The 135,601-nt window shown below is 35.8% G+C and overlaps 3 protein-coding genes, 1 long non-coding RNA gene and 1 pseudogene across 6 annotated transcripts in view; 4 read left to right on the forward strand and 1 right to left on the reverse strand.

The window, feature by feature from the left end:
* LOC125658263 (myosin-VIIa-like) overlaps nt 1–34,135 on the forward strand; it is a 61,837-nt gene extending 27,702 nt beyond the window's left edge. Inside the window, exons 20-45 of the mRNA XM_048889471.2 lie at nt 1–32; nt 1,425–1,496; nt 2,274–2,486; nt 4,172–4,258; nt 4,809–4,904; nt 5,322–5,563; nt 7,721–7,838; nt 8,100–8,402; nt 8,566–8,793; nt 9,394–9,809; nt 10,574–10,743; nt 11,109–11,296; nt 13,953–14,071; nt 15,891–16,051; nt 16,602–16,693; nt 17,369–17,430; nt 18,230–18,382; nt 21,619–21,724; nt 22,144–22,258; nt 22,796–22,882; nt 26,113–26,219; nt 29,134–29,252; nt 29,823–29,889; nt 30,691–30,891; nt 31,855–31,974; nt 32,875–34,135. The exon at nt 1–32 is cut by the window's left edge and continues 100 nt beyond it. Coding sequence (XP_048745428.2) covers nt 1–32; nt 1,425–1,496; nt 2,274–2,486; nt 4,172–4,258; nt 4,809–4,904; nt 5,322–5,563; nt 7,721–7,838; nt 8,100–8,402; nt 8,566–8,793; nt 9,394–9,809; nt 10,574–10,743; nt 11,109–11,296; nt 13,953–14,071; nt 15,891–16,051; nt 16,602–16,693; nt 17,369–17,430; nt 18,230–18,382; nt 21,619–21,724; nt 22,144–22,258; nt 22,796–22,882; nt 26,113–26,219; nt 29,134–29,252; nt 29,823–29,889; nt 30,691–30,891; nt 31,855–31,974; nt 32,875–32,958 — 3,758 coding nt within the window. The 3' untranslated portion in view covers nt 32,959–34,135. The remainder of the gene's footprint in view (nt 33–1,424; nt 1,497–2,273; nt 2,487–4,171; nt 4,259–4,808; nt 4,905–5,321; nt 5,564–7,720; nt 7,839–8,099; nt 8,403–8,565; nt 8,794–9,393; nt 9,810–10,573; nt 10,744–11,108; nt 11,297–13,952; nt 14,072–15,890; nt 16,052–16,601; nt 16,694–17,368; nt 17,431–18,229; nt 18,383–21,618; nt 21,725–22,143; nt 22,259–22,795; nt 22,883–26,112; nt 26,220–29,133; nt 29,253–29,822; nt 29,890–30,690; nt 30,892–31,854; nt 31,975–32,874) is intronic.
* A 37,777-nt stretch (nt 34,136–71,912) lies between these two features.
* On the forward strand, nt 71,913–72,653 carry LOC125658274 (uncharacterized shell protein 1-like). Its single transcript, XM_056150798.1, has 2 exons — nt 71,913–71,960; nt 72,276–72,653. The coding sequence occupies exons 1-2, from the start codon at nt 71,913–71,915 to the stop codon at nt 72,651–72,653; spliced, it is 426 nt and encodes a 141-aa protein (XP_056006773.1).
* Nucleotides 72,654–78,955: 6,302 nt separating this feature from the next.
* On the forward strand, nt 78,956–120,898 carry LOC125658264 (serine/threonine-protein phosphatase 2A regulatory subunit B'' subunit beta-like). 3 transcript variants are annotated; one of them, XM_048889473.2, is made up of 14 exons: nt 78,956–79,156; nt 82,799–83,102; nt 92,015–92,380; nt 95,249–95,352; nt 103,013–103,115; nt 105,369–105,443; nt 108,931–109,017; nt 109,240–109,396; nt 110,971–111,019; nt 114,576–114,662; nt 117,509–117,653; nt 118,592–118,741; nt 119,141–119,241; nt 119,336–120,898. In XM_048889473.2, exons 2-14 carry the CDS (start codon nt 82,818–82,820, stop codon nt 119,493–119,495), a joined length of 1,869 nt encoding a protein of 622 aa, XP_048745430.1. In that variant the 5' UTR covers nt 78,956–79,156; nt 82,799–82,817; the 3' UTR covers nt 119,496–120,898. The 3 variants fall into 3 exon arrangements, with proteins under 3 accessions (XP_048745430.1, XP_048745431.1, XP_048745429.1); XM_048889474.2 differs by lacking the exon at nt 78,956–79,156 and adding an exon at nt 81,443–81,460; XM_048889472.2 differs by lacking the exons at nt 78,956–79,156; nt 82,799–83,102 and adding an exon at nt 87,234–91,393.
* On the reverse strand, nt 86,334–90,598 carry LOC130050238 (uncharacterized). The gene is made up of 3 exons (XR_008798675.1): nt 90,496–90,598; nt 89,920–89,995; nt 86,334–87,254 (listed from the first exon to the last, which is right to left on the reverse strand). It is a non-coding gene; the product is annotated as an uncharacterized LOC130050238 (long non-coding RNA).
* A 10,109-nt stretch (nt 120,899–131,007) lies between the features above and the next one.
* LOC125660036 (uncharacterized) lies at nt 131,008–135,391 on the forward strand (annotated as a pseudogene).
* Nucleotides 135,392–135,601: the final 210 nt, after the last annotated feature.

Consider the following 135,601-nt stretch of genomic DNA (forward strand, 5'->3'; position numbering starts at 1 on the left):
AGAAGAATGAGACAGTCAGTGACTCTAAGCTGGTGAGGAATGCTGTGCTCTGCAGGCAATCTGCGGTCTTTATTATCGATTCAGTTACCTGAATTTCTGGCTGTGGTCTACGGGTTGCAATCTGCAGTCTATATTATCATTTCAGTTACCTGAATTTCTGGCTGTGCTCTGCAGTCTTTTTTATCGATTCAGTTACCTGAATTTCTGATCACTGATATTTCTTCTAAAGCATTTGTTTATACTCTCAAATCGTTTTCAGGCAAATGAATGTATGATGGGAAATCGGAAAATTTTCATAATTTGTTAATCAGAAATAATTGTAAGATTATGATTAAAATCAATCAGAAAATTTTAAAACTATTTCTTTTATATCAAACTCTAAACAAAATCAAGTTTGGTTTCAAAAGATTTATCAATACTAATGTATAATCACATGTATTTATTTCACCTTGCAAAATTTCAAACTGAAAAGTGAACTAGGAGGGCATACCCAAATATGCTGAGTGGTCGGCACTGACTCTTGTTCATATTTGTACATGTATCACCATTCATTGGCAATCATTTCCATTTCTTTGGTGTTGTCATATTGTTTTCATGGAAGTGAAAAATATCAAGTCATTCGTTGTTATTTCGTGTTTTACGCGATGTGTTTTTAGCTCACTAGGATGACTGTCCGGAGAGCTATTGTTTGACGTCAGCATCGACGTCATACTTTAAGGAAAAAACTTAACCTGAGCTGTATCTTTGTAACCAAGGGGAATAGGATTTTCATATTTTACATATAGATGCCTCATGAAATGACCTTTGTTTTGGTATCAAGACTTTTGACCTAGTGACCTTGGACTTTGACCTACTTTTCAAAATCATTAACCTGGGCTATATCTTTTGAACCAATTCGGATAGGGCTTTGAAAATTTACATATAGATGCCTCATGAAGAGTACAAGACCTAATGACATTTGCCTTGAACTTTGGCCTACTTTTAAAAACTTTAACCTGGGTTATATCTTTTGAACCAAGAGTGATAGGGCTTTGATGTTTCACATGTAGATGCCTCATTAGAAGACATTTCTTTTGTTACCAGAACTATTGACCATGGACTTTGACCTACTTTTCAAAAGCGCTATATCTTTTGAACCAAGGGGATAGGGATTTGATATTTCATAGTTAGATGCCTCATGACCAGGTCTTTGATATGGTATCAAAACTTTTGACCTAGTAACCTTGGACTTTGACCTATTTCTGATAGCTCTTGCTTATCTTTTATTCAAAGCTTATGAAAACTGCAATCTATAAACACAATGGAGGTCAATAAGTGATTGGCATTCCATTGTTGACCCATCACTAAATGAGTCTAATGCACTACCTGATTGGAAAATTTGTTGTTGTTGGTTACATTTTATTTTAGTTGCATGTGTATTTCAGGTGGAAGAAATATTTGATATCTTTGATGAAGATGGGAATGAACAGCAAGGTGATGCACCATATCCATTCATGGTAAGTCAGTGATTGGTGAATTCATTCATGGTAAGTCAATGATTGGTGAATTCATTCATGGTAAGTCAATGATAATGATTGGTGAATTCATTCATGGTAAGACAATGATTGGTACATCCATTCATGGTAAGACAATGATTGGTACATCCATTCGTGGTAAGTCAATGATTGGTACATCCATTCATGGTAAGTCTGGGAATCATTGCAATAGACCATGTCTTGAGAGCGGTATGTTTTTTGTGGGCCTACTTTGCAGATCTGAAAGTCCTATAATCATTTCAATTCTCTGCCAAGCCATCTGTCAACACGTGTGGGCCGGCACAACATCTTCAGTCTGTTTCAACTTGCACACTTTACTTTTACCCAGAATGATTATGTGTTAATAGCTGTGTATTCACCAACAGACACACACACGTAGATTTTAAGGTCCGGTGCTGTGGATTTCTAGGTGACATCAGATGTTGAGTCTAAAATTACTAAACTTAATGATATATCTGCACAGAACCTCAAGGAGGTGACCTCAGATTACTAAACTTAATTATCATTGATATCTATACAGGACCTTGAGGAGGTGACCTCAGATTACTAAACTTAATGATCATTGATATCTATACAGGACCTTGAGGAGGTGACCTCAGATTACTAAACTTAATGATATATCTGCACAGAACCTCAAGGAGGTGACCTCAGATTACTAAACTTAATGATATATCTGCACAGAACCTCGAGGAGGTGACCTCAGATTACTAAACTTAATGATCATTGATATCTATACAGGACCTTGAGGAGAAACGAAGACGCATGATATCGGAGAATGGGTTAGATTTGGATGAAATGGCAATACCACTTCCAGATGATGAAGAAGATCTGTCAGAGTATAAATTTTCAAAGTTTGCTGCCATGTACTTCAAGAACAATGCCTCACATAGTTATATCCGACGTGTTCTGAGGGAGCCACTGCTGCCCCTGACTAGTGATGGAGATAAACTCGTAAATTTCAATTATACTTATTTAAAAACATTTTTGAGGTTCTTTGCTATTAAATTAGTGATGAAGCTCCATAGCTGTTTGACTGTTGTGACAAAGTACACAGTCCATTAATCATATTCATACACTTCAAAAAATAGTCCTTAATCGTTGTCCGATCATGGTTTTAACATGGTAGTACCTTGATTAGAGAAGTTACCAGGACTAGTCATTTCATGTATATAGTACAGTATAATATACAGTATAATTTGTCCAAACCGGCCTCTGAGTACTCCGGCGCTCTGTCAATTCCGGCCACAAAATATATCCCTAACATTTCTTTAACAAATCCTTTATTAATAATTCCCTGTACTCCGGATACTGCGTATTCTGTATACCGGCCGGCTTACACAGTCCCAACTGCTCTCAATTAACTTTAATTATCCTGTGTAAACCGGCCTCTCGATGATACACCACCCTAATTGTATTCGGTGTACACAAGGTCCCAACTGCTCGTGATTAGCTCTAATTATTGCATTTAAACCAGCCACCCCACCCCCCCGATGACCAACCTCGCGGTATTCGATCGATCACGTGCGGTGTACACAAAGGGTGTCTCAAGGGAAGCCACGGGTAAGTAAACGAGTGTAACTGGCGATGAGTCGCGATCAGTTTAAAATAAAACCTGATTTTTAGGGGGTGCACTTTTCAATTATGACAGCACCACGCACGAGGTAATGGCGCCCTCCCCCTAACGACAGAGACGAGAACTGACATTAAAAGACAAAGTTCAATTAATCGATGAATTCGATACATTCTTGCAATGAAACAAAATCGGCAACAATCCCGTTATGTTTTCCAAAAGCAGGGTTTCCCCTCGTGGACTTCTCGGAACTCTCCGGCGAGTCGGACAGTGATGATATGCAGTTAGTTAGCACAACTCGCCATGTCCAGTCGATCACTCGGTATTACATTAGATTCCGTTTCACAAATTGAGACAGTTGAAAGCGATACATTTACAATGAAAGCTGGAAAAGACAAATTTTAGACGAACACAACACAAACTTGACGAACGAACATAATGTAGCACTTGATTAAACGGCGATGATGTAGACGAAATCGACAATTTACCAACAGAAAATTGCGCGAATAATTCCCAGATTTTAAACTGTTTAATAAAAATTGAAACTTTTTCAAATGAACACGACAATAAAACACTGACATTTATATTTTTACATTTTGAATTCTTTTGTGATATAATAAAACGTTAGCAATGAATACAAGGAAAGCAACTCTCATTCTTCTCAACATTCTGCACTCCAGACTCTGTGCAAACCGGCCAATTTCTTTGGAACCACACATAGCCGGTTTAGACAGATTATACTGTAGTACATGTAATTCAAAATGGACAGCTTAATTTAATTTTTAGTTTATTTTATATATTACAATAAATTCACAAAATATCAAATCTGTGACTAACTTAGTTCAGATTTGTATAGGTTTATTTGATCAGGATTGAAATACATGTATAAAAAATCGTTTTTCCAAAATGGATAAAAAGACATCAATTCCATTTTTCTGGATATATTTTAAATAACAATGGATTACAATTCATCTGGAGTACACGGTATGAATTCGTAGAGAAATGGTAAATTTATAATGATATTATGATCGACCTGACTCATTATTTATCGTCGTTTTTTTTCCAGGCAGCGCTGGCTGTTTGGATCACAATATTAAGGTTTATGGGAGATTTACCGGAGCCTAAATACCACACAGCCATGGCTGAATCCAGGGTAGGTCTGCATGAATTCAAAGTTTTTAGATGTAAAATTAGTTAAAACTATGGGTTTTCCTCTTATTGATAACTTGGTTTTCTGGAAAATGGGATCTCAAAGTGAAGGAGGGTCGTAATCATGCAATATTTTAGCATATTGAAGTGCTCTAATGTACAGCACATACAGTACAAGGGTGCTATAATGTACAATGTACACATGAGAGTCCTATAATGTACAATGTACACATGAGAGTGCTATGATGTACAATGTACATATGAGAGTGCTATGATGTACAATGTACACATGAGAGTGCTATAATGTACAATGTACACATGAGAGTGCTATAATGTACAATGTACACATGAGAGTGCTATGATGTGCAATGTACACATGGGAGTGCTATGATGTGCAATGTACACATGATAGTGCTATAATGTACAATGTACACATGAGAGTGCTATAATGTACAATGTACACATGAGAGTGCTATAATGTACAATGTACACATGAGAGTGCTATCATGTACATACATATGAGAGACATTTATCACAATCTCTTGATTTTTCAGGACACAACACCAGTTATGACAAAAATCTATTCAACATTGGGGCGGAAATTTAACAAAAAGGATTTGGAAGAAGCCCAAAGAATGGGATTGGATATTGTAAGTTGTTACAATTAGGAGTATATGTTTTCAGACTATCTATTCCCTGAACTGCAATCAGAATGATCTAGTTTAATGATAACTAACAGCAAAAAAATCTTTTGAATACGCAAGTTTAGAGATACATCCAAATTCTTTCCCCTTAGAAAATCAGAATGAATAATCATGAAACTGTTTTTAAAATAGCCAATCACAGCATGGCTAAATTCAAAAGTTGTGTCATATATATACAAGGTTGCATCAAAGGTTATTTAGAAAGTATTTGCATTGTATTCAGTTCATACAATTTTTCAGATATATCCATTTTGTGTATGTTTACTATTAATCCCATTAAGACAGCTCTTAGCTTCAAGGCAGTAAAGTTATACATGTATGTCTAAAATTGTGAATATATCTGGAAAGAACTAATTGTTGTAGGAAAAAGAACCAATTCCTGGAATTCGAGGACCAGGGAAGAGAAGTGTTAGAAAGAAGCTTGTGTCTCTGACATTGAAGAAGAAGTCGAAGCTTACTGAGGAGGTCACACGTAAGCTGCAGCAGGAACTGGACAGTAGCTTCTCTGCTGGGGGCAGTAATGCTCTGCTGGAGGACAGACCCTCATCTAACTTGGAAAAGCTACATTTTATCATCGGACACGGCATTCTCAGGCCTGATCTACGGTCAGCATGTTTGTCAGACTTTGTAATACACCATACTACTAGTTTAAACCAGAAATACACCATACTAGTTTAAATCAGAAATACACCATACTAGTTTAAACCAGAAATACACCATACTAGTTTAAACAAGACCATACTAGTTTAAACCAGAAATAACCGTTACGGTACTAGTTTAAACCAGAAATACACCATTCAAGTTTAAACCATACCATATTAGTTAACCGGAAATACACCATACTAGTTAACCAGAAATACACCATACTAGTTAACCAGAAATACACCATACTAGTTAACCAGAAATACACCATAATAGTTAACCAGAAATACATTGTATTAGTTAACCAGAAATACACCATACTAGTTAACCAGAAATACACCATATTAATTAACCAGAAATACACCATATTAATTAACCAGAAATACACCATAATAGTTAACCAGAAATACACGATACTAGTTAACCAGAAATACATTGTATTAGTTAACCAGAAATACACCATATTAGTTAACCAGAAATACATTGTATTAGTTTAAACCCTCCCCCAATTTTTCTTTATAATAGTGTACATATGGAAATATAAGCTTCTAATGAACCTATGAATTTAGATTGTGTATATTGTATGTACTGAGGGATTAACACCACCCCTACACCATTTATCACTTGCTTGTGTATATTGTATGTACTGAGGGATTAACACCACCCCTACACCATTTATCACTTGCTTTTGATTGATATGTTTACTGTGTGTGCAAATTGTCAACACTTAATTCACAAACGTGGAAGTTTTTTCTGTCATGACAATTCTGATAAAATCGTACTGAATGTCAGTCTGTCAGATGATCAACCAATGGGGATTCAGCAGAAAGTACATTGGTTAATTTTAAAAGATTTTAATTGATTTAGATGATATACATCTCATAGGTTACATCTGTTTAGAATACTAAAAGTATTTATAACATAATGTTGCCATGAAGTGTCAACAGAAGTTCACAACCAGGAAATTAACGTCCTGATCAAACCATTGATGTCACAATGGAAATTTGAATGAAAACTTCCTTATATCTATAATGGAAGATTAATAAAGAAAAAAAGATGTGTCAAACATAAGCATTTAATTACTGTCTCTTTGTTAAAAAGTTTCATTTCAGACACAGTACATTTTAAATTGCTTTGTAAGAAAAGCATAGTCCAAACACTAAATTTATTTTTCAGTTTTTTCCACAGTGATGACCTTGTCAAAATGACACTGGGAAATATCTTGAGACACCCACAGTGACCTTGACATTATATAATGATTATGTAATGATAGATTTAACATTTCAATATTACTCATCATTGATTTTCTTAACAATTCTGGTAACTTGACTAGTGAGTTGGCAGAAAACTTGTTGTGTTTCCAATTTTTGTACATTTTACCCATTGAAAATTCAGGTGATCCCTAATAAAGAATTAGAAATATTGAATTAATTTTCAATATGATTTCCTGAAGAACAATCGACATAATTAAAGATACTCTTAGACAGATTTAAATTTTGTTATCTAATATTAATTCATAAACCACAGAATAACCTCAGTTTATTATAGAGATGCAGCCGTGTAATGGATGATTCCATTTTCATGGCAAGATATGAGAAAAAGTCTTTTAATAAAAATGTTAAAACAATTTGAGGGTCAAATTCATTCTTGCACTAGATACCGATCTGTTTTGATTTTGTCATGAATGACCACCACTATCACTCCCTCACCCAACCCAGCCCACCCCCTCCCACCTGACTCCTATGATTAGAAAGAGCTGTATTAAATGCAATGATGGAGTATCTATAAATTGTAAGTTTTTGAAAAGTCTTTTCTCTGGAACTATAGTGAAGGTTCACTTGTATAAAACATAAATAAATGTTTTCAAAAAATAGCTTAGCATCAGAGCTTTATTTCTGTATGTTAATTTGATATTTGAACATGGGACATCCATTAGTTTTGAATACATACCTGGCTCTTTTCCTTGAAAAGAAAGAAAGTGGTTATGGGTTGAAATCTTCTAGATGAAACACAAATCTGTGCCTGTCCAAAAGAAATAAGTTTAGTTAGCTTCAACTTGGCATCGTTAGCTAGTGTAATTAGAACTTACGTTTTCATTGATTATCCTTTTTTTTTTTCAGAGATGAAATATACTGCCAGATCTGCAAACAGCTGACACAGAACCCCACGAAGAGCAGCCATGCGCGAGGATGGATTCTTCTGTCTCTCTGTGTAGGCTGTTTCGCCCCAACAGACAAGGTGAGAAAACTTTGAACTGTATGGAAGAGTTCAGTGCAATCATTAGGACATGATTTCTTATCTGGCCAAATATCACCTGTAGTAGTGTTTCGTTCTGAAATTAGAATGTTTACAGTTTATCATGGAGGTTTGATTTTCCTCTGTTGATGAATATCTGAATGATATCAATTACAGAGTTACATGTCAGAATGTATATTAAAACAAAGAAATGAAAGAAAGATTTTCAAATTCTGTTGACATTGTATATTTTTTTTTGTGCAGTTTATAAAATACCTAAGAAACTTTATCCACGAGGGACCACCAGGTTATGCCCCTTACTGTGAGGAAAGACTGAGGCGGACCTTTGCAAATGGAACAAGAAATCAGCCCCCAAGTTGGCTGGAGTTGCAGGCTACAAAATCCAAAAAACCACTTATGCTTCCAATAACTTTTATGGATGGAAACACAAAGACACTTTTAGCTGATTCAGCCACAACAGCAAGAGAACTTTGTCAACAGTTATCTGAAAAAATTGGTCTCCGAGATCAGTTTGGATTTTCTCTGTACATTGCTTTATTTGACAAGGCAAGTAGTCATGAATCTGTAGTTAGAGAAGTTTTATCTGATGCAGTCTTACTGGATGTTAACAGAGGAGGGGGTATATTAAGTAGTCATGAATCTGTAGTTAGAGAAGTTTTATCTGATGCAGTCTTACTGGATGTTAACAGAGGAGGGGGTATATTTTCAGGTGTCCTCACTAGGCAGTGGAGGGGACCATGTTATGGATGCTATCTCTCAGTGTGAACAATACGCCAAAGAACAGGGTGCACAGGAGCGTAACGCTCCATGGAGGCTCTTCTTCAGGAAAGAAATCTTTGCGCCATGGCATGACCCTGGGGAAGATTTGGCGGCCACAAACCTGATTTACCAGCAAGTGGTGAGGGGCATCAAGTTTGGTGAATATAGATGTGATAAGGTGAGTATTAAAACCAACAGTACATGTCATGGATATTATTTCTAATTTTATTTCATTTTGTTGTTCTACACTTTTGAATATCATTTCATATTTCTATGATTAGTAACTAAATATAAAAACAATATCCAATTAATTAAAGTTCTAACACGCCGAGGTAAACGTGTAACTTGAGGGTGGAGGTATTCAATAATTGGCCCGAGTCTTCAATAATTGTTCTGTGTCTTCAATAATTGGCCCGTGTCTTCAATAATTGTTCTGTGTCTTCAATAATTGTTCTGTGTCTTCAATAATTGACCTGTGTCTTCAATAATTGGCCTGTGTCTTCAATAATTGACCCGTGTCTTCAATAATTGTTCTGTGTCTTCAATATATTGGCTTGTGTCTTCAATAATTGTTCTGTGTCTTCAATAATTGGCTTGTGTCTTCAATAATTGGCCCGAGTCTTCAATAATTGTTCTGTGTCTTCAATAATTGGCCTGTGTCTTCAATAATTGGCCTGTGCCTTCAATAATTGACCTGTGTTTTCAATAATTGACCTGTGTCTTCAATAATTGGCCTGTGTTTGAACTTTGATAGAGAATTTGTTGTTTTTTTCCACAGGAGGATGACCTGGGTATGATTGCTGCCCAGCAGTACTATATAGAACATGGAGGCAATCCCATCCCGGAGCGGCTGGAAACTCTACTGCCCTCTTACATCCCTGACCATGCTTTAAATCGACAAAATGCTGTCACCTTTTGGTTGTCAACAATATTAAACAAAATGAAGATTTCTTACTTTGCCAATGAAAAAATCAGAGCACAGAAAGTGAAGGAGGATATTGTCAGTTATGCAAAATACAAATGGCCATTACTGTTTTCTCGCTTTTATGAAGCTTACAAATTTGCGGGACCTAGTTTGCCAAAGAACGATGTGATTATTGCTGTGAACTGGACAGGTGTTTATGTAGTGGATGATCAAGAACAGGTTCTCCTGGAGTTGTCTTTCCCTGAAATCACAGCTGTGTCCAGTAGCAGGTAAGCTGTTATCATGGCTCCATGTTGGACTTAAAGATATACATGTACCATTCATTTCATTTCATCCATTAGATATACAATATGTTAGTATAATTAACACACACCCCCCTCCCGGGGGGGGGGGGGGGGGGGGGGGGGATTAGTCCCTATAGGACAATTCTAGTTGGAATTCTCTGTACATAAATTGGGCATGGTCATTTTGTTATATTGGGAATTGTAAACGCACTTTCTGCTAGTTTCGATGTTGGATTGGAATGAATTTTGACCATGTTTTATATTAGGGGTGGTATGGTATAGACCTCTGCTATTATTATTACAGACAGAATTGATTCAAGTGCGTTTTTTTCCCTCTTTTTAATCAAAATGGGGCAAAATGTTTGAAGTGAATCGCCTTAGAATTAAATTGTAAGTAACAACTCTACAAATAGCATGGACAGCGGTGCTTAATGGAAAGTTTTCTCTTCAAGTGGAAATATTTCCTGTGTGTGTATATATATATATATATCTGTATGCAGACTGGGGTACAAACTTTCTGCCCCACAGACAGTCGCACCTTTTTTGTGAAACGCCTAAATTCTCAACGTCCTGTACACACACACGTTATTTCCACAACTCATTGATACATAGTATTTCATGGCACGTGCAGCATAAGTTCACCAAATAAGAGAAGGATCTTTGAAAAATGAACAAACGACTATCACAGTTGATACATATACCTGTGATGTTACTCATGGTAACCATGTTGTGTGCCCTTGTACTTGTAGAACTGGCAAAATGCACGGCCAAAGCTTTACTCTTGCCACAGTGAAGGGAGATGAGTACACATTTACCTCCCCTAATGCTGAAGATATCAGGGACTTGGTGGTCACATTCCTGGAGGGGCTGAAGAAACGTTCAAAATTTGTGATAGCTCTGCAGGACTATTCCTCTCCAGGTAAGCTGATAATGTAAAATGTTAGGACTATTTCTTGACAGGTAAGCTGATGAAGTAAAATGCTAGAACTATTCCCCACCAGGTAAGCTGATGTAGTAAAATGTTAGGACTATTTCTCGACAGGTAAGTCGATGTAGTAAAATGTCAACAACTTTGTAAGGTCACATACAAAAATCAGAATCTCTTTGGAAGGAAATAGTCAGGATTTCCACATTAAAATAACTGAACTTCATGTCCAGAACTGTAATTTGGTGTCTGCCGAGTAAACATTGTAACACCTATAGCATTCTGTGAAGACTCCTGTATACGACTGTATAATTGTTTCAGTGTAGATCACATTCAGTACGTGTGAGACTATCTTGTAGGAGAAGGTTCGTCTTTCCTGTCCTTCAATAAGGGAGATCTGATTATCCTGGACCAACAGAATGGAGAGACTGTTATGAACTCTGGCTGGTGTATCGGAGAGTGTGTACGCACCAATAAGAAAGGGGACTTCCCGGCAGAATGTGTATATGTTCTGCCCACCATCACCAAACCTCCGCAGGAGATATTGGTGAGTCACATTGTGTATGTTCCACCCACCAAACTTTCATGGGTGTTGTCTCCCATCTGCTTTTCCACCAGACTTTCATGAGTCTGCCATTAGCTTTTCTTTAGCAAATGGTGGAAATTTCAGATGCCAGTTAAAATTCGCATTATAGTATTTCAGTCTTAACTTTCAAAGTCACAATTGCCTTTAAATGTGTGAAGGATCATAAAATTTGTGATTATTGTAACAGCTAGAACCATTACAGATGTTCTTCACACACACCCCGTTTTAAAAAAGTGGTGCCATACATGTTTAACATTATTCAATCAAAATCAACTCCAAAATGCATGCACTCGTAATTTTCACCATTGCAATCCATCAAGCATCTCAGTAAATATATAATTCATTGAAATGAAATGAATAGAAATCTGTAATAGAAGTATAAGTATCTTCCATTTAAAAATTCTGTGTATGTGCATGGCCGTGCTAAGCCTTGAGTAATTTGACCATGCCAATATGTTACAAGTCTTGATTATATATATTATAAATATAAAGTAAATTTCAATTGAAAGATTTTAATGAAAAATGAGGAAATAAGAAGTCTAAAATATGAGGTCCAAAAACAAGGCACGTCGACGTGCATACATGCACATGTTGACTTCAGCACAATGATCAGTATCAATTCTCCTTTCAAAGAAAACATGCAGTTTTGATTAGGCCTAATTGATAGAATGATTTTGCACTGAAAGACTTTCCCCATATGTAGACTAGATGACATAAAGTGTCATCCCAATATTGAGTTAGGCCTATAGTCTCATTTTCATTACGTGTCAGTTTTCTATACATGTCCTGTAGTTAAAACTATTGATATTAAGGTTTGTAACTAATTGTTTAAATATATAATAAATAAAACAGCAAAATTACAAGTACTATTTTGTGTGTGTGTGCAGGCATGTAAATATTAAACTGGTGTTGGGATCTCTAGGTTTTATCTAAAGAGGAATAACTCTAATACTATTCACTCAATCACTACTTGGTTGATTTTATAGCCTGCAACATAGTTGCCAAAATTAAAGTCATAGAATTTGTTTCTGGGATCATTTTTTATGTACATGTATAGCGAAAAATCAATCAATTTGAAAATTCTCAATATAGCATCGCTGGCCACATGGAAAACAAAAATAATTAGAAATATGAGAGAAAAATATTCTCTTATGAGTAGCCATGCAGCTTCTTTGCAACCCCGAGGATGGAATTACCTAATATTTCCTACACATGAAATATTAGTTAATTTTACCCTTGAGGTTGCAAAGAAGCAATAAATTTAAGCTTCGGGTTTCACCGCATTTTACATCCCTTAGTTGGAATTACCTAATATTTCATGTCTACCCATATTAAGAGTCTTATATATGCTCACAATACAAATTGCAAATGATTTTGATAAAAACAAAAAACTTACGGTCCTTCAAAGAATGGCACCTTCAATAGACAGGTGCATATTTACATTTCTGGTTATATGCCAATCTATCAATATTTTGGGAAAGTTAAAATGCAGCTTTAATTGCACTAATTCATTATTATAAAATGCAGCTTTAATTGCGCTAATTCATTATTATGACATTCAATGTATAAACATAAATTTCTGAAATTGTTGAAGATAAATGAATCAAAGTGATTGATTCAGTAAGAATGTATCTGATCAAAAGTCCTGTACATAAGTTTGTGTGAGTGTCCTGTACATAAGTTTGTGTGAATGTCCTGTACATAAGTTTGTGTGAATATCCTGTACATAAGTTTGTGTGAATGTCCTGTACATAAGTTTGTGTGAATGTCCTGTACATAAGTTTGTGTGAGTGTCTCTGATCATGGGTCCTGTACATAAGTTTGTGTGAATGTCCAGTACATAAGTTTGTGTGAATATCCTGTACATAAGTTTGTGTGAGTGTCCTGTACATAAGTTTGTGTGAGTGTCCTGTACATAAGTTTGTGTGAATGTCCTGTACATAAGTTTGTGTGAATATCCTGTACATAAGTTTGTGTGAATATCCTGTACATAAGTTTGTGTGAGTGTCCTGTACATAAGTTTGTGTGAATATCCTGTACATAAGTTTGTGTGAATATCCTGTACATAAGTTTGTGTGAATGTCCTGTACATAAGTTTGTGTGAATATCCTGTACATAAGTTTGTGAATATCCTGTACATAAGTTTGTGTGAGTGTCTCTGATCATGGGTCCTGTACATAAGTTTGTGTGAATGTCCAGTACATAAGTTTGTGTGAATATCCTGTACATAAGTTTGTGTGAGTGTCCTGTACATAAGTTTGTGTGAGTGTCCTGTACATAAGTTTGTGTGAATGTCCTGTACATAAGTTTGTGTGAATATCCTGTACATAAGTTTGTGTGAATATCCTGTACATAAGTTTGTGTGAGTGTCCTGTACATAAGTTTGTGTGAATATCCTGTACATAAGTTTGTGTGAATGTCCTGTACATAAGTTTGTGTGAATGTCCTGTACATAAGTTTGTGTGAATATCCTGTACATAAGTTTGTGAATATCCTGTACATAAGTTTGTGTGAGTGTCTCTGATCATGGGTCCTGTACATAAGTTTATGTGAATGTCCTGTACATAATTTTGTGTGAATATCCTGTACATAAGTTGGTGCCTTTGATGTTTTGTAGAATTTGTTTGTCCAGTCCACTGACCAGACTTTGACATCCACACACCATGAGACAGTAGTGGACATTACTCCAGGAGAGAAAGCTTACACCCTAGAAGAATATTCCATGGATCATTTTAGGTTAAATTAGTTCTTTTAAAGAAAACACGTTAAATTAGTTCTGTTAAAGAAAACACGTAAGATTCTCACTGTTTCTTTATGGAGATCTTTTCTGTCACCTCAACATTCAACCTCGTAAAGATACTCACTGTCTCCTCAATATTCAACCTCATAAAGAACCTCACTGTCACCTCAATATTCATCCTCATAAAGATCCCCACTGTCACCTCAATATTCAACCACATAAAGATACTGTCACCTCAATATTCAACCTCGTAAAGATATTCAGTCTCCTCAATATTCAACCTCGTAAAGATCCTCACTGTCACCTCAATATTCATCCTCATAAAGATCATCACTGTCTCCTCAATATTTAACCTCATAAAGATCCTTACTGTCACCTCAATATTCAACCTCATAAAGATCCTCACTGTCTCCTCAATATTCAACCTTATGAAGATCCTCACTGTCACCTCAATATTCAACCTCATAAAGATCCTCACTGTCTCCTCAATATTTAACCTCATAAAGATCCTCACTGTCTCCTCAATATTCAACCTCACAAAGATCCTCACTGTCACCTCAATATTTAACCTCATAAAGATCCCCAATGTCACCTCAATATTCAACCTCATAAAGATCCTCACTGTCTCCTCATTATTCAACCTTATGAAGATCCTCACTGTCTCCTCAATATTCAACCTCATGAAGATCCTCACTGTCTCCTCAATATTCAACCACATAAAGATCCTCACTGTCACCTCAATATTCAACCTCATAAAGATCCTCACTGTCTCCTCAATATTTAACCTCATAAAGATCCTCACTGTCACCTCAATATTTAACCTCATAAAGATCCTCACTGTCTCCTCAATATTCAACCTCATGAAGATCCTCACTGTCACCTCAATATTCAACCTTATGAAGATCCTCACTGTCTCCTCAATATTCAACCTTATGAAGATCCTCACTGTCTCCTCAATATTCAACCTCATAAAGATCCTCACTGTCTCCTCAATATTCAACCACATAAAGATCCTCACTGTCACCTCAATATTCAACCTCATAAAGATCCTCACTGTCTCCTCAATATTTAACCTCATAAAGATCCTCACTGTCACCTCAATATTCAACCTCATAAAGATCCTCACTGTCTCCTCAATATTGAATCTCTTATTATGTCTCTCCTCTTTCAGTGGGAGACATATTGTTTTTGTACTTTACGTCCCTCCATCTGTCTGTCTCACAAAATCTTGTGAACGCTTCTCCTCCTATATGGGTTATCGGATAGACTTGAAACTTTGTACAATGCTTCATTGCCATTTGCAGATGTTCATATTGTAGGGACAGGAGGATTCAATTATTTTCCTAAAAGTTATAGTGGATCAAAGAGGGGTGGAGGATGTAAAATAGTTTGTGAACACTTCTCCTATATGGCTAATCTGATAGATTTGAAATTTTTTGCAATACTTCAATGCCATTTGCAGATGTGCATATTGTCGGGACAGGAGGATCCAATTGTTGTCCTTAAAGTTATAGTGGATCTAAGAGGGGTGGAGGGTGTAAAGTAGTTTGTGAACACTTCTCCTATGTGGCTTATGGGAGTTCATAATGTCTATGTTCCTGCTCATGCTTTTTCCTCCATACCATGCAGTACATTAAGTTGAGGAGGTTTCATTTGGAGCACTTCCAATTTGGGGAACTGGGGAGACATTTGTTTTTCACAAAAACGATCTCTAGTTGTAAATATTGTGATGTCAAAGTCATCCGAATTGCTTGTGTAAAGGGATGTAACATTTCGCAAAATATTTATGGGAATTATTAATTCATTACACTTCAGACCTCCTCCAAAACGAACCCTGAGCAAGACTTTGTCAACAGCAAGGAGACGAAAACCTGATGAGTTGTGGCGATATTCAAAAGAACCCCTGAGACAGCCATTGCTGAAAAAACTGATGGGTCGCGAGGAACTAAGTCAAGAGGCATGCCTGGCTTTCATGGATATCCTTTATGATAAATGTGTTTTGTTAAAGTTTTATCAGCAAATTACTCTGAAGTTTTCTAACTATTTAAAATATTAAAACAGAAGGCAACATTTTTTTTTTTTTTTTTTTATACATGTAATAGAAATGGATCTGGATCAGATAAACTGTGTATTATGAGAATTTTTACGGCCTTGTCATAACTCTCGGTTAATATACAGATGGCGTAAATTAAAGCAAAGAAAATGGGACAGTACATTTTTTTATCCTGTCAAAACCTTTATAAATTAATTTTTGTAATCTGAGTCGGGTACTATCTGATATTGTTAAAAAAAAATCACCTTTATCGATTGTTTAGATTTTATAAATATAAACAATATTTATAGAAAAATTATACTAAATTTTCTACTGCACAGTTTCTTTTTTCCACTAGTGTATTACAATATGAAATACTGCATATTGGCTCAGTTCATAAACATGTCAGGTTTACAAACCATTGTTTTTCTAAGACACCAATTGAAGCCTTTCGTGGAGGCTGCTGATTTTTTACTTTCCTTAATCCACAATACCCATACTGAAATATATGGGAGATCACCCCTCTCGGAGAGGAAGGACTGCAAATGAACTGACAGACCAAATATTTGAGCCACCTCTAAGAACTGTAAGTTTTCTGTAGCTCATGTAAGCATTTAGCTTTTCTGATCAGAATTCCTCCATTGTCTGTTTGTTGACTGTTTGAACAATGAAACATCAAACTAATTCGATACTGGTGATAACATGATGACTTGGTACCAATGCTTTAGGTCACAGTTCAAGGTCAAACAACATTAAATGTACATTCTCATGAATATTACATCCATCAATTAATAGTTGCATTGGTAGGGGACATGTATTGCTTATACAATACTCTCACAATGCTTATTATTAATTTTTTTTTTTTTCAAACAACAACAAGGATACAATTTGTCAAAATACCTCTGCAAACACTGTCATATATTGATACTTGGAGATGGACTTGGAAGCATTTGACAATGAGTACAGGTCCATTGAGTTTCAAAATTTGGAGAATAGGAAGAACTTGTTACCGCAACAAACCAATTACATTATTTCAGAATATTATTTAAGAGTCATGTGATATGTGGTGTTCTGGTGTTCGGTTAAAATTGGCATCACATTTCAGTCTGAAGGAGCAAGATGATTGTCGAGGTTCATTGTCTTCTCGTTTCATTTTGCTGTGAAGTTTTGTACTTTTCATGATGTTATGTGATAAATGTCTTTTCATTTTGCTGTGAAGTTTTGTACTTTTCATAATGTTATGTGATAAATGTCTTTTCAGGAGATTCTGCGAGATGAGATATATTGCCAGATCATCAAGCAGCTCACTGACAACAGGAATGAGTAAGTTAACAGAAATTAGTGAGACACAGTTTCTTACAAATCTCATTTTTTGTGCTGTCTGTTTTGCTGACCAGCATATTAAATTGGCTCCAAAATTTTGAATTTTGTCGTATACAAGTATTGCAGATGTGGTGGGTTTTTATGCCCCCGAGATCGAAGATAGGAGGGCATATTGTTTTTGTCTGTTTCTGAAATGGACTATTTACAAGCAGTTCAGATTAGAGAATTTATGTAGAAGTATACATGTAATCTACCTCAAGTGAAGTGCCATCTACATCAAATGAGAATTGTGGGTCTTTCATAAAAGCATTTATTTAGAGTCTTCTGTGTTCCCCTCCCTGTGTATCACATAATGCCTCATGTTGATGATTTCTCTGTGTATCACACACAAAACCTCATGTTGATGATTTCTCTGTGTATCACACAGAGCCTCATGTTGATGATTTCTCTGTGTATCACACATAACGCCTCATGTTGATGATTTCTCTGTGTATCACACACAAAACCTCATGTTGATGATTTCTCTGTGTATCACACAGAGCCTCATGTTGATGATTTCTCTGTGTATCACACATAAAGCCTCATGTTGATGATTTCTCTGTGTATCACACACAAAACCTCATGTTGATGATTTCTCTGTGTATAACACAAAGCCTCATGTTGATGATTTCTCTGTGTATCACACAAAGCCTCATGTTGATGATTTCTGTGTATCACACATAAAGCCTCATATTGATGGTATCTCTGTGTGTCACACACAAAGCCTCATGTTGATGATTTATGCATTGTTGTTTTCCAGAACAAGTGAGAGGCGTGGCTGGGAACTGATGTGGCTAGCTACAGGGTGTTTTACGCCCAGCACAAATCTGCTGAAAGAAGTCATGCAGTTTTTAAGATCCAAAAGGAACCAGATATCCACTGACTGCGTAAACAGGCTGCAGAAAACTGTCAGGTTTGTCACAGAAATTAGTTCATTCAACATGGCAATGTTAAATGCTATCATAGAAACTTATCTGTATTCAAAGCCAGAATCAAAGTTCAAAAATTGATTTATCCACTAACAATGAAAATAAAACTGACCAATCAATGTTACCCTGAACAACATGCAATGCAACATTTGTTTTATTATACTGAATGTTATATAATCAACAAAACAAAAAAAACTTACGTCTGTTGACATTTGATCAATTGCTATCATGCAGTGTTTTGTATATCAATGCAGGTAGTTAGGGTTTATTACAAACTACATCATCTAACAATCTACGGCAAACCATACGTGCATAAGTTTGACACGTGATAATTTTTATATTATCACCGGTTCTCAACTAATGATACCCCCTGGAGTGCATGCTTTCTATTCTCAGGGAAATATTATATTTTTTCAACTGTTTTTTTTTGGCCAATCAGATTTAAGTATTTTACATGAAATTATAATAAAAATGATTGTCACATGTACCTCATTTGAAGTTTAAGAATGAGCTCAATTACAGGTCATTTCTGTGAACTCTCTTTTTCTTTGGAGAAATAGTGTTTTTGAAATTGAAATTCACAAGGTCAGTTGGTCGTTGTGATGGTTTTATTTACAAATATAATCTGTCATTGGTCGAATGCTCTGTCTGGCATGTTTCATACCAATTGTTAGGCTGGTCTTTACATACTAATTTTGACTACAGATTACTCCATTTACTTGATCAAGATAGAGGGTGACTGGTCAACAGGGGATGTATACTCCTCCTTAAGGCACCTGATCCCACCTCTTTTAGTTCTGTATTCTTCTTGGGTTTTATGAGATTGATCACTCTTATTTTTACTTTTCATTGATTACATGAACTGCCCCCCCCCCCCCCACCCCCCACCCCTGTTTAGGTTTTGTCTTCTCACTTGTTTATCATAAAATTTGTATCTAATCAAAATTGATCAAGTAGAACAACTTGTTTACATTGAAGACAAATCAGTCAGGAAAACCAAGTGACAATTTTGATCATTGTTATGACTTGCTCTAAGCAACACCTACCACTGAATTTGCAAAAGCTACATCAAAATCAAAATGGTGTATTGAATTTGATACAAACAATATAGTCTAGTATAAACTAGAATAATTATTGTCAAAATACTGTATGTTCTTCTACTTATTTTAGCGTAATGTTTGATAGGGAGCTGGTGCACTGTTTCAAATTGGCGTAATCATGACTTAGCATTATAAGTCCCCTACCGACGAAATCAAAGGGGACTTTAGGTTTGCGCTCTGTCCGTCCGTCAGTCCAGTTGTCCGCACTTTTTTCTCTGTTCTTGAAGATATTTATTTTATATTTGGTATGTTGCTTTGCCATAAGGGCTGTTCCAGAAATGATCAAATGGGGGGGGGTCGGGCGGCAAACGATATTTTTTTGTGTGGGTGGTCGTATTTTTTCATATTTTAATTGGTCCGTGGTTGGACTGTTAAAAAAATATTTATTATGGGTAGTGGGTAGTTTATATTGTTTTATTTTGTGCCACGTGGGTGTTGAGTTTTCAGAATATTTTTATTGTCGCTCTTGTCGTGTTGGTTACAAAACGTCGGAGGGAAAATTGAAAACGTGCTTTCGAAATGCTGCTTTCGAAATCGGAAATCGGAAGTAACATAGAACTATTCGAGTTGTCGCTCTTTGCAGCGCATAACTTCCCATTATGGCACTCTTCAAATTAGAGGCGCGTTTAGTAGGGTCCCTTTGGACGTGATGGCGGCGAACTCTGTTCTGTAGATTATTACAGTTTACAGTGCATCGATTTTGGGAATATTTTGAAACCAATAGGTACTCCGTTTTCTAATAAAAATAGGCAAACCTTAGTTGATTTATATGAGGGTACCGATGCAATATATTTATCAGTCGGTGTGATGGTGATATAGAGGCCTCCGGGCGCGGGCTCCATTACTGGCATTAGAAGACGAACTATTCGTGGAAAAACATATCCATACCCATTTCATGATAATAGCATCGTTTGGACTCCCAATCTTTCCAACATTCCCGCCATAGATGCCTTTGATTGTTGATGTGACATCGTTTCTTCAGAACTACTGTGATACAATGTCGCACAGGCATTACCGCGTCATTGACTAGAATGTTTGTCCCGAAAACCTCGCGAGATTTGTACCGTTTTCATTTTTAAAAATATTTTTGTGGTGGGTCTGGTTAGTTTTTTTTTTTATTAGATGGGTCATTGTAAAATGAGTTTATTAATTTGATGGGTCATGGGGTAATTTTTTATTTTTTTTAATGGGTGCTTGGTATATACAAAAGGTGCCTCCCGACCCCCCCCCCCCCCCCCCCCATGTATTTATTTCTGGAATAGCCCTAACAAGTTACAGATCAAGTTCGAATTTCGTCTTGGTCCATTGATTTTTCACTTAGTTATGACCCTTGGACTTAGAAAAATAGCATGAATAATCAGTTTTCCAGAATTTTTTGGTTGTGCTTGCAGATATTCATTTGATATTTGGTACATTGCGTTGCCATAACAAGTTACAGATCAAGTTTGAATTTGGTCCCGGCCTGTTGATTTTTCACTTAGTTATAGCCCTTGGACTTAGAAAAATAGCATGAATTATCAGTTTTCCAGACTTTTTTGGTTGTGCTTGCAGATATTCATTTGATATTTGGTACATTGCTTTGCCATAACAAGTTACAGATCAAGTTCGAATTTCATCTCCTTCCGTTGATTTTCCATTAAGTTATGGCCCTTGGACTTAGAAAAATAGCATGAATTGTTAGTTTACATCCAAGTTTCTTATCTCTGTAGATAAGAGTACTACACTCATTAAAACTCCTAGCATAGTAATACAACAATGTAGCTGAATTATTCATGATCACCTACATGTCACAGTTTATTGACTTGGTTAAAGATCTAAACCTAATTATAAATTTGTCTTTTTTCCTGGTCTAGTCTCTACTCGAATAGTAGTTGATTTCCAACCATTCCTATCATGGGTCCCCAATTTTCCCTTTTACCATAACCTACATAATGAACTTTGAATATTGTTGTGGTACAGTAATTTTTGCAACCGGTAGTGGACTAATGTATTGCCATGCAATACTCTTGGAATGCTTGTTTTATGCATGATGATGAATAAATTGGACACATCATACATATGCTAAAACTTGAGTCCCGTTGAAATAAGCATGTGATATACTTACAGTACTTTATTTTCAGAAATGGAACCAGAAAATACCCTCCTCATCAGGTGGAGGTGGAAGCCATACAGCACAAGACGACACAAATTCTCCATAAGGTCTACTTTCCTGATGACACAGATGAGGTATTGCTCAGGGTTAATCAATAAGTACACATGTTCAGGGTTAATCAATAAGTACACATGTTCAGGGTTAATCATTAAGTACACATGTTCAGGGTTAATCATTAAGTACACATGTTCAGGGTTAATCAATAAGTACACATGTTCAGGGTTAATCAATAAGTATACATGTTCAGGGTTAATCAATAAGTTACACATGTTCAGGGTTAATCATTAAGTACACATCTTCAGGGTTAATCATTAATTACATATGTTCAGGGTTAATCAATAAGTACACATCTTCAGGGTTAATCATTAAGTAAATATGTTTAGGGTTTATCAATATGTAAACCTACTCAAGACACAATTTCTATTCAACCAGCTAGTATTTGAGACATTAATTTTTTAGAATTTTAACTGACTACATGTGTAATGTTTTGCAGGCATTTGAAGTTGAGTCTAGCACAAGAGCCAAGGACTTTTGCCTTAACATTGCCAATAAACTATTGCTGAAATCTTCTGAGGGCTTTAGTCTCTTTGTAAAGATTGCAGACAAAGGTACACTTTACATGACATTCAGAGTGTGTCTGTACATGTAGATATATTGACATTCACAGAGTGTGCCTGTACATGTAGATATATTATTGACATTCACGGAGTGTGTCTGTACATAAGATATATTATTGACATTCACAGAGTGTGTCTGTACATGTACATGTAGATATATTGACATTCACTCCATTTTTCCTGTAACATTCTTACTAACTTAAACTAAAGGTTTATAAGCTGTTCACTGTATATGACATATCTTCAACATTTGAAAATACAACTCTGATTTAAAATGTTGACATAAGAAATATCTCTCAGTTTTTGAGAGTATGTGAGATGCCTTGAGCCTCTTTCCACAAGTATATATATTTCATTGAGCTCTGATGTGCTCCATTTAAAATGCCTATGTAAAGAGGCCTGATGTATATCATATCATACTTTCTTAAGCTGAAAGACGCTCCTTAAATAGATTCCCATCTAATGGCATTTCTTCTTTGCACCAGAGATTCAGATTTACATCAGATGTATATTATTTTTCCTTTGCAGTGATAAGTGTGCCGGAGGGAGATTTTTTCTTTGACTTTGTCAGGCATTTGACTGACTGGATCAGGAAAGCCAGACCAACACGTGATGGTATGTACAATTTCTTATATAACGTAGCTTATTTTCATAAAAATTTTAAACTTTTTTCTGTAAGTTGATTTGCAGCATCTGTCCATTCACCCAAAGTTTCAAGGTTTTCAATGAAGATAAACTTTATCTTTGAGTACAAACTGTGGGTACAGGATAGTGGGTACTACCATAGGCATATTGTCCACAAACATTTATGAGGGACACCTTCATACTGACAGAAATCTGTGTCTGTCATAGTAGACATCAGTCTCTTTGTGTCAGTCAGACTCATTCTCTTTTTGTGTCAGTCACACTCACTCTCTTTGTGTCAGTCACACTCACTCTCTGTGTGTCAGTCACACTCACTCTCTCTCTGTGTCAGTCACACTCAGTCTCTCTGTGTGTCAGTCACACTCACTCTCTCTGTGTCAGTCACACTCACTCTCTTTGTGTCAGTCACACTCAGTCTCTGTGTGTCAGTCACACTCACTCTCTGTGTGTCAGTCACACTTACTCTCTGTGTGTCAGTCACACTCACTCTCTTTGTGTCAGTCACACTCACTCTTTGTGTCAGTCACACTCACTCTCTCTGTGTCAGTCACAATCACTCTCTGTGTCAGTCACACTCAGTCTCTCTCTGTGTCAGTCACACTCAGTCTCTCTCTGTGTCAGTCACATTCACTCTTTGTGTCAGTCACACTCACTCTCTCTGTGTCAGTCACAATCACTCTCTGTGTCAGTCACACTCACTCTCTCAGTGTCAGTCACAATCACTCTCTGTGTCAGTCACACTCAGTCTCTCTGTGTCAGTCACACTCACTCTTTGTGTTAGTCACACTCACTCTCTCTGTGTCAGTCACAATCACTCTCTGTGTGTCAGTCACACTCACTCTCTCTGTGTCAGTCACAATCACTCTCTGTGTGTGTCAGTCACAATCACTCTCTCTGTGTCAGTCACACTCAGTCTCTCTGTCAGTCACACTCACTCTCTCTGTGTCAGTCACACTCACTCTCTCTGTGTGTCAGTCACACTCACTCTCTCTGTGTCAGTCACACTCACTCTCTCTGTGTCAGTCACACTCACTCTCTCTGTGTGTCAGTCACACTCACTCTCTCTGTGTCAGTCACACTCAGTCTCTCTGTGTCAGTCACACTCACTCTCTCTGTGTGTCAGTCACACTCAGTCTCTCTGTGTCAGTCACACTCACTCTCTCTGTGTCAGTCACACTCACTCTCTCTGTGTCAGTCACACTCACTCTCTGTGTGTCAGTCACACTCACTCTCTCTGTGTCAGTCACACTCACTCTCTCTGTGTGTCAGTCACACTCAGTCTCTCTGTGTCAGTCACACTCACTCTCTCTGTGTGTCAGTCACACTCACTCTCTTTGTGTCAGTCACACTCACTCTCTCTGTGTCAGTCACATTCACTCTCTTTGTGTCAATCACACTCACTCTCTTTGTGTCAGTCACACTCAGTCTATCTGTGTCAGTCACACTTACTCTCTGTGTGTCAGTCACACTCACTCTCTCTGTGTCAGTCACACTCACTCTCTCTGTGTCAGTCACAATCACTCTTTGTGTCAGTCACACTCACTCTCTATGTGTCAGTCACACTCACTCTCTCTGTGTCAGTCACAATCACTCTCTGTGTGTGTCAGTCACACTCAGTCTATCTGTGTCAGGCACACTCAGTCTCTCTGTGTCAGTCACACTCACTCTCTCTGTGTCAGTCACACTCAGTCTCTCTGTGTGTCAGTCACACTCACTCTCTCTGTGTCAGTCATACTCACTCTCTGTGTGTCAGTCACATTCACTCTCTTTGTGTCAATCACACTCACTCTCTTTGTGTCAGTCACACTCACTCTCTTTGTGTCAGTCACACTCAGTCTATCTGTGTCAGTCACACTTACTCTCTCTGTGTCAGTCACACTCACTCTCTCTGTGTCAGTCACACTCACTCTCTCTGTGTCAGTCACACTCACTCTCTCTGTGTCAGTCACACTCACTCTCTGTGTGTCAGTCACACTCAGTCTCTCTGTGTGTCAGTCACACTCACTCTCTCTGTGTCAGTCACACTCACTCTCTCTGTGTGTCAGTCACACTCACTCTCTCTGTGTGTCAGTCACACTCACTCTCTGTGTGTCAGTCACACTCACTCTCTGTGTGTCAGTCACACTCACTCTCTCTGTGTGTCAGTCACACTCACTCTCTCTGTGTGTCAGTCACACTCACTCTCTCTGTGTCAGTCACACTCACTTTCTGTGTGTCAGTCACACTCACTCTCTGTGTGTCAGTCACACTCACTCTCTCTGTGTCAGTCACACTCAGTCTCTCTGTGTGTCAGTCACACTCAGTCTCTTTGTGTCAGTCACACTCAGTCTCTCTCTGTGTCAGTCACACTCACTCTTTGTGTCAATCACACTCACTCTCTTTGTGTCAGTCACACTCACTCTCTTTGTGTCAGTCACACTCAGTCTATCTGTGTCAGTCACACTCAGTCTCTTTGTGTCAGTCACACTCACTCTCTCTGTGTCAGTCACACTCACTCTCTCTGTGTCAGTCACACTCAGTCTCTCTGTGTCAGTCACACTCACTCTCTCTGTGTCAGTCACACTCACTCTCTCTGTGTCAGTCACACTCACTCTCTCTGTGTCAGTCACACTCAGTCTATCTGTGTCAGTCACAATCACTCTCTTTGTATCAGTCACACTCAGTCTCTTTGTGTCAGTCACACTCAGTCTCTCTCTGTGTCAGTCACACTCACTCTTTGTGTCAATCACACTCACTCTCTTTGTGTCAGTCACACTCACTCTCTTTGTGTCAGTCACACTCAGTCTATCTGTGTCAGTCACACTCTCTTTGTGTCAGTCACACTCACTCTCTTTGTGTCAGTCACACTCAGTCTATCTGTGTCAGTCACACTCAGTCTCTCTGTGTCAGTCACACTCACTCTCTCTGTGTCAGTCACATTCACTCTATTTGTGTTAGTCACACTCACTCTCTTTTTCAATCATACAAGTTTTTAAATCTCTTGAACTAGTTCTCATTTTGAATGTCTTCATACATGAAGTCAAATAGTCTTCAGAAGCATGGTTTTAGGCATTAGAGTGGAGTACTGAATTTTTACACCCAATTTCAAATAGAATTTGTAATACAGAATGTGTTCGATGAAAGATCTGTTAAATTGATTTCCATAATTGATTATTCCATTGTAGATTGCTTTGAATTGATATAAATTTCTGTTATCACAGGAAGTGTGCCATCCTTCACTTACCAAGTGTTTTATATGAAGAAACTATGGACAAACACAGTCCCAGGGAAGGACTCGCACGCTGATCAAATATTTCATTATCACCAGGTGTGTATAATCAAATAGAACCGATCAAATATTTCTTTATCACCAGGTGTGTATAATCGAATAGAACTGATGAAATATTTCTTTATCACCAGTGTGTATAATCGAATAGAACCGATCAAATATTTCATTATCACCAGGTGTGTATAATCAAATAGAGCTGGTCAAAGCTGGTGATCAAATGGTAAAAGCAAGTTACATTTGTGTACATACATGTCGATCTATGCTATGCCTGAATCCACCCTGTGATATCAAATTAGCACTCTAGACAGTACGATGTTAATTATTCATTAACATATTGTGAAGGAAGTTGTAGTGGACATTTTAACAATCGAGCCACACTTGAAAGGTGGTGAAATATGAAGTCAAAGTCAGAACTGGAACATGGGGTTTTGGGAGAGAACTGGAACATGGGGTTTTGGGAGAGAACTGGAACATGGGGTTTCGGGAGAGAACTGGAACATGGGGTTTCGGGAGAGAACTGAAACATGGGGTTTCGGGAGAGAACTGGAACATGGGGTTTCGGGAGAGAACTGGAACATGGGGTTTCGGGAGAGAACTGGAACATGGGGTTTCGGGAGAGAACTGGAACATGGGGTTTCGGGAGAGAACTGGAACATGGGGTTTTGGGAGAGCCTTGCTCGCGCTCTAGCTGATAGAGCTGATGTACAGTACCCGCAACGTTATTCTTGACATGATAAACGATAGAACACGATACACACACGATAGGATAGGATACACGCACGATACGATAGGATACACGCACGATACGATAGGATACACACACGATACGGTAGGATACACGATAAACCTGATAAACGCAAAACATGATAAACGATCTTCACGATAGACCTGATAAACGCAAAACATGATAAACGATCTTCACGATAAACGGAAAACCTGATAGAAATGTTGTAAATTTAGAAACGGTTTAGACGGAACGAAATTTTGATACCTACAACATAATTACATTATGTTTACATTATGTTGATAATAATATTGAAGGATTTCAATGTTCATTATATACCTACATTACGGACAAAGCGGATTTCTTGTTTCCCGCGTTCTCGCGATGGGGAAAAATCTAACGCGGTAATCTATAGGTAACTCAGGAAAACCGCGTTCTCATCGCGGGATGACTATCAGCTACCTGTCCCCGTCGCGGTAACATTTGTTTAAAACATTGATCGGTTTTGTACCATATAATTTCTTTAATCCACGGTCGTACGTTTTTTTTGTTTTGTTTTTTAATGCCATCACAGCTAAAATTAAAAAAATAAAATAAAATATATACGGCATTGAATTCATTATTTGATATCTATATGAATTTTATCAGCCAATGATTCTAAAACTTATATTGTCACCTAATGTTTAATATATAGATTATACAGGGAATTAACTAAATGTAATATAATGTAGTGATATCATGCTTCAGTAGCTCTCTTATGCTAATGTATATTACCTTGAGTATGATATAAAACCAAGTAATATTGTGCGTGTAGCGAGGAGGGGGTTATTTTGCATCAAGCTCTAAGTTCACGGCTCATTCAACATCTCAAGTTATTTTCATAACGACCGCTTTAAAAAAAATCAACCGCACTACCCCTGTTAGATATTTTTACACTATGATTGATAATTGATAGTCATAAGTAATTGGAACATATTATTTGAATTGATATTTTGTTAACAAAACATAAATATACTGTTTAAAAAACATAAACAAAACCCGGCTTGTTTTAAATTCGCAATTTTGAAACGCTTAGTGTGTAAAAAAAAAAAATCAAATAATCATCAAAACCAACATAAATTTCCAGTATCTACACGTACGAGTATTGGTACATGTGTACATGTACAAGGTATTTAAAAAAAAACAACGATGACAGCGGAATCGTGCCCAGTTGAGCAGAATTTTGGGGGATGCAACACCCTTACACCCTTTTAAAACTTAATCTTCTAAATGTGTGAAATACAATGTCCCTGAGAATGTTAGCTGTCAAAACACGGGTGATACACAAAATCAGATATAAGGACGCGCACAAGTTCAGCAGTTGCTATATAAGTAGCATACTCGTGGAAAAAAATTCGGAAGAAAAAGAACCATTATTAAAATATACATGTATGTGATAAACAATGTAATTTACTGATTTTTCCTTTCAAATCGGAACTCCCTATTTTTCTGTTAGTGTTAATTACAAATAACTGTTTCTAGACAAACAAATGTTTATGAACTTCAGAAGGAGCTTTCAGATTTACTGTGCTCGGTTTACTGTCCTACTTTCCAGACTACTTAGAATTAAATTGTGATAAATTTTCACTCTCTCTCTGGACAGACAAATAGCTCTTCTTCTGCCTTAAAATCGACAACTTTATGTTCTCCTTCAAATATACCGTCTTTCCTCGATTCCTAAAAATAGCTTCTTTAACAAAACGAATAAAGGTTTCGGAAAGTATCGTACTTTTTCATTAGATTTTATATACGATCCCGATAGTTTCCGAAGCTACACGATAAACGATTTTCACGATAAACGGAAAACCTGATACACGCAAAACACGATACACGATAGACCTGATAAACGCAAAACACGATAGAAAACGGAAAACCTGATACACGATAGGATAGGATACACGCACGATACGATAGGATACACGCACGATACGATAGGATACACGCACGATAGAGCACGATAGGAATGTCAAGAATAACGTTGCGGGTACTGTATCTGACTCCAGAGTTAACTGATCATTGACACTCTTGTAAACCAGTGAAAGTATTGATAACACCAAGAAATTCAGCATGCATTCTCTCAATATTACTTGTAGTTTGTGTAATTTATGCATCAGGCCTCTCTGAACAGAATTTTTTTTATTATTTTTATTTTGTAGAAATATATGAATACCATTTTTTTTCTAAATTCAGGAACTTCCCAAACTTCTGCGTGGCTATCATAAATGTAACAGAGAGGAGGCAGCCCAGCTCGGGGCACTCATTTATCGCGTCAAATGTGGTGAGAACAAGTCCAGCTTGGGAAACATTCCGTAAGTCATCAAATTAATCATTATTTGTTCATACTGTAAATTTGTATTCTATTTTGAATAGTTATTAGTAAAATAGTTTTCAGTTTATGGATCATAAATTTATAATGCTAAAACATTCTTAATTTTTATTATATACCCATCAATCTTTCGTTTTTTGATACTGTGGATTTCACAGAATGTGATCCGGTTTTCCGGATCACCACACTGTGGTTTTCTGATTCCGTATCAGTATCCTCTGAAACTGAAAACATCACAATGATGTCACAATGCATCAACGCAACGTTTTTGTGGAAAATATTGACCGGGTCACAAACAAAACTGCGTACACAAAATATAATTTCACAGTATGTCTGTATTTTTGATAATTTGGATTACATTTAGAATCTTATAAATGTGGATTTAAAATGCATAAGAGGGTATATAATAGATTTTGCATCTCATGTGATCTGATGATCCGCACCTGTCAACTTGATGTGATCTGACTCTTCGGATCAAGTTACTGTAGTAATAATATATATGTATTGAATGTGGCATTTATGTTATTGACATTTGTTTACATAATGATTTCAGACGAATGCTGCGTGAGCTTGTTCCAAGTGACCTAGTAAAGACTTATTCACCTGATGATTGGAAGAGAGTGAGTATATACCTCCACAATCAGCATACATATACCAGATCCTAGACTATCACAGTCAGTATACATATACCAGATCCTAGACTATCGCAGTCAGTATACATATACCAGATCTTAGACTATCGCAGTCAGTATACATATACCAGATCCTAGACTATCACAGTCAGTATACATATACCAGATCCTAGACTGTCACAGGCAGTATACATATACCAGATCCTAGACTATCACAGGCAGTATACATATACCAGATCCTAGACTATCACAGGCAGTATACATATACCAGATCCTAGACTATCACAGGCAGTATACATATACCAGATCCTAGACTATCGCAGTCAGTATACATATACCAGATCCTAGACTATCACAGTCAGTATACATATACCAGATCCTGGACTATCACAGTCAGTATACATATACCAGATCCTAGACTATCACAGGCAGTATACATATACCAGATCCTAGACTATCACAGACAGTATACATATACCAGATCCTAGACTGTCACAGTATACATATACCAGATCCTAGACTATCACAGTCAGTATACATATACCAGATCCTAGACTATCGCAGTCAGTATACATATACCAGATCCTAGACTATCACAGTCAGTATACATATACCAGATCCTAGACTATCACAGTATACATATACCAGATCCTAGACTATCACAGTCAGTATACATATACCAGATCCTAGACTATCAAAATCTAGACATATTGCGATCCTTGATCATTAAAACAAAAGATGAAAATACAAATATAATGTGAATGTCCATGATTTGTGGCTTTGTTTCAGCACATCATTGGGTATTACAACAAAAATGCTGGAATGTCACAAGAGGAGGCTAAAGTGGACTTTTTGAAGATTATTTATAATTGGCCAACCTTTGGGTCTGCTTTCTTCGAGGTCAAGCAGACAACTGAGCCTAATTATCCTGAAATCCTGCTGATAGCAATCAACAAACATGGCGTCAATCTGATCCACCCAAGTACAAAGGTATGGTTACCGCCATTGTAAACAAACACGGCATCAATCTGATCCACCCAAGTACAAAGGTATGATTACCGCCATTGTAAGAAGAGGCATGTACTGGAGAAAATCATACTGGTTTTTGTCTGTCCAAATTTTTGTGGCATGAGAAAAAGAATGAACATGTTGATGGGACTGGGGCTAAAGTGGTCAGCTGATTTTAATGTTGATTGGACTGTGATTTTATTGTTGGTAATTGAATAGAATGTTGATGGCTGGACCGGGGCAACAACAAATATTATATCCCACATCCTACTTTAACAACAAATATTTTACCTCCATAAAACTGTGTGACATAACAGTAGTTTACTTGTGTTGAAATATTAAGGTATATCAGTAATGTATACGTCATAAACAGATGGGATTGTGGGAAATATCTTAAAGAGCGATAACTTTATCTTGCAAAATGGCAGCCTCCAGCAGATGATGTGTAGCTATATTTAATAGCCGATTTCTACACAACAGATTACAATCAAATGGAAATAACCAGTGGACTTAATTACTAAATATTTAGTATTTGAAATGTGAAAATATTTTTTTATACCCTACGTTCCCTTTAAGGTATATCAGTAATTTAGCTGTGTTCAGGATTAAGGTGTATCAGTAATGTAGCTGTGTTCAGGATTAAGGTGTATCAGTAATGTAGCTGTGTTCAGGATTAAGGTGTATCAGTAATGTAGCTGTGTTCAGGATTAAGGTGTATCAGTAATGTAGCTGTGTTCAGGATTAAGGTATATCAGTAATGTAGCTGTGTTCAGGATTAAGGTGTATCAGTAATGTAGCTGTGTTCAGGATGACTGTAGTCGTCTGTGGAATCACTTGTGAGCAACACAACCAATATTTGAAGTTTCTTCTTGAAATATATTCATTACAAATAATTTCTCCAGCCATACAATTTTGCCAGCTTCATTGTTTGAATTTCTTTCTTAGGACATACTTGCTACACACCCATTCACCAAAATCTCCAACTGGAGTAGTGGGAATACCTACTTTCACATGACCATTGGCAATCTTGTTCGTGGAAGTAAGCTGCTGTGCGAGACCTCGCTGGTAAGTGATGCAACAAACACCGAGTCCTCTTTGAATTATTATATTTTATTCAATATGTATTTCAGTGCGCACCAGTTTAATCATTATGTGTCAGTCAATCAGATTGCAATGAATACCCATTATTCTTGATTATTATGTCTTCAGTCAAGTTGTATTGCAATGAACACCAGTTTAAAATGAAGGGGAAAAATTTGTAATCTTTTCAAACAATGTCTATAATGCAGTGGACTAGGCAATAGAGACTAAACTTGTTTTATTATTACATGTAGATCTAAATCTGAAAATTTTATTTTAATGGTTAAAATTTATTATGATAATCTTATTATAGTTATTGATAGAATTAAAATCAAATTTAAGATTTTATCAAAATAAAGATTTAGTTCTGTTGAATATATAGCACCATACAGAAATCAATTTTTGTATGGGAAGACAATAATGTAATTTTGCTTCATTCAGAGCAAATATTAATAAGAAAAGTTTATGAACCTTTTTTCTGTCATTGAAATAGCAAATAATAATTTTGCAACAAAAATTTTGACACCAAAATGACAGCTAGTATTGCTGTATAGTATATATGATGTCTATGTAACATACCTAATGGTGTAGCCTTGTACCCCCTCATTCTTAGTACATATGATCTTTGAATTTCTTCCTTTGCTGAAAACATATTGTATCTGAAGAGTTATATCCCTTTGTATCTGAAGAATTAATTCCCTTGTTTCTGAAGAGTTATATTCCTTTGTTTGATAAGAGTTATATCCCTTTGTTAGTGAAGAGTTATATTGTCAGAAGTTATATTTCTTTGTTTTCTAAGAGTTATATCCCTTTGTGAAGAGTTATATTCCTTTGTTTGTGAAGAGTTATATCCTTTGTTAGTGAAGAGTTACATTCCTGTTTCAGGGCTACAAGATGGATGATCTTCTGACTTCATACATAAGTTTGATGCTGACCAGCATGAACAAACAAAAGAGTGTCAAAAAGTGAGATTCCAATTCCAAAGACAGATATGCAATACGGACAGCAGAGTGATTTCTTATGTCCCAGTGTAACCTGTGATACATTGTTTTATTCATGATAAAAAGATATATACCTTTTCAGAGTTTTTAATGTTCAAAATCCATGATTTTTCTTTCTGTTGTAATTATGTTTCAAATCAACGTTCAGTTCTCTTATGCAGTCTTTTGTTCGTGAATCTTTTTTTTTGTAAGACACATTCCTGAATGTGCTGTTATCCTGTATGTGTGTAGTATTTGCCCATAACATATATTGCTATTTATGTATATTTTATCAGTTTTTAAAACATCAAGCTTTATTTGATGGTAAACCATTGTGCAGTTGATTAAGGAATCGCTGTCTAGTGTGTTGGGTGTTTGAGGTCATTAACTACAATGAAAAATGTGATAATTAAGCATACATGTAACTGAAGCTGATATGCACAAATAATTACTTTTTTTTTCAAAATATAAAATTGACATATCAAAAATACTACCTATAGAAATGGAAATACCCATGGCATTCTCGTGCTAATTTCCATAGTCCCCACCCACTGATGTCATGACAAGTTGCCGATTTGCATGCAAGTAAGACATGCAGATGTAGTATATGGGAAAACTAACACATTGGAACTTCAAAGAGAAGACAGTTCGAAATGTAAATACATGTATTTCAATACCATTTCATTATCATTGCTAACGTCATGCCTAACTTTAAATATATTTAAGTATATGTATATATATATAGCTGATGTGGATTTGTGAAATATTTATTATGATCAATATGCAATAGCAATTTGTACACAGGGTGTAACAGTATATATGCAAGCTTCCATTACTAGTAAGACATTTTACACAATGTCTCGTGGAGTCGGTCTGTTGATCACCATTCAAGGTCCTCTTTCTTACTGCTTCTTTTGCAGGTCTTTTTCCGTACAGTTTGGGTACAGTTTGTATTTATGTTTAGATAGATGACAACGTGGCTCACACTAGAAAAGTCCCCTAATGGGCTCATGGCTGTATGTTACCATGGAAATATTTTGTGTAATTGGAACTTGAATTGTTTTGCATTATACTGAAGAAATAGCTTCATGTCATGTTTTCAGTGAAATAAAGTCTATTGTTCTAATTATATGTAAAACAGAATAAACTAATACTTTTGTTATGAACCTGTGCTTTTTAGTTACTTAGAGCTGAGAGTGTCTGCCTGAGGCAATTGTAACAACCCGATCATTCCCGCATGCAAATAGAATACCTTTGTAAAAAAAAAAAAAAAAAAAAAAAAAAAAAAAAAAAAAAAAAATCCATTTAAAATGGTGATGGTGTTCCGATTAGGCCTTGGGATGTAAATCGCTGGAAACAATTTAAATTACCTAGTGCTATCTGTGCTCATCAGTTGTCAGTCGGCTGTCGTGTGTTAACTTTTGAACATTTCCAACTTCATCGCCAAACGTGGTGTGTAGCATTTTCAGGAGATAGAAAAATGAATCAAAGATGTGAATAACAAAGTCACTGCACTCTTGAATCCTTAATTGTAGGAGTGGGGCTTAAAAGCTTTAGAAAAAATGATGTCTTTTTTAAAATTCTTCTTTACTTCTGAACATGATTGATTGCGGTTTTGCACCGTTTTGGCAATATTTCAGCCATTTAACGGCGGTCAATTGAATATCTTTGGTTGTGAGTGTTTGAGTTTCCCTGACGTCCCCCAGTGAGCCTACTCTTTTTTTGAAAACCAGGAAACGATCCTCTGTGTGCTCATGGATGAAAGGTAAAGATAAAGAACAGTGATCAATCTCATAGCTCCTATAAGCAATACGAAATAGAGAGGTGGGCTAACACGGACCCTTGGATATACCAAAAGTGGGATCAGGTGCGTAGGAGGAGTAAGCATCCCCTGTCGACCGGCCACACCCTCCGTGAGCCCTATATCTTGATCAGGTAAACGGAGTTATCGGTAATCAAAATCAGTGTGCCAAGAACGACCTAACAATCGGTATGAAACACGTCAGACAGCATTTGACCCAATGATGGGTTGTATTGGCAAAGTAGATTGTTATAACGACCATAGAATTTGCGAAATGCTGACTTTAAACGAGACAGTTGGATCCCCCTGCACCACTACCTTGTTTGTCAGTAGGCGGCCTCGATTTAAAAACAGCGCCAATGTAAAATCAAAGTTTCTAACAGGATGCATTCCGTTATTAGATCAAAACACAACACAGCAGCTATTCGTAATTGGAATGAAGTGTGCTAAGGAATTCGTAATTACAAAATGTCATTGGTGCGACTTCTTTTCCCTTTGTTCCTTAAATCTTGATAAGGGAAAAGGATAAGAATGCAACTTTCATTTACGAAATGACTTGGAGCAAGACGGGAGTACATTAACAAGCTTGATCAACTGCAGATAAGTAATGACTGTGAAATTCCACATTGGTATAACTCATAGTGAAGTGGAAAGTGCGCTCAGTCATACAACACATGGACCGTTTAGTAGGATAGTGGCTTCCTAGTTCTTTGTGGACGGGGCGATGTGTGTACGTCATCAGACGGTCCTGTAAGGTTGTCACGCACTCCTGATTCCTCGGGCTGTGGAGGGATTGACAATACATCGGGTATCGAAGAAGGTCCAGTATCGGTGATGGTTCATTATTAGGTATTTCTTAATCGTTGAATAGGAGTTCAAATTGGCAAGGGATCAATGGATTTACCATCACTGTCGTGTTCATGTTTGGTAGCGATACCATCATCCATGTCGTAGTCATCGGGTAACGAAAGTGTTCGGTGTTCTGGATGGGATGTTGTAGCATTCATTGGTCTTCACTACGACTTAGATCGGAGTTGGTTGCCTGAGAAATTTTTATATAACATCAGCTATGGATACCATAATGTATCTTAGGCGGGCTTTAATACAAGACCACCAACAGAGATAGCGAGAGCAAAGTCAATGCAAGACTTTCTCGAGTGTGGTTTTGACAAGGCACTGCTGATGTGATTAGACTCTCGTTGTTCATGCTTTCGAGTGATGCTGTTTCTGTCAGCAATGGGGAGATGTTCATGGGTAAACTGATTGCGTTGAGTATACATTTCTCGAGCTTTTCCCTCCCTGCTCAAAGCCATAAACGCCGAGCATAGTCTTAAATGTTGCAGACCTTCACCGGCAATGCCAACGTCTCCATGTGAGTGAAATATTCTCGAGAGGGATGTTAAACAATATACAATCAATCACTTTTATTTGGATTTTTCAATCTTCCGATCTCGAGATTAATACAATAGTGATTCACTACCTTAATGCCATAAAGTCACAATGCCACACACATAACCAGTCTTGTGAAATGACTGTTTTGGTGGCAGATAGTCGGAGTCATCATGACACTGACCCACTTTTCGTGTAGCTCTGTAGGGGTGTTTCCGCCACAATATAAACCATCGGCAAGTTTTGCAACAAATCTGCACACGAGTTCTTCAAGGGGAATTTCTGATTCCGGTATAGAATCAGACGCCTTTGAATAGGGATATCGATATCATAGTACATGTATATCTTTGACTCCTCGGCTAGCGAGATTTGATAAAATGCGCTGGTTAGATCAGTAACAACCAAGATTTCCGCTGGCTAATGGTACACAAAGTAGAGTCAATATCTGGCATCAGCTGGGATGTCTGCATGGGGTTTTGAGTAGCGTCCAACATCCTCAAATGAGTTACCAGTCTGTAACCTTCTTGGATTTCGAGACTAGGAAGGAAGGGTTTAGATATTGTATTGTAAGACTCTTGTCTTCTGGTTTTCTCAATACTCCAAGGACTTCCATTCATCACATTTGTCTTGGGGTGTCTGAAGTTTATCTTTGGAGTACTGTGGAAGCCGATCTTTTCTTTGTGGTGGTTGGGTTGGGCCCATGTCGATTTTCATTTCTTCTCCAAGAACTTCGTTATAGCCATGAAATTAATGGATTAAAGACTGCGTCGTGTTCCTGAAGGACTTTTCGAAACTTAAGTTGCAGCTGAGGTGTGAGGATGTGGTCAGGATCTCTCAGGACAGCATCTGAGTACTGGGTTCCATAAAACTCTATCGGTGTTCGGTGTGCGCTCATATTGAAATTAGTGTCTGGAGTTAAAATCTGGTTGGTAAGAGGGAGCTCACTTTCTGTCTCAGTTCACAGAACTTTTCAGAAATGTTCATTGTTTTTAGATATCGAGGTTCATTTGTGTTGTTTACTACGCGGATTTTCCTTGCATCCACTACATCGAATGTAGATGGTTCACATGTTGAGTGAATGACAGGATTCAATACGGGGTTCTATGTCCACAGTGTCTTCTGTTGGTAAGTGTTTTGGTAAGAGTACTTCAATATGGGATCCAGACCACAATGTGGTGACAGGAGCTCTTACAACGTAAGCCTGGGTCCTTCATACCCGGTTCTGTTGGTCATGACCACGGTATTTAAAGTAGTGGTTAATCATTATTTCGTGATGTGCAAGACGAATTCTAATGTCATTATAGGTCATAAATGGAATACCTGCAGGGAAGTCGACATTAAAGTTTTCACCACCAAGGCCTCTGTGTGTAAGGTAATACCATCTCTGGTGATGTCGAAGTGTGTCTGGTGATGTCGAAGTGTATCTCTCCTACGATTTCTAAGGGAGTTGTCCCATCTTGTAGGGCATGTTGGGTAGACACTTGGATCTTGATTCCTAAAAACTCAGCAATACACTTGTCTCAGCCCTACTTGTCAAGTGTTATGTGAAGGAAATGTTGTTTGTGGTATCCTTTCAATATGGGTGACCGTTTTGTGCACACAATTCTTCATGAGTGATATCAATATCACAGACTTGGTTCTCCAAACAGTGTAAAGGTATTCAGAGCCATCTTCTTCGTCAACGGTTTGTTCAGATTAACACATCGCTTTCTTGCTTGACTCATGAACATTTTGCCTTCCTGGGTAAGAAAGCTGCATGTGCATAAGAAATCGTCCATGCGCAGATGACCAGTCTGTTTAAAGAGGGGGCAAATCTTGCTATTAGTGCGAGTAGTATTCGATTGGAATGGTTTTGAAATCATTGAGCTGGGATAGTAATTCTTGAAAGCAATGCGCAGCACTTCAAAATCACTGTTTGTCCGAATTTCATCGAGGAGGCTAATCAGCGCCTGGAATATTTCTGATTTTAAGCTTCCTAACGTTCTAGACCGCAAGTCAGAGCCGTAACGTTGCTTAATGAGAGAAGGTAAGTCCTCGTTTGACAATCGAAGCCATGTGAGAGTTATCGTGTATTCGAGGGATATTGACAACTCCTCGTCAGCATTCGGAAGAAAATCTTCATGGTGACTCACGCCTCCTCCTTGTTGTAATAGATCGTCCTTTATGAAACTAGTTAGGCTCTGGTCATTTTCCTACTTCCAGGTAGATCCTGTCAAAATCCAAGAAATAAGCGCCGGTTGATTGAAATCCGAGGTGCATGCGTTTAGCTTGCCAAATGGAATGTACAGAGGTCGCGTTCTTCACTATAGTATTTCTGGAAATGATCGAACAGTAGTTAGTTATTTGTTTAAACATAAGTACAAAGTGTATGTTGATTCTTGACCATCGATTTGGATATTTTTCACTGATATATACATGAACTGCCATCTTCATGTAATATTTTATTGATTAATTAACTAGTCATTTTATTTGTTAATACCATTAATTAATAGTTTTTATTGTTAACTATCATTTAGGAATCTGTCTCTTATCTAATTTCTTAACTTGTATCCTGGTACGCCCTATGGGCCCACAATTGGGATGAATTATATACTATTTTCTTAATTACTAAACTAGCCCAAACTCGTCAGGTTTCGTTTCGCAGATTACAGTTACGGTACATATCACTTCCAAGATATTCACCAAAATAATCAGGTGATAGACAATCGTTCTCTTTACAAGATATTCACTAAAATAATCAGGTGATAGACAATCGTTCTCTTTACAAGATATTCACCAAAATAATCAGGTGATAGACAATCGTTCTCTTTACAAGATATTAACCAAAATAATCAGGTGATAGACAATCGTTCTCTTTACAAGATATTCACTAAAATAATCAGGTGATAGACAATCGTTCTCTTTACAAGATATTCACTAATATAATCAGGTGATAGACAATCGTTCTCTTTACAAGATATTCACTAAAATAATCAGGTGATAGACAATCGTTCTCTTTACAAGATATTCACTAATATAATCAGGTGATAGACAATCGTTCTCTTTACAAGATATTCACCAAAATAATCAGGTGATATACAATCGTTCTCTTTACAAGATATTCACCAAAATAATCAGGTGATAGACAATCGTTCTCTTTACAAGATATTCACTAAAATAATCAGGTGATAGACAATCGTTCTCTTTACAAGATATTCACTAATATAATCAGGTGATAGACAATCGTTCTCTTTACAAGATATTCACCAAAATAATCAGGTGATAGACAATCGTTCTCTTTACAAGATATTCACTAAAATAATCAGGTGATAGACAATCGTTCTCTTTACAAGATATTCACTAAAATAATCAGGTGATAGACAATCGTTCTCTTTACAAGATATTCACCAAAATAATCAGGTGATAGACAATCGTTCTCTTTACAAGATATTCACCAAAATAATCAGGTGATAGACAATCGTTCTCTTTACAAGATATTCACCAAAATAATCAGGTGATAGACAATCGTTCTCTTTACAAGATATTCACTAAAATAATCAGGTGATAGACAATCGTTCTCTTTACAAGATATTCACTAAAATAATCAGGTGATATACAATCGTTCTCTTTACAAGATATTCACCAAAATAATCAGGTGATAGACAATCGTTCTCTTTACAAGATATTCACCAAAATAATCAGGTGATAGACAATCGTTCTCTTTACAAGATATTCACTAAAATAATCAGGTGATAAACAATCGTTCTCTTTACAAGATATTCACTAAAATAATCAGGTGATAGACAATCGTTCTCTTTACAAGATATTCACTAATATAATCAGGTGATAGACAATCGTTCTCTTTACAAGATATTCACCAAAATAATCAGGTGATAGACAATCGTTCTCTTTACAAGATATTCACTAATATAATCAGGTGATAGACAATCGTTCTCTTTACAAGATATTCACTAATATAATCAGGTGATATACAATCGTTCTCTTTACAAGATATTCACCAAAATAATCAGGTGATAGACAATCGTTCTCTTTACAAGATATTCACTAAAATAATCAGGTGATAGACAATCGTTCTCTTTACAAGATATTCACTAAAATAATCAGGTGATAGACAATCGTTCTCTTTACAAGATATTCACTAATATAATCAGGATATAGACAATCGTTCTCTTTACAAGATATTCACTAAAATAATCAGGTGATATACAATCGTTCTCTTTACAAGATATTCACTAAAATAATCAGGTGATAGACAATCGTTCTCTTTACAAGATATTCACTAATATAATCAGGTGATATACAATCGTTCTCTTTACAAGATATTCACCAAAATAATCAGGTGATAGACAATCGTTCTCTTTACAAGATATTCACTAAAATAATCAGGTGATAGACAATCGTTCTCTTTACAAGATATTCACTAAAATAATCAGGTGATAGACAATCGTTCTCTTTACAAGATATTCACTAATATAATCAGGTGATAGACAATCGTTCTCTTTACAAGATATTCACTAAAATAATCAGGTGATATACAATCGTTCTCTTTACAAGATATTCACTAAAATAATCAGGTGATAGACAATCGTTCTCTTTACAAGATATTCACTAATATAATCAGGTGATATACAATCGTTCTCTTTACAAGATATTCACCAAAATAATCAGGTGATAGACAATCGTTCTCTTTACAAGATATTCACTAAAATAATCAGGTGATAGACAATCGTTCTCTTTACAAGATATTCACCAAAATAATCAGGTGATAGACAATCGTTCTCTTTACAAGATATTCACTAAAATAATCAGGTGATAGACAATCGTTCTCTTTACAAGATATTCACTAATATAATCAGGTGATAGACAATCGTTCTCTTTACAAGATATTCACTAAAATAATCAGGTGATAGACAATCGTTCTCTTTACAAGATATTCACCAAAATAATCAGGTGATAGACAATCGTTCTCTTTACAAGACAGGCTACCGAGAGCTGTATGAAGTATCAAAGTTCCAATGTCATTTGTAGCATCTGTACCATAATGGTCTTCTCGATAGAGTGGTTTTTGTCGCCGAGTTGAGTACCAATATTATATTCCTAAAATCATTCAAATAACCAATGTAAATAATTCAGTACTACGATTAGCTACAATGATTTTTACTTGTGATTCCGAGTAGGATGTCGCGGCACTGATTGTCTGTGTTCAAGCTGTCTCTGCAAGCTGAAAGGTAAAGATAACAAACAGTGATCAATCTCATATAACTCGTATTAAAGCAATACAAAATAGAGAGTTGAGCAAACACGGACCCCTGGATATACCAGAGGTGGGATCAGGTGCCTAGGAGGAGTTAGCATCCCCTTTCGATCGGTCGCACCCGCTGTGAGCCCTATATCTTGATCAGGTAAACCGAGTTATCCGTAGTCAAAATCAGTGTGCCAAGAACGGCCTAACAATTGATATGAAACACGTCAGACAGCATTTGACCCAATGATAGGTTGTATTGGCAAAATAGATCGTTATAACGACCATAGAATTCGCGAAATGCTTACTTTAAACGAGACTTAAAACCCCTGCACCATCAACTTGTTTGTCAGTAGCCTGTCTAGATTTAAAACCTGGCCATATGCAGAATAAGCTCTTGGGTATCGAATCAGTTGAGATATATACACACCATATGCAGGAATATTTCTACGTAAAAATGGAAAGTTGACGATGAAGAAACTGAAATCATCCCGTTTATTATAAAGTTGAGTTGTTAGTTTGCTGTTAATATCTATTTGCAATAAAATATCTAAGTATGAAGCAGAAGTGGGCGACTCTGTGGTGTCTTTTATTTCGAGTTCACAAGGATAAATCGAATTGACATATGAATGAAAATTAATATTGTTAATAGATAATGCGTCGTCGATATATCTAAATGTCGAATTGAAGGCCACAGCAAGAGATTTTTTTCTTCTCATGTAGATGGTTTTTGAATAAATTATGCTTCATATGAATATAAAAACAGGTCAGCTAACAAAGGAGCTCAATTCGTGCCCATGGGAATTCCAACGGACTGTTGGAAGACCTGTATGGAGCGCCAAATTAACATAAACTCAAATAATTGAAGATATCATCAATTATTTGAAGATATCATCAATTCATTTGATGCGCGCAACAATTGAATGAAAGATCTCTTCAAATAATTAATGATATCTTCAATTCTGAATTATTGCGCGCATTAATTGAATTTATGAGAGCATTAATTCTTCAGCTGATTTGATGCGCGCTTTAATTGAATTAATGATCTCTTCAAATGAATTAATGATATCAACAATTGAATTGATGCGCGCTACAATTCAATTGAAGAGAGCAATAATTGATATAATGCGCGCATTAAATCAATTGATGAGAGCAATAATTGAATTGATGCGCGCATTAATTCATTTGATGAGAGCAATAATTGATTTAATGCGCGCATTAATTCAATTATTGCTCTCTTCGATTGAATTAATGATATCTTTAATTAATTTGAAGAGAGCAATAATTCTTTTAGAGAGAGCAACTATATAATTAAAGATATCTTCAATTCAACATATCCACAATTGAATTAATGATATCTTTAATTGAATTGTTGCTCTCTTTAAAAGAATCGATGCGCGCATTAATTCCTTATATAAAAGCATTGTAAATGATTTAAAGATATCTTCAATTGAATTAAAGAGATCATCAAATTATTTATACCGAGCTCTAAATTAATTATTGCGAGCAATATTTCTACTAAATTGATGCTCTCATCAAATGAATTAATGCGCGCATCAAATCTATTATTGCTCTCATTAATTGAATTAATGCGCGCATCAATTGAATTGAAGAGAGCAATAATTGAATTAATGCGCGCATTAAATCAATTATTGCTCTTATTAATTCAATTGATGCGCGCATTAACTCAATTGATGAGAGCAATAATTGAATTGAAGCGCTCATTAATTCATTTGATGAGAGCAATAATTGATTTAATGCGCGCATTAATTCAATTAAAGAGAGCAATAATTGAATTGATGATATCTTCAAATAATTGAAGATATCTTCAATTATTTAAGTTTATGTTAATTTGGCGATCCATAGACCTGATCACCAAAGACCACCAAATTGCAGCGTCATTACGTCACTACTTTCACTTTCCAGCTATTTTCCTGTGTATTGTCAATCTGTAAGCTTTTCACATTTCCAGCTTCCCAAGAACGGCTTCTCGGTTTCTCGAGAACATCTCGGTCAATTCTAAACGACCTTGTTTAAAGTTGAATCAGGTAGCCAGCATCCCCGTCCTCGGCTAGATGATCAAGACAAGAGGGGTGGGATGGGAGTAAGGCGGTTTGTGTAAATGATCTTCATCTCTTCTATTGTTAGGATACCATTATCAAGTCATGTAATCATAGTATAGATTCAAGTATTTTATAACCCTTACGTTCCCTAGAAAAGTGCAGGTGAGTGATGTGGCCCATAGTTCTTTTTATCTCATTATGCGTATTTACCGGTTGTGTTTGTTTTGTCCCCCCCCCCCCCCCCTTCAGTTCTTGAGATTAGTGTGCTCTTAAATTTCTCCAATAGCATACTAGATCAAGCTTAGGACATGATTTGTTAAATATAAATTGGAAGGTTGACAGAATACCAATGTTCACACCTTATAACTATTTTGGGATAATGGTACAAAATTAAGTCAAGAATCCATAGAAGATATATGAACCACAGGTGCGTATTACATGCATAGTCATCATGGCTTCTATACAGACATATATAAATGGTGTGAACAGGTGTCTATAAAAGTAAAAAAATCATGATTTGTGATTCATTCCGTAACTTGAATTTCGACAGAGACGACTAATTTCTTACGTTTGTGGATGTTTTCTTGGTGTGTTTTTGTCATCAAGACATAAAAAAAAAAATGTGAGATTACAACTGATATTACTACACCTCTGCTTCCATTGAAAAATGTAGTCCCCTGTTGCTATAGTTCAGTTCCCCACACCCCTGTTATATCTAACACGTGTAAACAAGGAAGAGGAAGGCGGCCTCGTGAAGACTAAGAAAATGCACGCACACACTTTGACGAAAAATTGCTTTAGCTCGGTTGTATAATATCATTATCAATATAGATTTGAAACAATGGTCGTGTATGTTTTTTAAATGCAGTTGTTGAATAGACCAGTGTATTTATTTAAAGCAGAATATAAGTTCGTTAAGTATGTTTGCATGTTTAAGGGGGATTTTATGTGTTTGATACCAGGAAGACGGTACACCTGTCGACGTATAACTAATTTTAATCGACAATGTACGAGATCGATTATCACAAGATTGATATCCTTTCAATGTGTTTGTACCATTTGTCAATCATATTTATTGCAAGTTTTGATGAAATAGACATTGAATGAACGAAGAGAAATTATCTGACATCATTTATAGCTGAACAATTGAATCTCTTTTATTACGCAAATCAAATAAGATAATATATGTATTCGCTCTAAAAATATCACCTTTTTACTTGTGAAAGTGAAAAAATGTCATCCCACCAAACCTGTGTTATAAGGAAATAAAAACAGAATTTAATATACTTGTGGGTTTGATAGATTCTCATTCATTTAGTATCGTTGTCGATACATATTTTCTATCTATTACGAAATAAAAACAAAATTCATGACACAGTCTCATACAGAATCACGTACACGTAAAAAACATGCACAGTGTATTGTGATCTCGTATGGGTATACACAGTCTCGTGATATACAGACTATTGCGATCTCGTATGGGTATACACAGTCTCGTGATATTACAGACTATTGTGATCTCGTATGGGTATACACAGTCTCGTGATATACAGACTATTGCGATCTCGTACAAGTACATAGTTTCGTACAAGTACATAGTCTCGCACAAAATGTCTTGTACTGCTGCAGGGTCTCACCAAGAGAATCGTACAAGAACATAGTCTCGGACAGGTACAAAGTCTCGTACATATTTTTGTACATAGTCTCGTCCAAAAAGTTGACGATATGTGTGTCCAGTTGACAGGCCTTGAATCCTAGACTCCGAATCTTTGTTGTGCGGAATTCACCTCATATGTTTTACACTAGTACACATTAGATCTACTGAGCGCTGATTTTCTATTTTTGAGATTTTACACATACCAGTCTTCAAAACAGGAATTTCAATTTGCACTTTAAAATATTTCGTTTTTTAAAATTGCTTGACAGCATCATAAAACATTATCAGATGTCATGATTATCGTAAATCATTTTCCCGACAGTCGTCATTTCCTTATAAACACAAACTTTACACACGGAGGAGTTTACTATAACCAGTCTTAATGTCAGTAATTAGATTAAGTCGACATCAAGTTCATGTTCTTTATTGCCTTAGTCGCACAGCTTAATAATTTACAGCATATAATATAAATACATTTAGCTATAATTAGTTTTCAAATACATATATATTACATATCAGATGCGCATATATATATCCGAATATATGAAAAATTGCCTCAGTGTCCGGTAATCAATAGGTAAAATATTAAATAAAATATGACAACACGTTGTAAAACGTAAGCGCTTTCATTTTTAAAAAATCTTCATATATATATATATATATATATATATATATATATATATATATAAGAACAAGTTTATAATGGATGGTTAATAAATATGGATTGCACAGGCACATAGAAGTAGAGGCTTCCCTCTCTCCTACTTTCTTAACAGAGTTTTTACATGCGAAGTTAGTTATTTTCATATGCATAGTAAGATATATTGGGTGACTACCCCCCCCCCCCCCCCCACACACACACTTTGTATGTACCAGTATTGAATGATGAGAATGTAAGCTTGTAGCGCCAAATTAACATTACTCAAATAATTGAAGATATATTTAGTAATTTGAATATATAATCAAATGAATTCAATTTACGAGCGCAAAAATTCAATTAAAGATAACTTCAAATAATTAATGATATCTTAAAATCAAATTATTGCGCGCATCAAATGAATTGTTGATAGTATTGATTACTCAACTGAATTGCTATGTTCAAGTAATGTAATGATACCAACAAATTCAATTAAATTGAGACGAGCTACAATTCAATTGAAGAGAGTTATAATTCAATTAATGCGCGCATCAATTCAACTAATGTGCGCATCAATTGTATCATAGTGCGCATCAATTCAATTAATGTGCACAATAATGAATTATTGATCTCTTCAATTGATTTTTTGCGTGCATCAATTCAATTGATGTGCACAATAATTCTTTTAGATAGATGGCAACTATCTAATTAGAGATTATTTTTAAACATATCCACAATTAAATTAATTAACTCTTTATTTGAATTGTTGCTCTCTTAAAACGAATTCATGCGCGCATCAATTCTTTATACAATGTCGTTGTAAATAATTAAAGATATCTTCATTTGAATTAAATTTTAAGGGATCATCAACTCATTTAGACCGAGCTCTAGATTACTTTTCAGAGCAATAGTTCCACCAAATTAATGCGTGCAGCAATTGAATTGATGAGGGTAATAATTGATTTGATGCGCCCATCATTTCATTTAATGCGCGCAATAATTGAATTGTTGATATCCAATAATTTAAGATATCTTCAATTATTTCAGTTATTCTAATTTGGCGCTCCATAAGGTTGAGGTAATAAAATGATCACAGTAGTGAAAGACAAACGCCCCATCCCCTTCTGTTTTGCTTGTAATCCAAATGTTATACTTGGATTTTATGACCCCCCCCCCTTCCCCTATAAACATTATCTATTTCATTTCTGGGGATCGTATTATTTTCACTTAGACCTACATGTAGGACCAATTCTTTTAAGTCTGAAATCATGCAATCATGAGACGGAATGATTTTTAAGGAAGTTTTTTTTGCAGTTATATGCAAAATTATAAGGGCAATCCACACGAAAAACCTCCACTGCACTACCCCCCCCCCCCCTGTTTGCTGTTCCGTAGGTATATGAGACCGCGCACCGTGACGTTCCCTTTGCGGATTTCTGTCTGCTAATTTTCTTTCATGACTAGGACCATCCTAAATAAGGAAACAGGTCTGCTGGCTTTGATATCGTGACAGGTCGGGGATAATTAAATAACAAGCGGTAATATTATCACAATCAATATCACGTCGTGTCACTTTCATTTCGTGTTAATAGCAATTTCAAAACATGTGGCATGCATACAAATGATAGACTTATGCATGTGTTGGTGTGAGGTTCAACAGACGCAATGTTCTATACCTGAGAAAACATGTTTATATTTTAAAGTTTTAAATGATTAAATAATGTACTACTAAAGTTAACCTTACCTCAGTGACAAGATACGATATATTGAAGGTGTCGGACTTACAACTCTTAATGAGCCATGTTTATTTTGAAGATATAGTGTGATCGAGCAAATAAACAAGATATATCGATAAAATGATAAAAATAAAAATGATTGCACATTCACAAAATACAGACATGCTTCCATACATGAATAGAAATGTTGATTGTTTAAAAATCCCTGATGCTGCATTCAGGTTTAGTTTCATCCGTTAACAGTCAAAATCAGTCAACTGTAACAACAAATCATCGTTTGTGTATGTATCGCCCCAGATTTATTTCCAATATTGATACTGAAAACAGCAAGCGATGTTAGACCTGTGTGATGACTCGAGAGTCCAGATATCCAGGGAGTCTGGAGAGCTGGGATAATTCACGAGAATCTGGAAGTTTGGGGGGTCAATGCTGGAATGTTTCAAGGGAGTCTGGAGGATTTGGATTCAAAACTGAAATTATTGACGAGAGCCTGGGGGTTTTAAAGTTGAAGATGGATTATAGGAATCAAGGGGGGAGGGGTGTGACAAAACACACCCCAAAAAAAGATTTATGGGAGTCTTGATGACTAGGAGTAATTGATGAATGATTAACAGAAGTATGGACGCTATGCAGTTAAAGCTGGAATACCTAACAAGAGTCTGGATGTTATAGAGTTAAAGCTGGAATAACTGACGAGTCTGGACGTTATAGAGCTAAAGCTGGAATTACTATTGGGAGTCTGGACGTTATAGAGTTAAAGCTGGAATACCTAACGAGAGTCTGGACTTTATAGAGTTAAAGCTGGAATTACTAACAGGAATCTGGACTTTATAGAGTTAAAGCTGGAATTACTAACAGGAGTCTGGACGTTATAGAGTTAAAGCTGGAATAACTAACGAGAGTCTGGATGTTATAGAGTTAAAGCTGGAATAACTAACGAGAGTCTGGACGTTAAAGCTGGAATAACTTATGGGAGTCTGGACGTTATAGAGTTAAAGCTGGTATAGCTTGCGGGAGTCTGAACGGTACACAGTTAAAACTGGAATAACTTGCGGGAGTCTGAACGGAACACAGTTAAAGCTGGAATAACTTGCGGGAGTCTGAACGGAACACAGTTAAAGCTGGAATAACTTGCGGGAGTCTGAACGGTACACAGTTAAAGCTGGAATAACTTACGGGAGTCTGGACGGTACACAGTTAAAGCTGGAATAACTTGCGGGAGTCTGGACGGGATATAGTTAAAGCTGCAATAACTTGCGGGAGTCTGAACGGTACACAGTTAAAACTGGAATAACTTGCGGGAGTCTGAACGGTACACAGTTAAAACTGGAATAACTTGCGGGAGTCTGAACGGTACACAGTTAAAGCTGGAATAACTTGTGGGAGTCTGAACGGTACACAGTTAAAGCTGGAATAACTTGCGGGAGTCTGAACGGTACACAGTTAAAACTGGAATAACTTGCGGGAGTCTGGAGGTCTAGAAGTCATTGTTGTAATAGTTCGTGGGATTTTGGAGGTTTTGGGAAGCAAACCTCATACAGATTAGAGTGATCATGAATTTGTTGGTTCCATGGGTATTTCTTGATACTGGAAGTATTCATGGCAGGAAAGAAACCATTTCAAAAGAACCATGCCGCCAGGGGAAGCACCAGGCTCTCTACAGCAAGCCTAGGGGCCAGAACACCTACACTTACATATACGATTTTCTACCAAGATCAGCTGATTATGTAGAGAAATGCAACATGATGTGTTGGTAAGTCAATATAGTCTCTGTATTCGTATACAAGATCTCAGGTTCTTTCATCAGAAAAAAATATAAAATGACAGCGATTTTTCTTTGAAAAGACCCCCTAAAACAAGACAAAAAACTCTATATTTAAGAAATGAATTTCAACAAAATTCATGAGGATATGAACCGCGACGCTTTACGCGCTTCATGAAAAGTACGTCAGTGCATACCCTTATCTACAGTGTATTTGTACGTCGGTCTGAGCAGTGCATACCCTTATCTACAGTGTATTTGCAAAAATGAAATTCATTTCTGATATATACATTCTACTTTCATTTTTGTCGGGATTCCCAACTGCTGAAATACACGTACTGTATTTATCAGGATCCATATGCGCATTACTTCAACATGAGGAAATGGCCATCATAGGCGTAGCTTGGGTTCGAATATTACCGAGGCAGGGGATCTGGGGGGCTGCGCCCCCCAGAAGCTATCGACATTTTAACAACGTAAAAGGTGTTTTTTGTTTTTGTTTTTTTGTTGTTTTTTTTTACCGAGGCAGCTGCCTCGGTTGCCTCAATGGAAGCTACACCACTGGCCATCATTACAATTTGTAAAGATATTGAAAGCAAAAACATTGGAAATGCAAATATTGTCTCGTATATTCATTTTTGTCTATTGAACTTGGACAATATTAGAGTACCATTGTGCACCAATCAAACGCTTTATAATTAGAATACCATTGTGCACCAATCAAACGCTTTATAATTAGAATACCATTGTGCACCAATCAAACGCTTTATAATTAGAATACCATTGTGCACCAATCAAACGCTTTATAATATACTCTAGTCCTCCTGATTTATACTATACAAAGTGATGGCTCAGTTAACCCTCTTGTGATTACCATACTCATTTGTCCATTATAGCATATGTGCATTCAAAATAGATCTAAATTAATTACACAGGTAGATAATTAAAACTATTCAAAATTGTTTGTAAGTCGTTTGGACAATTGAAAATTCTTTCGCAAATCTGTAACAACACATGAGAATAAGGTATTTTTATTGAATTGCGGAACATGTATCTCAGTGGCGGATCCAGAGGGAGATGGGGTCGGGACCCCCACATTGGGTGAATATTACAAACAAAAAACAGTCGTTTCTGGCCATTTAGAAGGTCTTTTACCCTTCCTGTTTGGAGGGCGGAAAGATAAAAATTTGAGTCACAACAACCCCCGAAAATTTTACTTTTTGCAAAAAATCTGAAGGCTTCCTCGATTATAAGAATCTCATGTCTGTACACCAATTTGTCATTGTAAAACTAAATGGGGGGGGGGGATCCAATATAGAATGTAATCCATCGACAATTTAGAAAGGTTTAAATAGCATTTCTTTTTTTAGAAATTAAATTAAATTTCTTCAATAAACTGCGAAAATTATGCTAGTACTCATAGAAAGTATATGATCTATCGAAAATGTTTTAAAACAAGTAGATATTTTGAATATAGGTCCGGTAAGCCAGCTGTTCTTGTGTAAAGATTATATTGATATGTTAATCATTTCGTAGCGAACTCCAATGACTAACAAGTTGGATAAATATAGTAAATTCTGTTCTGTAGTTTGCCCACTGATAAAACACTTTATGAGAAAGGCATAATTTACCCTCCTTGAAAATTGAAAATTCAAATAATTTTTTTTCGACTTGTTATCATCATCATCTTTTGTTCTAAATTTTTGTAAACGTCCCTTGATCTGTACAAATAAAACTAATGGGATGGTAATGAAAATAACCGGGATAGGTTTAAGGATTATATTGAATGGGATTATTCCTATCTAACAGCGTGTTGGAGTTATCATCCCATATAACACACAGATGGTGATTTCTCCCATGTCATTTTTATAGGATAAATCATCCTAAAGATTTTTTGTCCCATAGGAATATAATAGGATTTTGTAGAAGTTAAAACCCTGCCATTATCCTGTAGGATTTTTGTAGGAGTTAAAACCCTGCCATTATCCTGTAAGATTTTTGCAGGAGTTAAAACCTGCCATTATTCTGTAGAATTTTTGTAGGAGTTAAAACCTGCCATTATTCTGTAGAATTTTTGTAGGAGTTAAAACCTGCCATTATCCTGTAGGAATGTTTGTCTTTGAAAGCAGATATCTATCATTCTACAAGGATATAGGAGCCCAACATAGCTACTAAAAAATCCCACCATTTGTATGCACTTTGATTTTTCTGAAAATCTTTATCATAAAGGGTAGCAAAAAGTCCGGACTTTATGTGTTCGGAGTTAAATACCGCACTGCTATTACCAGTGTGTTGTATCAAATTAATTTTTTTGTATTTCCATGACTTATGTGGGACACAAAGTGAAATAAAAGTTTTAAAAACCAATTTCAGGTAGAGTCATTTTTACCGTTAAAATTTTATGTATTCATTCTTTTTACGTTTAACAGATCCATTTGCATTTGACGGTCAAAAGCCATGTATAGACCATTAATATTCTATTTTATATTTAGTAAGTTTGATAAGATTTGACAGGAACTTATAAGGAATAATTGTCTTTATTTCCTCACATGTGTTAATATCAAAGAAAGTATATTGATTGTTACTAAGTACTTAAAATTTTGGGATATACGAAATGAGACAGTTTCCTTTACGCCTTTGTAGATAGTAGTTTATGTCTCCCAGCATTGCGTCTTGTTTGGAAAAGTTTCACTTCAACATAGCGACACAACTATAGCTCTCTGAAATATCAGATCAGATCTGTCCCAATATTTTTTCAGAGAACTACAGTTCTGCAGCTAACTTAAACACTGATTCATAAGCGCCATTATTCGGAGTACTCTTTCTCTCCATAGATTTGTAAGAATCGTTGACGTTTTGGAGTTATGTGAAGATAACTATAGGTGGGAAATCCCGCAAATTAGCCCATGATTGTCAACGGAAAGTGATTGTGATGAGGTTAAGAGTTAAATATTTAAAATCAAAGCTGACATACGAAGAAACCACAACAACGGTTTTAGTGAATTCAATTTATCGGTCGATATAATTAATTAACTCGCCAAGATACCACGGTCTTCTGATTTAATAGAACGTCAAATGTGCATATTCAAAATAATGACTGTCAGACTGCAACTGATTAAAAAACTGCAATTACGTTTTGCATATACTGTTGTCCTGTTTGCTCGTCTTGATTTAAGGTAATCGTCACGTGACATACAAAACGTATTCCTGTCTTCTGACGTTCGTAAAACAAACGTTCTCCAACACGTCACAGCGCAATCGTGACTGCATGGTGTTATCGTCAGTGCATGGTATTTTATATCCTATATCCACACCCTCAATCAATCGGACAGAAAATGGCGTGACACCTTTATTCAACGATCAAACGTGCCGTTAAATAATGTCTTCTTACCTTTAAAGTTCAAAGATTGTGTATTTTCAAGGAAGGAAGAAGCCCCCCCCCCCCCCCCCCCCCCCCCCGTGTTTCGTATATATATACAAAAGTTTAGCTACATTTTCACCTGAAATTTATCAGACTTTGCAACAATGGTATTTGCGAACATATCATATGCAAGGTCATTAAAAGGTAAAATTTTGAATTCTTCTTGAACAGAAAAGTGTTACTCCTCTTGATGATTGTAGAAGATGCAAGATCATTTTGAGGATCAAATCGGCCGCTAACATTTGAAGTACTCTTTACTATTTCTAAGGAAACATACGGGAATTGTAATATGGCAGCTTTTATTTAAAAAAGGAAACAGATGAAACAATTTTAAATACTCATTTCATTAAAAAGCATTAATACTGCCATTTTTGTAAGAATACTTGTGTGGTTTTCAAAATTATAAATGTATGAAATATCATTCAAACATGTAAATACACTCCAGCAAAATAGAAGTAATAAAGCGTATCTTAATAAACATATTGACTGAAGAAATATACCTGTAATATAAACGTTAAGTGCATTATAATAAGCGCATTGTCTGAAGAAATATACCTGTAATAAACACTTTGTTTGAAGAAAAATATTGAAATAATGCTTATAAATGCAGGTGTTTAGAAATTCAAGGGTGATTAATACATTTGTCCATTGAATGAAATCAAAAGAAATTGTAAATCCTTTAAACACATAAAAAATGTCACCATTAGAAAGTTCTTTGTGTGCTTTTTATAGGTTTTATTCACGTCTCAGGTTTATTGGGGGGGGGGGGGGGTACTTATTAGCAATTTGCATTTAAGAAGCTACAATCGTGATTTATAAGATATTGAAATGTTAAGATATGCAAATGAAGCGAACATGAATATCATTAAAATTTTGAGTTTTAACGGATTGCAGGAACCAAACGTGCTTCAGAAATGTGGTTAATGTGCCATATACTTTATAAATAGAATGGAATGGTAAGAAAACATGCCGATTATTTGATGCACTGGCTATGGAGGTTTTGCATCTCCTATTTACAGTTCACGATTTTTTTAAAACAACAATAATTGATAATATAAATATGCTTAAATATATATATTTATTCAACAAAATCTTTTATTCAGAACTTTTATAAATGTTATTAATAAGGAATAATTCTATCGAAAGAATAAAAAATAACTTCTTTCCTCATGTACACACTTTCTAACATAATGACCAACAGATCGGCCGCTCTGAAAGCTCAATACTGTCAATCATGTGTGATCACGTGTCACACCCGGCCATCTCCAACAGAAATTTACCCGTCATTTCAACGATGACCATAACACAGGGACATGTTATTGTGTAATACATTTTCTTCTGAGAGAGAAATATCAAAATAATGCAAACATTAGTATATCTGTATCAGAAAAGAATTTCTGAGTCCCATACAGGGTCTACACGTGGTCATGAAATACATCTTGATAATTTGGGCTCTTATTCTGAAGACCTTACTTGTACGCGTATATCACATGTTCGTACAAATAGAGAAATACCTGTATGTTACAGTTATACGATTAAGTATGAATATAGCTGCAGAACTGTAGCTCTCTGGAAAAAAAATATTGGGACAGACCAGAGAGCTACAGATCCACCCCTTATAAAATCCTTCCATTTACAGTGCAGAAAGAAAAGGCGCACCGCTGAGGCCTTATATCGTTGTATTCTTGCATCGCTGTCTTGAAAATTTAATATGAAAAAATTCCTAACATAATTCCGCACTATACTTGTATCCAAACATTCATAAAGCCCCATGCGACCCGAAAACTCGCAGATTGTTGGCGTAGCCATGTTAAGTAGCCAGTCAAATCGAACCCCGTTCATTTCCGTACTCGTACTATTCTAAAACAATAATGGTTAGGAGAACAAATATCCCCACAAATATTTTTAAGTCACCCGATTAAACTCAGATGACCTATTGCAGTTGGTTGTTGTCCGTTGTGCGTCAACAATTTAACATTTTAAACTTCTTGTTAACTACCATACCAATTTTTTTCATATTTCAAATTGGTATAAAGTATCAATGGGCCGGGGTGGACATACATTGTAAAATTCAGATGGCGGGGCAAAAACTGCCAAAAATTGACATATTTTAGAAAACCTTCTACTCTACAACCATGTGTATCTAAGAAAACCTACATGTATTGTGATGTAGAGCAAGAAGGCTTATACCAAAATTGTAAATTTCATGATCCACGGGGTAGAGGTTCTAACCCCAGGGCGCGGGCAACCTTGGTACATAGCGTTTATGTGTAAAATATTTAGATAACATCTTCTTTAATAGTATTGTTACCGGGTTGTAACTCAGAAAACCATATCGGTCACAAGGTTTATTTATCACAATCAATAAGAATAATCATTCAAAGATTATCCAAAGATCATCAATATGTTATCCAAAAGATTCTACAACAAGTAACAACAAACATTAAACATGCACACATTACAAATGACACACGACATCAAATCACGGACAGACATGATAAAGAAATAACTCCATATTACGTCCCATCAATCGCATAAAAAGAATTGTCTTTTCTTCATCAAATCATTTAGTATAAAACTCTAAATAATCATGGACACGATTTGAGCTGAAAGTTTTTAAATTCTATTTTGCCATTTTTTATTGTTTACAATGCTTAACTAAAGTATTTCTGATGGTCAACCAAAATTATGAGATACAGTACTCACAATTCTGTGTTATGTAGACAAGGCTCGTGTCGTGTTTATGTTTACATATAGATTGCTTAATAGAAAATAGTTTGTTTAAAACAAAATGAGATGTGCCAAACATTAGAAACTATTTAAATATGTTCAGAACATTGAAAAAAATAAAGTGAAAGGAAGTTAATAAATTTTCTTTATGCATGTGTGTGGATATCTAAATATATAAATAATCAAAATTTATGTATGCATTCATCTCCAGACACTCACATGCAGCAACATTTAGCCCCCCCCCCCTTTTTTTTGAGTTCATGATTTTGGGGTTTGAGCTAAGATTTTTTTCTACAAATATAACGGTGACATATTTCTCCGTTTGCTCCTCACCTCTCAACTTTCAAAATTGACGCTAAACATACAAAGCGATTCACCGACAAATGTTTAAAATTGATAAAATCCTACAGACAATATCTGTCACAGAGATTAATAACACTCACGGGGGTTTAGACACAAGCATATAGTATAATACTACTCCTTTTATACTTTATTTACAAGTTAGCTCAGATTTGTTACAATCCTGTGGTAACACTCGTCCCTGTAAGAAAACCGCATTTTCTCTTGTGAAAAGGTTTATATTATCGTGGTCTCTCACAATATACAAAGAAAGGTAAAGGTCGCCATACAAAAGTAAAGGTCACCATACAAAAGTAAAGGTCACCATACAGAAGTAAAGGTCACCATACAGAAGTAAAGGAGTAAAGGTCACCATACAAAAGTAAAGGTCACCATACAAAAGTAAAGGTCACCATACAAAAGTAAAGGTCACCATACAGAAGTAAAGGTCACCATACAAAAGTAAAGGTCACCATACAGGAGTAAAGGTCACCATACAGAAGTAAAGGTCACCATACAAAATTTGAAAATGTTTCATTTGTTTAGGTCACCATACAAAATTTGAAAATGTTTCATTTGTTTTATGTATTATAAATTCCTATAAAAGGAGATGCTGTGACTTCGATAAAAAGAAAAATCTAATTCACTATAAAAAGATCTAATTCACTATAAAAATATCTAATTCACTATAAAAAGACCCAGGCATCATTAACTCTCTCTCTCTCTCTTATCTATCACAAAGTAGGCATTTAGGTTTTAGAAAAGATTTAGTGCCACAGATGGACTTTAATTTTAAAAAGCCTTTTCATTAGGAATAGGATTACCTTTATGCTAATACAATACTCACAAAAATATGAAATAATCTAAATATTTTAGATACATTTAACACGAAAATGCAGACTGTATTATTATGAATGAAAATACTAACTACTGTACTAGCCTCCCTCACCCCCACCCCCTCCCGTACAAAACAACAAAACAAAACTAATTACAGAATTTAATTACACAATGTACACGTTTGATCTGATAGAATTCTGTCAAATTCTGTACTATGATGTCTCCGTGTAGCTAATTATTACAACGCATCTTAGAATTTCAAATATAATTCTGATGAAGGGAAGTCGAGCACACGTCAGCTGTCTGTAGGGATTGATAGGAATGTATTTACATTCACTGAATTCTCTCATAATTCTTTTGAAAATTGACATTGTTTTCATCCTCGACATTGCTGCAAACTAGTTCGATCCGGGATTTTTATTACCACCTGCCCGTGTAATTTATGACCAAATATGGAGCTTCGTCAAGGTCAAAGGGTTATTGGGTGTTCCGTTTAAAGGAAATGTGATTTCTTTCGTTTGAGGTAAGAATTAGACAGAAATCAATTTCTATTTGGTATAATAATGAATTACTTGTTCGAAATTACAAGGTTTTCATTCGAATATCTGTTTGTGTCACGTGGTTCTTTAGAACCGGTTTCATAGCAAGGCTTTATAAGGGAATGCATAGGTGTTAAATATCAGTTTAGGACGACACGGGCAGCTAAACACATGAGTTTAAATTTTATGAAATGCGTTTGTAAGTAAATTTATTTAATCCAACTTTATGATATATGATATACAATTATGTATTTGTACATTATTAAATAGTTGCAGCGTGTTGTTGCTAATTCCACACTGTGTTATTTATTAGTATTCTACTTTCGTTAGAAAGTAATGAATGGACTTAAAGGAGAAGGAATGGATCAACGATTATATCTAGTTTATATCTTTAAAAAATACCAAAAAAAAAAAGACCTTTTGTTGTCTATGTCTATATTTTCCTGTATTTTCAAAATCATAAATATCAAAGATGAAAATAACGAACAGTGTTCAATCTCATACTTCTATAAGCAATACAAAATAGAGAGTTGAGTAAACACGGACCAGTGGATATACCAGAGGTGGGCCAGGTACCTAGGAGGAGTAAGCATCCCTTGTTGACCGGTCACACCCGCCGTAAGCCCTATATCTTGATCAGGTAAACGGAGTTATTCGTTGTCAGAATCAGCGTGCCAAGAACGGCCTAACAATGGCTATGAAACACGTCAAACATTGACCCAATGATATGTTGAATTGGAAAACTAGATTGTTATTACGACCATAGAATTTGCGAAATGCTGACTTTAAACGAGACTGTTGGAACCCTGCACCATTAACTTGTATGTCAGTAGCCTGCCTCGATTGAAAAACTGAACAAGCTCTTGCGTAACGAATCAGTTGAGATATATACATACCATATGCAGCTGATAATGGGATATTGCTATATTAATATATGGAATGTTGACGTTGGAGAAGCTGAAATCATCCCTTTTGTCACATAATTGAGTTGTTAGTTTGCCTTTAATATCTGTTCTCAATAAAATATCTAAGTATGAAGCAGAAGTGGACGACTCTGTGGTGTCTTTTATTTCGACCTCACAGGGATATATCGAATCAACATATGAAGGAAAATTTATTATTGGTAATAGAAAAAAGTAAGAATATAAAAACAGGTCAGCTAACAAAGGAGCACACTTCGTGCTCATCGGAATTCCTACAGATTGTTGGAAGACCTAATCATCAAAGACTACGAATATATTGTCAATGAGGAACTCCAGGATGTTTTTTATTTCAACTATAAAGTGCTTGTGCGTGGAATCAGAGTGGTATCTAGCAAAGTAAGTTTTCCGTTTTTCAATTTTGTTAAAGAAGCAACTGTCTATAATGTCAGTAATCGTGAGGAATGGTTGTGTATAGTGTTCAAAAGTCATTCGTATTTATGTTGTTGATTTGAGAAAAGTTTGGCGATTTCAAACTAAAAGTTCTTTAGAATGTCTTTGAATCCACATTTGATTTACACCACATCTGGCAGATGTAGTGGCACACTACGTTTGACATTTGTCCTTCACGTGAGGAGCAAAAATAAGGGCATGGTAGAACATTTACTGGATCCAGCAAGGTATATTTGTAGGGTTTTTTAAATAAACTTTAGGAATCCAGTAGGTAACTCATATGCATCTGACCCATTGATTGGATATTAAATGTGTCTAAAAATGAAGCATGGTTTTAAAGAATTTCATCTTTTAAAAGGGCAGTTGGAGTATAAGTACGATTACCAAAAGTGGAATTAATATGAAGTTCGTTTAAAATACAGTTGTAATAATGAGCATCACAAACAAAGACAATGTTGTTACAAGTTTTGTCATGTTGTTACAAGTTTTGTCAGCTGGAACCAAAACATATTCCTCATGTACCATAATCGGTTTGCTGAGACCGAGGTCATATACAAAGATGGAAACTGACGTTCCGTTTGTTTTAAAATATCATATCGTTTTGTGAATGACCAAAACGTACTATAAATGTGAAAAGGTAATAATTACCCAAATGTGTCACTCAAATGAAATTTTGATAGTCTACATGTATTTTCTTTACAATTGGCAGACACGTGCTCAGTGCCTCTCTTTCACTTTTTCCCCTGGAATTGGTAACCTCCGAGATCAATGCACATAGGAAATTACGAGCAGGAATTACTGACAGGTGAACCGATATTTTCTGCTGATTTGACGGGTTATTGCTTCAGATTCACTCTGTTACCATGCAATTATATATATTCAATCACGAATATGTTAAATATTAATATTGTTCTTTTATTTTTCAATTCATTTACCGCCAGTCACAGCTTGTATTTCTTTAAGCACTTAAATATATCAAATTGAATGGTTAATATTTAGTACTTGAATATATCACATCTTTGACCCATTCGTTACTTTGAATGGAATAGCCAATACACCTCTTGACCTTAACGACGCTCCGTATTTGGTAAAGATAATAGTATTTTAAAAAACCCGGATCAAACTAGTTTGCAATCAACATATTTTTTATCGTCAAGGTTGAAAACAAAGCCAATTCAAAAGAAATGTTAGAGGAAAGATTCAGTTATTGCTATGGTTTAGGATTTTACGTTACTAATTTCACTTTGCTCTTTAACACTGTTTAAAAATGATAAATGAAACACACTAAAAGAAAGGGAAGCAGTTCAACCTCCGTAAAATGGCAACAAAAATATGCTGATCCATAAAAATTTAAGTCTAGATAGAGTCTGCCTGAGCAGTGAGCAGTGCAACTTCTTTTAAGACAAACCGATGACTTTCTTTGTAACGATATTAGATCTCTAATTAACGAGATCTGTTGATATGACATTTTTTCTCCTCCGCTCTCATCCAATTATCTCTCGGTACCTAGTTCAATATTTTTAGTAAGTAATTAGACTGGTTCTGTCAAAATGAAATAAATGAACAGATTTGTATAGATCTATCTTAAATCCTGATCAATTAGTATCGTGGAAAACTGAAGGTACATTTTAAAAAATCCAATCGTCATGCAAACGTTAGCGCCCTGTCTGAGTGATGAGGTTTCAAGTTTCGTGTACAATAAATTATGTACATTAAATATAATGAATCTTACAACCTTTGATTTATTTTAACCCTGGGATATTCCTTTCATAACTTACATGTATTTTCCCCACATATTTCTTCAAAATTCTCCTCAGAATTTTAACCAACACATATACGTATTGTATGGGGAAATTACTATTCAGATCGTAAATATTTCTTGCTAGATATTACTTGATCAAGTTAACCTGGATTATCTCAGATTAAATTAATCCACAATATTTGATTAATCCACTTTTCACATTGCAATTATTAGGTTGGTCGACTTAATTTACAACACTATTATTTCTGTTGTTATTGTTTTACTTCCCAACGTCCCATCCAGAATGATTCACTCATATATAGACGTTAGCAGTTGTAGACCCCCCCCCCCTTATTTTGGGGGGGGGGGGGGTAAAATTACACATTTGAGAAAGTTTCACCCATACAGAGACGTCTCCAGCTGTAAATGAAGTGCTACAGATTTTGACCTGCAGATTGACGCTCTCGGCCTTAACAGTCAGGGTTCTTTATCTTGCCACTCCTACCGTGACACGGTACATGACCTCCATTTTAAGGTGATATCCAAAAGACCTATAACTTTCGAATGCCCTGTACTTAGTGAAGGGGAAGTTGTTAACTATGATGAACGCAGCTCCGAGACCGAGAGTTGAACCTGGTAATACCCGACTGGAAAGCGAACACTTTCACCATTAGGCCATTGGACCAGTATGCAAAAAATTTATTGAACTAATTTGAGGAACAAAAGAGCAATGGAGTGTTGCTATACAAGAGGAGAATCCTAGTATGATCCAGCATTTCATAGAATACAATCCAGTGGGAAAAATGGGTGACGCATGATGAATTACTGCGGAATCATTTGAATTCGCGGGGGACACTTTTCGTGGATTGTGGAGATTTTATTGGTTTGTTAGGATTTAATTTCGTGGATATGATTAATATATATTGAAACATTATAAGAATTAGCTATTTCGTTGAGGTTTGAAATTTGTAAGATAAGGGTGCCCTCGAAATCTGCAAAAACTGAGCCCACACGAAATCTATAATAATTGATATCACAGAATCACATGCAACCACAGCTGGAAGAGGTCTAACTTTACCCACTCTGAAGAACTGGCAATCAAATTTCTAAATACAATTCTGTACCGGTGATGATGTCAAGATTATGATTCCGGTGTAATTTTATGAACCACGTATTTCCGAATAATTCGATAAAGTAAACATTCCACTTTGATAGATTTAATCTTTCTAATAGGCTTAATGTTTAGTAACAGGTGTTCTTTTATACCTTTGCGTTGAAACTGCACTTGATTCGGTTCATCGGATATTTATTCAACTATCGAGCCGGAGCCAGATTACCTTACTGATAGCCAACTATTGAACTCCAGAACCGGATTACCCGACAGTTAGCCAACTATTGAACTCCAGAACCGGATTACCTGACAGTTAGCCAACTATTGAACTCCAGAACCAGATTACCCGACAGTTAGCCAACTATTAAACTCCACAACCGGATTACCCGACAGTTAGCCAACTATTGAACTCCAGAACCGGATTACCTGACAGTTAGCCAACTATTGAACTCCAGAACCAGATTACCTGACAGTTATCCATCTATTGAACTCCAGAACCAGATTACCCGACAGTTATCCATCTATTGAACTCCGGAACCAGATTACCTAACAGTTATCCATCTATTGAACTCCGGAACCAGATTACCCGACAGTTATCCATCTATTGAACTCCGGAACCAGATTACCTGACAGTTATCCATCTATTGAACTCCGGAACCAGATTATCTGACAGGTATCCATCTATTGAACTCCGGAACCAGATTACCCGACAGTTATCCATCTATTGAACTCCGGAACCAGATTACCTGACAGTTATCCATCTATTGAACTCCGGAACCAGATTACCCGACAGTTAGCCATCTATTGAACTCCGGAACCAGATTACCCGACAGTTATCCATCTATTGAACTCCAGAACCAGATTACCTGACAGTTATCCATCTATTGAACTCCGGAACCAGATTACCTGACAGTTATCCATCTATTGAACTCCGGAACCAGATTACCCGACAGTTATCCATCTATTGAACTCCGGAACCAGATTACCCGACAGTTATCCATCTATTGAACTCCGGAACCAGATTACCCGACAGTTATCCATCTATTGAACTTCGGAATTGGAGTACCACTGATACACCAGATAGTTATTCAGCCATTGAATTCCGTACTCTAGTTACAAGTAATTTGATTAACCCATGCACTTCCAACTTGGGTAATAGGTTAAACACGTGATATTGTTCTGAAGGGGGCCTATAATCTGGATTCGGATTAACTTTCCACTGTGAGATACCTATATCTAGTGAGACTTCCCACGGAAGAATGGATATCTAGTTAATTCCCTCCCAGTAAAATAGCTGCATATTGGTTTTCATTGTGAGGTCCCCCCGCGTGGTTTGATATAATGAGAATTCCTAGTAGAATAGAATGCCTGTTAAAAGATTGTTACTCTTACCCCGCGGGATATGTTTACATATGGTTCGTCGACTAAACCTGATATAGTCTGAATTTTCTCTCTCTCTCTCTCTCTCTCTCTCTCTCTCTCTCTCTCTCTCTCTCTCAAATGAATAAATGATTAACTGTCTGACGTGTTTCATACCAATTGAAGCAGTTCTTTTCATAATGATTTTGACTACAGATTACTCAGTTTACCTGATCAAGACGGAGGGTCCACGAAGAATGTGAGCGCTCGGCAGGGGCCCGGATGCTTACTCCTGTTAGGCAGCTGATCCCACCTCTGGTCCGTGTCTGTCCTGCTTTTCATTCTGTATTCTTTATGGGTTTTGCGACATTGATTACTGTTGTTCGTTATCTTCAATTTTTCACTCTCCTTATTTAATTCATACCGTCGTTAGAAATGGGAAAATAGCTGTAAAGTGTCTCATTTCCCTATCCGATTTAAGTCACACAGCGCTGCTGCTGAGCCCATTATCACACAGCGCTGAGTCCATTCTATACATTAATAATCACACAGCACTGAGTCCATTCTATACATTAATAATCACACAGCGCCGAGTCCATTCTATACATTCATAATCACACAGAGCCGAGTCCATTCTATACATTCATAATCACACAGTGCCGAGTCCATTCTATACATTCATAATCACACAGCGCCGAGTCCATTCTATACATTCATAATCACACAGCGCCGAGTCCATTCTAAACATTTATAATCACACAGTGCTGAGTCCATTCTATACATTCATAATCACACAGCGCCGAGTCCATTCTATACATTCATAATCACACAGTGCCGAGTCCATTCTATACATTCATAATCACACAGTGCTGAGTCCATTCTATACATTTATAATCACACAGGGCTGAGTCCATTCTATACATTTATAATCACACAGTGCTGAGTCCATTCTATACATTCATAATCACACAGCGCCGAGTCCATTCTATACATTCATAATCACACAGTGCCGAGTCCATTCTATACATTCATAATCACACAGTGCTGAGTCCATTCTATACATTTATAATCACACAGGGCTGAGTCCATTCTATACATTTATAATCACACAGCGCCGAGTCCATTCTATACATTCATAATCACACAGCGCTGAGTCCATTCTATGCATTAATGGTAAAGATCTACAAGATCATACAAAAGTTATTCATAAATCTTAGTACAATGTATTCAATTTATCTTGTCCTTGTATTAACCAATTAAGTGATATTAAATATAGTACAGGCGATGCGTAATGTTCAGAAAGGCATTCAATATATTTGGTCTACATAATGTTCATTTAATCAATATGTATGACCGAATTCATTCTCAGTCAGTGTCTAATTAATGTTATATGTTAGTACAAGATTATTAGTATACATTAGTTACAAAATTAATGCATTAAAACATCCTATATTCTGTAATATATTATAATGTAATATGACTTTTGGATAAGGCAAACATATATATATTTGATTGGGTAACCTCCTCCTGTCTTTTTCCACCGATTTCTGATCTGCTACTGTCCTCTACACACCCTTAGACACGCTTTTTGAGAAGAAACCAAAAATTTGGCAGAAAAGATGGTGGGGTCAAAGTTAGCTAGCGAAGAAAATAAGCTCGAGGTTAGAGTTACTTATGCCTACTACCCCTATTGGGCCATAGACCGCCCACAAGAGTTCTCCTGGCCCCTCTCTCCTGTGCTATTTGTTCCAGTTCTTTCCATGTTGTTCTTATGGGTTTTGGTTTCGTCCTCCAGAAACTGAACCTTTGACTAGCGAAGAAAGTAGTCCCCAAGGAATGATTTGAAAGCGATAAAATATTTACAATATTCACTGAGAACATGTCGCCAATTAAAGTATTAATTTCTAGTTTGTTCACAATAAATAAGGGCATATCAATAAGATAAAATTATGGAGGAAATTTGGGTAAAAATTACCCCATTCCGTCATTGTCTTTATATCTAAGAAATAATGATTGTGTTTTTGTGGGTGTCTTCCCACTTAGCCAACATTTTGAAAAAATACAGGTAACTCTGTGTTGGCTAAATGGGAATTGGGTGCAGGTAGAGAACAAAAGAATTTAATTACAGGTAGGCTATAGTCTGTTTTCAGTTATAACCAGATTAAGGCAATAAGAATATTTTGTAGGATATATACATGTATAATGATAGAATATATTGAGATTCTGTCCCTTTTTTAAATAATTCATTTAATGATATTATGATTTCTATAATCAAATAACTTTAAAAATTATCTTTTTTAAAATAATGAGCTGGTTTGTTTTCCTTCTACTATTCTAATCAGGTCTATAATAGGGTTAATGTAAAAACTTGTTTAAAAGAAATGCAGATCTATATTTCTTTTCAAGATTTTTTTTTTTTTTAATTTTTTTTTTTTTACACAATTAATCTTTTTTATTATGTCATAACAGATGATTTCAATTTTTTGTTTATCAATTATATGTTACATGTACAAATCTGGATATTGAAAAGTAGATTTATATATTAATCAGTATAATACTTTTATATGTATTTATGTTACCTAACATTCATAACCATTTTTTGACATATTAAATATATGCTTTTGTTTATTTGTTTTCATATTATTTTAAAGCAAGTCCTTCTCAGGTAAAACATTTTCCTGTGAAAACAGACTATAGCTTGCTGATCACTCAGGTGTAAAAATCAAAATGTTGGCTATGTGGGAATAGGATTTTTCAAAATGTTGGCTAAGTGGGAATAAACCGTTTTTGTGTATGTTGCATGGTTCACGTGACCTTCGAGGTCGCGAAATGTTATTTCGAAATATAAAAGACGCCTCGTTAGTCGAGGCTTTTATACTTTAAACAACATTTCGAGACCAAGGAAGTATAATATATTTATTAATATATTTGAAACAAGGCTAAATGTTAAAGTGAAAGGTGAATGAAATATGTACTGAAACAATAATGTGGGTCGCCATATTTCTTCTCCACCTCTTTAAAGTATTTGCCCCTAAAGACTCACAACCCATGATATTTATTCCCTTGCAAGTCTTTGACTAGTCATTTTCCATGGGCTGGTCTACGACACCAATTGTGACAGGCAGAAAATGCAGCGGACCAACTTGAGATTAAAACCGGGCTTCCTCCATTCATTTTTAACCAGCTGATGACCTGCCAACTGAACTCCATCTGACCAAGGGCGATCAAACCTGGCTGATCGTCAACCGTACCGAGACCACCACTTGTAAAACCCGTATATATAGAGACTGCCGCCTGTAAAATCCGTATCTAAAAAGACTGCCGCCTGTAAAACCCGTATCTATAGAGATCGCCACCTGCAAAACCCGTATCTATAGAGATCGCCACCTGCAAAACCCGTATCTATAGAGATCGCCGACTGTAAAACCCGTATCTATAGAGATCGTCGCCTGTAAATTCCGTATCTGTAGAGACCGCCGCCTGTATAACCCCTATCTATAGAGACTGCCGCCTGTAAAAACATCTATAAAGAGACCGCCGTCTGTAACACCCTTATCTACAGAGATCGCTGCCTGTAAAATCCGTATCTACAGAGACCACCGCCTGTAAAACCCATATCTATAGAGATCGCCGCCTGTAAAACTTGTATCGATAGAGACCACCGCCTGCAAAACCCGTATCTATAGAGACCGCCGCCTGTATAACCCGTAGTTATAGAGACTTCCTCCTGTAAAGCCATTATCTATAGAGACCACCGCTTGTAAAACCCGTATCTTTAGAAACCACCGCCTGTAAAACCCATATCTATAGAGATCGCCGCCTGTAAAACTTGTATCGATAGAGACCACCGCCTGCAAAACCCGTATCTATAGAGACCGCCGCCTGTATAACCCGTAGTTAAAGAGACTTCCTCCTGTAAAGCCATTATCTATAGAGACCACCGCTTGTAAAACCCGTATCTTTAGAGACCGCCGCCTGTAAAACCCGTATCTATAGAGACCGCCGCCTGTAAAACTGGTATCGATAGAGACCACCGCCTGTAAAACCCGTATCTATAGAGACCGCCACCTTAAAACCCGTATCTATAGAGACTTCCTCCTGTAAAACCCGTATCTACAGAGATCGCCGCCTGTAAAACCCGTATCTATAGACACCGCCACCTTAAAACCCGTATCCGTAGAGACTTCCGCATGTAAAACCCGTATCTATAGAGACTTCCGCCTGTAAAACCCGTATATATAGAGACCGCCGCCTGTAAAACCCGTATCTATAGAGCCCATCACCCACACGAACAGAAACCAGCACCACTAGAGATATATTTTGTGAACCTGACGTTTTACAATGTTTCATCGCTTATTCAGGTTTTGACCCAGCTTATGAATAATGAATACATGCTATGAAATTTACATCACCTAAAAGTAAGTTACGAGGATGTAAATTATAAGAAGGTCAGGGTTCACATTGATGAAACATATTTTGGGAATCGGTTTCACCCAGTACTACTACACACCTGTTGGGCATGTTAAAATCAGCAACATTTTCTATACTTTTCTCAATGAATGTTCAAGATGATATACACTGTACAAATCCACCCCAGTAAACGTATGGAACACATATAATGTACTGTATCGTATGGAACACATATAATGTACTGTATCGTATGGAACACATAATGTACTGTATCGTATGGAACACATATAATGTACTGTATCGTATGGAACACATAATGTACTGTATCGTATGGAACACATATAATGTACTGCATCGTATGGAACACATAATGTACTGTATCGTATGGAACACATATAATGTACTGTATCGTATGGAACACATATAATGTACTGCATCGTATGGAACACATAATGTACTGTATCGTATGGAACACATAATGTACTGTATCGTATGGAACACATATAATGTACTGTATCGTATGGAACACATAATGTACTGTATCGTATGGAACACATAATGTACTGTATCGTAATCTTTAAACGTGGAATAGCTATAATCGCTATGGAGATGTGCTTTCCCAATACCTTAGAACACACGCTGATTAGTCTTAGCATACAATTAACCAAAATTATAATCGTTTATCCAGAGCTTTTGCTCACCATGACAGGTGAAGTGAACGAACAGTGATCAATCTCATGACTCCTATAAGCAATACAAAATAAAGAGTGGAGCAAACACGGACCCCTGGACACACCAGAGGTGGGATCAGGTGCTTAGGAGGAGTAAGCATCCCCTGTTGACCGGTCACACCCGCCGTGAGCCCTGCATCTTGATCAGGTAAACGGAATTATCCGTAGTCAAAATCAGCGTACCAAGAACGGCTTAACAATCGGTATGAAACCAGGGCCGTAAATTAACCTTCAATTTGGAGGAGGCAGGAAATTAGGCGGGGGTCTGGGGGCCGCCCAGGCCCCCAGACGCTGAGCACATTTTGTGCACACTGAACACGTTTCGTGCAAAAATCCTTGATTCTAGGGCCTTCTAAGATGTTACTTGACTAACTCATTCTAAAAGAAATGATTTGGAATGCTTTTTAAGGGAGGTATCATGTTCTTAGTTATTGGAAACAACATAAATTCTAATGAACTTTAAATTTTAATTTTTTTTGGCTCCAAAGTTGGAGGAGGCAGCTGCCTCCTCCGCCTCCATGTAATTTACGGCCCTGGAAACACGTCAGACATTTGACCAATGATAAGGTTATATTGGCAAACTAGATCGTTATTAATAACGACCATAGAATTTGTGAAATGCTGACTTTAAACGAGACTGTTGAAACCCCTGCACCATCAATTTGAGTGTCAGTAGCCTGTCTCGATTAAAAACTGACCATATGCAAAACAAGCTCTGGCTTATTGAATCAGCTGAGAAATATAAACGCCATATGCAGGTGATAATGGAATATTGCTACATAGATATGGAGAGTTGACGATGGAGAAGCTGAAATAATCCCGTTTGTCATAAAGTCGAGTTGTTAGTTTGCTTTTAAAACATACTTTCAATAAAATATCTAACTACGAAGCAGATGTGGACGACTACAACTACAAAGAGGTTTAGAAATCAATTTACAGAAAAGGAAAAAAATGCTACTATGTAAAATTTAGCTTCATTATCCAACCAACAGGTTTATAGTCTCAGGTTCCTACTGATACAGTGTACGACTGCCGGTACTGGTAATTGTGAATTCTACCACGGCTACTGTAATGATCAAAGAATCCCACGGTCATTATTCTGTGATATACCTTCATACGTAATAACTGATTATGAGATGCACACTGTGTTTTGTTAATAAAATACTAAATTTGACGGATGATTCAATTTTATAATCATAAGAAATTGATCATTATATGTTGGAAAACAAATTTATAAATACATGTAACTGAGGAAATCAATCGTCTGCAATCCGGAAAATAAAACATCGTCCAGAAACGTTATACATATGTAGTTGTAATGGAAGACAATCAGTTTCTTTGTCATTCAGCAAAGTGAACATGCACCAGTCCTGGATACATTCTTGCATACTACCAGATTGTTTGGCGTTGTGAAGCATACTGCACTTAAACACTTAAAGTCATATAATTACAGTGCATTAGGCGTATTGATAAATGGTGGAATTTTTATATTAAAAAACACTTACAGCTAACTGCAGTAAAGCGAACCGCCAACCGTCAGAAATAAAAAATGACCCGAGCATTCTTATAACTCGCCATAAAATCTGACCGTAATTTAAAAAAAACAAAACATTGTTGTTTCATGGTTTACATTTATCAATGAAGGCATTGTGACGCGCAAAGATCTTTCAGCTTGACATAAAACCAATGCTTAAATAAAAACAAATGTGCATTTAGAATATAGAGAATAAATGATACCATGGCAGATGTCAAGACAATAAAAGTATGGGGTATATTTGCATGATAGAAAATATGGATACGGGTAAATCCAGTCCTTTTGGTTCCCATCGGCTTTTATCATATATTCCCCATCAAAACCGAATTAGACAAAGCATACTTTTTCTGACTGGTGCATGTTAGAGTAACATATCGTACTCAACTTTCTTAAATTCACAAGACATTCTTTGTACATCTTTATCTTTTATTTTGAATTTATAAGAGGTCAGATGAAGTTCTATGTACATGACATATCTGATCTCCAGTATGATAGAGTTATATTGCATATCAAGACGTAGATGGGGAGTTAGGTACTCCTAGCTAATCCTATGACCCGGGACTGCCTGACCCCTAACCGCGGGACTGCCTGACCCCTGACCGCGGGATTGTCTGATCCCGGGACTATCTGGCCCCTGACCGCGGGACTGTCTGATCCCAGGGCTGCCTGACCCCAGATCGCGGGACTGTCTGACCGCGGGGCTGCCTGACCCCGGGGCTGCCTGGCCCCAGACCGCGGGACTGTCTGACCGCGGGGCTGCCTGATATTGGGACTGTTTTATCGGAATTACTGAATCCATAAGTTTTGAAGACTCTCTGCTAATTCTACGACCCCAGAACGACCTGATCAACATTACTGGGTGGAGACGGCATTAGATTACTTGGCGAATACCACGAGCTCTGGGACAGAACTAAATCATGATGCCTTAGGGGGAGGGGGGTGTGTCTGATCCTATAGTAGTATATGTAGGTGCTTATTTGTAGAATGTCTCTACCTGCACCATATAAAAACAATGAGAATTAGAAGGGGAAAAAAACGTTTTTACCATTTTCATTCATCAAAATTGCAAAGATAATCAAGAAGGTGAAACAGCCAAATAGTTCCTCTGTACATGAAATAATTAACTAGGTACTTTGAGTTGATTTGGATTTATTTTTGTATGAGATAACATGAATCACCAGCGCTGTCACAACACTTCCTGTAAACCATCGATTCATGTCAGGTTTTTTTTGACAATGATTAAAAATGACGTACAAATCTAAATTGCAAATTTTAGAGGGATCTATTTTAAATTCAGGTACTATCATTGAATTTGATCGAAGTATATAAAGGTATCCCAACCCAGTCTCACCTCAGCCGATGATCGTTGTCAGTGAAGGAAGAAATCATATCAGAATTGGTAGTCACAGTGGATTAAGTGAGACCAAGATATATTTCTAGAAAGGTAATATGAACATGCTATTTTCATTCATCGACGGATGTTTGTGGTATTTATGAAGACGTGAAAATTAATTTAAACTTTCCCTTTCCCAAACATACGATCACCCAGCTATTGTGTTTTATTTCAGAAAAATCAAAATATATTTTAGTAGAAAATCACATAAAGAAAGTAGTTGTTTTGTTAAATATAGAATGGGATGTCATCGAACCCGACCAATGCATCTCTGAATTATTTTGACTGTACAAAATAAGTTCCCTTATAGACCTCGGATTGGATTGCATTCCCAGTAAGAATGTATTTTTGGAAATAAAATTCACAACAATCGTAGCTGAAAAAAAAAAATTATACCAAGGATTTAGCTTTTATTTTGACTTCTAAACTCTCATTGACCAATCTCGCGGATTCAGGGGGCATTTTTATGTCTATAACAAACGATTCCGAAAAATTACTACAGTAGTTCATTTCCAAAGTACTTTGATATTTGCTCATTATTTCTTCATTTCACTCATATCCGCAAAACTTTTTCCAGTTTCAGCAAATTCCAAATACACATGTTCCTTAAAATTCAATATATGTAATTTACATGTAATTGTTCTCATTTTCATGATATGCATCCTTTACGGCATTTTAAAGTTCATTGGAATTTTTTTCTTTATCAAATGTGAAGAATGCTTGCATATGATTATCAAAAAATGGCAAACCTGTACAACAAGCTGTTTTCCATGAAAATATGCATAATATGATAAAAGTATAGACATATATATAGGAATAAAAGACTTCTCATTTCCCGCTGTGGGCTAATACTTCTATGAGCTGTTTGTGACGTAAAGAGTATCCGGATCTCGATCAAAAGAGATAATATAATGGCCACATTACTCGTACCGTCACCTGCATTTGCTTTTGCGGACATTTCCATTAGGATATTAGCTATAGTAAATACTTAAGAAAAGAATGTTCGATACATTTGCTCTAATGTCCACCGCCCGTAGCACAAACTCATTCCAGTTTAAAGAGAATTGTATGTTCATACATAGGTAAAGACAGCGCTGTATATAAGGACAGTGCAGAGAGCACTATATATTCTGCAAGTATGGGAAATGCTGTATATTTTGTCAGTATAGAGGGCGCTGTATATTCTGTAAGAATAGAGGGCGCTGTATAGTCTATCGCTATAGAGGGCGCTGTGTATTCTGTCAGTATAGAGGGCGCCGTATATTCTGGCAGCGTTAGCAATCGGAACTCCTCGAATGTCTCGCGCACTCGACATATGTTGAGTGCACGAGACATTCGAGGAGTTCCGATTGGCAGCGTTAGATAGTGAAAAACTTAATTGTCATTTTTATGCTCACGACGTTATGATAACTCTATTTTTTAATAAAATACAATCATCGAATTCTTGAATAACTTGTTCACCCACAAACCTTGGATTTTGACTTTAACTTTATTCTTTCAGATGCAGAAACTGGTACTGCTAACTCTCTTCTTCACTTTGGCGGTGGTCTGTGCAAAACGTCCAAATTACCACAAACAAGGCAGGTCACAGGTTGACGTCTGTCGTTTGAACTGTGTGTGGGACGCTGTTTCGTGTGGCTTTCCCTGTCGTTTGTTGTTCCGGTCTCATCGCACGGGATACTTTAATTGCGCCAAAGTTTGTAACCAAGATCGCATAACCTGCTTTAAGTCTTGTGAGAAAAAGGTGACCGCCTCATCACCACAGGCTCCGGCAGTAGAGGAGAAGACCGCCGCGACTGAACCTAAGGCGGCTGAAGTTGTGGAGGAGGAAGTTGATGGAGAGGAAACGGGTGATTCCAACGAATCAGTAGAAGATTAAAGGAGATGTTTCCTATCAGTCACACGACAAAAATCCCATGAGCGAATGCCAAGGAAGCTCGGATGATAAGTGACAATCGAACTATCAGTATTTTTAAAGACAGGTGTAAAAAAGAATCGGGTTTCACACGCGAAGTTTGCAGAAATTATTGTTGATTCACTGTGATATAAACCTTTGACATTTTTGTAAATATTTATGAATATATTATAGTTTTCGTTGATATTGTTTATAAATAAAAGACGGTAAAATAATATGCTTACGCAAACTTGAGATATTTGGAGTTAGCTGGGCTATCTGGGGCTTCCTTGCGCAGTGGAATTCATACATTAATAAAAACAATTCACTGAAATTGTCATTAGTATGTAATTTTTATGATGTATCGATATGTATCTACACGCAACAATATCGCATAAATGTTGAATTTCTGAATTCGACTGACACAAGATTCTAGAGATGAGCTTTCAGATAGAATGGGCGACTCCGACAATACGGATGTTGACCAATAGGGCGCTTCGCGCTATTTGAAAGCATAACAGAAAGCAAAGTGCGAATTTCAATTTTAGGTTCAAGAGTATCCATTTATTATTCTGTATTGGTACAGAGCAAGTTGATGGTTCCGTTCGAACTAGTTGCAGAGGATGTAATTTAAACGCTGTGTTAATTACCAAATCGTGTCGGCATCTTTTAAAGAGGATTTGTATTTTTATTTTCTATGTCTACAATCCGGAAGGCAAGCCTCTGTGGTTTGGGGTCCATCTGAAAACTTGTGAATAGTATATCATTTTGTTGTTGTTGTTCTGGTATCCAAGAACATATATATGCCTATTCACACGAATCGAGAGTTGTCTTCATTAAATTCACCACAACCACGACCTTTCCGAAGCCAGACTAGGTATTTAGACCGATAATATATCAAAGCATGTAAAACGTGTTTCGTTGCTCTAGATAGATGAAAAGGTGAATACAACGAACAGTGATCATTTTCATAACTCCTATAAGGAATACCAAATTAAGAGTTGGGGAAACATGTGATCGCATATCCACGTGTTGTACGAGGATTTAAGCTACATATACAAACGTGCGCTGCTTTCTGCGCAGTATAGAAGTGGGTTGTATACAAAAGAAAAACTATTTCCATGACAAATAGGGCGCAATCATCTTCAAAAAGATAGTACATGCTACGAGCCACGCGGCGCATGATTACTGCATGTACGTATGATAACACGTTTGATTAAGGGCCCTAACAAAATATGATGTTCAATCAAGACATAATTTTCAAATGACAGTTAGTCAAAAAATAGGAATTGATCAACATCGCTGCATCGACTTTCTGATGTATATAAAGTGTCAAGTGATCGATCCGTCATCTAATGTCGCAAAAGTTATTACAAATAGATTCAAACAAGAGATTGGGTGATATTTGACAATATGTCAAACCCATTTGGGCAAAATGTCGATAAGGCTCACAGTTTTCTTATTGACACAAACACTGGCTGCCTTTGATGCCAGTGTTAAACAAGATAGCTACGCGCAGCCACATGTCCCCCACCGCCGCAAAAAAAAGTTGAAGCACAAAAGTCCCATAAGTCTATGATTTGTAGAATCAAAATTGCTGCGGAATATGATCAACAAAATATTGTGAATAACAATCCTACAAAATTTGAACAGCAGTCTCTGAGAAGCTGCGTCCATAAATTGTTCCTAAAATGTTGAACATGTACAGTACAAAATCAACAAAGTCCCATAACTCCTGTAAAATTTGTCGAATTAAATGGCGGCGCAATATGACCAACTACTTATGGTGACTAACAATCCTACAAAATTTGAGCAAAATTCGTTGAGCGGTCTCCGAGGATCGAGTTGCGTCCACAATTTCAAAGCAAATAACAATCTCTGAAGAGTCCACGAGAAAGGAGTATGGAGGCAAGGTAGAAGAAATATCATTTCTCACCCTCGGTCTGTGGCTGTAGGGGTACCACTTGGGGCCTCTCGAGGTTGGAACCACTTTTCAGACCTCTTTAATGATTGAATATGAGGTGATCGAATGAAACAAAGCTGATAAAAGGATAGAGAACAACGAAGTCAAACATGATTATAGAACCATTGAAAGGAGTCTCATTGGGCTCACCCGAGATTTCCTGATTTTAAATCGCTTAAGGTCACAATTAAGGCAAATAACTTAATATTTGATTGATTGATTGATTAAATATTGTTTAACGTCCCTCTCGAGAATATTTCACTCATATGGAAACGTCACCATAAATTGGTTCCCCGCTGATTGGTGCTACACACAAGAGAGAAGCGAGGTCAACAGGGTACCAGTTTAACGTCACCACGGACCTCAGTTTTTGTGGTCTCATCCACAGGCACTTGTTTCTGTATATGACTTATGACATCTGTATACTAATAACAACACGTGTTGTTATTAGTATACAGAGGTCAAAAGTCATTTACAGAAACAAGTGCCTGTGGTCTCATCCGAAGGACCGCCCCATTTATAGTCGCCTCCAATGACAAGAAAAGGGTACTGAGGACCTATTCTAACCCGAATCTCCACGGGATTCTTAATATTTGAAGAATCCACATAAGGAGTATGTAGGGAAGGTAGGGGACCCCTAGGACTATCATTTTCTGCTCTCATAATGGGGCTGTAGGGGTACCACCTGGGGCCTCCCAAAGTTGAGGCCACTTTTCAGACCTCTCTAATAATTGAAAATGGGGTGACCGAATAAAATAAAACTGACAATGGAGTACGTAGAGAACAACGAAATCAACAGATAGAACCCTTAAAAGAGAACATTAGCCGTATAGGGCGATTGAGTCCATCTGAAAGTTCTTAATTTTACACTATCTGTAGGGACGTAATGATGTAATGAAAGTGAATAGAAAAATAATCTTTGAAGAGTAAAAAAAAGAGTATGCAGGCAAGGTAGGGGACCCCCAATGATCATTAATTTCCGCTCTCGGTTTTGGGCTGTAGGGGTACCACTTGCAATTGGGGCCTCTCGAGGGTGGGACCACTTTTCAGACATCTCTAGTGATTGAATATGGGGTGATTGAATGAACAAAACTGATCATACAGAGATAGAGAACAACTAGACCAGTAACACATTACCCCACCCCCACCCCTCTCTAGGGATTTTTCAACACTATGATTTTGTTGAAAGTGTGTATAAAATAAAGGTAAATGAAGGTTGTTTGACAAATTTATGTCGGGGCATTTTCAAGATATGGCCATTTGAAATTATCAACATGTTGCCAAATTCAACATGACTGTTACCGTGCTCCATATCACATTAAAGACGACACATTGTAAACACAAACAATGGGCTAGGGGCTTCCCATTGAGGACGTTTGTGAGAAATACGTATAAAAACATAAAAGACAGTGTGGTATGGAAAGTGGTACATATTTTTAAATGTCTACAAAGTTCAATTTTCATTGGCACATTTCATTCTGCATGTCTCATGAAATCATATTACAGGCATTCCCAAAACAACACAATATTGAGTTAGTAAACATAAAAAAAACCTGTCCACATTTCCATGTATTTAATGTACGGGAGCCTATTACTGTATATTATCAATAAAAAGAAAGCACAATGGTTACCTTTGAGTATACATATAAAAATGGGGAAAATCAAGATAAATAATGGCTCGACTTTTGAGAATCGGGCATATTACAAACAATGAACTCATTTATAAATTAGATATTCTACAATATTGTAAAATAGATAAATATATCATCAAACGTAAAAGTGAACAACTCATCAATAAGTACTCGTATAACCAAACTCTTTTAATTATTATAATTGAAAATGGTATCTCATGCCCCTGTGAAAGTTACCACATATGAAGAAAATTTGCCCCCTCCCCCCTTTGATGTAGGCTTTCGGGTTGACTGATACAAAGTTTTAAAAGTTGGAAAGGGGGTGAATAAGCACAAAGTACATACCCGAAGTTGATTAAATCATAAAAACCATGTGCAATTAGTTTTGGATCCAGAAATCTTTGAACGGAGGGGTCTGGGGAACACACTAAACGAGGGGTCACCGGCGTTGGATCAGCCTTTGGGCATAACTACATGTTTCAGTATTTTTTTGCTTTAAAGACAAATCTATGTATATAATGTACATGTGGATATTGTGTATTTGTATGTAGTATATCAAACGGTGGATTCTGAGTATGACCTCCCGTTCTTTTTGTAATTCCTGCTTCTGATTTAAAAAAAAATGCTGATCTCCTCTTGATACTGTTGCATAAAACATTTCCCGTTTTCAATTCCCCGTGTTATAGCAACACCCCAAATATAGTTATCTTTAGACTTACTGCATATCAATAATAATTTTTGATAATACATGTATATATATCTTGCTGAATTGCATTCATATAATATGGAATAATATTTTTTTTCATTGTTGAAAGTACTCGCACCTCAGCAGTTAGAGATTCAATAAGAAGTAAGTACTCGCACCTCAGAAGTTAGAGATTCAATAAGAAGTAAGTACTCGCACATCAGCAGTTAGAGATTCAATAAGAAGTAAGTACTCGCACCTCAGCAGTTAGAGATTCAATAAGAAGTAAGTACTCGCACCTCAGCAGTTAGAGATTCAATAAGAAGTTAAACATTTTCCTTCTTTCAATTTTCTGAGACACCAGCTTCTTCAAACAATGTTCGCTGCTAATCGATGGACCGCTTAAAAATGTAACAGTCAACCCGAAAAATCACATCAACAGGTAAGAGAATTTCATTTATGTGTGGTTACCACAGGGACCTGAGATACCATTTTTATTATCATGATTACACAGTTCGGTTCTGCAATCTGTTTCGTTTCGGTGGGTTTCGTTTCGGCAGATTTCGTTTCGTTTCGCATTTTACAGGTGCCCATTGTCAAATATTAAAGAGTTTTTCCAATTTTCGGCTATCATTTTTACAAATTTAATGTTTTTTTTATCTAAAAACTCGTACTCGTCCCTACGTAGAAATGTCAAACAACCTGATTTATAATCAAGGGACTATGTATGGAGCGCCAAATTAACATAAACTCAAATAATTGAAGATATCATCAATTCAATTATTGCTCTCTTTAATTGAATTAATGCGCGCATTAAATCAATTATTGCTCTCATCAAATGAATTAATGCGCGCTTCAATTCAATTATAGCTCTCTTCAATTCAATTGATGCGCGCATTAATTCAAATAATGAGAGCAATAATAGATTTGATGCGCGCATTAATTCAATTATTGCTCTCTTCAATTCAATTGATGCGCTCATTAATTCAAATAATGAGAGCAATAATAGATTTGATACGCGCATTAATTCAATTATTGCTCTCTTCAATTCATTTGATGAGAGCATCAATTTAGTAGAATTATTGCTCGCAATAATTAATTTAGAGCTCGGTATAAATAATTTGATGATCTCTTAAGATATCTTTAAATCATTTACAATGCTTTTGTATAATGAATTAATGCGCGCATCAATTCTTTTAAAGAGAGCAATAATTCAATTAAAGAGATCATTAATTCAATTGTGGATATGTTGAATTGAAGATATCTTTAATTATATAGTTGCTCTCTCTAAAAGAATTATTGCTATCTTCAAACGAATTAAAGATATCATTAATTAAATTGAAGAGAGCAATAATTGAATTAATGCGCGCATTAAATCAATTATTGCTCTCATCAAATGAATTAAATGCGCGCATCAATTCAATTATTGCTCTCATCAATTGATTTAATGCGCGCATTATATCAGTTATTGCTTTCTTCAATTGAATTGTAGCGCGCATCAATTCAATTGTTGATATCATTAATTCATTTGAAGAGATCATTAATTCAATTAAAGTGCGCATCAATTCAGCTGAAGAATTAATGATATCATCAATTCAATTAATGCGCGCAATAATTCAGAATTGAAGATATCATTTTATTATTTGAAGAGATCTTTAATTCAATTGTTGCGCGCATCAAATGAATTGATGATATCTTCAAATAATTGAAGATATCTTCAATTATTTGAGTTTATGTTAATTTGGCGCTCCATAACTATGTACTTTTTAAAAATATATACTTGTTTACAAAAACCCCTACAAGGGCCGGGGGGGGGGGGGGTACCTTTACTAGCCCATGGTCTAAACTTAGTTAAACAAATAGAATTCTGATATTAAGTTGTTATTTGCCTTCATGATTAAACTACCGCATAAGAAGCGTTGCACATACGTAATCGACGAAAATAAGACTAACACGACACACGATATGATATCCGGGAATGTCACGTTTCCTCTACATGGTTCAGGTCACAACTGATTTGTCCTAACAAAACATCCGGTTAATAGATTTTTCAACAAAACGGCAAGACCCTGCATGCATTATATATACATTAAGCAGCGTATTTTTGAACACCCAACAGCAGTATTTACGACAAGTACTTTGGAAATACATGTAGTGCAGCTGCCAGTGGTGAAGACCATTCTGTGACGGAAGGAGTAGAGTCACCAAAGTTAGTTGTTCTCATCATGATTGGTTTTTAACAAGGCAAATACATCTTGCATGTTGAGAATGAGATATTAGAATTTAATTCACAATTGTAAAGTTTAAACACCTTACTTAACTCTTACAGATTGTTTTTTTTTGGGGGGGGGGGAGCTAGTTTTCTTCTATCAGCACTTTATACAGGGATTTTTTTACCCCTTGAATCCAGGGGCCAGGGCCTTCAAGTTTGGGGAAATTAGCGATATTTGATTGAAATTTGGAAATTTGTGTCATACAAATATGAAATAAGAAAAACAACTTACAAGCAAAAAGTCAACCATTTGATATTTCATTATCAATGTAGCTGGCTTTAATTTCCGGTCTTTGGCAGAGAAAAAACTGTTACAATTTTTTTGCAACAGAGTGGCACTAACAGACTGAGGTTGGATGGCCCCTCATGGCATATTCTCATCAAAGCATCCATCATTTGGGAATTTTAGGTATCATTTTTCGAAAAACACCTGCTTTTCAGCATTGGGAATGGGGCCGAATTTCGGCCCTCTACAGCAGACCCCAAAAAAAATCCCTGCTAAAGCAGTGATTCATTTTGAAAATGGTTATTATGAGTCCAGCGGACTCCCCTTGATTACAATAATGAGTCCCAAGCTAAAATCAATGAGTCCAAATTTCATTATTTCAAACAAACAGCCTGACAATCACAGGTATAAACAAACCACATTAAGGAAGAAGCTTAGTGTTGTCACCTCCTTCTAGAGAATAAATATTTCGCTTTTTATTACAAGCCATCGGATAATTCATTTGCAGAAAATTCTTATTCGTAGTTCATATTGGAAAATGATTTTCAAATGTTTAAAGTTGAATGTTGGAAGTTTTTATTCCTAGCTACTTTGTTCATGCCATTTAGTTTTTCTGTTCTGTGCAATTAATGCTGCAATAAATAAATTTTTCTCCGTTTTCTTCATTTTTCTCAAATCTTAGCCAAGAATAAAGTGTAAGCCATTTTTGATGACATTGTTTTCACCTTTCGAATTTTCTCAACTTCTTCTTCGTTTTCAGGACTGACGTTTGATTTCGGGGACTCCTCTTTTGTTTTTGTTTTTTTTTTACCCTTAGTTATTGGCAATATTATCATTCACATCACTTTGCAAAAATGTTGTTTATTTTCTCTGATTAGGAAGTTTTAAAATATTTTTAAAAAATGGCGGAATCGGATTATATGCGAGGAAATTCTAGTTCCCAGTTTTGTTTACCCGCCGTAATGCCTTATACATGTATATCATTTGGTTTCATTGGTTAATGCAATGCGAGTTGACCAATGAAATATAATTCTTAATTCGGAATATATCGGGTGTGTAGTACGTTCTGGAGCTTAGATTTCATACCGGGGAAAAAATGAAAACATGTTTATATAATTTTGAATGTTCATGCGTCCGCTGGGATGCACAGTTATTGAAATCATGCGTCCTGAGCAAATTCAATGTGTAATTTATGCAGGACGCACGCCAAAATGAATCACTGTTAAAGTAATACAAGCTGTAACTGACGGCTAATATTAATTGAAAAATAGATTATGTTAATAAATTAAAAAATAGAAGAACATATTTGTGATTGAATGTATATATATATATATATATATATATATATATATATATATATATATACACACAGGACTGTCAATGTCCTTTTTGGTACAGGATCAGGGTCCCATTAGATTGGGATAATTATCAACATTTAGGGTCAATCAAATTGGGAAATTTTACTTTCATACAATGATTTTAATAAGTATTAAAACATATTAGATTGAATGTTCTAAGGTAAAGACAAAAACAACAGAGTAAGTTCAGTTAGGTTTTATTTTTCAATTGATCACCTGGTCTGAATCCCAGTCTGGTCAGCTGTGTATAGGGATTATCTCCTTTGATCCCTTTAGTGACGAAGACTGATAGGGAAAGGAGAAAATTCATGCCTGAAATGGGAATGGAAATGGGGGGGTTCCTGCATTATGAGTTAGGTGGTCTCACCACTGAGCTTTTGGGAATATATGTCGGGAGTCTCGGGAAGGACGTAGTGGTTTTTGTAATGTAGTCACTGAGTCAGACTGGATTGATTAATGGTGTCCATGCAAAATAACCCACACAGTACCAGACTAAACCTTTAAGTGTTCCAGAAGCAAATAGATGAATTTTCAGCCTTCCTATTCAGGGGTGTGATTTTTCCTCTTTTCAGAGGAAATCCTCAGATTGGCTCAATTTTTGAAAAAATAAAACACTCTGGGTTTGATTGAAGTTGACAGAAAATGATGTTTTTCCAGGTAAGATGAGGTATTTTCCTCCCTTTTTGACAGGTTTTTCTCTGATTTCTGAGGAATTTAGTCACATCCCTGCCATTACACAGCCATATATGACCTAGCTCGCACAGCAAAAATATACAGTTGTTTGAAGCTTTGAAATGATAAAATATGGGTATATAGAGATGTATCAACTTTAAATGATTATTCATGATTCCTCTCAGTAATCATTTCTGAATTCATTTCTTAATAAATATTTGTGAGGTTGATGATTTTAGCAATGACCAGTGACAAACAAAAAAAGTTTCTAAATTTGAAAAATAAATTCAGAGAGTGGGATGGGGGCTCCCAAACCCTCTGTTCCTTCTAGCGTGTTGACTTCACTTAAAACAAATAGATTTTAAAAGACTAATAATTTAATTACTTCAGTAGAAATATTCATGTCAAAATTCATTTTTGTATGTATGGTTTCGTAATGATAATCATTATATGATTATAGAAACTAGCGTTATTATATTTCAGTGCTACCTATAAATAAATATAACCTGTAACTGCTGCAATCTTCTGTATCAAGTTTTTTCTTATTTATGTCATGATTTTGCTCTAGATGTATTTGGACTTTTTCCTATATCTTTTTAGGTACATGTTTAATAATTATGCTTCATACATGTATGCCCTCCATGGTCCAGCATTTGTTGCATAAGATTTTATCTTGTAATTACTTTCAGTGGTAATGAACATAATTAAAGGTATTGGAACTACTTTAATAAATGTAGAATTTTTTAACCACTTAAATTTTCAGTTTATGATATTGATATTATGTAGTGTTTTGTATTGCTGTTACATGTACTAGCTGGGCCTATTAGATGAAATGAATTTAAAATCTATATCCAATGTCAAAGGGATAGGGTTGTTAAGATTGTTTGTCTGTTCAGTTCAATCACCAGATATGAAGTCTCTATCTTGTATTGTTTCAAAGTTGTGACCAACATGAAGGTTGTAAGGCAGAAAAACACTTAGGAGAAATTCTCACACCCCCCCCCATCCTTTTCAAGTCAGGCATGAATTATAATACTGCAAATTATAATTGGGTCTAACCTTATAAAGATGTACAATATGTGTGATTGGAATTTGGTGGGGACCATAATTGTGATGCATAGTTCCCTTGTTTATAATCTGTATCTGGTATCCTTATATCTGTTTTGATTTTCTAATATAAAGTTTTTTGAAGGAAACAGAATGCTTACATCTTGTATTCTAAATATATACCAATTTTCTGTACATGTGCATCAAATAGAACCCGTGTCTTCGGATATGGATATAGAACTTATAATTAGTATTTTATATTTTAATTTTTTGTAGGATACTGAATTTTCTTGCCATGGCACTGAAACCTCTCCTTAAAAGCAAAGTAGACGAACTGTTTGCTCGTTGGTTAAGCGACCCAGAGACTCAGTTACATTTAAAAGAAAACTTACGGCAACTGTGTCACGGGGAAAGTATCACACAACAACATCTAACTTCACCGAGGTCAACCAGTAAACAGTCGCCACGGCTACGCCCAAGTTCACCACCGTACTCTCCAAATTCCACGAAGCTACCCAACCCAAGAAGTCCCAGAAGACCGTTGTCAAATAAAAACAAGTCCAACAATGGAACAACTAGGGTAAGTGAAATATATTTAAGTATGTCAGCACATGTCACATGCTATACTATATTTAAGTATGTCAGCACATGTCACATGCTATACTATATTTAAGTATGTCAGCACATGTCACATGCTATACTATATTTAAGTATGTCAGCACATGTCACATGCTATACTATATTTAAGTATGTGAACACATGTCACATGCTATACTATATTTAAGTATGTCAGCACATGTCACATGCTATACTATCAGCGGAAAATCAAGATTTTTAGCAAGAAAACAATCTTGCGAATCTAACCCTATATACGAATGACGTTCGAAAGTTGGAAGTCCACTGGACATTACGACTTGAAACAAAACTTTAAGAATTAAAGTTTTTGAGAGTCTAGATATCGGGACTTCGGTAAATCAGTTTTAAGTTTTGTACAATGCAGATATAATTCTGTTTATATATTTAAAACTTATACAGCACCAATTTTGATGCACCAGATGCGCATTTCAACAAATAATGTCTCTTCAGTGATGCTCAAACCGAAATATTGGAAATCCGAAATAACATTAAACTTGTAAGAACTAAAAAGAAAAACAGAGTGCCAAAGACTGGATATCATGTGAAGTAACACAATTTTAAACCTTTATTGCATCTCAAATACGAGGTAGGAAATGAACTATTTTCATTTGTGTTTATTCATTCTTTATTTGTTACAGCAATCAGTATGTCTCAAAATTAGTGTCAAATTTCAAATATTCTTTTACTTGGTACAAAATTAGTGTCAAATTTCAATTATTCTTTTACTTACAAAATTAGCATCTCATCTTAATTTTACTTACAAAATCTATAAAGTGAGAAAATTAAATTGATAATTGCACCTGGGTGATCATTTAAAGACCCAACTTTAAAGACCCAATTTTAAGGTGACACCCCCAAATTATAAGCTGCCTGCCAATCAAACATTTAACAATAGATCTCAGGTGGAGTGACATCTGCAGACACTGTGGTCTGGGGCTACCCCAGAGAGGTGTTTTGATAACAATAACAGCCAGTATCTACAGACATTCTTTAGATCTTAAGGAAGCCAAGTCTACCTGAGTTTTGATAGCAATGACCTGTCCACAACTGCTATTTTCTTGTAATTCAATTGTTTTTAAAAAGGCCCCTGAACAATGCAATTTCAATATAATTGTAATTTCCCCCCTCTATATACCTGTACATGTATTATAAATTACACAATCAGAAATCAAACAATAATTTGCACAATTATTTCTAAAACTTGTAACCTATTGAAATAATTTATGTCATCAATTTATGATACCTCTATATTTATAACAGAAATTATTCATTGAGTCAATGACAGAGAGAAAGAGGGGTGGGTGTAGAATGTGTGTCAGCTACCCTTAGGAATACAACCATTATTCAAACACTATGACCACAGAAACTCTGCAGAGGTCCCTGAGACAGGTCCTGTGTATATCAAAACTATATATAAAAAAAAAGCATGGACAGGTAGATTTCTACCATGTTCTGCCTCTGTGTATTTCTTTGAGTGCCATGGGATATAGCAATTAACACCTTGATAGACCCTGGCCACTCCAGGTAAATAACATCTGTTTAGATTAGGCTCCGCCTACATTTTCACTGACCTTATGGTCATGAGATGGGTCTTTAAGTTAACGCCCCCAAATTTTACCTGTGTTGTGATCAATGATAAGCCGCTGGTCAATCAAACTTTTAACAATAGAGCTTAGGTTGATTGATGTTTGCAGAGACCTACAGCTACCTGAGAAAGATGTTTTGATAACAATCATGGCTAATGATGACCTGCAGTCTTCAGATCTCCAGGAAAGCCCCAGTATATCTGAGTTTTGATAACATTGACTCGCACCTAGAATATTGTAATTTCTAACGTCCCCTATACAATGCAATTTATCATCGTATTTTTTCTCTCCATCTTTATACATGTATTATAAATTTAGATTAAACAATCAGAAATCAAACAATAATAATTTTTAAAAAAAACCAAACAAACATAAGTTATTGGAATATTTTCTATTAATGATTTATTGTGGCTTTATATTTATAAAAACATGAACAATCCTGTTTATTGGTGCAGCACATCAACATGTATAAGGTTATATTGCCCATGCGTAAAACTGTTACAGTAGTTAAAAAAAATGCTTCTGTTTGAGATACCACATGGATTATAAACACAATCAGAAATCAAACAATAGTAAAAAAGCATAAATAAGTTATTGAGATATTTTTATTTATAATTTATCACGGCTTTATATTTAGAGAGAGAGAGTTACTGAGATATTTCTATTTATAATTTATCACGGCTTTATATTTATAGAGAGAGAGAGAGAGTTATTGAGATATTTCTATTTATAATTTATCCCGGTTTTCTATTTATAAAGATAAAAGAGAGAGAGAGAGTTATTGAGCTATTTATAATTTATCACTGTTTTATATTTATAAAGAGAGAGAAAGAGAGAGAAATGTGTAAAACTGTAGCAATAATATAGATGAAATAATATGGCACGGCAATAGTGTTGCATACGTATGACTATAATTACTCATTTAGTTAATGATTGAGAGTAAGGGAGAGAGAGAAAGGGGGGGGGGTAGACTAGCTATGTGTCAGCTTCTGTTTGGGATACCATCGTTACACAAACACTATGTCCACAGAAACCCTAAAGAGAGAGAGAGAGAGGAGGGGATGTAGACTTCGTGTCAGTTTCTGTTTGGGATGCCATCGTTACACAAACACTACATCCACAGAAACCCTAAAGAGAGAGGGGGGGGGGGGATAGACTTCGTGTCAGCTTCTGTTTGGGATGCCATCGTTACACAAACACTATGTCCACAGAAACCCTAAAGAGAGGGGGGGGGGGGGTAGACTTCGTGTCAGCTTCTGTTTGGGATACCACCATTACGCAAACACTACAGCTACAGAAACCCTACAGACGGCCCATATTGAGGGGTATCTTGATCATTCTTCATTTGGTTGTACATGTACACAGATCTACTTGGATTTATTCATTCTCTCGAAACATGGATATTTTACCTACTACACCCACGACACCGCGAACTCCCAGGACACCAGGAAGTGCCCGGAAAAGCCGGGTAATATTATATTTAGGAAATTATTTATATACGATATATAACAATTTAATTAGAAGTTTAAAAAGCAAAGGTTTAGAAATGGGCTAAATCTGTCATTTGCAATACATAAATATGACCAAGTTTGAAGGTTTACGGGAAATAGAAATGCGGTATGCATGTAGGTAGAAATTTTAATTATTTTTTTTTTTTTGCACAAATCAAGACACTAAGCATAATTTGTAATAACCTGAGAAATTTCCTGTGTATATCATAAAAATATACACAACAACTGATCTCTTGGCCAGGTAAATTCCAGGTAAATAACATTGACCATGGATAAGCTCCGCCCACATTCAGTGATCCGTGGAGCAACCATATGGTGTTTTTTTTGGTCTTTAATAATCTAGTTGATCTGGGGATTTGGATGCCAAACAAAAAATCATTTGTATGTAGGTTGCACTAGGTGATTTTTTTTAATAATAACAGTCAATCTCTCAGGTTTTGTCCTTATGTTTATAAGTCAGTGACCGATGGCTTGTGTAAAAACAATTTGCAATTCAAGGTACATCAAGTAAATTTGTAAGGATTATATACAATTGGACATGCATTTTACTTCCAAAGATTGTGAGTTTCAAGAAATCAGGAATTTGAAAAAATGAGAGTAAATTTGCTTCAAGAGATCAAGAACTTTTAGAGGTCAAAATCAGAAAGTTTCACATATGTTTTATTGTAGTCCCCTACAGCAAACACTTTGGTTGTCTGCAGCTGGAAAAATAAAATAGCATTTAAATCAATGGGGTCCTTAATATAGGACCAAGAGTCTATGTTGGCATTGTTATTTGTGCAAAATTATACATATTATATATTAAATGTACTGGTAAATGTGCATTTATATACATTACAAGCCAATTAACATGGTGGCCTAGTGTTTAGGCTGTCAGAATCTCGACCGAAAGGTTGTGGGTTCAAATCCTTGCCACATCAGGGCTGACGTTGTGTCCTTGGGAAAGGCACTTTACATGAATTTCCTCACTCCACCCAAGTGTGAAAGGGGTACCTCCTGCTATAGACAGTGAAAGATATTGTTAGAATGTTAGTGCTCTAGCGCCTGTAACGGCAGCTTGCACTATATGCTTCCCAGGAAGCTGAGAAAGTTCTAAATTGATATAAGGTCTGCCGGGGTAATAATGTACATTGATTATTGTAAAGCGCTTTGAGCAGCATACGCTGGAAAAAGCGCTATATAAAACCAATCATCATCATTATTATCATTATGGTATTGCAAAGTTATTAGAGTAAGATTTCTCAAGTGATATTATACTAATTAAATTCAAATATGATTATATACTGTAACAGTATATTTTTCAAACTTTTCGTAATTTTGAATCATGTTCATTCAGAGACATCTTTAAAAAAAACACAAATGTAAATTTGCGAGTTTGCTAATAAAATTTGGTTTAAGTGTACTGTTGATTTAATTTTGTATAAATGTTAAATAAATGACAATTTGTTATTGGCCATGATCAATTTATCTAAATCATTAAGCATGGAAGTCTTACAGTTATTTTTAAAAGAGGTTATAAAACTTTTATTGTACTGATACTTAAACTTGGCTACCGGTATGTTTGTTTGGAGTACAATTCTGAGCAAGCTTCGAAATGTACGAAAAAAGTCTCGAGGATGCACTCCATTTGAGTGTGAGAATGATTTTATTGAAGTTTTATAACCTTCACTTTTGAGTATGAGTACGATTGAGAGCACAGAGCTTAAGTCTGAATATGAAAACAAGCTCAAAAAAGTTTTATAACCTCCAAGCCAGAAATCTTTCAATTGCCTACGTGAAGGATAACTATTTTATTAGGACCTAGCTCTGGAAATACATGTAGTTCTTAATTGCTTCAACTTTCAGAAAAGAACAGTTACCCCACTGCCGCAAATCTATTGAATAAATGTACATAGTTATGATACCCCAAACCTAGACAATATTATTTCTTCCTAGCGAGTGAATCCGAATATTTTTCATTTACGAATTCAGATATTTTCTCCACATTTACCCCTGATGAATTTTCAGACTTTGGATCTATGGTTCCCTCTAATCATTTCAAAAATATTTGTCAAGCAACAAGTCTTCGATCATTCAGATACCACTTAGCTGTTGTCCAGTCCACATCACTGCCCTAACAAAGTTATCTCTCTTTGCAAAAATCTCTTCAACAGAAATCAAAGTGATCTATATAACAAATCATTTTTTGATTGATTGATTTTTTATTTTTTGGTTCTTGTTTTTGTTTTCTTTCTTTTTTCTGTTTTTTGGTTAGTTTTTTTCCTTATCATTGTGAATTTATATTCAATCATTTTGAATGTCTTAAATAATACTACAAATTTTTATCAAAGTTTAATTTTTATTTTGTTGTCCTGTGGGACTGAGGGACGGGTAAAAAATCTGATGCAAGGTTTAAAAATCTTCTATTCTTTGGGTCATCTAACATACAAACTGTGTGCAGAAAGGTAGCGATCAGCCTGCCTTTCAATGAAATGCAACAAGCGAAGATTAAACCTAGATATCTTCTAATTCTTTTTGATGTTTGTATAGTAATGTACTGAACATCCAATATATACATTTGTAAGACATTTTGATTTTTATATAAACAATGCAGTTTTTTTTCTCCCTGAAAACACTTAAAAATGGTAAAACTATTATGTATCTGAAATCAATAAATAAATGTCTGAATTAATTTTAGTATTGATCCTAATTTGCTGTTACTGGTATTATCAGCTCACCTGTGTTGAAAACTAAAAAAAGAACTAACCTTAAATCTGAAAAACTCACTTGAGTTGAAAATGCAAATGAACTCACTGAAAACTGAAAAATTTGTCTCACCTGATAGCTCAAATGAACTCACCTACATGTAAACTGAAAATTCACCAGAGCTGAAAACTCTAGTGAGCTAAAACTCCTCGCTTAAGCTGAAAACTGTTTGTCATTTTTTTTTTTTTATACTTTTCACAATTCTTACTTCACAAGAGCTAAAGGACCAATTTCAATAAAACTTGGCACAAAATTTCCTTAGTTTAGGGAATTCAGGCTTGTTCAGATGAAGGGGCAGTTCCTTCCAAAGAAAGATAATAAAATGAATATTGAAAATAAGGTGTCATGTTTAAAACATCTTTTCAAGACCCATTGAACAAGACATTGTAAATATTGATGTTGATGTCAGTGATTTTCCTACACCCAAATCAGGTCCAAATTCAGGTCTCCTCCTCATTAAAAAATTTCCAATTTTTCCCCAGTTGAAATTGCCTCCCCCTTCACATATAGCAAACCTACATGTATCTTATGAAAATTTAGGTAACATAACTGAAAGTGTTAAGAAAGAGAAAGTTAAAAATGTAGAATTGTGACTGTGATATGTTATAGCAAATTAATTGACTAAATGATGTTAAAATTACTTATATATTTACACATCGATTAAGGTTAATTATTATATTATGTTCTAGATTTTTCCCAATATCATAAAAATGTCGATTATTTTCCCCAATCGTAAATGCCCATTAGAAAAAAAAAACCCACTGGATGTGGACGGGGAACCTGGGAGGGGTTACACAACAGGAATTAAGTTTGACATTGGATTATCAAAAAACAGGGATTCAATTTGTCATATTTATCAGTATGTTCACAACATGACCTTGAAGCCTGCTTGGCATTATATGGCCACAATTAAACTGACCTCTGTGGACTGGCATTGAGTGATGTGAGAGAAAAGCCATTCCACCTGATTTCCTCTTAGGCCTTCAAGTGAATGTCTATCAAGTGTATAAAATAAAATATATCTGGAGTAGTATTTATTGACTTAAGCTGACATTACAAAATGTACAATTTCTTCATTCATAAATACATGTATGGTTACCTAGGTACAGGGCAAATTATGTCATACATAACAATTTGTGAATCTGGTAGTACAGTATTTTGAATTGAGTCATGAATTCAAATTACATGCTTATATCCATGGACATTTACTGTGCCATATCACAATTGAAAATGATAGGACTATCTCCAGTATGTTTTTGCATTTTCAAAGCATCCAATATTTTAATATCTCATTCAATTCAAGTTGTCAATGAATGTAAAATAATATCTTTTCATACTGTGAGTGCATGTATGTCAAGAAAAGAATAAAGGGCTGTTGTGACCTGATAATCCACATACTGAACTCTCGTGCAGTTATCCACAAACTTTACCGTACTGCATTTATAGAAACTTACGGCAATAAGTCAAAGGAAATAATAAACCTCCAGATCATTACCTCAGATAATCATCTGATCTTAGTCACTGCAAGGGTCGTACTGTAGACACGGTGTGACCGATCACTCAGTGATCCGTGAAATGACCAGGAGGGAAAACACAAGGCATATATACACGGTTAATACACACGAGATGCGTATGTATGTAGCTCAGGTATTTGGTGTGTGCCTAAGATCATTACACCTGATACAGACAGTGGGCACAGCCTGCTAGTGCTGCCACATTCCTCTGATTAGTGGAGATCTGCTCTTATTTACACACTTTTACAACAGAACCTTCAAATAAACTGATGGGATCAAATCTATACAGTACAGTGAGGCAGGAGGAGACAGAACTGGGGATATGAGGTGTAGATCGCTGTGTGGAGGGGGAGCCTTCTGTACCTGTAGTTATTTTTCCTAGGAAGTTCTATACCAAGAATATTTCAGCGACAGGATTAGTTCTTCCTCATGTCCAGTTAACAAAACTCTGTGATGCTTGTCAAAAGTACAAGTGTGTTATTATCAAGCAGACGAAGCTGACAGGATGCAGGGAGTTGGGAAGTGTTCAAGTACTCCTCACCTTTTATCTGAACGCGTGGAACCCTGTGTAGAATGATGAGGAAGGACTCTGCCCAGACCCAGCTGGTTTACTCTCGGGTGACGTTGTATTATAACTGTAGAATTGAACTCAAGTGGAAGCGATCTTTACATCACTGTGAAAAGTGTGATTTGAGAAGTGATTTCAGAGGTTGGGGAACAAAATGTGGAGCTATTCATTTTGGAAGGTGCACACCTGTGACGTATCCGTTTCCTCAGAACTATAGCAGACGTAAGGGAAGCCATCAAAATGCCTGGATCCCCGTCGCCAAAGTGTCCCCCACTCGACCTGCTGGCTTCACACATCACAACAGTTCTCATGTACTTAAGTCATTTACTACCAGACTTTGTAGACTATGTCTTTAAGAGTTATTTTTAGAATCATTCTGATATACACATGTACTGTGTTGTACTGGTAACCTTAAAACATGATAAAAGGGAAAACTCTTGCTTCAGTTAATTGAATTAAAGTTTATAATAGGTAGACCTGAGTTGTAACCTTAATTGTTAAGATATTTAAACTTCCTGGACTATAGGAATAGTCTATTAGTTTTTAAGGTTTACTAAACTGTTGTGACACTGTAATTGTTAGATCAGAGATTTCTTCCCCATATCTAGCAGCATCAACATGAAATACTTGTAAAGTGGAAACTTTTTTTTAAAAAGAAAATTTGAAGTAAATATATTCAGTATTTTCTAGAACAATTCTCTTGAAGACCATTCTGTGCAATATATATCAATGCCAATATTATAGTCATCATTTCGGAGAATTTTGTGCATTTTATGTAATTTCTGACCTTGATTATCATAAATCAGAATATATTGTGCTATGCATCCTTCGTCCATGAGGTCTGAGTTTTATAAGTTAATTTTTACAGTAAATTTTCTTTGTACATATTTATCATGACAAAAAAAAAGTCATCAACATTTATTTTTATTCAGATTAATCTGCCAAATTCTGCCAAGGACATCACCAAAAAGGAAAGTCCGACACATGACCACACAAATTCCTCTATACAGTCCAGCACCAGTCCTGGTGAACAGGACAAGGAAAACAAGCACCTGTCTATTGTGACTGCTAGTCCTACAGTCAAAACTTTACAAAGTGGGAAAGAGTCAGAAAAAGGAAAGAAAAGGGAAAACACAGTTCAGCTGCACAACAAACTCAAAATTCCCAAGTTTTATCATCCATATGGAAAACCTGTGATAAATCAGAACAAAGAGGATTTTCTCCAAGGGGCTCTACATGAAATAGGCCAACTGGAAGATGAGAAAGCCTTTAAGCAGCACATGAAAACCATTACAAAGGTAAGTTTGATATAATTAAATATTAGATGATTATTTGTAGACATCTGTTGTGTTAATGATATGAAACACTGCAGATGAACTGAATAAGGTGTGTTCATGTGTTAAGATGCTTTGTCTGCATTTCATGTTATTAGCACTATAATAGATGTCCACTTGATAATTTGATAATGCTTATATTTATATTTTCTCAATCAAATTTGGCTCAGCTTACAGGTTTTTACTGGTTCCATAACATGAAGAGTTTTTTCTGGTTGATGTGGGGGGGGGGGGGGGGGTAATCTCATTTGTATTGTAGAATGAAATGTAAAGTCTGTAATGGTATTTAATTATGAGAAATATATTGTGGAATAGAAATATTAACATAATTCTTTAAAATCTGTTGACAATAAATACACATTGACCAAATTCCAGCATTCCACCAAGGAATTTAAATATTTTTTCATTTTGTTTAAAGGTATGTGGCTCACGTACTACACCCAGAAATATAGTTTCTCAAATCAGTACGAATTGGTTTAATCATAAAAGATATGATGATATATAGTAAGGATATATGCCAAACAGGCAGAAAATTTGTAAATTTGGATAAAACATGATTTTCAAAAAAATTATTTCAACACATATGAACAAAAGACTCTGGCGGGTTTGATCTCGAGATCTGTGGTTCACCTGCCTAATTCTTTAACCACTGAGCTACGACGTTAGACAAACAAATCAATCGATACAAATACTTTCACAAAACATTTAATTCGCCATCTTGTGACATAGTGTCATGAAGAGTATAAGAACTACATTATGTACCTTAAATGTTGATCATGTATGTTTTTGAATGTTAGAAATTTTAAGAGACAAATTAGGCTTATACTATAGGTATTATAGTCCTTTCTCCATATCAGTCAACATCTGACAGACATTTGGACTGTCAGGGGGAAGAAAAATATAGATGAATAATGCATGTATGTTTGCATGGCTAGTTCTTCCATCTGATGAGAAATATGCCGAGGTCAAATTTTTGGTAGTGATAATTCTAACGTGCAGGGCTTGACACAACATACTATAAATACAGTCACCTTGACACACTATAAATACAGTCACCTTGACACACTATAAATACAGTCACCTTGACACACTATAAATACAGTCACCGTGGCCAGTAAACATCTTGTCGTGGTTGTGCCAGTAACTTAGTACAAGGACTTTAGTTTTATACTTTATTTTTAAGGTTTTTTTTTCTCTCTCTCTCTCTTTTCAACATTATTATAATTATGACCTTGGTGAGGTCACTTCATGGACCAGGTCTTAGATTCTTATTTCATCATATTGATGAAAGATGCTTGATGGCCACAATTTTGTAGTAATAGAATTAAGAAGGGCATGGAGTTGGAGTTGGGATGTTTCTTTTTTTTCTATGAAACTGATATATGATATATATAATATACAAACCCAAACAAAGAAATAAAACTTCACATTCATGATAGTATTCCTCAAAAACCTTGCGTATAAAGGCAGTCGCGAAATCATGAAAGAAAGATCACCTATCTGGTAAGATTATATACAGAGTTAAGGTGGAAATGCAGGTCAGGGAAAAGAACCTGATATCACTTTGTTATGTCATAACTAACATGAATTCTGTGCGTGTAATATATGAAATAAGTTCAGTGTGAGCCCCTACTGACTGGGTCAGTTTTTTGCTTTCTCTTATCACCCTAGGCCACATTGACCAGTAGTTAGAAGGGTAAATATACCAATTTTCTCTCTTACTCCTTCATATAATACACCAGCCAATCACCCACTGTGTCAAAGTGCATGTCCACTATACATTTATATATAACGATGTCATACTGCTACCAAATTAAAAAGTAACCCTTGTTGAAGGACAGGTCACAGTGGTAGAGCGTCTGCTTCATAATCAGGTCATGAGTTCAAGTCCCGCTCGTGCCCTGGCCGCGTGAAACCTAAGACGTTAACATAGGTAGTGACTGATCCTTCGCCAAACGCTCGGCATTTAGAAGTGAGAATCACGGGTCTTTCGGATGTGATCTTAAAAATGGAAGTCCTGCGTTGTGGCAGGTGTTGGTACGTTAAAGAACCCCTACTGCTACGGCCCTGAGTGCTAAGGATATATAGGTCTAAAGTTGTACTTCACCTACAGCTGGTGACATCTCAATATGAGTGAACAATCTCGACGAAACGTAAAACAAACGTCCAACCCTCATTGAGGGCAAGGTTACTTTGGTAGAGGTCACTTTACATATGAAATAGGTTAATAAGAAGTTCTAACTACTTAATTGATATTACGCTATCACATATATTTGTGGAACAAGGTTGCCATATTACTTTTGGGGGTCAAAAGGTGACATTGACACTTAACTCACGGACTTTTATAGGAAGAAAATGATCTACCACTATTGGATCAAATGGTTGCGTGGTCAAAGGTCAATAAATGTTATGGGGGTTAAATATGATTTCTCGTCTCAAACCTAGAAATACAAAACTTTACAAATATAAAGATAAGCTTTATTGAATTGGAGGGTTGAAGGGCAAAGGAAAAAGGTACAAGCAAATTGCATACTGAATGGGTTATTACTAACTTCCCTTCTATCTTAAGTTCATGAAGCCAAGCACGTAGAATTTTTATGACTGAGGTAATTTATGCTCCTTATTGAATTTTTCTAGTAAGGAATTGGAATTTGCCTTAGTATGAGGTTCTTATAGTCCCAGTAAGGACAGCTTTACATCTTAATGATGTCATTTGAAATTAAGAGTAAATATTTGACAGTAATTAGAATGACACTGTAGATTATGTTTACAGACATGAATATGATACGTAGCCTGCGATTGATCATTAACTATGATGATTTATGATGATAGGCATGCAACCTTCCTCTCTACTGGAAATCACTGCTTTTTCACGCCAGTGGCGGAGACGAACAGGGATACATCACCAAAGACAGCTTCACCTCTATGTGGCAAAGGTACAGAAATAAATGGGGTACAGAAGGTTCTACTGTCTGTGTCATTTACCTTACAACAGCATTAAAGAAAGTCTCCCTAACAATGTGAGAATAGAATTAAAGAAAGGAAGTCTCCCTAACAATGTGAGAATAGCATTAAAGAAAGGAAGTCTCCCTAACAATGCGAGAATAGAATTAAAGAAAGGAAGTCTCCCTAACAATGCGAGAATAGCATTAAAGAAAGGAAGTCTCCCTAACAATGTGAGAATAGAATTAAAGAAAGGAAGTCTCCCTAACAATGCGAGAATAGCATTAAAGAAAGGAAGTCTCCCTAACAATGTGAGAATAGAATTAAAGAAAGGAACTCCCCCTAACAATGTGAGAATAGCATTAAAGAAAGGAACTCTCCCTAACAATGCGAGAATAGCATTAAAGAAAGGAAGTCTCCCTAACAATGTGAGAATAGAATTAAAGAAAGGAACTTCCCCTAACATTGTGATAATAGAGAATAGCATTAAAGAAAGGAACTCTCCCTAACAATGTGAGAATAGCATTAAAGAAAGGAAGTCTCCCTAATAATGTGAGAATAGCATTAAAGAAAGGAAGTCTTCCTAACAATGTGAGAATAGCATTAAAGAAAGGAAGTCTCCCTAACAATGCGAGAATAGCATTAAAGAAAGGAAGTCTCCCTAACATTGTGAGAATAGAATTAAAGAAAGGAAGTCTCCCTAACAATGTGAGAATAGCATTAAAGAAAGGAAGTCTCCCTAATAATGTGAGAATAGAATTAAAGAAAGGAAGTCTCCCTAACAATGTGAGAATAGAATTAAAGAAAGGAAGTCTCCCTAACAATGTGAGAATAGCATTAAAGAAAGGAACTCCCCCTAACAATGTGAGAATAGCATTAAAGAAAGGAAGTCCCCCTAACAATGTGAGAATAGCATTAAAGAAAGGAACTCCCCCTAACAATGTGAGAATAGCATTAAAGAAAGGAAGTCTCCCTAATAATGTGAGAATAGCATTAAAGAAAGGAACTCCCCCTAACAATGTGAGAATAACATTAAAGAAAGGAAGTCCCCCTAACAATGTGAGAATAGCATTAAAGAAAGGAACTCCCCCTAACAATGTGAGAATAGCATTAAAGAAAGGAACTCCCCCTAACAAAGTGAGAATAGCATTAAAGAAAGGAACTCTCCCTAACATTGTGAGAATAGAATTAAAGAAAGGAAGTCTCCCTAACATTGTGAGAATAGCATTAAAGAAAGGAAGTCTCCCTAACATTGTGAGAATAGAATTAAAGAAAGGAAGTCTCCCTAACAATGTGAGAATAGAATTAAAGAAAGGAACTCCCCCTAACAATGTGAGAATAGCATTAAAGAAAGGAACTCCCCCTAACAAAGTGAGAATAGCATTAAAGAAAGGAACTCTCCCTAACATTGTGAGAATAGAATTAAAGAAAGGAAGTCTCCCTAACATTGTGAGAATAGCATTAAAGAAAGGAAGTCTCCCTAACATTGTGAGAATAGAATTAAAGAAAGGAAGTCTCCCTAACAATGTGAGAATAGAATTAAAGAAAGGAACTCCCCCTAACAATGTGAAAATAGCATTAAAGAAAGGAACTCTCCTGAACAATGTGAGAATAGCATTAAAGAAAGGAACTCCCCCTAACATTGTGAGAATAGAAATAAAGAAAGGAAGTCTCCCTAACATTGTGAGAATAGAATTAAAGAAAGGAAGTCTCCCTAACATTGTGAGAATAGAAATAAAGAAAGGAACTCCCCCTAACATTGTGAGAATAGAATTAACGAAACGAACTCTCCCTAACAATGTGAGAATAGCATTAAAGAAAGGAACTCTCCCTAACAATGTGAGAATAGCATTAAAGAAAGGAAGTCTCCCTAACAATGTGAGAATAGCATTAAAGAAAGGAAGTCTCCCTAATAATGTGAGAATAGCATTAAAGAAAGGAACTCCCCCTAACAATGTGAGAATAGAATTAAAGAAAGGAAATCTCCCTAACAATGTGAGAATAGAGATAAAGAAAGGAAGTCTCCCTAACAATGTGAGAATAGAATTAAAGAAAGGAAGTCTCCCTAATAATGTGAGAATAGCATTAAAGAAAGGAACTCCCCCTAACAATGTGAGAATAGAATTAAAGAAAGGAAGTCTCCCTAACAATGTGAGAATAGAATTAAAGAAAGGAAGTCTCCCTAACAATGTGAGAATAGAGAATAGCATTAAAGAAAGGAAGTCTCCCTAACAATGTGAGAATAGAGATAAAGAAAGGAACTCCCCCTAACATTGTGAGAATAGAGAATAGCATTAAAGAAAGGAACTCTCCCTAACAATGTGAGAATAGCATTAAAGAAAGGAAGTCTCCCTAACAATGTGAGAATAGCATTAAAGAAAGGAAGTCTCCCTAACAATGTGAGAATAGAATTAAAGAAAGGAAGTCCCCCTAACAATGTGAGAATAGCATTAAAGAAAGGAACTCTCCCTAACATTGTGAGAATAGAGAATAGCATTAAAGAAAGGAAGTGTCCCTAACAATGTGAGAATAGCATTAAAGAAAGGAAGTCTCCCTAACAATGTGAGAATAGAATTAAAGAAAGGAAGTCTCCCTAACAATGTGAGAATAGAATTAAAGAAAGGAAGTCTCCCTAACAATGTGAGAATAGAATTAAAGAAAGGAAGTCTCCCTAACAATGTGAGAATAGAATTAAAGAAAGGAAGTCTCCCTAACAATGTGAGAATAGAAATAAAGAAAGGAACTCCCCCTAACATTGTGAGAATAGAGAATAGCATTAAAGAAAGGAAGTCTCCCTAACAATGTGAGAATAGAATTAAAGAAAGGAAGTCTCCCTAACAATGTGAGAATAGAATTAAAGAAAGGAAGTCTCCCTAACAATGTGAGAATAGAAATAAAGAAAGGAACTCCCCCTAACATTGTGAGAATAGAGAATAGCATTAAAGAAAGGAAGTCTCCCTAACAATGTGAGAATAGAATTAAAGAAAGGAAGTCTCCCTAACAATGTGAGAATAGAAATAAAGAAAGGAACTCCCCCTAACATTGTGAGAATAGAGAATAGCATTAAAGAAAGGAAGTCTCCCTAACAATGTGAGAATAGCATTAAAGAAAGGAAGTCTCCCTAACAATGTGAGAATAGAATTAAAGAAAGGAAGTCTCCCTAACAATGTGAGAATAGAATTAAAGAAAGGAAGTCTCCCTAACAATGTGAGAATAGAATTAAAGAAAGGAAGTCTCCCTAACAATGTGAGAATAGCATTAAAGAAAGGAACTCCCCCTAACAATGCAAGAATAGAGGTACATTACGGCCACTTAGGCTCATGCAGGTTAGGCACTAAAAAAATTTTGAAAAATATTGACACTGAGTAGCCAGGAGCTAGCACATAGTCATTAGGAAACTCTAAAACAAGTCAGGAGTTAAATAGCACATAGAGTCATTAGAAAACTCTAAAACAAGTCAGGAGCTAGCACCTAGTCATTAGGAAACTCTAAAACAAGTCAGGAGCTAGCACCTAGTCATTAGGAAACTCTAAAACAAGTCAGGAGCTAGCACATAGTCATTAGGAAACTCTAAAACAAGTCAGGAGCTAGCCCAGAGTCATTAGGAAACTAAACACAAATACTTTTTGCCTGATGAAAAGACAAGGTTGCTTATATGGTGACCATGGATTATGGTCATTTGGCTATAAGGTCAAGGTCACTCTTTAGGAAGTTTGAAATCCTTGTCCAGGCCACTATTTTGTAAAGGGAAAACATTGAAGAAATGAATGTCATTAGCCCCTACTAATTCACTTTGTTGTAGGAGTGAATTAGTAGGGGCTGGCTTTAGTCAGACTGTCTGTTATATTGAAGTCTCTTATATTGAACTATCTGTTATTAATAGAATCCTTCATTAGTACGAGTGTGGGATAGTGAAATTCCACCGAGGGAACAAGATTCACGGTCTAGGACGAGGCTTTGCCTCGTCCTAGACCGTGAATCTTGGCCCCGAGGTGGAATTTCACTATCCCACACGAGTTTATAATGAATGATTATTTTTCTCACATTATTTGACCCAAATTAACCGCCTCTCACCAGCATTAAAAAAATTACATTTCTTCTTTCAAATCCTATCTTAGATTTAAGTACTTCATCATATAAATCGTACTTGAAAATGGTTTACACTAATGTGTAAACTTGAAATTTTATTTCCATCTATTCAGATCATTTCAATTTAAGACTAGATCATTTAAATAATGTCAAACGGGCATGATCAAATTCCCCTTCAGTGTATCATTCCGCGACCTACATATAGTGCTAGTCAAGAAGTGAACCATAGTAACAATTTTAAGGGAAAATATAACTTAAATTTTAATCAGTTGAACAATAATGTTTGGAATACATTTAATAATTTCAGACATGATCAGAAATTTTTAATTTGGATGGAATGTTGACGTCAGAAATTGATCTACATAATGTAGGTCATTCACATTCCTTTGTGTGACGTAGTCATGTCTGTTTATGCAAGATGTTTTAGTCTGAGTCCGATTCAATCACACGGATTCGTTTCCTGGATTGATAGGTGTTGTTCGTTATATTGATGGTTACATTGCCATAAATTTGTCCACCGCTAAATATCGACCCCATGGAATGCTGAGTACTCGTTGATGTAGATTGGTGTGCGACCTGGTTTGTTTGAGTTTGAATGGCGGTATTTTCTGAAAACGGTGTGCCCAAGTCGAAGGTTGGCTGGGATATTGTGGAGCTAGGTAGGGCCCTGTCTGCTGATGCTGTTTCGAAACGAGAGCTGTTTTGTGTAGAAGGGTTTGGGATTGGAACCAGAGAAGAAGTATTGGATGAGGATTTGGATAAAATGTTGCTGATTGCGAATTTCTGTGAATCATTTATTGTGCGGTAATTGTTCAACGATTGAATGTTTTTGTGGCCCGTTACATACACTTGCAATGTGTCAGGGACATTCGAATCCGTCATTCTCTGGACGAGGGTTTTACGGACACTTGTGTTGGTGATTTTCTTATTATCAGGTAGGCCAGCATTTTTTGACATTCTTTTCATAAGGTCATTGAGTTTATTGATGCCGATAGGACTAGATATAAACCATCGGTCCTCCATCCTTGGGTGTTTCTCGTTAGTTACAACGGAAATGTAGAATGGGTCTTCTTGTGTGGAGTATCCTTCGGGGCGTTTAGATTTGTACACAATGTAGATAGATACCGGACATTTTTCAGGGTCATCAGGGGTTGCATACATGCGAGGAGGGCAAGCTCGGCTATCAGTGACATCAACACCCGTTCTAGTCTTGGTGGCCCTCTCATGATATTCTAGATAGTCAAGTTGAAATCCCTCATCTCTTTTCAAAACAACATCACCCCATTTCATTTTATGATGTTCGGTCCCCCCTCGCATGCCAAAATACAATGTGTTGTTAAACCACAACGTGTTTATCAAAGATGTTGGTGTAGTTTTTCCTAATTGTTCAGTTGTGTAGAGTTTTTCAATTTCGTCAGGTGTTAAAGAGTCAGATCTTCGAGGTTTATTTCCACGTCCCTGTGCTTTTAAATCTTTTTGTTTTGCCTTGAGGGCTTCTCTGCACTGAGCAAATTCGAAGCTAGTAATTAATGAATATTGATAACGGTGACGTTTTAAGTGCCTTTCAAAACTCCCTAACATATCCCTCTTAGAGTTGAGGGCTCATATTCTTCACCCGATTTGGTTCTAACGCTCACAATAAAGTTTGCCAACAGAGGGTCCAGCTCAATGGGGGGAATATCATGAATTTCTCTTGACTCCCCTTTCAGTTCAAAATACTCACGTAAAATGTTCAAATGACCCATTGTTTTTCGTAGTGTATTGGAATTTTCATTAACCTCAATGAAAGTAGATGTTTCCACACGTTTAAATCTAGTACTAGTACCATTTGCACCCTCCATGATTTATTAGGCCTATTTATTTTTTGCAGACGATTTTTGTTTACGTTTTAAAAGTAGTGACGTTCGCGGCGTAGTAATACACAATGTAAGACAGAAAAATCTCACATGGCTGTCTCGCATGGGCAAAGTCGATCTCACACTGGTGATAATGTGAGAAATGGAAGTCTCTTATGTTGAATTATCTGTTATATTGAAGTCTCTTAACAGTGTATATTGAACTAATCCTGTGGGGACCCAGATTAGAATTGGTCCTCAGTACCCCTTGCTTGTCGTAAGAGGCGACTAAATGGGGTGGTCCTTCGGATGAGACCGCAAAAACCGAGGTCCCGTGGCACAATAAAGATCTCTCCCTGCTCAAAGGCCATAAGCACCGGGCATAGGCCTAAATTTTGCAGCCCTTCACTGGCAATGGTGACGTCTCCATATGAGTGAAGTATTCTCGATAGGAACGTTAAAAAATAATCAATCAATATATTGAACTATCTGTGGTATAAATCACCAGTAATTTTAGTTATATTGATAAACATCAGTTAGGCCAAATAAAATATGTGTGGTTCCGGTTACACTCCCTTGAAAAAATGGGGCCTCAGTGGCCAAGTGGTTAGAGCATCGTGCTCAACATCACACGGCCTCTCACCTCTGTCGGCGCGGGTTCGAATCCTGCTCGCGCCGGTAAGTGAGAAAGTTTCCCAGTTTACTTTCGGAAGGTTGCTGGTCTCGTCCCAGAGACATCGTATCTGGGTTCTCTCTTCCACCAACAAAAACTGGGCGCCACCAGATAACTGGAAAATTGTTGAGTGTGGCAGAAAACATCAATCAATCATCAATCCCTTGAAAAATGGGTAGGTAGATAGGGATTTTATTTTATTATTTTAATTAATTTTTTTTAATGATAGATTTTAAATGGAAACACAATTTTCTTTTACTTTCACTTTCTTGCATGTACCATTTATATATGGTGTGATATATGCCTATCAAACTTGGTATGGATCACCCTAGTTTTGACAATTCTTATATATACCTGTATATATATATTTCAAATAAAGAAATAAATGCAGAAAAAATTTAGTGCATTTGCCAAAATGAGGTTTTTGAACATGAAAGTAGGAATTAATGATATTTCAACCAGAGTACTGTTTTCAAGCCCTTCCAAGTTTTTAAATCTATCCAAATTTTTCAAAATAAGGCGGGTGATCGCTCAGTATATTCAAACAACTTGAAATTTGCAGTCACTTTCTGTCTAATGTTAGATGGCCTGTAGTAAGTGTTTACAGCTTAGCATTTTAGCGGTATCTATATATTGGCTATGAATGAACTTCAGTCAAGCTTCACCTGAAGGAAAACGGGTCAAAAACCTTTATGTATAGTGGTATATATTATGTACCCCTTCTCATAAAAAAAATCTTTAAAAAAGTGTGCATTAAATTCGGCAAAATACGGTAACTGATTTTGGAAATAGTCAAAAAAAAGTTTAGGGTCGGGGGTAAAAACTAGGGTAACCGCAACCACACATTTTTTTTTATTTGGCCTTATATTGAACTTTGGATATAATGAACAATTCAGGTCAATCCCCTGAATTTCAATATATCTGGAGTAAACTGTACAAGTACCGAACCCATCCCACCTTCACTTATTGTAGGTGTGTAGATCAAAAGTGCAATATAACACAAGTGAAATAGTTCATATAAAATATACTGTTACTGTAACTGTACTTTTTGCTCAGGGTTTTTCTACCATGCCATGATGAAGCCGCCCAGTTTGTGAAGTTAGCAGCCAAAGAGAATTGTAACTGTTTGGATGAGGAAGATTTCTTCATTTTTGTTCAGGTAACGCCGTGATTTGAAAGAGAATTTTTAATAGGATTTCTCATTCTTATGTACCTCTACTGTTTTCGTATGCTTAAAGAAATCGGTTCACAAATAGTCTAATTTGGCACTAATACAGGATATTTGAACTATAAGATTTTGGAGAATTTTCAGAAAAAGAATTTACCAAAAGAATATGCACCACTTGGGTAACTCTTGTATATAAATTAGTGATGGCTAAAGACAAAAATTAGATGATTTTTCAGAATGTTGCAAGCTAATATCCTAGTACCAAAACATGAGCTATTACCATAGATTAAATTTCTGATGTTTGGTTGATACTCTGTAAAAAATTTCAAGGATGATGCAATCACCACTTTGTGATGTCTTATAACAGGGGAGAAATGAGATTAGAGAAAAGCCAATTTTCAACCGTGGAATCACTGAATTTTAGAGAAATCAAAGAGTGTTTGAATTTCATGGCCAAAAATGGCTATAAGATTACAATGTATCCGATTATCCGATTTTTGATAGTTTGGTAATGCTTGTATTGATTGAATTGATTTACACTAACACTTCAGATTATCTGATTTAGATTTAAAACAGAAATATTTCACAACAGAAATTGATGTGTACTAGATGAATGAGACCCCATAACTTGTGTGTTGTATTATTGTTATAACATGTTGTATTCTGTTGTAGGACGTTCCTATAACACGTGTTGTATTATTGTTATAACATGTCGTATTCTGTTGTAGGATGTTCCTATAATGTGTGTGTTGTATTATTGTTATAACGTGTTGTATTCTGTTGTAGGATGTTCCTATTACATGTGTGTTGTATTATTGTTATAACATGTTGTATTCTGTTGTAGGATGTTCCTATACTGTGTGTGTTGTATTATTGTTATAACATGTGTGTTGTATTATTGTTATAACATGTTGTATTCTGTTGTAGGATGTTCCTATAACATGTGTGTTGTATTATTGTTATAACATGTCGTATTCTGTTGTAGGATGTTCCTCTAACACATGTGTGTTGTATTATTGTTATAAAATGTGTGTTGCATTATTGTTATAACATGTCGTATTCTGTTGTAGGACGTTCCTATAACACGTGTTGTATTATTGATATAACATGTTGTATTATGTGGTAGGACGTTCCTATAATAACACGTGTGTGTTGTATTATTGTTATAACATGTTGTATTCTGTTGTAGGATGTTCCTATTACATGTGTGTTGTATTATTGTTATAACGTGTTGTATTCTGTTGTAGGACGTTCCTATAACATGTGTGTTGTATTATTGTTATAACATGTGTGTTGTATTATTGTTATAACATGTTGTATTCTGTTGTAGGATGTTCCTATAACATGTGTGTTGTATTATTGTAATAACATGTCGTATTCTGTTGTAGGATGTTCCTATAATGTGTGTGTTGTATTATTGTTATAACGTGTTGTATTCTGTTGTAGGACGTTCCTATAACATGTGTGTTGTATTATTGTTATAAAATGTGTGTTGTATTATTGTTATCACATGTCATATTCTGTTGTAGGATGTTCCTATAATGTGTGTGTTGTATTATTGTTATAACGTGTTGTATTTCGTTGTAGGATGTTCCTATTACATGTGTGTTGTATTATTGTTATAACATGTCGTATTCTGTTGTAGGATGTTCCTATAATGTGTGTGTTGTATTATTGTTATAGCATGTTGTATTCTGTTGTAGGATGTTCCTATAATGTGTGTGTTGTATTATTGTTATAACGTGTTGTATTCTGTTGTAGGATGTTCCTATTACATGTGTGTTGTATTATTGTTATAACATGTCGTATTCTGTTGTAGGATGTTCCTGTAATGTGTGTGTTGTATTATTGTTATAACGTGTTGTATTCTGTTGTAGGATGTTCCTATTACATGTGTGTTGTATTATTGTTATAACATGTTGTATTCTGTTGTAGGATGTTCCTATAATGTGTGTGTTGTATTATTGTTATAACATGTGTGTTGTATTATTGTTATAACGTGTTGTATTCTGTTGTAGGATGTTCCTATAATGTGTGTGTTGTATTATTGTTATAACATGTGTGTTGTATTATTGTTATAACATGTTGTATTCTGTTGTAGGATGTTCCTATAATGTGTGTGTTGTATTATTGTTATAACGTGTTGTATTCTGTTGTAGGATGTTCCTATAACACGTGTGTGTTGTATTATTGTTATAAAATGTGTGTTGTATTATTGTTATAACATGTCGTATTCTGTTGTAGGACGTGGTGGACACTCATCCAGGACTAACGTTTCTTCAAGAGGCTCCAGAGTTCCATTCGAGATATATTAACACGGTATATATAGGATTCTCTGTTAAATTAACATGTTTATCTTCTGGGTTTGGTTTAACGTTTAGCACATCAAGTTTTCTGATCAAAATTTGTCTGTTAATGTCAAATTGTCTGGCATCTGTAAATTTTCACATCATTAATTTCTTTTCAAGAGCTACAAAACCAATTCCAACCAAACTTGACTAGTAAAGCATCCTTCACCGGCCCCTAAGGGGGGAGGGGATGGTGTGCAGGGGTGTGGGTGTGGGTGACTTCACATGCATATAAGCTTCTTATATTATAAAGAATAAAATCTGTTCAAATCATGTTCCCCAGAGCAAGGATGGGGTCACAATGGAGTGTTAAAAAGTTTGACAGATGAATATACATAAGTATATTCTTTAGGTTCTCTTCAAGAACCACAAGATTACAAGTTGCCAAATCAATATGCAAGCCTACTCGTGTAGCTTAGATTCAAGCTTGTTCATACCACAGCCCCCAGGGACTGAGTAGGGCCACGGTAGGGATTCAGAAATTAACAAAGAAATATCTAAGAAAATTCATGGAAAATCTTTTTCTTAAGAACCATAAGGATATCATTTGTCAAATCAATATAGGAGTATTCTGATCTAGTGATAAATTTGAATTTCTTCACATCATGAACCCTGGGGTGGCTATGGGAGTACATGGGGTTTAAGATCTACAAGAGAGTGTACAGGAAAATTCATTGAAAATTTTCTTCTTGAGAGTGACAGGTTTACCATTTTTCAAATTGATATGGAAGAATTATCATGTGATACAGATTCTTGCTTGTAATTATGACCTTGAGGGTGGACCTGCAAAAGGTGGGAATGTATAAGACGTTTCATAAAAAAAGGCATTCTTAAGGTAATTCCCCAGACGACGTCAAATAACGTTAGGAACGTTATTCACGAGTCACGAATGTTATCACACATTCAACGAACCCGATGGCATTTTGGTGAATTTTGTAGACCGTATTAGGACTGATTGTTTGAAAGCAAACAACAAAGATTTAGAATTGAAAAACAACATACGAATCGCAATAATACAAACAAGCCGGTTTTATACAAGACAACGCTCGGGAGAGAAAATGCTTATAGTTATGTACATCGCGAAGTCGTAAACTCTCTATACACATTGCGTTATGACACACATTCGTTCAGTAATTCCCGTGAGATTTCTGCAAATATTACAGATTATGATGTTAAATTGTGTTGCCGACTTTCAATGTATCTACATTTCTTTTGTGTGATTTCTGATCATTAATGATGGGTAGAAATATCAAATCTCCTATTCAACAAAATGCAAATTTTTGTGTGCTACATGTACTGACAGTGACTTATTTTTGTTATGTGTTCCCTATAATTTATTTAAACCTGAAAGAATATGATCGATATTGTCATAATCTAAATAAAATATATGCATAATCTAAAGCTATACTGACATTATAACCCCCCCCCCCCCTTGCAAATTTTTTATATTTATTTACATGACAAAAATCACTTTCGAGGCCTTTTGAATCCATAATAAATGTGCATATACATGTACAATGTATGTGTATATCTCTGTTGTGTCTAATGATTTCAGGGTGTTCAATTTAGATCATACGCTGACAGATTTGTCACATATTTAGGCCCTATCTCTAGCTAGGCCTAGGTGTCATGTGTTTGTGTTCTTGACGTACAACATCATTGAGTATGGATTATGGGTGTTGTAGTGTAATTTTCTTTTATCAAACACTTTTCTGGCCGGACATGACCTTTACTGATGTTTTGATTAAAACAACTCGGAATGTACGCGGTAGTTACATGTTGTTAACACTCACATCACATGGCTGTATCGTATTGTTCAAAACGAGCAGGAACTAAAAATTACCAAGTGGGCGAGGAATACAGATTTCGGGTGTTTTAAAATATTCGAATTTCCCAAAATTTGTAACTTGAGCATAGGTTACCATTCTCTGAATGAGCGAAAAATGTAAAAATCATTCTGATCTACATCACTTTGTTCCAACTAGATCTGGCGACATAATTTTATTTTTTCATCTATTGTGACGTCACGTCAGTGTTCATATGACGTAGGCTATAGATTTAGTAAGCTCCATAGTAAAGTTAGGATTTTTCTAACTTCAAGCCTGATCCCTAAAGCTTACGGCAATCAATGAAAGTGGTTTTTAGCTTTTTGAAGCTTTAATGTTTTAAACAGTTTTTCAAAAACCACCCTGTAATATTTCTTGAAATGGTAATTTAATAATGTAAATGATGATCGATCACGAATGAAACATATTTGCAAATATAGGAATTTTAGACACCATTTTCCAATATGCGTTTTTTCAAGGTTTTTAACCTAGAGGGGGTCATTGGGCTCTCAAATTATCCGATACCCTAACTACTTCTGATGTCAAATGATAGCTGGAGTGTAAAGGTAAAACTTATTGAAATGTTTAAAAAATCTGAAGGTTTTTGGAAACACAATTTTCCGGATATGGTAGGCTATGATTAGTCAAAATTTGACTACTATACGTGCATTTTCATCACCTTGAAACCAAGAACATAGTTCAGTAGATGAAAAATTATTGAAAACAGTCAAATGCAATACATTTTCTTCAATTCATATGAAAGAAACATATTTCTATCATTTAGATAAAGACAGGGCCTTAAAATGTATGTATATTAACACTGCTTGTTTTAAAGTGATGTGTTCTATTTTTAGAAGTAGCTATACTGTGGGAAAGGCCGCTAAATATATTTTTCTTCGGGAATTTGGTCAATATACATTCTCAACAAAATACATGCAAATTTTGATAGAAATCTGTAGATTTTTCAATACTAAGATGTGGTATGGGGAATTACCTTAAGAATCATAAGGATATTGTTCAAGCACATGCAGTAACTTCCTAATTAAATATCCACACTAGAGTGTTGTATTGTTAAATATCCACACTAGAGTGTTGTATTGTTAAATATCCACACTAGAGTGTTGTATTGTTAAATATCCACACTAGGGTGTTGTATTGTTAAATATCCACACTAGGGTGTTGTATTGTTAAATATCCACACTAGAGTGTTGTATTGTTAAATATCCACACTAGAGTGTTGTATTGTTAAATATCCACACTCGGGTGTTGCAATACAGAGTCAGTGAGTAAATAATTTATTATAGTGACATGTTATCATACGTACAACATTTCGTATAATTAAATGCCAATTCAAAATAATACTCGGCCCATCGGACCTATATGTTACTGAAATAATAAAAATACAATAATTACACATAGCATTTTCTGTACATCAAAGATTGTAAATAAAAAACCAATGTATAAATTTAGCTTTTTGTCTTGGGAAATTTATTTAAAGAAAAACAATACTAATTCATCAGGAAATTGCAAGACTTGTATGTTAGTTATTCATGTATATGTGAGCGATATTCAGCTAACTCATGTTGAGGATGAATTTTCAAACTAAAGGAACATGTGATATTGCCGTTGCAGGTTATAGCACGGATATTCTACAGTATCAACAGGTCGTGGTCAGGAAAGGTAACCATCAGTGAACTCAGGAAAAGCAACTTCTTACAGGTTTGTAAAATCGTTGTGTGTACTTAAATCTAGACTGATAATGATGACATTCAAATCCATGTTTTAATGCTTCTCTCTCTCTCTCTCTCCTCTCTCTCTCTCTCTCTCCCTCTCTCTCTCTCTCTCTCTCTCTCTCTCTCTCTCTCTCTCTCTCTCTCTGTTATATGGATGATTACAGATAATGTTTTAGTCTTATATTAACACGTGTGCTTTTCTTTTCAGACTATTTCCCTTTTGGAACAAGAAGATGACATCAATCAAATAACAGATTTCTTTTCATATGAACATTTCTATGTGATTTACTGTAAATTCTGGGAGCTGGACAAGGATCACGACCTTTACATCAGCAAGGAAGATTTAGCACGGCATAATGATCATGGTAAAAACAATGTCATCTGTCGGTATATGTTTGAATTTGTCTAAAAGGACTATATATGAAAATATATGTGTATTTCTTGTGGCAAGACCTTTCCATTGACACCAAAATCTTTCACCTTGTAACCTTAACATTGACCTTTGACCTGGTTCTACTTTGTTGTAATCTGGGGGCATCATGCAGTGTTTCACAAACACATCTTGTTTCTGTAAAATTTATAACTGTCTGAAGAGGCATTAAAGCCGAAAGCGCTAACAGTGAAATGTTATTCGAGTTTTGTGTTTCTTGACTTTTATTATTGGATATATATATATATATATATATATATATATAAATTTATTGTATGAACTTGATGGAAAAAGGTTCAGAAAGTTAAATTGTGATAGATGGAAAGGCAACTAGAGGGTGCTTGCTTAGCTACCGGGAGGCGTTTGTTCAATTTTCAATCCCAGTGCGATGTTAAACCTTAGACATTTATTGATATGTACATTTATGGCAGATTTAAAACAAGGATATCAGAAAGCACCCAGTGGCATTGAGCAACACCCCACCCCTCACCCCTAGAAACCACCTAATGGCGTTAAGAATGTGCCACCCCTCACCCCTAGAAACCACCCTTTGACATCAAGCAATACCCCACCCCTCACCCCTAGAAACCACCCTATGACATCAAGCAACGCCACACCCCTCACCCTCAGAAACCACCCTCACCCTTAGAAACCACCCAGTGGCGTCAAGCAATGCCTCACCCCCAGGAACCACCCATTGGCATCAAGTAACACCTCACCCCTCACCCTTAGAAACCACCCAGTGGCATCAAGCAACTCCCCACCCCTTACCCCCAGAACGACCCAGTGGTGTCAAGCAATGCCCCACCCCTCACCTCCAGAAACCACCCAGTGGTGCCAAGCAATGCTCCATCCCTCACCTCCAGGAACCACCTAGAGGCATCAAACAATGTCCCAACTCTCACCCTTAGAAACCACCCAGTGGTGTCAAGCAATACCCCCATCCCTTACCCCCAGAACCACCCAGTGGCATCAAGCAATGCCCCACCCCTACCCCCAGAAACCACTCAGTGGCATCAAGCAATGCGCCACCCCTCACTCCAATGCAAGTCTTTTTAATAGATGTCAAATTCTTTGAGTAATACATGTACATATATTTATGAATATCAATTTTTGATGTTTTTGGGACTCCTAAAACATAAGAAAATCTTGGTTCACTTTATGTATAAGATTACGCGGTTGATAACTAATTTGCATGCTGTTGTAAAAATTGTCATCTTTACAGATCTTCAATCATCATCATGTTGTACTTTCTAAAAAAAATTGTATACTGAAAAAGACTGTTAGTGACCCTTGACCTTTGAATATAAAACCAGTACAGATAAATGACCTATAGCTCTTTAAGATCTTGTCAAGCTTTGATAGAACTATATCCTCTGAGTTATTTATATTACACACATTATCAAAACTCTGAATTTTACAAACTAACATATTGAAATTTGCACATACATGTATATATATATATATATATATATATATATATATATATATATCTTTGCTTTTTTCCAGCTGTATCTCTGAAAGTCATAGACAGAATATTTTCAGGGTCTGTAATCAAGTAAGTGATTTTTTCCACTTTTTATATGCCTGTCTAATGTGGGAGTTATCATGGTGTGTCGATCGATCTTTTGTGTCCGTCCATCTGTCTGTCTGTTAGCTTTTTCATGTCTCATAACTTAATCTTGGAAAGAAAATGTGTCACACTTTGAGATTAAGTCATTGTGCCCTTGATTAATAAAACTGTACATTAAGGCCACTGTAATTCTTCATCATAGGTAGGTATTCCGTACCCTACATTAAAGCCACTGTAATTCTCCATCATAGGTAGGTGTTCCGTACCCTACATTAAGGCCACTGTAATTCTCCATCATAGGTAGGTGTTCCGTACCCTACATTAAAGGGACATGGACACTATTTGAGCTGAAAATTTTCAAATTTTATTTTTTCATTTTTATACGCCCATCGAAGATATATTATGGTATGGCGTCGTCCGTCCGTCTGTCTGTCCGGACCTTGTGGGCAGGATACAGACTGAACCATAAGCCCTAGGACTTTACAACTTGGTACATTTGATCACCATGATGAGAGGAAGATGCCTATTGTTTTTCAAGGTCAAAGTCGTAGTATCACTTATTAGGGAAACCTTGTGGGCAGGATACAAACCGAACCGTAAGCTCCAGGATATTATAACTTGGTATATTTGATCACCATGATGAGAGGAAGATGCCTATTGTTTTTCAAGGTCAGAGAACAAAGGTCAAGGTCATAGTATCACTTATTAGGAAAACCTTGTGGGCAGGATACAAACCGAACCGTAAGCTCCAGGATATTATAACTTGGTATATTTGATCATCATGATGAGAGAAAGGTGCCTATTGTTTTTTCAAGGTCAAAGGTCAAGGTCGTAGTATCACTTATCAGGAAAACCTTGTGGGCAGGATACCGAACCATTAGCATATTTATGAAGTAGTGCATTCTAAGGCTATCTCTCTTCATATCTTGATATCCATTTCTACAAGAATAATAATGAATTAGCTCATAGAGGACAGTGCTAACTTCACTAAAATATGAATCCCACTTGAGCAAAATCTATGGGCGTATTATGCCACGTTGGCGTTGCTCTTGTTAATGTTTAGAATACTTAACTAAGGTATTTCTAATGGTCAACAAAAATTTGAATGTCATTTGCCAAGGTACGTGGGAGATACATCTAGCTCACAATTCTTTGTTATGGAAACAAGACTTATGCCATTTGTTTACATGGGTTTAATATACTAGTAAAGGTTTGTTTAAAGCAGATTTTTCAATTTAAAAGTTAATTTTGAACACAATTAAATAGTTTCTAGTGTTTGGCACATCTCATTTTATTTTAAACAATCATGCTATTTTCAATCAAGCAATTTATATGTAAACAAAAACATGGCACGAGCCTTGTTTACATTACAAAGTTTTGTGAGTGATGTATCTCACTTGTAACTGAACAACTGCTATTCAAATTTTGGTTGACCATTAGAAATACTTTAGATAAGCATTGTAAACAGTGAAAATGGAAAAGTAAAATTTGAAAATTTTCAGCTCAAATCATGTCCATGCCCCTTTAAGGTCACTGTAACTTTTAAGATGATGTGGCCATATATGTCATATCCCTTTTTGGGCTCATGTAGGTTTGAACCAACTTGATTTAAACAAACATTGTCAATTGGTGCATCTGTAGAAAAATGTAAATTGCATCATAAGATCAGATTATTAAAACCTAGAAATGAACAAATGAAGGATTATCTCCCTCACGCATAGCTCTTATCCTTCGACGAATTTGACTCCACTTTTTTGGCACACTGTTTTTCCCTATAATAGCTCTAAAAACTTCATTGTTATTTCGGATTTCAAACATTTCGGTTGAGCATCACTGAAGAGACATTATTTGTCGAAATGCGCATCTAGTACATCAAAATTGGTACCATAGAAGTTTTACATTTTGGAAGAGAAGGCTGTGGAAATGATTTGTCACTCCATTAGTTATGGGGCATTTCTTTGTACAACCCAAAATTGTTAGTAATTATGTCATGTGAAATAAATTATCTACATGAAAATACATGTGATAAAATGAAAATATGGTTTGAAATATCATCACTGCAGTTATTTGAACAATTCAAGAGGTATATTGACAAGTCAGTTGTTTTACTAAGGTTAGCATGACTTTGTCTCATTTACAATCATTTGTATACAATGAATAAACGGTCTGACAGGCTTATCATTTGTCCAGACAATTTCAAAATGTGAACTTTGGTTATTGATATAGACTATGTCAGAATAAAATTGCATGATGCAGATACAAACGATTCCATTGAATCAGTAGATGTTAATTATAACCAGTGTCTGCCCACTTCTGTATCAGTAGATGTTAATTATAACCAGTGTCTGCCCACTTCTGTATCAGTAGATGTTAATTATAACTAGTGTCTGCCCACTTCTGTATCAGTAGATGTTAATTATAACCAGTGTCTGCCCACTTCTGTATCAGTAAATGTTAATTACAACTAGTGTCTGCCCACTTCTGTATCAGTAGATGTTAATTATAACTAGTGTCTGCCCACTTCTGTATCAGTAAATGTTAATTACAACTAGTGTCTGCCCACTTCTTTATCAGTAAATGTTAATTATAACTAGTGTCTGCCCACTTCTGTATCAGTAAATGTTAATTATAACCAGTGTCTGCCCACTTCTTTATCAGTAGATGTTAATTATAACTAGTGTCTGCCCACTTCTATATTAGTAGATGTTAATTATAACTAGTGTCTGCCCACTTCTGTATCAGTAAATGTTTTAATTATAACTATTGTCTGCCCACTTCTGTATCAGTAAATGTTAATTATAACCAGTGTCTGCCCACTTCTGTATCAGTAAATGTTAATTATAACCAGTGTCTGCCCACTTCTTTATCAGTAAATGTTAATTACAGCCAGTGTCTGCCCACTTCTGTATCAGTAAATGTTAATTATAACTAGTGTCTGCCCACTTCTTTATCAGTAAATGTTAATTACAACCAGTGTCTGCCCACTTCTTTATCAGTAAATGTTAATTACAACCAGTGTCTGCCCACTTCTATATTAGTAGATGTTAATTATAACTAGTGTCTGCCCACTTCTATATTAGTAGATGTTAATTATAACTAGTGTCTGCCCACTTCTATATTAGTAGATGTTAATTATAACTAGTGTCTGCCCACTTCTATGTCAGTAGATGTTAATTATAACTAGTGTCTGCCCACTTCTATATCAGTAGATGTTAATTATAACTAGTGTCTGCCCACTTCTATATCAGTAAATGTTAATTATAACCAGTGTCTGCCCACTTCTGTATCAGTAGATGTTAATTATAACCATTGTCTGCCCACTTCTTTATCAGTAAATGTTAATTATAACCATTGTCTGCCCACTTCTATATTAGTAAATGTTAATTATAACTAGTGTCTGCCCACTTCTGTATCAGTAGATGTTTTAATTATAACCAGTGTCTGCCCACTTCTTTATCAGCAGATGTTAATTATCACAGAATTCTGTCTATGCTATTTTCACATTACACAGTTTAATGAAACAAGTACAATGACTTTTTAGGAGCAGTAGTTTGAAGGATGGAAGAATGGGCTACCCAGACTTTGTGTGGTTTTTGATGTCAGAAGAAGATAAGAAACATCCTACAAGGTAATTTCACACATAGATGTCATCATTGCATACTTTATATTCACTTTAGATGTCATTATTACATACTTTATATTCACTTTAGATGTCATTATTACATACTTTATATTTACTTTAGGTATCTTCATTACATACTTTATATTCACTTTAGGTATCTTCATTACATACTTTATATTCACACATAGATGTCATCATTACATACTTTATATTCACTTTAGATGTCATCATTACATACTTTATATTCACTTTAGGTATCTTCATTACATACTTTATATTCACACATAGATGTCATCATTACATACTTTATATTTACTTTATATGTCATCATTGCATACTTTATATTCACTTTAGATGTCATCATTACATACTTTATATTTACTTTAGATGTCATTATTACATACTTTATATTCACTTTAGATGTCATTATTACATACTTTATATTCACACATAGATGTCATCATTGCATACTTTATATTCACTTTAGATGTCATCATTACATACTTTATATTTACTTTCGATGTCATTATTACATACTTTATATTCACTTTAGGTCATCATTACATACTTTATATTCACTTTAGATGTCATCATTACATACTTTATATTCACTTTAGATGTCATTATTACATACTTTATATTCACTTTAGGTCATCATTACATACTTTATATTTACTTTAGGTGTCATTATTACATACTTTATATTCACTTTAGATGTCATCATTACATACTTAATATTCACTTTAGATGTCATCATTACATACTTTATATTCACACATAGATGTCATTATTACATACTTTATATTCACTTTAGGTGTCATCATTACATACTTTATATTTACTTTAGATGTCATCATTACATACTTTATATATACTTTAGATGTCATTATTACATACTTTATATTCACTTTAGATGTCATCATTACATACTTTATATTCACACATATATGTCATTATTACATACTTTATATTCACTTTAGGTGTCATCATTACATACTTTATATTCACTTTAGGTGTCATCATTACATACTTTATATTTACTTTAGATGTCATTATTACATACTTTATATTCACTTTAGATGTCATCATTACATACTTTATATATACTTTAGGTGTCATTATTACATACTTTATATTCACTTTAGATGTCATTATTACATACTTTATATTCACTTTAGGTGTCATCATTACATACTTTATATTCACACATAGATGTCATCATTGCATACTTTCTATTCACTTTAGATGTCATCATTACATACTTTATATTCACACATAGATGTCATCATTACATACTTTATATTCACTTTAGGTGTCATCATTACATACTTTATATTCATGTTAGATGTCATTATTACATACTTTATATTCACTTTAGATGTCATCATTACATACTTTATATTCACTTTAGATGGCATTATTACATACTTTATATTCACTTTAGATGGCATTATTACATACTTTATATTCACTTTAGGTATCTTCATTACATACTTTATATTCACACATAGATGTCATCATTACATACTTTATATTCACACATAGATGTCATCATTACATACTTTCTATTCACTTTAGGTATCATTGTTACATATTTTATATTCACTTTTTATAAAATTCCTTTCATGTATATTCTCTTAAAAAGAGAAAAATACATTCCAAGTATTTATCTTGTTTACTTAATATTAAAATTTAAATGAGTTGCTGAGAAATACAAAAATTTATGATCATTAAGGTGAGGGGGTATTGCATAAGTAGATTTGATGAGATAATGACAGTTATTGAGGTGGGGTATTGCAGTGGTATGTTTGATGAGATAATGACGGTTATTGAGGAGGGGTATTGCAGTGGTAGAATGGATGAGATTATAACGGTTATTGAGGTGGGGTATTGCAGTGGTTTATTTGATGAGATAATGACGGTTATTGAGGAGGGGTATTACAGTGGTAGATTTGATGAGATAATGGTGGTTATTGAGGAGGGGTATTGCAGTGGTATATTTGATGAGAAAGTGACAGATATTGAGGAGGGTATTGCACTAGTAGATTTGATGAAATAATGACGGTTATTGAGATGGGGTATTGCAGTGGTAGATTTGATGAGATAATGACAGATATTGAGGAGGGTATTGCAGTGGTAGATTTGATGAGATAATGGCAGTTATTGAGGAGGGGTATTGCTGTGGGAGATTTGATGAGATAATGATGGTTATTGAGGAGGGGTATTTCAGTGGTAGATTTGATGAGATAATGGCGGTTATTGAGGAGGGGTATTGCAGTGCTAGATTTGATGAGATAATGACAGATATTGAGGAGGGTATTGCAGTGGTAGATTTGATGAGATAATGACAGATATTGAGGAGGGTATTGCAGTGGTAGCTTTGATGAGATAATGACGGATATTGAGGAGGGTATTGCAGTGGTAGATTTGATGAGATAATGACGGATATTGAGATGGGGTATTGCAGTGGTAGATTTGATGAGATAATGACAGATATTGAGGAGGGTATTGCAGTGGTAGATTTGATGAGATAATGACAGATATTGAGGAGGGTATTGCAGTGGTAGATTTGATGAGAAAATGACGGTTATTGAGGATCAGGTAAATGTGATTGTAGATTTGCTAATGTAATATCAATTATTGAGAGGGATATGGAGAGGAGGTTATTACAGCATTGTTTACTGGTTCCTGTTCAGCATTGTTTACTGGTTCCTGTTCAGCACTGTTTACTGGTTTTTGTTTTTTAGCATTGTTATTGGTTCTTGTTTTTCAGCATTGTTTACTTGTTCTTGTTTTCAGCATTATTTACTGGTTCTTATTTTCAACATTGTTTACTGGTTCTTGTTTTTCAGCATTGAGTACTGGTTCCGCTGCATGGATTTGGATGGAGATGGAGTGATATCTATGTATGAAATGGAGTATTTTTATGATGAACAAATGCAAAAAATGGAATCCTTAGGCATAGAAAAGCTCCCTTTTGAAGATTGCCTCTGTCAGGTAACATAAATATCATAAGGTGAAAAGAAAAACCCATTTCCTTAAAGGAGATACAAATTACAGATGATTGAAGTCTTAATTCTCACAAGTCCCAGCCTGCATACATGTACACGTCGTACTGATAGTCAAGAGTGCAATAATGTAATATCCCCTCGCATTTCGTGGAGGGGGGGGGGGGGTAACACTGAGCTTGTAGACATTGTACAGGCTACAGTTTTTGCTCAATTGACTTGATATGTCACAGATAGTTTTGTTATCAGGAGAGGAAGAACCCTCTTTATTTGGTGGTTGATGGTCAAAAAAGGTCAAGGTCACTGGAACTTAATAGAAAAAGCTTGTAGACACTCATTGTGATAGGATATGCCTTATGGAGCTTTAGTTTAGATATAAGTCTCAAGTAAGGTTTTCAATATTTAATACTCAAAGAAGCTTTCTATTGGATTGAAACATTAAGCCAAAATACCTGTATAAAACTGTCAGATGAAACAAAGGTGCAGTGAGTGGTAGTGGTGTGCCTATAAGGTGCAGGTGAGTGGTAGTGGTGTGTCTATAAGGTGCAGTGAGTGGTAGTGGTGTGCCTATAAGGCACTTGCATAAGTTTACCTTTCCAATGTTTTTACCTTTGATACTAATTATAAATTATAATGATAGCCATCTCCACATGAATGTGATGCAGTTGTGAACAATGTGCATATGAATCTTGATGTAGATTTTTAAAAAAAATTCAATTTTGAAAAAACATGAGAGTATGAACTGCAACACTTCATGCCAGCATACTTTCCGTAAAGTGCTAACGTTCTTTATGAAATATGCCGGCGTGAAGCATCGCAGTTCATTTCCTCATATATTTTTTAAAAATTGATAAATCTATTTCTGGAAAATAAAAAAGATTTTTTCACAACAGTTACATTTTCTAATTTGTGCTTTTTCATTCACAGATGCTGGATCTAGTGAGACCAAAAGTGTCAAGTAAAATTACACTGACTGACCTCAAAAACTGCAAAATGGCCAACATCTTCTTTGATACATTTTTCAACCTTGACAAATTTTTGGATCATGAACAACGTGACCCTTTTGCTAATGCAAGGGTAAGAATGGCTTTATGTAACAGTAATAAAATAATGAAAAATACATTCTATGAGATTGAGCATGTTGAGTATTGGACTGTTTGTTAATGTCTGTCGCTAAGACTCATTTGATGGGACTGTTTGTTAATGTCTGTCGCTAAGACTCATTTGATGGGATTGTTTGTTAATGTCTGTTGCTAAGACTCGTTTGATGGGACTTTTTATTAATGTCTGTCGCTAGGACTCATTTGATGGGACTTTTTGTTAATGTCTGTTGCTAAGACTCATTTGATGGGACTGTTTGTTAATGTCTATTGCTAAGACTCATTTAATGGGCCTTTTTGTTAATGTCTGTTGCTAAGACTTGTTTGATGGGATTTTTGTTAATGTCTGCTGCTAAGTTTGATAGTACTTTTGTAGGACTTTGACAGCGACTCAGAACCTTCAGACTGGGAGAAATACGCAGCAGAGGAATATGAAATACTGGTTGCAGAGGAGGGCTCTAATGACCAGGAGGAGGTGTATGTATTTCTCATCAGGAAGATATTTCTCTTGTCATGGAAACACCGAATTACTGTTGTTTAAGTAAAACATTTGATTTTTTTTCCGTTTCAGACACTATGAGGATGATTTTGAGCCTGATGATGAAGAACTGATCAATCAGGAACTGAAGAGGGTTCAGCAGAGTAATTCAGCCAAATACCTGGGAGGAAATGACTCTAATGGCAGGGACAATGATATCTACGACTTCTCAACGGATAACATGGGCTATTAAATATACTCTACAATCAGTTGTAATATCTATGCATACCTTTTTTACTTGTGATACTTCAGTTTTCATCGATGCACTCTATAAAGACAATTCAGTGTTAGATTTTGCACTCTTCATTATGTCTGTGTGTAGGTGTTGATGGGCTTTCTATGAATAGTTCACGAATGAAAGCCTCTGGATATGTCCTTGTTTGTAGGTTGAATGATAGGATGGATGCAAGAGAGGTGTGTGGTCCAATGTTAGATATGCATTGTGTTTTTTATCTGCATTTCAAATTAAACTGTACATGACTTGGGCATCTGTTTCAGGGGTAATAAGCAGTTACTGTAAAACAAAATGACTGTTATTTTTATTTATATTATTTTGACAAATATACAGGGAAACAATGGTGCTCTGGATCTTGTATGGAGATTTGACCTCCGTGTGACTTCGCCCTAACTCCGCCCCCTATGTGACTCGCTTTGTTTTCCCTCTTCTTCATATATGAAGAAATGACCATTACTTTGAACTCAATCTCAGATTCCCTTTCACAAAGTTTATGAATATTTTTACAAATTCTTATCAATCAGATGTTTCCAAGAAGAAATTAATAATATTAAACTGACAAACTGTGATCAGAAATGCCTCTGGTTTAGCGAAAAGGGCATGTGCACTCTCATAACTAGTACATCCGCTGTATACAAGGGTAACATTTTTTGCACTGACTACCTGGTGCTGATTAAGCTCTTTATCTATCAATCAGTTTTGTAATACTGTAATCATACAATCCACATCTAAGAAATACACACAATAGGTAATAGGGAGGGAGGATAGAGTGAGGTCACACAGAGGTCAAATCTCCATACAAGTGGAAATAGGGAGGGAGGATAGAGTGAGGTCACACAGAGGTCAAATCTCCATACAAGCGGAAATAGGAAGGGAGGATAGAGTGAGGTCACACAGAGGTCAAATCTCCATACAAGCGGAAATAGGGAGGGAGGATAGAGCGAGGTCATTAATACAAGCGGAAGTATTGAGAGTGTATGGTGAAGTAGGAAACATTTCTTTTCAATAGCTCATGGCCTTTAAAAATAAACAAAAACAAAATCATGAAAACTTCTTCACCTGTGTCTATATTGTGATGAATGCCAATGTTACTGTTTTATAGTGCTGTTCATTGTATCTCTATGTCTTGTCTATTACTTAGATTGTTCACAATGATAAATGATTATATAAATGCCAGAAACATATTTATAATTATCATAAGTCTTATATAGATGTCATGTAGCTCTTTGTTATAACTTATTGAATTCAATTTAGAAATGTTATATTTTATCTTTCACTTTGCTGTGATGTGTGTGTCATAAAAATGTTCTGTTGTATTGGCCTATAGGCCTAATGCTGAAATAAATTATCTAAGTTTCCTTTATCATTTTCATGTTCTAGGTAAGGTTTTATTATACTGTAAATCTGAGAAAACCATTCTATAACAGTTAAATATTATAAATTTCCCTTATTAAACTCGGCAGTATTTTTAAAACCAAATACATGTAAGTAAAAAGCTTTTATGCAAGGTGAAGATAACGAATAGTGATCAATCTCATAACTCCTATAAGCAATACAAAATAGATAGTTGGGCAAACACGAATACTAGTAAATGACAGAGTTGTTTTAAAAGAATAACCCTTAAACCACCTGTACAAAGATTAAAGAATAACCCTTAAGCCACCTGTACAAAGATTAAAGAATAACCCTTAAATCACCTGTACAAAGATTAAAGAATAACCCTTAAATCACCTGTACAAAGATTAAAGAATAACCCTTAAATCACCTGTACAAAGATTAAAGAATAACCCTTAAGCCACCTGTACAAAGATTAAAGAGTTAACTGCTGACTACATAAGTAGTATTATATTGGGGTGGTGGTGGAATATTTACCGTCATATTACTATCACTCCTACACATATTTATGTCCACCTTTGAAAAAAGGGGAACTTATGGGTTTGCATGTTTTGCTTTATAAACCAAGTGTTGCCCCTTTAATATCTTGAGAAATCCCAAGTTCAGGTTTAAATTTGCAGCCTAGAAAATTGGTGGCATCCAAACATGACTGAAAACTTCTTAAAGGAACATTAAGCAAGCAAACGACAAGCCGGCCATTAATATTTTAGTTTTACCAGTACATGTCACTTCAAAACAATGTCCATGGGCATTTGGTGTTTTTACAACAAACTTCTTTATGTTCACATTAATGAGCCAAACATAGTCTTGCAGCTGATCCACCAAAATCAAGTCATATATTGCCCACAGTGGAAATTTGAAAATGACTGCCTCTATAGGATCCAAAAAACCACTTAAGGTGGGTCCTTAGTCCTGGATTTTTGGGGTTTAGGTAGCATTTTTTTGTTTGGAATCAATAAATTAACATTCAGAGTAATGAAAAAAGGCAAAACAGTTAAGGATTTCCATATTAATTTTCATTACATACACCACTAAAGTCATGTACCCCGATGTAGATTTTTATGAAATTCATTGGAAACAGTTATTTGTTTTTATTTTAATATAAAAACAAAATATTTTTTGAATTGCATTTATTTATCGGGGAACATGTCAATAACTAAAACACATGCCATTTTCAATATGTTCATCAAGTTTTAGAATAATATGTGCAAAATTATTGAATTAGCTTTATTCTACAAAATGTTAAAAAACAAACAAATGTGGACGCACTTTCCTTATAGCATGGTTTACATATCATTTTTTCTGTTTATATTAGTAAAGTTACATCTGTTATAGTTATTCATGGGGAAAAATCCATACCTTTCCTTAATAATTTCAAATCTATAGCTTCCAGATTATGTATACCCCCATCAAAAACTGAAGTATGGCACCATAAAGCTGAGCTATTTAAAATCACTCGGGATTAAAAGTTTATGTAATTTCATGAAAAGACACAGATAATGATTCCTTATCACCTTGGTAAAATGTTTGTCAAAAATAAAGGAAATCTATCGCATTATGGACTTGATAAATAATTTAATGAAAACAGAGTTATCGTCCTTCGATTCAATATTTTGAAACTTATCATTGACTATTCAAATATAACTAAGACTTTTGAAATATTTTATGGCTAACAAGATTTTTTACAATAACTATTGAAAAAGATTCCAACAAAATTTATGTTCCTATCATTAAATCATTGACTTTGTAAAATCCTATGACGTCACAGGAGTGTGGAACTACGTTAATTGCAACAATAATGACTGCTCAAGTTCAAATTCAAGTCTTGTCTATGAAAGGTGAAGATAACGAACAGTGATCAATCTCATAACTCTTATAAGCAATACAAAATAAAGAGTTGGGCAAACACGGTCCCCTGGATATACCAGAGGTGGGATAATGTGTCTAGGAGGAGTAAGCATCCCTTGTCACCCGCTGTGAGCCCTATCTCTTGATCAGGTAAACGGAGTTATCCGGCATCCGCTGTGAGCCCTATCTCTTGATCAGGTAAACGGAGTTATCCGTAGTCAAAATCAATGTGCCAAGAACGGCCTAACTATCGGTATGAAACACGTCAGACAGCATTTGACCCAATGATAGGTTGTATTGGCAAACTAGATCGTCATAAAGACCATAGAATTTGTGAAATGCTGATTTTAAACGAGACTGTTGGAACCCCTGCACCATCAACTTGTTTGTCAGTAGCCTTTCTCGATTTAAAAACTGACCGTACGCAGAACGAGCTCTTGCGTATCGAATCATTTGAGAGATGTCAACATCATATACGGGTGATAATGGAATATTGCTACATAAATATGGGAAGTTGACGATGGAGAAGTTGAAATAAAGTTGAGTTGTTAGTTTGCCGTTAATATCTACTTTCAATAAAATATATAAGTATGAAGCAGAAGTGGACGACTCTGTGGTGTCTTTTATTCGAGTTCACTGGGATAACTTGACCAGGCTGGGGTCAAATTTGATATATAGTGTTTATGTGTAAAATACCTAAATTACATCTTCTGTAGTGCTATTGATACTAAATTGAAACTAAAATAGATATTTAGAAAGAACAGATAGTATTTTACTAAAATTGTGAATTTGATGAAGCCAGGGGTAGGGGTTTTGGTATCAGAGTTGGGTCAAAATGGCCAATTATTAAATGTATGAACAATCGCTATTTTCTTTTTTTTTTTTATTATTATTATTAATTACTATTCCATTTTTTTTTCAAAATTGGTATGAAACATGTTTGGGACAAGGGGGACATAAACTGTAAATTTAAGGATTCCTCCACCCCTGGAGCCTTAGGAGAGGAGCAAAAACTGCTCCAAATCGACCAATTTTCAAAATCTCTAGAGCCGCACATGTGTAAGAAAATCTAAATGTATAGTGATGTAGAACAGGAAGGTCTCTACCAAAATTGTAAATTTCATAATCCCTGGGGTAGGGGTTCTTACCCCAGGGCAGGGCCAAACCTACGAAATAACGCTTATCTGTAAAACACTTGAATAATATCTTTTTTAGTGCTATTGATACCAATCTGATTAAAATCAGCTCCTCCATCCCCTCTTTTATTTCTTTTGTTTTGTCGCTACTCGAGGGACAAAACAAACGAAATAAAGGAGCGGATCAAGGAGCTGCTTTTCATCAGATTGAAATTGACCATAAGCAGAGCAAGCCCTTGCGTATCGAATCAACTGAGAAATATGAACACCACATGCAGTTGATAATGGAATATTGCTACATAAGTATAAAGTTGACGATAGAGAAGCTGATATCATCCCGCTTGTCATAAAGTTGAGTTGTTAGTTTGCCGTTAAAGGGGCATGGACACGATTGGAGCTGAACATTTTCAAATTTTATTTATCCGGGAAACGATCTTTTGGGTGCCTAGGAGGTGATCCTTGACACAGAACACCCTTTTGTCCGACGGACATAAAAGTTTAAAAAAAAAAAAAAACATAAACAGGTTAACAAATCAATTCGTGTATATAAACAGTTGTATTATAAAAGTTTTAAAAATTTTCTGTAAAAGTCGCATTCTTGTAAATATTGTGTAATATAATGATAGTCGATATTTGTAAAAAAAAAGTTATTTCATTGATTACACATTACTAAAAAGTCTATTTCGTATGGGCGTAAAATCACTACATTCTAAAAGAATGTGATATACAGTTAATGGACAGTCACAACATATGCATTCAGACTAAAGTTCTCTGTTTAGTAGATGAGAATGAGTCAATATTGAATGTCCGATGCGTATTCTCGAAATAATCACCTCGTCTTGGCGTTTCATTACGATGTTACACGATTTGTTTACTTTGTTTTGAACTGAATAAAGTTTACTTGTGTCACAGAAGTCCCAATAGATTTGCCAAAAAATTAAAGATAGTTTTATGAAATATTTAAAATCAGTGTAGGGAATTATGAAGTGTACAATATCATCTTGAAGTGCATTATTTGCTGCTTTGGTGTTGCTATGGATACCAATGTAACTTGGGGCCCACTATTTTACCTTGTTTAGTTAAAATGTAGTACCAGTGTAAGATATCTAAAATATATGGATGATTAATATTCATGTTATTTATTGACTGAAGACATGATAGGGAGTCTGAGAATATAGTGCAATGTTTGTCATCATAAATTTTTACCGGTATGTATTCAAACGCAAGCTGAATAGCCTTTGCTTCGGCGATATCAAATGGTGCCTTTTTCGGAAGTCGTGCAAGGAAAACGTCTTTGTGATTACTGCAGCAACAGCGAGTTTATTTTGGTCTTTTGAACCATCTGTGTAGATATCAATTGTAGTATGTTTGTATTGTTTTATTTCGGATAATTTTGCTTGAAATTAACGGAATTTGTTTCAGGTTTTTATATTCAGAAAGTGATGTGTTTACTTTGGGTTTTAGTAGTTTCTTTGGTGGTATTTTTGAAAGTGATGAGGGTTTTACGATGTCCAAAGGTAAGTTAGAATTATGTATATGTTTTTAACTCGTAGATCGATTGAGTCTCAGGGGTCTGGGGAAACACATTAAACGAGTGGTGGGGTCGCCGTCGTTGGATCCGCCTTTGGGCATAGATACATTGTTTGAAGAAGCTGGTGTCTGAGAAAGTTGAAAGCAGGAAGAGCTCTAACCTCTTATATTTTATCTCTAACTGCTGAGGTGCGAGTACTTTCAATAATGGAAAAAATTAAATAGTATACCATTTTATATGAATGCAATTTTGTAAGATATATACATGCATTATCAAAAATTATTATTGATATGTAGTGAATGCAAGGTGAAGATAACGAACAGTGATCAATCTCATAACTCCTATAAGCAATACAAAATAGATAGTTGGGCAAACACGGACCCCTGGACACACCAGAGCCTAGGAGGAGTAGGCATCCCCTGTTGACCGGTCACACCCGCCGTGAGCCCTATATCCTGATCAGGTAAACGGAGTTATCCGCAGTCAAAATCAATGTGCCAAGAACGGCTTAACAATCAGTATGAAACACGTCAGACAGCACTTGACCCAATGCGAGGTTGTATTGACGAACTAGATCGTTATAACGACCATAGAATTTGCGAAATGCTGACTTCAATCGAGATTGTTGAAACCCCTGTACCATCAACGTGTTTGTCAGTAGCTTACCTCGATTCTAAAGATAACTATACATTTGAGGTGTTGCTAAGATGAGGGACGGAAAATGGATTTTTTATGCATTGATATCAGGAGGAGGTCAGCATTTTGTAAAATCAAAAGGCTTATGAACAAGGGAAGCAGAAATTACCAAGAGAACAGGAGGGCATACTCGGAATCCACCGTTTGATATAGCTCCGTTTACCTGATCAGGATATAGGGCTCACGGCGGGTGTGACCGGTCAACAGGGGATGCTTACTCCTCCTAGGCACCTGATCCCACCTCTGGTGTGTCCAGGGGTCCGTGTTTGCCCAACTATCTATTTTGTATTGCTTATAGGAGTTATGAGATTGATCACTGTTCGTTATCTTCACCTTGCATACTACATACAGAAACACAATATCCACATGTATATATAGATTTGTCTTTAGAGCAAAAAATACTGAAACATGTAGTTATGCCCAAAGGTGGATCCAACGCCGGCGACCTCACCCCTCGTTTAATGTGTTTCCCCAGACTTCTGACCTGTGAGACTGTAACCCTCCGTTCTGAAATTTATGGATCCGAAACTAATTGCACGGAGTATTTAATCAACTTCTGATATGTTTTTACAACTTTGTATCAGTCAAGCCGAAATACTACATCAAAGGGGAGGCGAACTTTATTTATATGTGGTAACTTTAACAGGCGCCTAAGATACTATTTTTAATTATTATAATTAAAAGAGTTTGGCTATACAATCTGTTTCGTTTCGGTAGGTTTCGTTTCGTTTCGATGGGATTCGTTTCGTTTCGGTAGATTTTGTTTCGTTAGATTTCGTTTCGTTTCGTTAGATTTCGTTTCGCTTTTTACCGGTACACAGGGAAAATGCAGTTAAATGCAGGATTGTCTATATTGGCTTTTGATTTAACAATATATTGTAATCTACGTTTTATTCTATGTAGATCGAGAGGTGGTTCGTTGGCCTCAACATACAAACTATCTACAGGAGAGGTTCGAAAAGGTCCTGTACACAGTCGAAGTCCTTGATGGTGAATTGAATTGAGGACTTTATATATGATGTTCTTGCAGCACCATATACTACATAGCCGTACTCTAGTTTAGACCGGATTAGAGAGCGATACAGATGTAGAAGAGTATTTTGATCTGCTCCCCATTTTGTGCTTGCAACAACTTTAATTATATCAAGAGTGTTTGTAAATTTCTCTTTGAGCATTGCTAAAAGAATGATTGAAAGAAAGGTCTATATCATGGATGTGAACTGTCAAATTGTAATAAACTTTGCAAAGTTTGCTTGGACATTTCTTTCCAGAGAATGTAGCTTCAAAACTATAGTAAGCATAATTGTCTAGTTCCAGTTGAAAGTAGACATTAACGGCAAACTGACAATTCAACTGCATGACAAAAGGGATGATTTCAGCTTTTCCATCGTCAACTTCCCATATTCATTTAGCAATATTCCATTATCACCTGCATATAGTGTTTATACCTCTCAAATGATTCAATACGCAAGAACCTGTACTGCGTATGGTCAGTTTTTGAATCGATGTAAGCTATTTACAAACAACAGTCTAGATTGAAGTCAGCATTTTCGCAAATTCTATGGTCCTTATAACGGACTCTGAACTAATTTTTTTTTGTCCAAACTATTTTTTTCTAATATAAGATCAATGTTTGGGGTGATTTGAAAAGAAATGGTGGCTTTAGTATCAAAAGCAATGAATTTGAGTTAATTTATTTTAAAAGTTGTTGATAATCATATTGGTAACGAGATTCAAAGGATATGGTTTAAACTATCCATTCACAAATATGACCATCGAAAGGTGGTGTGGAAACATCAACATACAATGTACTATCGATTATATTTGTTGCAAATTTTCTCCATTTGGCAATTTGTTTTTACGGGAATTATAAATGCGCCTGAAATGGGTATCTATGTCATTGAGTATTTGGATCCAATCATTATTAACACATAATATGAATAAACATGAGGAAATTGAATTAGTTTACAATGCAACAACCAATATTACGAAATGAAACTTTGCATGAGTATTTCTCGCAAATGATTACAATGTACTAGACTATTATCATTTTAAAGCCAATGCAGAAATTCCATGACTATCTGTAGAGCAGATATCATCATTGTGTGGCTCTAGCATTGGTCAAATCTCGAGAGAGCCAATGCCGACTCTCAATGGTCAATGCAAGAATTGGACCACTCAAAGGCCAAAGAAGGCAATTGGTTTCTTTTTCAATGGCCAATGCAGGCACTGGTATATTTTCTGTCATGAGCTAATGCATGCATTGAACCAGTTTCTCAAGAGCCAATGCAGGCATTGGGCCACTCTCTCAATAGCCAATGCAGGCATTGGATCATTCACTCAAGAGCCAATGCACGCATTGGACCACTCTGTCAAGAGCCAATGCAGGCATTGGATCACTCACTCAAGAGCCAATGCAGGCATTGGGCCACTCTGTCAAGAGCCAATGCAGGCATTTTATCACTCTCTCAAGAGCCAATGAAGGTATTGGGCCACTCTGTCAAGAGCCAATGCAGGCATTGGGCCACTCTGTCAAGAGCCAATGCAGGCATTTTATCACTCTCTCAAGAGCCAATGCAGGCATTGGGCCACTCTGTCAAGAGCCAATGCAGGCATTGGGCCACTCTGTTAAGACCCAATGCAGATATCGGACTACTTTCTCAAGAGCCAATGCAGGCATTGGGCCACTCTGTTAAGAACCAATGCAGGCATTGGACCACTCTCTCAATAGACAATGCAGACATTGGATCATTCACTCAAGAGCCAATACACGCATTGGACCACTCTCTCAATAGACAATGCAGGCATTGGATCATTCACTCAAGAGCCAATGCACGCATTGGACTACTCTGTCAAGAGCCAATGCAGGCATTGGGCCACTCTGTCAAGAGCCAATGCAGGCATTGGGCCACTCTGTTAAGACCCAATGCAGACATCGGACTACTTTCTCAAGAGCCAATGCAGGCATTGGGCCACTCTGTTAAGAACCAATGCAGGCATTGGACCACTCTCTCAATAGACAATGCAGGCATTGGATCATTCACTCAAGAGCCAATGCAGACATTGGACCACTCTCTCAATAGCCAATGCAGGCATTGGATCACTCACTCAAGAGCCAATGCAGGCATTGAACCACTCTGTCAAGAGCCAATGCAGGCATTGGGCCACTCTGTCAAGAGGCAATGCAGGCATCGGGCCACTCTGTCAAGAGCCAATGCAGGCATCGGGCCACTCTATCAAGAGCCAATGCAGGCATTGGATCACTCAAGAGCCAATGCAGGCATTGGGCCACTCTGTCAAGAGCCAATGCAGGCATTGGATCACTCACACAAGAGCCAATGCAGGCATTGGGCCACTCTTTCAAGAGCCAATACAGGCATTGGGCCACTTTGTCAAGAGCCAATGCAGGCATTGGACCACTCTCTCAAGAGCCAATGTAGGCATTGGACTACTCTTGTTACAAATGAATCAGAACACTGCATGATCCAGATATGTACTGTGGAATGCGAAGTGGCTATCTCAGGATCCATATGTAATTATACAGAGCCACTGCATGTTTCGACTAAACTTATTATGTAGAGATGATGCAGGCTGTTGATGACCGTTTTCCGGACTCAATTGAAGCAATTTTTGTAGAGCCAACGCAGGGCTTGAATGATGTTATGTGTTACACCAATGCAGGCATGAGAGGACTTTTTTTCAGATTCAATGTAGGATTTCAATGTCTTTTTATGTACAGTCAATTCAAGCAATGTATGGCCAATTATCTAGAGGCAAAGCAGTCAATTTACTTTACCATTTAATAGATTTCCTTGTTTTATCATCAATGAGATGACTAAAATTTATTGGCTCATGAAAAAGAAAACAAAAAAGACTGATACACGTTTCAATCAATTCTTTTCGGTTGCAAATCAATATTTTATAATTTAATCTAATAAAGAAGTCTGTTGCAGGATCTGATCATGTCATTTCTGCCATCTACTCCAACAACATTGAAGCCCTTCTTCAGTCCTGCTTGTAGGTATTCTCCTGCAAAATATTGATGTTGATCAATTGCCTAGCAATATCTAGAACTTAGCATACCAATATGTAATTAAGTAAATCAGAAAATTCCAGGGTGAATTGGGAATCCATCCCAGGATCCTTTGCATTACTGATCAGGTGGTCAAGACCACAATCATACCAAATATAAATATGTCTAGGAAAAAAAAACCAATTGTTCAAAGGTGTTGATCATATACTGTCTTAAGGATCCAAAGTTTAACACAAATTAATAAGTAATTAGCACATTATGAATATAGAGAACCAAACAATGCATTAGCAATCAATAGCATAAACAGTTTAAAATATATATTGCATACAAGATATACTTTACCTTTTCCACAGTGCAGGACAAGGATATTTCCCTTTTTGTTGACCTGGGAAAATAACTTTTCGAAGAAGGCTGTCTTTGTGGGCCCTTCTACCAATGTTGTCAAAGTTTTGACCTTACTCTTGCTAGAAGAAAGACACACAAAGGGCTGGATGCAGTTACCTGAAACAAAATATTTTGCTTTACAATACTGTGAAAACTTGAAAGCTTAGATAAACTTGCGTTAAAACTTATTAAAAGTTTTATTTCTCAATTTTGAACTTACTCTTTTTGTTGTAATATACAACAACGGTTGTGCCTTTGTTGGGGTACATTAGTTCCATGGCCTTTTTCGTGTCGCTGACTCTGCTCCATGAAGTGGAAATTATGAATTTGTGGTCCTCCTTCAGAGAAGGAAGATCCACACATACGCGGAGTAATGGTTGCATTGGGTGGTTCCAGAACTTTGTCAGTGATATTGGGTGGTTCCAGAACTTTGTCAGTGACATTGGGTGGTTCCAGAACTTCGTCAGTGACATTGGTGAACACATGCCTCATCAGGAGAAGATAACTCTTCCTGCTGGGATGAAAAAAACTGAAGTGTGGATAATGATGGCTGCTGACCTTGACTCACAGTCCTTATCAAGGTCATCTTTTCTACAGATATGGAAGAGATCCTTCCGAAACGTGACTGTTGTTAAAGTGAGTATTACTTTCATATCCCAAGTTACTTGCGTAGAACTAAGATAAATTTACTTCGTGGACAGGTTGGTTAAAACTCATCAAAACTTATGCCTCAAACATGTCTCTATTGTAAAATGAGATATTATTTTATATGTAAAATTTGACCCCTTTCATCAATTAATCCTCTGTTGACAGGAAAATCCTTTTTCAAAGTGTAAAATTTGACCCCTTTCATCAATTAATACTCTGTTGACAGGAAAATCCTTTTTCAAAGTGTCATATATGTACCACTCTACACTTTGAATATGAAAAATGTGGGAAGTATGACAGAGATGGGAAGAACCTGATCCTTGACAGAAAGAAACAGCACTGGAATTATATGAGGTAATTATCATCTGAATTAAACAATTTCTACAGATTTGCAAGCCTGAGTTTCTTTCAAGATCTTAGTATGATCGTGACTATGCATGTAATAGATACATTGTAGGAAGCAAAAGGAAGCTTACTATCAAAGGAGGGAAATATCTAGAAAACATCCCAGCAAATGCCTAACTATCATTATGGATGGAATGGACCAGAAAAAAACCAACATTCCAATTCTCTATTCAAAATCCAGAAATTCCAAACAAATTGCAAATCTTCAACAAATCAGGACTCATTTGCTGGGTGTCCACCGAGATTCAGGCATATATGTGTGGAAACACACACACACACAGAGAGAGAGATAAAGAGAGAAAGAGGGAGAGAACAATATATAAAATGTAACAGAAATTCAGTTCATATGATTACATGCTCTTGTAAATGCTATATCTCCTATCCAGATGAAACAGCAGCCCGGAAAATTGGATATGGCTATTTTGATCTACTGCAATATCCCCATGATTCCAACCTCAATCTGACAGTCTTACTAAATACTTTACTTGGTAAGAAGACTGAAGATTAAGAAATTTCTTCAATTTCAAATAATGGAACCAATTACGCATTAAGTGTAAAACTTTTATTCAGAATTATCAAGAGAGTTATTCAATGATGTATATGTATTTAGGTTGTCACATATACATTTTAGTAGAACTTTTGCACGAATCTGTACTGATCATGTATATTTTTTCAGACTTCAAGGATAGGCTAGGAAGGGAATTACACCTACAAACAGAAAGTGCTTCAAACAATAAAAATAGGACAATCCTTGGCTTCTTGGGAATATTGGTACACCTTGGAATTTTTGAAGAGGTAGAAATTCTGTGTTTTACAAGGATACACAACTATGCTTTTTAATGAGATGTCTTTTAAAACTTCATGATGAACAAATTCGTTTACCTTGTAGTGTTTTCTACATATACTTCCAGTTGGACACACCCATGAAGACATAGATGCCATGTTTTCAAATTTTTCCAGTCTGCTAAAGGCTGATATAATGACTCTTGAAGGTAATATGATATAGATACCTTTTGAACACTGTGAAATGTATTTTTCGGAGGAAGTTGTAATCAGTCATATGCTAACAGGTGTATACACAAACTTTCGGTGTAGTTTTCAACGAAATCAATTCATGATATAATTAAAAGTGATTCATTTTCTAAACTCTTGGAAGTCTTAATGAATAGGATTAAAAGTTATAAAGCAAGATATTTCCTATAAGTTTCTTTCTATATACAGATTTGCTTGATTCATTTCAACACTTGAGCTTTATAGAAGAAGGGACATTTGTCAAGAAAGTATGGAATTTCAAGAAATGGATGATAAACCATCTGGTCGATAACCATGGCCTTGGTGACCAATTTGAATTTAGAGTGCATGTTCGTGATAAAGGTAAATACCTGTACGTAATAAATCTGCTTTCTTATACATGTTTCCCATGGCTTGTATGATTCAAATTTATTACCATTGATTGGGATTAACTTAAATAGTATCTTATTATGATAATTCATAATAGGATCAGACAGCAGACACTGCCTATACCAGTCATCTCCGTAATTGATGGGATGATTGATTGGATCATTATTTACAGAAGTGAAATATTTCATTAGATGCATTATTTGTTTGTATTACTTCAGAACACAGAAATCCCGTCTTCCACTACTGAAGAGGTGAGGGGCAGAGGTGGATGCCAGACAGCAATGATGAAAGCACATACGAAAACCAGCGTGACAGTTGTGGAATTCAAGGTCATTAATTTATAGCGCTAGTCATCGCTATTTGGTGATGTGATGTGGAGGAACAAACTATAGCATGGATATGATACATTATTTAGAATGGTTGACTATAACATGGATATGATACATTATTTAGAATGGTTGACTATAACATGGATATGATACATTATTTAGAATGGTTGACTATAACATGGATATGATACATTATTTAGAATGGTTGACTATAACATGGATATGATACATTATTTAGAATGGTTGACTATAACATGGATATGATACATTATTTAGAATGGTTGGAAGGTGTGTTAGTGTCTGTAAAACATGCTGAACCTTATATTCACAAACACTTATTTGTATTTTGAACACATTTTACGATATGGATTTTCTGAAATCTTACCCAGAAGGAAAAAATATGTCTTAAACAGAATTGTTCAAGAAACCTGCCCAAAGCTGTTGGAGAGCGGTCTTCTTACGCCGGTAGAAAAGCGATGGTGGAAGGAGTTCTCATCAACAGTTAGGGAGAGATACCTAACAACACCAAGCAATGTAAAGAAATCTTCCTAGTAATTTTTAGGTCTCCTGAGTAAACTCAGGTTTACTTGGTTGTCGTCTGACTCCTGCACCCCTGGGGCCCTAAGGGCGGGACAAAAACTGCCTAAAATGACAAATTTTCAAAAATCTTCTCTACAACTGCACACGTTTAAGAAAAACTAAATGCATTGTGATACAGAGCAGGAAGTCCTCTTCCAAAAGTTGTAAATTTCATGATCCCCGGGGTAGGGGTTCTGACCCCAGGGCGGGGCCAAATTTACCATATAGAGTTTATGTGTAAAACACTTAAAATGCATCTTCTTTAGTGTTATTAGCATAGCCCTTGGGAGTAGTGATACTTTTTCACTCAGGTGACCGATAAGGCCTGTGGGCCCTTTTTTAACATATACATGTATTCCTCAAGTGACACAGGTATATATTACACATGCTTCACCTAGACAATAGACTCATTGAGTGAAAAACTCCACATGTACATATGAATTTCAATGTCATCTAAGTTCTACATTATTTTGATTCATTGATTATGAGATGATCTTTTTCATCACATGTTTACTCCTTTATACAGTGGATATGACCTATTACATATGCATTGATTATTACACTGTTTAGATGTTCATTTTATTATATTGAAATTAAAGTATAAGTCTTTACTTAGATAAGTTTTCCCTTGATGAGTTTGGTGAGGATAGAAAGCCAAGAATCTGTAGGTGCATTACAAGCAGTACACCCAATTCGGAACACCCTTCAGGAAATGAATAATAGGAGCAAAAGAAAATCTTTGGTATGAATAAGGATAAAGGAAACAATGCCTAAAAATTAATAATAATACATAGTTTCTCAGGCAAACAATTTTAAATCTTCTCAAGAAAATCTTTAGATATGAGCCAATGTGACTCAGGGGAGCGCTGTGGCCCATGTGCCTCTTACTTATCATGTATATTTTAAAATGGAATAAGCATTGTAATTTTTATCTTTATAGAAATAACTTCAATTTTCTTACTATTAAGTGTAAATTATTAATTCTTAACACCTGCACATAAATAAATATATTTTCAATAATTATTTGATTAAAATTATACTCACAATTATGATAAAACCTTCTTAAATTTTTACATGAAATCTATAACACAAGATTGCCTCGAGGTCAATCTAGAACCTGTGTCATTAAGTTTGTACATTACAAATGTTTCAAAGTGAATAACATGACTTTTGTTAATCAAAATACGTCACTTTGATTTCAGGTATACACTGGTGGGTACATCAACCCTAAAAGGAGGAAGATGCATCACTGATCAAGTGGAATAGATAAACATCAACTTCCCATCATATTGCAGTCTTCAGCTTGTGTATTATATTTTGGAATGAATCTTCCATTCTGGGATTTGGGGTGAGGGGGTGGGATGGTTTGGTTGATGTACTTTTGAGATGATCATCATTACTACAATTTACCAACTCTGATGTCCAATACAGACATAGATTGATTTCGAACTGGCACAATAAAGGCATTGACTGATTATAAAGTTAACCAATAAAGGCATTGGACGACTATGGAGTCACTCAATGCAGGCATTTGCTGACTATTGAATTGCCCAATGCAGGCATTGGCCGACTATGGAGTCGCTCAATGCAGGCATTGGCCGACTATGGAGTCGCTCAATGCAGGCATTTGCAGACTATTGAATTGCCCAATGCAGGCATTGGCCAACTATGGAGTCGCC

The sequence above is a fragment of the Ostrea edulis genome, chromosome 9, assembly GCF_947568905.1.
Source record: "Ostrea edulis chromosome 9, xbOstEdul1.1, whole genome shotgun sequence".
Lineage (NCBI taxonomy): Eukaryota > Metazoa > Mollusca > Bivalvia > Ostreida > Ostreidae > Ostrea > Ostrea edulis.

What these genes read in the sequence shown, in the direction of transcription:
- LOC125658274 (XM_056150798.1), top strand. Translation starts at nt 71,913, where the DNA reads ATGGGAAATGCTGTATATTTTGTCAGTATAGAGGGCGCTGTATATTCT. An exon ending in TAGAGGGCGCTGTATATTCT is followed by an intron (nt 71,961 to 72,275) that starts GTAAGAATAGAG and finishes TTATTCTTTCAG; the next exon opens with ATGCAGAAACTGGTACTGCT.
- LOC125658264 (XM_048889472.2), top strand. Translation starts at nt 91,088, where the DNA reads ATGATGAGGAAGGACTCTGCCCAGACCCAGCTGGTTTACTCTCGGGTG. An exon ending in GGAAAAGCAACTTCTTACAG is followed by an intron (nt 109,018 to 109,239) that starts GTTTGTAAAATC and finishes TTTTCTTTTCAG; the next exon opens with ACTATTTCCCTTTTGGAACA. An exon ending in GATAAGAAACATCCTACAAG is followed by an intron (nt 114,663 to 117,508) that starts GTAATTTCACAC and finishes CTTGTTTTTCAG; the next exon opens with CATTGAGTACTGGTTCCGCT.